Source organism: Monodelphis domestica, chromosome 4, assembly GCF_027887165.1.
Source record: "Monodelphis domestica isolate mMonDom1 chromosome 4, mMonDom1.pri, whole genome shotgun sequence".
Lineage (NCBI taxonomy): Eukaryota > Metazoa > Chordata > Mammalia > Didelphimorphia > Didelphidae > Monodelphis > Monodelphis domestica.
In genome coordinates this window covers 287,578,167-287,722,345 of record NC_077230.1, presented here as the reverse complement: position 1 = coordinate 287,722,345, position 144,179 = coordinate 287,578,167, and the positions used below count along the sequence as shown (strand labels likewise).

The 144,179-nt window shown below is 38.1% G+C and overlaps 1 long non-coding RNA gene across 1 annotated transcript; it reads right to left on the bottom strand.

The window, feature by feature from the left end:
- Positions 1-93,368: 93,368 nt before the first annotated feature.
- On the bottom strand, positions 93,369-141,102 carry LOC103092861 (uncharacterized). Its single transcript, XR_468074.3, has 4 exons — positions 140,980-141,102; positions 137,092-137,164; positions 97,473-97,558; positions 93,369-93,999 (listed from the first exon to the last, which is right to left on the bottom strand). It is a non-coding gene; the product is annotated as an uncharacterized LOC103092861 (long non-coding RNA).
- Between the last annotated feature and the right edge of the window lie 3,077 nt (positions 141,103-144,179).

The following is a 144,179-nucleotide window of genomic DNA, read 5'->3' as shown; positions in this document are numbered from 1 at the left end:
TATTCCAAAGCAGAAGAGTGCTAAGGGCTAGGCAATGAGGATTAAGTGACTTGCCCAGGGTCACATAGCTAGGAAGTGTCTGAGGTCAGACTTGAATCCAGGATCTCCCTTTTCTAGACCTGGCTCTCTATCCACTGAGCTACCCATCTGCCCCCTCAAAACCACAACATCCTCCACATTTTGTAAATAATCTATATATACTTAAACATGTACATTTCATCTCTACTCTTAGAATGTAAACTCCTGGAGGACAGGGATGACTCTATTTTTGGATTTATATCTCTTCAGCACTCATCATAGTTACTGGCACATAGTAGGTGCTTGATCTATTCAATGCAAAATATCTGTTCAGTAATTCTGAAAATAATGTTTACCTTCGAGGAGAATATAATGGAAAATTTTAGATATTTTATGACTTCTGTATTTATTCACGTGTCTTTTGTACCTTGGAAAATTTCTGTGATAAAGAGATTCAGCAGCTTGTCCTATAATCATGCCCTTGATGTAAATTGAGCACCTTTTCTATAAGGGATCTTGTTACTCACAATTTGGGGAAGTAACCTTAGATATGAACCATACTTGAGCTTTGTTTTAGAGATATCCCTGGAGTTACTTGCATGTGGGGGAAGAACACAAGAGAGAAAATAAAACCTGACCCCTCTCTCCATCTTTGGCATCAGATTCTACAGTATTAAACTCAACTTGCCTCTAAAAGGCCAGAGTCCTTTGTTGAAATCCAACAATCCATGGGATGCCTGCAGAGGTTCCTACAGAAGCCAGCTTGAATTGGCTTGCAAAAGTCAATTATTAAAATTTTTGTGTGAGCATTTACACTTCAGAAATCAGCAAATGCTACAAATCAGAATTTGATTTATTGTTTTGTTGGTTTCTAGGCTTAAAAACAGAGAAGATATTAATAATGCTGGCTAAACTTAAAAGTGTGTCATACACACTTATTTGTAGAAAGCCAGTGGTTAAACATTTATCAAAACATCCCAGTGTATGTGTCCAAAACTGGGGAAAACATGATGTATAATGAAAAGAACCCTGAATTTGTAATCAGCGAACCTGAATTTACATCCAAGCTCTACTACTTACTTCCTACATTACTTTGGCCAAACTATTTCTTACCTTCTATCTTACTAGAAATTTTAAAACAGAAAAGTGGCAAGGTCGAGGTAATGAGGATTAAATGGCTTGCCCAGGATCACAAAGCTAGAAAGTATCTGAGCCCACATTTGAACCCAGGTCCTCCAACTCCAGGCCTGGTGGGTGCTCTATCCACTATGATACCTAGATGGGCAAACTATTAACCCCTTGGTCTCACTTTCTCTCTCTAAATAACCTCTGTGGGTATCAGTTGTCTTTTACTTTATAAATCAATATAAATCAATATTTTATAAATCAATATAAAATATCACAAAATATATTTATTCAGTACCAACTCTACAGCAGCCACTGTGTTAGTTTCAAAGACTATAAAGATGGAAATAAAATAGCCCCTGATTTCAAAGATCTTATTGTCTATTAGAAAAATAACATGCAATACATGCATATATAATTAAATGGTAGACTAGACTTTTAAGGCCTCTTCTATATTTAAATACTATGAGCCTATTTGACCATCTTCTCTCTTAAATATATCCCCTCTTGTCAATTTCCTCCTCTGTTGAGGGTGACATTATCCTTCCAGTCATCCATAGTCAAAACCTTAGTCATTTGTTCCTTCAGTGACTCCCTCTCCAACCCCTCCCCCTTCCAATCAGATGTTAAATTTTGTTCTTTCTACCACCAGAATATCTCCCAATCTATCCCTTCCTCTCCATTCATACTTCCATTAACTCTGATCACCTCTAATGTATAACTTTCTAAGCAGTCTCCCTGTCTCGAGTTCCTCTTTTATTCATTTCAACCTTTCCACATGTAGAATTTAACAAGAACAAATGGAGAGATTCAGGAAAAATGTTCTCAGAAAAATGAGGCAGGAGATCTCACTTTCAGCTGAGTAAAACAGCCAAGTTCCTCTTCCTTGTACACATATCTGACTGTAATACTCTCTTACTCAAATATCGTCTATGAGGGCCAGCAGGATAATACATATTCCTTACGTTGGTATTTAAGACCCTCCATGCTGTGGCTCCGACCTACCATTTCTGCCTGATTTTATATTATTCCCCCTTCACAACCTCTATGATCTAGTCAGACTGGACCACTAGTTGTTCCTAGATTTGGGGCTGCCCTTTACCTGCCTTCTAGGATTCATGCAAGCAATTTGCCATGATTGGATTGAACTCCCTTCACATCTGTTAATTGTTGAAAATCCTTTCCTTCCTTCAATACCCAGAGCAGGTTCCTTCTCCTCCCCATAACCTTTACCAAGCAATGCCATGATACTCTTCCCTAGTCAGAACACAGCTTGATTATGGCATCCAATTCTGGACATTACAGATTAGGAAGGATTATTGGACAACTGGAAAGTACCTTGAAGAGAACAACCAGGGTGATGAGGCAGAGACCAGATCATAAAAGTTGAAGTAACTAGATATATTTAACCCAGAGACAAAAAGATTTAAGATGAATATCATATTTGTCCTCAAGTATTTGAAGAGGAGTTATATAAAAGAAAAAAGTGATGGAGAATATGTTTATAATGTTGATGAGATTTAAAACTGCATCATGTGTACATTTTTGGAGAGAGTTTTTTAAATAATATTTTATTTTGTTCTTCAATTACAAGAAAAAATATTAACCTTTGGGTTTTTTTTTTAAGTTTGAACCAAATTCTCATTCTCTCTATCTTCTTACCTCCTCTCCCCTACCCTGAGAGGCTAGCAATCATTTTTTTCCACATTAGTCATTTTGTGAAAGAGAACTTGAGCAAGCAAAAGAAAAAAGAAGAAATAAAGTAGAATATAATCTGTCTCAGTCTGCATTCTGATACCTTTCTCTTGAGGCAAAAGAGACAGTTTTTTACATTTACTAGCAAATAGACTTGTTATGCTTAGGCTTAGAACATACAACTGGGAAATGGGCATAAATTGTAGAGAAGTAAATTTGGGCTCAATATAAAGAAAACAATTCAACAGAGTTCTCTCAGAGTGGAATGGGTTTCCTTAGAAAGTAGTAACTTTCCTTCCAACTTGGAGTCTTCAACCAAAAAAAGTGGCCACTAATTTGGAGTGTGTGTGTGTGTCTGTCTGTCTGTCTGCTTGTCTGTCTGATTGTTTATAATCTTTCTATCCAGTGGCTGGTATCTGAGGTCCTTCATAATTCTGAGATTTTATGATCCTGTGATTCTTTTATCCTCCCAGCTAAAAGTGATTTCTGAGAACTATGTTTGAGTGCTTCTTTGTCTTTACCACTTTGTCTCTTAATGTGTGAACATCATCTACAGGCTTACCAAACTGGTCTTTCTGCTGCTCTTCACACATTACGCTCCATTTCTCAAATCTAGGCCTTTGTACTAGCTGTCCTCCTCCATGCCTACAATGTACTCTCTCCTTCCCTCCACCTTTTAAAATTCCTAGTTTCTTCCAAAGCTCACTTCCTGCCATCATCTGGAGTCTGTCTATCATGCCTTTCCTAAAAATAAAATTTACTTTGTATTTGTTCATTTAATTTTGTTGAATAGATTCTCTTTTTAAATTATTTATTGACTTTATATTACTTTAATTTTCTACTATATCTTTCCTTGCTCCATCATACAGAGAGTTATCCCTTTATAATAAAGAATAAGAGGAGAAAATATATATGACCTTTGTTTCAATCTGACTTTATTAGGATATATTCCTATTATTAGGATTGCCGGACTAAAGAATATGAACATCTACTTTTCCTACTTAATTTTAAACTGATAATCAGAATTCTAGTTGTCTTAAGTTGATCCCTCAAACACTGATTATAATTGATTTTTGCCATCTTTGCCCTTTTTTTGGATGTGAGGTGAAATCTTGAGCATAATTTGACCTGTGAGTGTAAATGGGTTTGTGAGCATAAATATGAATCATCCTACAACCAATGCAGATGGCCATTCTTCACCTCAGCAAGAGTTCTTCAATAATTTCTATATGAAAAGTTTCAATAATTTTCCAGTGATGAGCCTCTATTCCTAGTTAAACTTATCTTTAGGTATATATATATATATATATATATATAGATAGATAGATATAGATATAGATATATAGATAGATAGATAGATAGATAGATATAGATATATCGATATATATATATATATATAGAGAGAGAGAGAGAGAAAGAGAGAGAGAGCATCTTTCTTTAAGAACCCAAGTTATCTTCATGCCATGAACATAGTGTCAATGGATAATACAACAAATACTACATGCATAGGGACTACAGACCAAGAAGTCAATTTACTTTGGGCAAAAGAACTGAAGACCTTACCTCCTCCTCCTCATGACTATACTCCAAAGTATATTAGGGATCTAGCTTCCTATGGCTATTGTAGGGGCCAGAGACAGGGCATCTGGAGACCGTGACTATTTCCTCAAAGAGAAATCCCAGTAAAGAGAGCTATTTCTTACTTTTTCCATACTCTAAGCTGTCAAGTTCCTTTTCTTCTTCATCACTCTGATTCCCTCCTCTCTGATGCAGAAAATGTTAATTATATATGAAGGTTCCCTACAACAGAAGGGGTCATAATTAATTTATGTTCAAATTATAATAAATTTCAATATGCACTCCATTTCATTGCACCCAAGCATGTTATGATGCTTGCTCTCAGGAACATGTCAAAGACCTTAGAATTCCAGAACACGTTTTCCAAATAGAGGAGAATCAAGATGTTAGAGGATCATAAAATTACAAAACTATAGCAGGAAAGAAACCTTGAGTCTAAACCACTTGTTTCATAGATATTGATGAAAAATCTCTATAAAACTGACAGAAAATCTTCCTCCTTTTCTGACTGATAATTAACAAGTCAAGATTAGTGGTCAAAGGCCCACTGTGTGTAGAAGCCTCTACCAGGTGCTATGGGAAGAAAGGCAGTACAAGGAGAGCCTAATTTGACAATGTTTCTCTTGATTTTTCTGATAGAAACAATGGGAAAGATGTGGACTAAACAGTATGATTAAGAGTGTAAGGAGATAAAGAGGATTTGTTGCTGGCAGATATATAGATATAGAAAAAAGCAAGAATCTGTACCAGAAAGCTAGATATGGGTGACCTTTTCTTCACCTGATTTTTATTGGCTGCCTACCTGGGTAGAGTGTCTCATAGCCTCAACTATTTACTAAAAGAACATAAAGCTGCCCTTGTCAAGAAGTTTTTTTTAGCCCTTGAATCTCAATAGTAGAGAGAGTAAGATGGCCTTAAAGACCAGTGGATAGTAGCTGAAAGCCATCTGGTGGTCATAAGGCCACTGGGGCCATGGTTAAAATTAATTATACACACCACCCACCCCAGTGGAGACAGAGAAGTGATGCTCAGGGATGTCCAGAGATTGAAGAGAACTGAAACATAGTACCTAGAAGAGAGAAGTATAGTAGTATCTATCTATGACATAACAGAAGATCTACAGTGGAAAAGATGTAAAATAGCCTTGTCTGTACAGGACATTGAAGTGGTGCAATGGATAGAATGGTGGATCTAGACTCCTTCCTGAGTTCAAATCTAGTTTCAGATACTTACTAGCTGTGTTATCCTGGACAAGTCACTTAACTCTATTTGTCTCAGTTTCCTCATCTGTAAAATGAGTTGGAGAAGAAAATGGCAAACCACTCCAGTATCATTGCCAAGAAAATTCCACAGGGGATCATAGAGAGTCAGAAATGACTGAAATGACTGAAAAATGATGGCCTTATCTATCCATATCCCTTGGCTACATCAATTATTATATTTTGCCCCTTTATTCATGTTGTCTGGACAAACATGTTCTCTTCTTATGTGCCCTTTTCTCACTGATTATGTGCTAACTTTTGGTAGCATGTGTTCCACTTCTGCATTTGATCAAATGACTTTTATTTTGAATCAATGTGTACTCTGACAGGTCAAAGTAACCCATGAAGTGCCTCCAACCTGAGGTAGCACAGGTCAATAGTCTGAATGAGAGCCCCAAAGAGTGGTTATGGTTTTGATGTAAGATTGGAGAATATCAGTGGAGTATCCTGGACATCTTAGCTCTGTGTTGCACAATATTTTATTTTTTAGCAATGACTGTGATCATAAATAGAGCACATTTGCCCATGATGCAAAGCAGGGAACAATAATTAGCACTCTAGAGGACACTGAAGTACTGATTGACATTTTCCCAGGTCAGTGTTCTAAAAGATCTTGACAATCAGATAAACTGAACTCTAATATGATGAGATATAATAGAAATCAATGAAAATGTTTTGCCTGGGATTCAAAGGTCGACTTCAAAAATCTGTGTCTGGGAATGCATACCTAGGCACCCATATTCTGAAAAGGATTTGGAATTTCATTGGATTGTAGGTTCATTTCTAGTTAGTAATTTGGAAAAGTAATTGAGAAAATGAATATTGTCTCAGATAGCTTTAAGAGAACTTTATGGATATAATTCACCAAACTCTTCCTTGGTCAGACAATATCTAGAATACAGTTTTTAGTTCTGGATATTGAACTGTAAGGAGAACATTGATAAAATGAAAACTGTGCAAAGAAGGGCATCCTTTTTGTTGTTTAGTCATTTTCAATCAGGTCCAAGTCTCTATGACCCCATTTGGGGTATTCTTGGCAACGATATTGGAGGACTTTGGCATTTCCTTTTCCAGCTCATTTTATAGAAGAGCAAATTGGAGCAAACAAGACCAAGTGACTTACTTGCCCAGGGTCCCAGAGCTATTAAATATCTAAGGCCAGATTTGAACTCAGGAAAATCAGGAGTTGCCAACTCCAGGTCCAGCACTTTCTCCACTGTGCCACCTATCTGCCCCCAAAAGATGAGCAAACACGATAATAAAATTCTCCAAGAATGTCTTTTGTAAGGCTCAGTAGAAAGAACTGGGGTTTTTTTCTTTTACCTAGAGAAGAAACTACTTAAGGAGAACACAGTAGCTATCATTAGTATTTCATGAGAAATGGAAGCAGGATTAGACTTATTCCCTTTTTTTCCCAGAGGATAGATCTAGGAGAAAATTGTGGAAAATGCAAACAAACAGATATAAGTTTATTTTAAAAATCAATGAATACACATATAGTAAACATGTACTATTTGTTAGTCACCATGTTAGCAGTTAATGATACAGAACCAAAAAATCAAATGGTATCTGTCTTCAAGGAGTTTATTCTAAAAGATTATTTCTTCTCCTTTTCTTTCTCCTTCTTCTCGGGTCCTGAGCCATACCCTTTGCTTAGTCTGGGAACTCTTCTATCACTCTATTGCTGCCACTCCACTGCCACCAGCTTGGGTTCCCAGCTTTATCACTGCAACCATCTACTGCTATCCCTGGTAGTGCAGACGTCCCTTTAAGGAAACATCTGTTTTTCTAATAGGTCTCTCTTCTCTATCTTCCCCCTTATTCACTCTAGCCTCTGAAATCACTTAAAGGTCAAATCTATGGGTTATAGATCATAAAGAGATCATGAACTTTATGGCCAATTTAGTTTTTTTAACCCTTGCCTTCTGTCTCAAATTACTTTACCACAGATGAGCAGTAAGGGCTAGGAAATTGGGATTAGGTGACTTGCCCAAGGTCACACAGTCAGGAAGTGTCTGAGGCCAGATTTGAGACCAAGATATCCAGGGTTGGCTCTCTAGCCACTGAGCCAATTTAGTATTAAAACAATTTTGTATTAATATTTTAGTATAAAATCTAGTATTAGTTGGCAATAACACCCCAAGACAGAGCAAGTTCAATGAAGTTTGATCTTTTCTAGGGAATTCCTATACCTTTTTAGGGGACAATAGATATTAACTGGGGTCCATGGACTGCCAAGAGGTCTATGAGTAGATTTCAGTGATTTCATGAACTTTGGTGGAAAAAAAAATTACATCTCTATTTTCACTAATCTATGACTATAATTTAGTGTTTCCTTCAGTTATTTTAAAACATTATCCTGAACATGGGGTCCACAGGCTTTACTCAACTTCCAAGGCAGTGGAAAAAATAATTATTAAGATCCCCTATAATCAAGGCCAGGGAGGGTCCCTCTTAGAATATACCTATGCACTATTGTGACAATTAGGCTAGAATTCTTACTTTCCATTTCTTTTGTCCCTAGAGAAATAAGGAAGTCCTTTCTCTAGGTCCAGTACTCCGTTGCCTATCAAAATTTTTCCTTACACTTATACAAATCTCACTTTAATAGCTTACCAGTATTTTGCACAGGACACATCAAGCATCTTTCATTCAGTACACCACCACCACCACCCAAATCCCTGGCTAAATTGTCTTAGCAGCTGTTCCTCACTTAAGTGCCCTTTCTAGATGTCTCACCTCTGCTCAGTTAATGTAATCATTGTCTGGCTGCCCCTTGTAGCTAGAGGACCTACAATCAATCATCCTGTCTCCTCTCTAGTTTCCTTATGTTGACTGAACCTCTGTTGCCCAATAAATTCCTCCTTTTTGCTTTTCCTCCCCCCCAACTTCTGAGCCATGATACAATTATTTGTTTAAGCTTCTCTTTTAAAAATTTATATACATACATATGTATATATATATATATCTTTTCTTCCTTGACCCCTTTTTATGCTAAGTCAGCTCAATATAGCAGAAATAGCAATATATTTGGAGTCCAAAAATCTGGATTTGAATCCCCTCTAGTCTTATAAACTCTATGGCCTTAAACAAATCATTTAAATTCTATAGATTTCAGATTCTTTATATATAAAATGAGGATACTTGGCTAAATGATATTTATGATTCCTTCCAGTTCTAAATCTGATGATTTATTTGCTTCAATGCCCCCACCCTTTAATTTATAATAATAATTCTATATTTCCCCAATAATTCTCTAAAAATCACACTTTTCTTTTTTTTTCTTCTTCAGTAATGCTTTCTTTTCTCCCATTTACATGTAAAAAACAATAAGGTCCACAAGGTCTTCCTTTTCTAACATTTTGAATTCTAATTTCTCTTCTTTCCCTTCCTCCTCCCTGAGATAGTTAGCAATGTGATATATAGGTTAGCCAAGTGCTATCATACAAAATATATTTGTATTGTTTATCATACTGTGGAAAAATTTTTTTAAACTTATAAAGAAAATAAAGTAAAAATATGTATATGCTTTGATCTACATTCAGATTCCAGTTCTTTCTCTGGAGGTGGATATCATTTTTCATTAAATCTTAGAAAATTATAATAGCTATGTCATTCACAATTGATCCTCATACAATATTACTGTTACTGAATACAATGTTCTCCTGGTTCTTGTCACTTTACTCTGCATCAGTTCATGTAAGTCTTTCCAAGATTTTCTGAAATCCTCTTGCTCATCATTTCTTAAGACACAATAGTATTTCATTACATTCATATACCTCACAGTATGATCAGCCATTCCCCAATTGACGGGCTTTCCCCCAGTTTCCAATTCTTTGTCACTAGAAAAAGAGCTATGACAAATATTTTTGTACAAACTCATCCTTTTCCCTTTTATGAAAAACTCTTTGGGATACAGACCTAGTAATGGTATTGTTGAATTAAATGGGAAGGAATAACTTTATAGCCCTTTGTAAGCCCATATTTCTTAGCATAATTTTCTGAAGCACCAACAACTACACATTAATATATCACTTTTATATCTAAGCAGTAAACACTTGTTAGCAACAATCCAACAAGCCCTCCATGTGTGAGGGGGAAGGTTTTCTTTACAAGGGAAATAGGATCCTTACCATTGCAAATTCACAGTTTAGTGGGAAATATTAATCCTACAAGATAAACTATATTAGAATAGGCAAAAAAATGGTGCTTGAGATAAATGCTAAAGGAAGAAAAGGTCTCTGTGAAGTAAAGAGAGAGTACATTCCAGACATGGGCAACAATTCCCCAATTGAAAAATGCTCAAAGGATATGAATAGGCAGTTTTCAGATGAAGAAATCAATACTATCAATAATCACATGAAAGTGTTCTAAATTCCTCCTAATTAGAGAAATGCAAATCAAAACAATGCTAAGGTTTTACCTCACACCTAGCAGACTGGTCAATATGGCAGCAAAGGAAAGTGATACATGTTGGAGGGGATGTGGCAAAATTGGGACACTAAACACTGCTGGTGGAGTTGTGAATTGGTCAAAACATTCTGTAAAGCAATTTGGAATTATGCCCAAAGGGCTTTAAAAGAATACCTCCCCTTTGATCCAGACGTGGGCAACAACCAGTACAAAGACAAAAAGATGGGGGATGTTATATGTGAGAAACAAAAAGGTCAGTCTGAATGGATAATCATATCTAACATTTCTATAGCACTTTAACTCTTATAAAGTGTTTTACTTTATATTAACTCATATCAACCCTGGAAGGTAAGTACTATTATTATACCCATTTGCAGAAGAGGAAATTGAGTCTGAAAGAGGATTAGTGGCTTACCTAGGGTCACATACACAGCTGGTACCTGAGGCAAAATTTGAACTCAGTTCTTCCTGACTTAAGCCCCTCCTTCTTTCTACTGTATTAACTTAACTACCTCAATAACAGTGTAGGACAGGAATTGATAACCAATTAGGCTGAAAAGATGGGTTGGGGCCAGGTTGTGTAGGATTTTAAAAGGTAAATGAAGAAGCAATAGGAGCAACTAGTAGGAATATGGAATGGTTAAATTTGAATTTAAGGTAAATTACTTTGGCAGCAGTACATTGGATGGATTGAAATGCTACAATAATCTGGTCAAGTGGTGATGAGGACCTGAACCAGGGATATGAATGGAAAGAAAGAATCATATGAGAGATTTTAGAGACTTCAAGATTTAGAAATGGCTAGATTTGGCAACTGATTTGATATATGGAGTGAGAGAGAATGAGAAGTCCATGATAATGCCAAGGTCACAAACCTGAACGATTGGAACAAAAACAGACTGAACAAAAATAAAGAAGTTTAGGAGAGGATTTAGTGGAAAAGATAACGAGTTTGGTTTTGGACATGTTCAGTTTGAGTTGTCTTTGAGACATCCAATTGGAAATGTCTATTAAGCAATTAGTGATGTAGGGCTTTTAAGTTCAAGGGAGAGACTAGATCTAGATATATATCGATTGTAACAAAGAATTTAATTAAGCAGCCTCTAGTTTGTATTTGCTTGAGAAATTCCTTTATAATAGTTTGATAAGTTGTAACAGTGTGGTAAGTTGCAACTAAGAGATAGATCCAGTTGAATAATCCTAAATATAATAATTGTAGGTTTGAAGATAGTTAGATATAAAGTATGATATTTAGGATTAGATAGATTAGATAGGATAGATAAAAGTGATATTTTTATTAGCTATCCTTTACATTACTATATGCTTTCATAACCAAGTAAAGAAACTGGGCAACTCATCTCTTGTGTTTTCTACTGACACTCATGTGACCCTAAAAGGGAGGAGAAAGGGGAAGGCTGAGACCTCACTGAGATCTATCTGAAAGACTTAACTGGGTCCTACCAAGACCTAACAGTGAACTGGGCTACCAAGACCTAACCCGGAAGGGTCTTGTTACCTCATCCAAATGTGCCACCACTTAGGGGATAAAGATCTGTGATTTGTAAGACTCAGGGTCTCAGACCATGCTGGCTGTATCTATAAACCTTTGACTTGTGTGCTTGTGCCCCCCACAATAAAATCAAATTTGCTCAGAAGACCATTGCCTAGTGTTTTTCTGTTTACAATTAAATCACAGGTTCATTCCCTCTCCCTTCTCTTTGTATACAACTGGGACAATATCCTTTTCATAAGTAGGGAAAATAAGGAATCCTCCAATATTTCAGGGCAGATTCAATACAAGAACCCTGACGCCTCCAAAACCAGGAACATGTCCTGACCTCCAGCCTCCAAATATACTGGATTATCATAATTAGTACTATGTCAGGGAGGGGAAAATGCAGTATCTTATAATGTGAGATCCTTCAAGACAGCGACTAGTTGCACTTTTGCCTTTGGGTCTCAGATATCAAACACAGTGTCTGGTGTATACTAAACACTTGTTGAATTCTTTTTTTTTCATTGAATGTTATTTATTTATTCAATTTAGAACATTATTCCTTGGTTACAAGAATCATATTCTTTCCCTCCTTCCCCTACCCCCACCCTTCTCTTAGCTGATGTGCAATTTCACATGGGTCCTTGATCAAAACCTATTTCCATGTTGTTGGTGTTTGCATTAGGATGTTCATTTAGAGTCTACATCCCCAGCCATATCCCCCTCGACCCATGTGATCAAGCAATTGTTTTTATTTAGTGCTTTTACTCCCACAGATTTTCCTCTGGATGTGGATAATGTTTTTTCTCTTGTAACCCTCTGAGTTGTTCTGGATCACTGCATTGCCACTAATGGAGAAGTCCATTACATTCGATTGTACCACAGTGTATCAGTTTCTTTGTACAATGTTTTCCTCCTTCTGCTCCTTTCACTCTGCATCAACTCCTGGAGGTCATTCCAGTTCACATGGAATTCCTCCACTTTATTATTCCTTTGAGCACAATAGTATTCCATCACCAATATATACCATAATTTGTTCAGCCATTCCCCAATTGAAGGGCATCCCCTCACTTTCCAATTTTTTGCCACCACAAAGAGTGCAGCTATGAATATTCTTGTACATGTCTTTTTCCTTATTATCTCATTGGGATACAAACCCAGCAGTGCTGTGGCTGGATCAAAGGGCAGACAGTCTTTTATTGCCCTTTGGGCAAAGTTCCAGATTGCCCTCCAGAATGGTTGAATCAGTTCACAACTCCACCAGCAAGGCATTAATGTCTGGACTTTGCCACACCCCCTCCAGCATTTATTACTTTCCATTGCTGTCATGTTAGTTAATCTGCTAGGTGTGAGGTGATACCTCAGAGTTGCATCTCTCTGATTATAAGAGATTTAGAACACTTTTTTCATGTGCTTATTAATAGCTTTGATTTCTTTAACTGAAAATTGCCTATTCATGTCCCTTGCCCATTTATCAATTGGAGAATGGCTTGATTTTTTGTACAATTGATTTAGTTCTTTATAAATTTGAATAATTAGAACTTTGTCAGAGGTTTTTGAAATGATGATTGTTTCCCAATTTGTTGCTTCCCTTCTAATTCTGGATGCATTGGTTTTGTTTGTACAAAAACTTTTTAATTTGATGTAATCAAAAATATTGATTTTACATTTTGTTGAATTCTTGCTTTCTTTTCCAGAAATGGTCCAATAGATAAAGAGTCAAGGACAACCTGGTTTCCAATTTGTTGTCCGACACTTACTAGCTATTTTAGAGGTTTCAGGTATGTCCAACTCCTCATGACTCCATTCACAGATTAGGAAATTGAGGAAAACAGAGTAAAGTGACTTACCCCAAGTTGCACAGCTATTAAGTGTCAAGCTGCATTAGAACTCATGTCTTCTGACTCCACTATGGCACTCTATCCATTATGCTACCTGGCTGCCCCCACTAGCTTTTGTAACCCTGTCCATGTACATAAATATCTATTTATCTATCTATATATACATGTATACACAGACACATAGTTATAGTTATATAGTTGTATTTATAGTTACAGTTTTATTTATATAGTGTTTTATATAAATATGTATATATATATATAATATGTACAAATTGAATCTGAGGTAGTTTTGTGGAGGGCAGTGGCAGCAATGGGAGGAAGGGTGGATGTCAGGAGAGGCTTCATTTAGAAGGTGTCTCTTCAGTGAGGTTTTGAAGAAAACCAAGTATTTTAAAAGGTGGAGGTGAAATGGGCACACATTCCAAGTGTGGGGAGCAGCCAACACAAAGGCACTGAAATAGAAGATGAAGTGTCCCAGTTGAGGAACTGCAAGAAAAGCACTTTGGACTGTAAAGTATGGAAAGGGAAGTCAGAAAAGAAGGAAATAAACATTTATTAACTGCCTACTTTGTGCCAGACTAGACACTGTGCTAAGAGCTTTACAGATATCTTATTTGATCCTCACAACAACCCTGCAAGGTAGGTGATCTCCTTATCACCATTTTACAGTTGAGGAAACTGAGGCAGACACCACTTAAGTAACTTGGTTGCAGTCACACAGTAAATAGACGAGGTCAGATTTGAACTAAGGTCTTCCTGACTTCAGGCTCAGCACTCTCTCCACTGTGCCACCAGCTGCCTTTATATAAGGAGGCTTTGGAATTCCTGAGTAAGGAATTCCATAATCAAAGTTTTATTTTAGGGAAATTGCTTTGATGTTTCTATGAAGAATGGATTAGAGAGGGGAGAGGAAGGAGACTACTTAGTAGGCAATCTCAGTATTCCAGATAAGAGCTTGATGAGGGTCTGAAATAAGTTGGTGACCCTGTGAGTAGAGATAAGGGCATAATTGGGAGATATATTGGAGACATAAATAACAAGATTTGGCCACTGATTATCTCTGTAAGATGAGGGACAGGACAATATAAAGTCAAGGACAATTTAAATGTTGTACACACTGCTGACTGGAAGGATGGCAATATTCAATAGACCTAAGAAAGTTTGGGAGGGGATGAGTTTGGAGGAAAAGATAATGAATTTTGTTTTCAACTTGTGGAGTTTGAGATGACTAGGGAACAAAATATCCAATATGCAGTACAACTAGAGATCAGGAGAATGGGGATTGCAATAAAGAGATTTAAGAGCTCAATAGAGATTAAGCAGGAAGTAGTTAGGTGGCTCAAGAGGATAGAGTACTGAGTCTGGAGTCAGGGAGACCTGAGTTCAAATCTTACCTTAGATAATCATTAACTAAAGCGTATAATCTCTGTTTGCCTTAATCTGATAGAGAAGGAAATGTTAAATTAAAGCAGTAACTTTGCAAAAAAATCCCCATACAGAGTCACAAAGAGTTGGACATGACTGAAAAAGAAGAGATTGCATAACAAAAATTTTTTAGCAAACAGCTCAGTGTTGTGACTTCTTCCAATGCTGTCCATCAGCATCTGAGTGGGGACAATGGAGATGGATGGTGATTGTAATCCATGGTTGGGATTTTGAAAGACATAAACACTGAGAGGACAGCAGAGGTGGTGGGCAAAATGGTTTCAGAGCAGAAGACATTGTAGACTTTTATAAGTAATATTAGATCAGAGGTGATAACTTGGAACAGCACATTAAAGAGAGATTAAAGGTATATAGAGGTTTACTAATGATACGCATGTCAATTTAGGATGAGAAAATCCATTTTGTTTAGGTCTCCATTTTCTTCCCAAGTAGTTGCTGCACAAGCTGTTTTTTCTGTAATATAAGCACTTGATATAGTTTGACATACAATTTTGTTTTTTTCATTTATTACCCAGCTGCACTCCTTTGGTCTGGACTTCATCATCAAGCACTTTCCCTCCGCACCCCTTTTCACAGGCTTCTTTTGGTAGGTTGTCTTCCCTTGTTAAACTGTAAATTCCTTAAGGGTTGGGACTATCTTTTTCATATTTATATCACCAGCATTTAATATAGTGCCTGGTAAATAATAGGCACTAAATATGCGATTGACCAGCTGGAAACTACATATGTTCCCCAAATTTGGCAAATAATCACTAATGCTTTATGTCCCAAATTTGGTAGGTACCTAATCCTGACATATATTTGGGTTCTGGTTTAAAAAAATCTGATAAACATTTGCTAAAGATATTAGGAGACTAAAGTTTTTATTAATAGCTTCCTTTTTGCATAAGTTTAGCTAATCAACCACCAATCAGAACTTGGGTATAGTTTGTAAATGTCTTTAAATGAACCCTAAAAACTCAGAGGAGGCCCTAGACATCCTATCAGTCTGCTTCTGGGTCAAGACTGGGACAGACTCTTGCCTTCCCCCCACTTGGAAATCCAAGAATTCCGTGTTCAGTTGAGAACAGTGCTGACTGATGAAGTCTTGTCAGAATGCCATTTGGAAAGGAGACATACAGCCTCCAGCTGGGCAGAGAGGGAACTATGTTGTGAATACCGATTGGAGACACATTTACTCCAAGCTTCAGGAATCAGGTAGGTGGTTTCTTCTTAGAGGGGTTGATGTTTTTATTGTTGAATAGTCAATCAATTTTGATTGCATGCATTGATGAATCTAAGTCTTCTAAGTGTACCATCAGTTCTCATTAGCATACATAACAGTAAATTGGTTTTACACATGCACAAAAGGGGTAAAATATAAGGAAAGATAGGATGAAAGGAGGTTATGATAGGATAAAGGAATTTAAAATTTTTTATTATTGAAATGGAATATTTATGAGTAATGATGAGATCAAGGTCTTTCAAAGGAAAACATGGAGAGGAGGAATAGATGATGGAAGTTGAAGAGATGGGAGGAGAGAGAATTTAAGATTAAATTAGCATTTATGTTGTATGTTGGTTATATACATGTATACAATGCATATATGCTAGTATAAAGGCAAAAATTGGGATAAAAAGGGGGATTGTGGGTCAGGTACTAAATTCCTTAAGAAAAGCACAAGAATATTCTGGAGACCAATAAAAAAAATGTGTTTGCTACTATAATGGAAGAGATTCAATACAGAATCTAAATGGAAAAGAGATTGTCTTTGGGAAATTGCAGAACTCCATTTCTGTAAATAGTAAAATATTGCAGATTTATTACCTATTTATTGATGATACTAAGCTGATTATATTGTGCTCTAAAATATATAGAAGTGGGTAGCTGTGTGGCTCAGTGGATTAAGAGTCAGGCCTAGAGATGGGAGGTCCTAGGTTCAAATATGACCTCAGACACTTCCCAGCTGTGTGGCTCTGGGAAAATCACTTAATCCCCTTTGCCAGCCCTTACTGCTCTTCTGCCTTGGAACCAATATACAGTATTGATTCCAAGTTGTAAAAATAAATAAAAATAAAACACTACAGAGACTCCTTCCTAGAATATGTCTATAACTACTCAAAATATTTTGATTAAACTATCCACACAGCAATGGATGAAGAGCACCTATTGCCCAGAGTATTAAAAAAAAATCTCATAGATCTTATCCATCAAATATATGAGGTCAACAGCATTGAGGGATAAGTTGGGTCCCAGTTGTTTAACAGAAGAAGGTCACACTGAATTGCTTGTGAGAAACCATAAAAAGCTTCTTTAATGACTCTCCTGTTTCTACATGTGAATTTTCCCCTAGAATTCTCTAGAAACTGATGGGTTTTTTTCCAAATTTCAAGGAAAAGTTAGTTAAAAAATCAAAAATAAGTATGGGAATTCTCCTGAAAGAATTAAAAGTTAACAGTAGACAAAGAAACATTATGGTTTGAAGAAACCCAGTGACATGAAGTCAAAAAGAAGAGTAGAAATGCTGACATACAAAGTTGAAAGTTGAAAGTTGATCTTTCCAGGAATCAGGACAGGAGAGAAATGGTCATGATCTAGTCAGTCTTGCTTGTCACTGTTGCCATGCTAACACTGTGTGTTCTTAGCCTTGTCTTCTGCTAATGATGAGTCATTCTTGCAAATAAAAATAAGTATTGATAAGTTTATGCATGTAATATATACTTTATCCAAATCCTTTAAGTGGTGTTCAAAGAAATAACAAGTTTGGGAAACAAGATAAATCTGTAAATTGGCGATTTCAACATATGGCCCTGTGTAGTGCTGTTAACTGTGCCAAGAGATCTTATTTTTATGGTATTTGAATACAATAATGCTCCCTAGTATTTCCCAGTGCTTGAATATGTGCAATAGGCTACATTTCATGGTAAATACTATTATAATAAATATCTCTCATTTCCTTAACACATTTTTTGACATTCATAATAATGATTAATGAATATAAAAACATAGGAAGCATTTTAAGAAAGATCAAAGAGATTGGTCAGCTTGCTCCCAGATGTGGTTTAAATCATTGTCACAATCTATTTCTTCATAATAGCAATAAACCTTGCATTTATTATTATATCTTTTTTAAACCAGAAAACTTCTGGATCTTATAGTATAACTACCACAAAAATGATTCATTGCTTGTCATTATAATTATTCATTCTTATATAAAATATCAATAAAATTATTTCCAAAATTCCAGAATTCCCAGGAATTCTAACTTCTCATTTATAGATCCTGAAGATTAACATATCACAAATTTGGAAATACTAACTGCCCCAAACTATTCATGGATTATTTCCTATTTATTGGGTATATAGCTTGTTTGTAGTAGTTGTTATATTATCTCCCCCCATTCAGTTGTGAGCTCCTCAGGGGCAGGGACTGTTTTTTAATCTTTCTTTGTATACCCAGAGTTCAACAAAGTGCCTGGCACATATAAGATGCTTAATAAACCTTTATTGACTGACAAAGCTTCATCTTTTTAAACCAGAATTCTATCAGTGCTGCTGTATGACAAGCAGATATGGGATACAATATTCTTAAAAGAATTAAAATTGAGAATCACACAGAAGGCAATAGAGTTTGTGAAAAGGTAGCAAAATAAGAAAGTATGAAGAACAAAAATAAAAGATGTCATCCTAGAATTGTATTTTAGGAAGAAAAATTGGGCTGACCATCTAGTCAGGATAAGGGATGCCAAGTGGACAGCAGTTTCAGAACCTCACAATATCAGGAGAAATAGAAGACCTCTGGTACATTGAATGGTTGTCCCCTCCACCATGGCAAATTTATGAGAAGTGGGCAAGAGTTACACAGGATTGGATGCATTGCAATGTACATCATTGAATGAATCCTAACACATTTCCAATCAATAAGTATTAATTAAGTGCCTACCATGTGCTAGGTACTGTTCTAAGAGCTGAGAATACAAAAATAGGTAAAAGTGAGTTCCTGTCCATAATGATGCATTTGATCATTTAAGTTATAAGAATTGTCTCTGAATGAGTGAGTTCCTGTCCTTAATGATGCATTTGATCATTTAAGTTATAAGAATTGTCTCTGAATGAGTGAGGGGACAGGGATTTATTCAGAAATGAGATGAGACAAAGACAAAATATGTCAATACAAATTTTAAATAAAAATAAATTAATAAATATTCATTGATTCTTTGAGAGCATTCACAAGTTTTAGTAAGAGTGGTTTGTGCTAAATTCCCAAGATCTAGTTTTTACTTAGCCAGTTCCTCTTCACAAAGATGGCTGTTTCAATAGCTAGCTGAGTTACATAGAGAGTGGAATGATAGCTGCTGTAGAGCTGGGATCCACCAAAAGAGAGGAGAAGAGAGAGTACCATCCCCAAACTAGCACTGAGAAGCACTGGGAGAAAAAGGAGCTGGAGCAGTTACTACAAGGATATACCCTATGACCATCTACACTGGCACACTTATCACCTCCCACAATTTCTCTCCCAACAATAAGGAAGTGTATCTATGATTAGCCATTGGGTACTTTTGGTTATAGTTCTGCAGTTTCAAGCTAAAACTAATTTGCTATGGGCAGCTAAGTGGCTCAGTGGATTGAGAGCCAGGTCTGGAGACAAGAGATCCTGGGTTCAAATCTGACCTTAGATACTTCCTACCTATGTGACCCTGGGCAAGTCACTTAACTCCAGTTGCCTAGTCTGTACCACTCTTCTGCCTTGGAACTAATACTTAGCACTGATTCTAAGACAAAAGAAAAACTAATTTGCTTTTGCCTATAAATCTTAATGAATTTTTACTGTAATACATTTATAATCCCATTTGCATGGGAATTCCCTTCACTAGTGCAGTTCACATTTCTCTACCTTCTTACCCACTGTAATTCTTTTCCACATTTTGCCTGAAATTCTTCTTCTAAATCTTAATATTCTGTGTTTACATTGCATAAATGCAACACTTGAGTTTTCTGTCTGCTATCCCTTTCTATCACTATATGACTGACCTCCTATTTTTGGTCATACATATCTTAGTTGATATCTTTTATGCTACTTCTTACATACAAGTTATCATTAGTGACATATTTCAGTCACCCATTTCATGTGCCTCCGTTACAGTTTTGAGCCTTCAGATATCATAGTGTTCACCTCCCACAGGAAGAAACCTCAGAGATCATTTAGTCCAACACTGTTGTTGTTCATCCTTTATTTTTGAAGGACCAATGGCATCATAGAGTGATGTCTTGACTTGCCAATGAATTAGATCTAAGTAAGTAAGAATTGCCCAAAGTCATCAATCTATAGCTATCAAAGTTCAATGGCAAGACTGAAGTCAGAATGGCTGGGGTGGGCTTGGGATGCAGTGAATGACTTTGGTATCTTCAATGTCTGCCCAAGCTAGAGGTGTTTCACAATGCCTGATCTTTATGGCAACTGGTACAAATTCTTCTCCACCCATTCCACTGGGGGAAGTCTTCACATGTTTGGGGATTGTAAAGATGAAAATTTAGGGGAGACTGAGGCAGGTAGAAATTAGTTTCTCTCTGCAAGGAGTATTATATTTTATGAGGTTTATTAAAGTTAAGGATTAAAAGAAAATACAGGGTAAGGAAAAACACGTGCCTAGGCCAGAGGCCTAGACAAGACCTCATCTACATTATGGAAAGAGCCATGTCTGCCCCAAAAAGGAAGTCCAAAAGAGCCCCAAAAGCTTTTGCCATCAGGTTAAATACCTTCTGGATCTCGGCCCAGGTGAGATTACAAAGCATTCTGGGGAAGTGAAGCAAGGAATTGTGGGGATTGTAGTCCTGTGTTCGAGTCTATTTTTTTACAGGATTTATCCTCAACCTGGTTCAGCCTGCCTGCCAAGATGGTTTTACTAGAGTATGGCCACTGTGCATGCATGCTACAACTACTTAGAGTCACAAGTGAGAGCTGGATGAAAGATGGACACCAAAGGAGAGTCATTTAAATTATAGAGTTAATGCTGAAAACTCTATCTACCTTGAAATAAAAAAAATGACCACTAAGAACCCAGGGAACTAAAAACTAAAAATGACCTATCCTACCATTTTATCATATCCATCTATTTTATACCAAATGTTCATGAAGGATGATTTGCATGATATGAATTATTTTCATATCACCACTAACAAGTGATTATCCAGATTCAATGTGAAGACTTAAAAAAAAAACAACAACAAACCTTTACCTTCCATCTTAGAATCAATACTGTGTATTCCAGAGGCCAGATTTGTACTCAGAACCTCCCATCTCTAGGCTTGGCTCTCAATTCACTGAGCCACCTAACTGGCCCCTGTGAAGACTTTTAAAGTCCATAATTATTACTTCTGGAGAGTAATATAATATAATAATAATGAGTAGTTCATAATGAGTAGAGTAGTGTAATGTAGAAACAGTACACCTGGATATAGTCTAGATTCAAATCCTAGCTCTGCTACTGTACTTACTACTTGTATGATCTTGGAAAAGACACAAACTCTTTGGGCCTCAGTTGCCTTGTTTGCAAAATAAGAAGCTCTAAGGTCTCTTCATGTTCTAAATCCTATAATCCTTTGGCAAAACAGTCAGTCCATTCCTCTTTTGGACAGTTCTCATTGCTAGAAGATTTTTCCTTCTATTGAGTTGAAATTTGCCTCCCTGCAACATCCACTTGTTAATCCTAGCTCTACTTTCAAGGGCTGATCAGGACAGGTCTTATCTTTATGCTACACGAGAACCCTTGAGTTTTGAAGGCAGCTACCATATTCCCTAGAAGTTTCTCTTCTCTTGGCTAAATAGTCCTAGTTCCTCCAACCAATCCTCTTTTGGCATCGTATATAGACTAGCTTCATTATCCAATTCAGCTGCTTTTGGAAACACTCCAACTTGTTAACTTCTCTATTCGAGTGTGGTGTGCAGAAGGGGACCCAGCACTCTAGACATTGTCTGAGAGAATACAGTAGGACTGTCACCATATTTCTAAGATCACACTAGTTTTTTGGCTCTCTCAGCCAGCTACTAACATTTTCAGATTAGAGTCAACAACAACCACCCCACAAAATAAGCCCACCTAGAATCTTTTTACATGAACTACTTTTGAGCTATATCTTCCATCCTGTACTTATACAATAGATTTTATTTTAACCACATGTAAAAATACACATTTATCCCTATTCAATTCCTTCTTGTTTGCCTCAGCCCAATGTTTGACATGCCAAGATCTTTTCATATCCCATTCTGACATTCACCCATTAGCTATCATTCCCAGCTTGTCATTATCTGCACACTTGATAAGCATGACATCTAAGAAACTCATTTAAAATGTTAGTTATAATCAAGACAAGGAGAGAACATTCTAGTCAGCTCATCACTAGAGATTTTTCCATACTAGTATCAATTGATTAAACAGCCTTCTTTAAATCCTTTTAGTCACCCAGTTTAACAACTCTTATCCAGCCACCTCTCTGTATTTTCCATCAGGACACTATAAGAAATTTTTTCAAAATGTTTTGCTGAAATCCATATTTCTGTGGCATTTGTCTGTGGCATCCTCCTGATCTATGAGTTGAGAATTTTTTTAAGTTCATCCATCATCATTCACTTTTTTAAAAAACTACTTTCTCTCTTAGTAACAACTCTAAGACAATGGCTAGGCAAACAGGGTTAAGTGGCTTACCCAAGATCACACAGCTAGGAAGTGTCTAAGGTCAAATTTAAACTCAGGACCTCCCATTTCTAGACCAGGCATTCTGTCCACTGAGCCATCTAGCTGCCCCTAATTATTCATTCTTCTTTTTAAACCCTTGCCTTCTGTCTTAGAATTGGTATGAAATGTTTTACATAATAATACATGTAAAAAAACCTAGATAAAATTGCTTACCATCTCTGAGAGGGGGAAAGGAAGGGAGGAAGGGAGACACTTTGGTCCATAATAACCACAATTTTCTAAGTGCTCATAAATCATTACTTTAATAACCCATTCTAAAAATTTTACCAGGAATTGGCAATCTGTAGTTTGAATGTCCACCTCTTCCCCTTTTTGAAATTGGCAATTTACTTATCTCCAGTTCTAAGAGAGCTCTTCTGTTTGCCACAGTTTATCAGGATGCTGTTGTCTCTGACTCTCATGACATTCTCTTTTCCTCAATGAGTTTCATGCCTGAACTTTGCCTTTCTCTCCTCTGCCTTTCCTGCCCGTGTATTAGGGACTTCAATATACAAACTGACACTCAAATATCTTTACTTTACAACTCCTCAACCTGTTCATTTCCCATGACTTAATCCTTCATCCAACACAGGGACGTGAAGAAATGGTCATACTCTTACTGGCACCATCACCTACAAATATTCCACATCCATGTTCATGAATTCTCAAATATAATCTGTGGTTGCTGTACCGCTTTTTTCCTGCCTTGCCATTCCAAATCCTTTTCTTCATTCACATACCATGCTCCAACCCTTCTACTCCTCAGTTCCTTCTAGAGCTACCAGCTCAGCACTGGCTTTATCTCTTCCTTTCCCCCTCTTAACTCCTTGATGAACCAATGAAATTCAATACTGTCTTCTCTCAAAACTTTTATCCCCTTCTACTGCCATTGAGCTTTCCTTGTCCAACCTCAGCTTTGGATTATTCCTGCCATCTACTTACTGCCTTCCTTCCTACTCATACGCTTCTTAATGAAACTGAATGAAATCACTAAATTCTGTTAAATCTATTACAGGTTGTGTTGTATTATCCTAATTGTACCCTTACTAATTGCAGCAAGGCAATTCTTTTATACCTCCCTATTCATTATGCCACTCACTGAAGGCAGCTAGAAAGCATAGTGGATAAAGCATTGGAGCTGGAGTCAAGAAGACCTGAATTCAAATCTGGCCTCAGACATTAGATGTATGACCCTGGGGAAATAACTTAATCTCTGTCTGCTTCAGTTTCCTCAACTATAAAATGAGAAAATTAATAGAACCTATATATCCTAGGGCTATTGTGAGAATCAAATGAGATAATGATCTTTTCTCAGTCCCTCTCCTTTCTGAGCTTTCTCTTCTCCTTGATACTTTCTTCTCTCTAGATTTTAATAAACTATTCTCTCCTGATTCTCCTCTTAGCTGTCTGACCACTCCTTTGTCTCTTTTTCTGGATCTCCATCCACATCATGGCCACTAACTGTGGGTGTTCCCCAAGGCTCTATCCTATGGCCTCTTCTCTTTTCCCTCTATACTATTTCATTTGATGATTTCACCAACTCTCCTGGTTTCAATGATCATCTTGATGTAAACAACTCTTGGATCTATTTGTCCAACCCTAACCTTACTTCTAAAGTTTAGATTTGCATCTCCAATTGCCTAATGTACATCTAAAATTTGATGCCCTGTAACCACCTTAAACTCCACATGTCTAAAAGTGAATTGTCTTTGTCCCCAAACTCTCTTCTTTTCTAAATTTCCCTATTACTGTTGAGGATATCACTAGCCTCCCAGTCATCCAGGCTCCCAACTTAGAGATCAATCTCAATTCCTTACTCTCTTAATTCCACATATCCAAAGTTATCAAGTCTTATCAATTTTACCTTCAAAACATCTCATACCTCTTCCTGTTTCTCTTCTCTGACACTGCCACCCCCCTAGTGCAGGGCTTTATCATGTCATGCCTGAACTATTTTAACAGCCTAATTGGCCTCCCTAATATATATCTCTTCCCACTCTAGTTCATCCTGGACTGAGCTCTCAAATTAATATTCCTAAAATATAAATCTGACCATATCACTTCCTCATTCAGTAAACTCTGGTGGTTACCCATCATCTCCAAGATCAAATATAAAATTCTGTTTGGCTTTTAAAGCCCTTCATGACCTTGCCCTTTCCTATGTTTTCAGTCCATGCTATATCCACCTAGTGATACTGACTTTCTTGGTGTTTTTTCAATAAAACAATCTCCTGAATCATAGCATTTCATTAGCTGCCCACAACATCTGAATTCTCTCTCTCTCTCTCTCTTCAATTCTGCCTCTTACCTTCCCATAATTCTCAGCTTGAGTCACACCTTCTACAAGAAACCAGTCCTCCTTATATCTTAGTACCTTCCCTTTGAGACTACCCCCAGTCTCCTTCTTGAAAGCAAGAGCTGTTCTTTTACATATCTTTGTACCTCCAGCACTTAGCAGAGTACTGTTATACACTAGGTGCTTAATAAATACTAGTTAACTGAGTGACTGACTCAGAAATCATGTTTGAAAGTTATTTTAATATAATATTACAGTATTACCAGCAGAAGATGAGTTTATTTCATTGAGGGCAATTAGGTACCCTCTTGTTATTACTGAATTTATCATTTTCTTGAGTTTAATTTCCTTGAAAATCTTTGTTCTAACCTTCCTAAACAAGTTATTGGTTTTTATTTTACAAATTAAACAAACTTGAAATCCTGAAAGATTCAGTCACTTTTCAAAGGCTATACAGCTTTTTAGAAGCAAAATCAAGAAAAAGAATTAGAAAATTGAGCATCAATCTTCTGGAATCATATTCCTATTGCTATGAACAGAAATGAAAGGCACACACAGTAGGCTTTGCCATCCATCTTGATTTCTGAAGTGTTGGAGAGAGGATCTAGAATTATAATTTTATGGATGTAGGGAACTCCTATTGGGGAAATTCCACCCACAAATGCACATGAATAACTCATCTAAAACTTTTAGTCAGAGTTTCCTGAAACACATGGCTAATAGGTGTCAAAGGTCATATTTGAATCTAGATCTTCCTGATTTCAAGGCCCATACTCTTTCCATCACTCAACATCTTCTCTCCATATCATAATTGCCAGAAAGAACATTCTTTCCTGTTCCTACTTCCATCCCACACTTATGCTGAGCTCCTAACTTCTCACTCATAGCTCATTCTACCTTACTGTCTGTTTCCAACATCTTTGGCACCCTTGTACCCATCCTGTGGAAAATTCAAAGCAAAGAGAAGAGTAGAAGGCACATGAGAAAGGAGCTCACTGCATAAAGTTGCTCTTTGGAAGAGAAAGAAATTCCATCCATCAATCCTGATGAAGGAAGGCTTCTTGTGAAAAAGTGGTCACAGCTTCCAGATGGGCTAGCTGCCCATTTTTCAAGAAGAGGAAGAGGGAACCCTTGCCAGAGTGAGATAAGGGAGCAATTCACACAATGGCCCAGGCCATTCATTACCTGTGAGGCCAATATCAGAGACCCATCCATCCTTTGAAAGCCACAAGCTGAGCCTGCGAGTGTCATTCACTCTCAACTAGGCCTTTGGCTTCTCACAAATCGCTCAGCTCCTGGTTCTAAAAGCTCAGCACCAAGGAGAGCAGATGAGTAGTAGGGATCAGAAAAGGAGGTTGGGGACAGAAACTGAACCAAGGTCTAAACATGATGAATTCATGCTAGGAAGAAAAAGAATAAAGATTCAGACTTTCAGATACTTGGGTCCCAAGGATACTATTGTTCAGAGTGTAGAAATAGAGAGATTATTTGCCTAGTAGATATATGGTCTTCAGCTTTAAGTCAGGAAAACCAGGGTTCATATGCTAGAACTGACATATTTGAGATATGTGAGCATTGGCAAATCATTTAATATAGTCCCTGGGACCAAATCCCCTACTTCCAGCGACTTTATAAGACTCTAAGGGATTTCTAGATCTGCCTTGGTATAGAGGTTTCCATACTTATTTCACAACACCAAAATCACAACTCCAGAAAAAAAAGTAAGAAACAGAAAAAGAGATAGAGAGGGAAAAAGGAAAGAAAGAAGGGGAGGGAAGGAAGGAAGGAAGGAAGGAAGGAAGGAAGGAAGGAAGGAAGGAAGGAAGGAAGGAAGGAAGGAAGGAAGGAAGGAAGGAAGGAAGGAAGGAAGGAAGGAAGGAAGGGAGGGAGGGAGGGAGGGAGGGAGGGAGGGAGGGAGGGAGGAAAAGAAAAGCAATTAAGTATGCTGAAAAGAGCACTAGACTGGTAGGCTTGAACTCAAGTTACCTTGCTTACTTGGCATGTGATGTTGGGCAAATCATTTTACTTCTAATCACCACAGGGTTGCTGTGAGGATCCAATTAATTTATGATTATGTAAATTATTATTATTAACAATAAAATAGAACAGAAGTTCCTTGAATCACTGAACAAGGACATTTCTTAGGCATTTTGAAGCCTATCGTAGAATTGGTTTCTACAATCCCCTTCTGTGCTCTAGAACTCATAATGGGGCTATTGGAGCCTGCTAAGATAGCAAAACTTAGAGGTTCCTCTAAGTGGACTTGCTGTGGGCATGCCCAGACTGCCTAATATGGAAGCTTCCAATGTCTCCTACTACAAAGGTTTGGATAACCTCTTTTATTGACTGTATAACTGAAAAAAAAGCCTTAAAATTGATTTTTAAAACTTGAGAGTCTTAGTCAATTCTTTCTGCTTTCTTCTCTCTGTGTGTCTCTGTCTCTGTCTCTGTCTCTGTCTCTGTGTCTCTGTCTCTGTCTCTCTCTGTCTCTGTCTCTGTCTCTCTCTCTCTCTCCCCCCCCCCTCCCCAGAGGGTAAGGATCACAAGTGCCCATGAAGTGGAGAGATTCCCCTACCCCTCCTTTTAAACACCTATGCCTGGAGTTGGTCCTGTTTCATTTGTCCTCAGTCTCAGTCACCAATGGATGCTCCCACTGGACCCCTAGACCAGGGAGTCATGGTGACCTTGACATCAGGATTATAGGTAGAATGTTGAAGCTAGCCAGCCTGACTGGGAAGCCTTGAGAAGCCAGGATAACTAGGACTGGAGTTTTAAAGGGCAGGGACAGGTTAGATTTGGATCTAAGACTGTGTAGTCTATAGAAACAGAACTAAGTTTATATATATATATATATATATATATATATATATATATATACATATATATATATTTGTATTCTAGCTTTGAAGTAAATATTTCTTTGAAAAAAGTAAACCTATTAGTTGGTAAATAGAACTGGGGTACAAGGGCATCCCTCTACTCTTGAGGGAACATCATTGGTAGTGGCTGCAGTCATTGGAAGGGACTCTAGACAGTTCTAAATCTCCATTAGGGTACAGTTGAACTGGGGGAGAGGAGAAATTTAACTTATCTGGTCTTCCAAGGAAGTAACAAGCATGAAAATTAGTATTACAACCTTATAAAAGACCAGCAACCAGGTCTGACAATTTAACCTGCAAACTCTTCTCTTACTTCTACCTTTTCTGTACAACCCTACTCAAAGGATTGGGCAGACTCCTAGCTGAGGGTTCTTCTCGTGTTTAGCTAGAGATGAGGAAAAAAGAAACCGAAAAAAATATATATATATGATCACATATAAGAACACTTGATCATAAGGGAACCTAGAAATGATTGCCCCTTCTCCTCATCTTGGCTTGAGAGCTCCATGTGAATTAACCTTAAGCTTGGCACTCTGTCCCAGGCATTTGGAGACCAGATGGCCCCTAGCCTGGAGCTCACTTCCAGAAACCACTCTAGACTATATTTTAAAGTAGGTAAAGTTTCTCTTGGAAGACTCATTTTTCTCAACTTTCTCCTACTTAAGTTCCCAGGGGTTTAGTATTCTCCCAGAGGCCTGTGGTCCCTTTGGTCTCAGAACAAAATGATGCAAATGACTTATTTACATTAAGGTATTAAGGTGACATGTTAGGGATATTTCCATTTGAAAAGAGGATCCCAGAGAGAGGGTAAAATTTAACACAAAGGAAAGAATCTCTTATAGTATTTCAGCTATTAGGGCATCTGGATGTGGTGAATATTTTGGAGCATAGCAGGCCTTCTTATTTCCTCTAAAATCATAGTCACTCATCTATTTTCCTGACCCATAAAACCTGTCCTAATAATCTTGCTTTAAGTTGTATCAGTTCAATTCAGCAAATACTTATAATGTGTTTTATTAAAGTGCTTATTAAGTACCTTCTATGTGCCAGGTCGTGTATTAGGGTCATGTATTAGGCACTAAGGAAAAAAATAACATCAAAACAATCCTCATCTTCACCAAATGAATGAATAAATGGACAGAAGAATAAAATAGTATTTTGAAGTCTTTGCTATGTGTCAAAAATTGTACTAAGTTCTAGAGACATAGAGATAAAACCTGTGGTAGTCCCTGCCTTCTAGAATCTGATATTCCAGAAATAGCCATATACATATAGTTAAGTAAATTTATATATATATATGTATATTTATATAAAGTAAATTTAAATATATATATTTATATAAAGCTATACAAAATAATTTTTAAAGTATAGCAATTAACATTCTTAAGACACAATATTTCCTAATTTTAAAATAATTTATTTTTTGACCAGTGAAGATATCCTAATTGTGGTCAAATGACTCTCTTGACCATCATAAGACAAATGGAAACTTGTGACCCTGGTAGCTATATGCATTTTGGGAAGCCCATTATTCAACAACTCCCTCAAACATCTCAAGACATCTCTAATTTGCAATCAGCTAATTAGGAGGTGGTCCATTAGATCCTCAGCCCTTCCTGAAAGTGACAGAATGCTGGAAAAATATCATTGCAGAACTTTCCTGTTAGCCAGAGTCTGTGAAATGAATGAAGAGAATGCAAAAATCTCTAGACAGAATGAGCCAGGTCTGAGGTCAGGCTCAGGAATTCTCCCTAATATATGGGAACTGATTTTGGACCTTTTTATCCAGGACTGTGATGTAAAAATAAGGCATATGAAAAATAAATTCTCACAGAAGAAAGCCTAAGCTTCTCACCACAGGTTTTCCTCTCTCAGAATAAATGAAGTCTCCAGTTGTCTCATCATCTTTTGCTCTGACCTCCCCTGCAAAAATTACCCTAGTTATTTGAAATCCAACTGCCCAGGGTTGAGACAAGGATGTCAGAGGCTCATCTAAGTGACCACAGGATGCATAAGATCAGAATGGAGTAAATATCCTCGTGGTCTCTAAGGACTTGGGCAAATGGTGCCTCTAGGACCAAGGCCTGACTGGCATAGTGCTTCTGAGCCCAAAATGGTGCTGGGTCCTCAGTAGGCATCCAGCCAATACCCTCCCTCACCTCCAAGAGCCACTATTACTGACAAGCCTGCAGATATTCAGTAGTCCCGTTTTATCTATAGTTTAGCTTTCCTCAATTTCAGTTACTCAAAGTCAACCATGAATTCCAGGGGAAGGAAGGAGGCAGGAAGGGGGCTGCTACCAGATGAGGAAGGGGTCTGGAACATGATTTAAGGACACATGGAGGCTGGGATCTGAGCAGTGACAGAAGGAAGACACATACAAGGATGAGCAGACAGAGCAGGGCAAGGGTCTTTCTCTTTAATGAAAGTCCAATGGTCTGCATTAGAGGTGCAGCTGTCTGCCCATGGGCAGCTGGGGTCTCTTCACCCTTCAATTCTGTTTTCATTTGGAGGGTGGGTTTTTTTCCCTTTCTTTTTTTTGTGGCTGTGGTGTGAGAAGCCATGAAGAGCTGAGCAGCAGGGCAAGAATAGGAAGAGAGAACAAAATAAAGTTAACATAGGCATCCACTGGGGGTCGTAGAATAAGAGGAAATCATTATATAGTATTATATATATATGCATATATATACTTTATTATTACTGTATTTGATGTTGGTAATATCTTACTGTGTATTTAATTTATCAATTAATTAAATCAATTAAACTTTACTGTCTATATGGATATAAAAGAAAAATTACATTATATATGGAGTAAGCAGGTGTTCACTTATATCCAAGGTTTCAGTCATACATGGTAGGTCCTGAAATGTATCCTAGGTGGATACTATACTTACAAGCAGTTCTCCTTGCCACTAATTACACTCACAAGCAGACTCTGGGTCCATTGGCTTTGCACCAACATCTTTTTCCTTGAAGAGACTACTGGGGATTCAGAACTGAGCTAATCAGATATCTACATCTGCCAGGGACTTGTTGCCTAAAGGCTGATATTACTCAGAATTGGTACCTAGATCCTGGACCAGAGCTGCCCAGAATCAGGACTCAAGGCACATCCTAGCCTCTACCAACTCAGGATCTCCCACAAAGGTAGGTGAACTCCCCCCTCCTTTAGAGGCTGCTAAAATAATAGGGTTCCCTTTGGCCACACCCCCACCTACTCACCATCTAGTATCACACATACAAGAGAATTGAACCATATTTCTTTGGCTCTTGCACAATCACATACTCAATGGAGAACTTCTAAACCTAGCCGGTGCTAGAGAAGGATGAGATGCCAAGGACCTCAAGGGCTATGGGGGAGGAGCCTCATCATCTCCAATCAATAAATAAATATTTGTTAAGTGCCTACTATATCCCAGGCACTGTTCTAAGCACTGGAGTACAAAAAGAGGCAAAAAACTAAAGGGAGGAAAGCACTGAAATTAAGAGGCATTAGAGAAAGCTTCTTCTAGAATGTAAGATTTCATTCTTAAGGAAAGTCAGGAAGTTCAGTAGTCAGAACAGAGGAAAGAGAGCATGGAATCAAGACCATGTTGCCCTATTATTATCATAGCTTTTCTTTCTTGCTTAAGAGGAGAATAGAAATAACTATGATCTTGTGAATTTTGAAAGTGAAGAAGAGGAAGCCAGCAGAAGTCCAAGGGTAGAATCCACGATAAAACTTGCTCTTTGGAAGAGAAAGAAATTCCATCCATCTATTCTGATAAAGGAAGGCTCTTGTGAAAAAACCAGATAGTAATAAGCAAAGTTCTAAGTGACCTGAGCAGTCCAGACCAAACAATAGCAGAGGTCCAACCTCACAATCCATTAATTATACCACATTTGGAAGTGAACTTGATGAAGATAAGATGATATAGCTATTGTGTTTACTCAGAGGCAATCTAGGGAAGAATGTACCCCCAGGTGAAAAGGAAAAATGTTTGTACTTCTGTCCTTGCTATACCTGTATAACAAATATCTCTTTGTAAATGATTTTTTAAAATTTCATCACTTTCTTCCCATAAATTATTTTATATTTTCACAATAGAGGAAGGAAGAGAAGGAAATAAGTATTTATATAGTACTTAGTGTGTGTCAAGCACTGTGCTAAGTGCTTTACAAATATCCCATTTGATCAATTGTCAAACAATAGTTTGATTCAATTTGACAAGGATTTATTATGTGCCTAATATTAGCTAAGCACTGTGCTAAGCTTCTGGGGCCACAAAGATAAAAATGAAACAGTTTTTACCTCTAGTGACTATACCTTCTCTTTGAAAGGACAGTCCATCCACTTTCTAGTCCCCTTACTCTATCACAAACAGGTGAGTGTGGGAGATGGTTTAGGGCAGTGATGGCAGACCTTTTAGAGATGGAGTGCCATGCCCACCCTGCCCTAGAGAACTGTGTCATGCCCTTCTCCCCCACTGAGTACTAGAATTGCACTGCTTCCCCCCCCCCATTACCCCACAGGGAGGGAGGAAGAGCTCCCATTGGGCTGCTGGGCTGAGAGACAGGTGAAGTGAGGAATGTCCTCAGTGAGTGTAGAGAGGTAGAGGGGAGGGGCCTAAGTGCTCCACTCTCCTCCAGCTCTGCGGCCTATGAGCCACCCACCTTATCCCCTATGTGCTCCCATTGGGATACTGGGCAGAGGGGCCAGGGATGTGAAAAAATGTCCTCAGGAATGGTGGAGAGAGGAAGGGGAGCAGAGCTGCCTTTCTAGTAATATACTCTAGGGAGGGGAGGGTGGCACACCTGCCCACAGAAAGCACTCTGCATGCCATCTTTGGCACCCATGCCATAGGTTCACCATCACTGGCTTAGGGCAATGGGATATAATAAATTTTCTCAATATGTTAGTTGGTTTTGCTGAGCTGTTTTTCCCTCTTTTTTATTTTTTGTTATAAAAGATTGCTGGGGGGAGGAGGTAGGGAATATTCTAGGAAATGTAGGTAATACCGGAAACAAAAGATAGTAATAAATTTATTTTAAAAAATAAAAACACCCAGAGGCCAGCTCCCAGCCACACCTATTCTACTCATTATCAGCATCACACTGTTCTCTTATATAGCCCATGGGATAATTCACATCAATAAATAGCTCCTTGCTGCAGTTCTCTTGGTGCACAGCTGCTTCCATTCAGAGTCTATCAGCTGCTCCCCATTTTCCTTGCCCTTGGGATTTCTCTCTAGTCTCTCCCTATTGCCCTCTAGAGTTAGCTTTGGTGGACCAGGCAGCCCCACATTTTGTATCTTCTCTTTGGATCCTGCTGCCCCCATGGCAAAAAAGAATTAAATAGTACTGGGAAAGAAGAGGGAGGAAATAAATCCTAGGTGTTGCTAATGGTTCTAAAGAACAATAATATTCCTAAATAAATAAGGAGACATTAATTATGAATTTTTAAAATATATATTAGAAAGTAGAAAGGGAAAAGCATTGTGACTTCAAGATGCCAGTCATAATTACATATATGTGTGCATACACACAAAATATGCTATATTTGACATTATACTATATTTTATATATTTACTTATGTGTACAAAATTTTTTTTTTCCTATCCAAGTTCATAAACTATTGATATATAACCATGGATCCACTAGAGGTCTACCAACATGGAATGTCTGAACTGGAAGGAACTTTTGAGATCATTCAAATCAGATGGTTCTCAAACTCTGTTTTTTCTCATGCCTCAGTATTCTTCACCATGAAAAACCACAGCAATTCTGAACATCAAAGCTGGTAATACCACTTGGGAGACTTGCCCATGATCAGTTTCCCTTCAGTGAGAGCAGTCATGTTTGTTGAGTTCTTTGCTAGTTCATGACCCAACAGGTTGTTAGGTTAGTTTGTTCCTGTGTAGCCAGGAAATTGGATTGATATACTTCCCACTGATCCATAAAGAACTGGCTCCTCAAGAAAACCAAAGGACTAAGCAGTCACCTCTAGGCACACACTACCTTTAGCAAGAAGCCAGAACATATCTTAGTGGAAGGGGTTGAGCTCCATGGGAAGTGCTCCACTCCAACTCCCTACTACATATGTAATAGGCACTTCTCATTTATTTTGTAATTATATTTGCCATACCATGCATTCTGGGTAAGCAAAATTTATATTAAGCAAAATTATTTCTAAATTTTCTTTTAGCTATGATAACATAAGATCAAAACTATGTTATATACTCTGGGAACTTGCTGATCTAGCCCAACATCCTCATTTGACTAATTAGGAAACTGAGGCCCAGAGAGATTTCTGTTTTTCCCAAGGTCCCCTAGTAAGTACCTAGTAAGTACATCAAGGACTAGAACTCAGGCTTCCAGGTTACTTTTCCCATACTATTTCCAGTATTCCATGCTGCATCTTCTCTGTTTAAAGTAGTTTTATGTGTATCTCCTAACTAAGCCATCTTATAAGTCTTCTTATTTCGTGAGTAGTAAGTTCTGCCTTCCTATGGGTCTTCTTCCTCAGGATTAGTCCATAACCTCAGACATAGTGTTATGAACAAGATAGGTCACAAGGTATGTTTTGGACTGGATGATAAAAAGTTAGGAATCTAGAACCTAATTAACTCAACCAACACACAGAGCAAGCCTACCTCAGAGGGCATGCCAGTGAATTATTGGGACAATATGCTCTTTGAGTCTTTTTCTATGAAAGAGAAAGGGAAGAAATGTGGCCCAAGATCCCCAGTAAGTATTTAACAAATGCTTGTTGACTTGACCTAGAAACTCTAATTCCTATGTTAGCATCACTGTGATTTGGCCAGACACCTTGAGGGAAGCTATCTTACCTGAGAGGCACAGCCTCCAAAAGCCCATCCTGTACCATCCATCCCATCAACCTTATTCTGACTAGAGTCTCAGAGACAGCACAGTGATATAGGGGAATGAAAGGAAAAGAAGAAGATAGAGTCAAGGACAGAGAAGAGAAGGTAGTGAAAGATAGGAGGAAAGAAAGGAAAGAGAGAGCCAGAAATGGAGGAGGAAAAGGAGTGAATAAGAAAAAGGGAAAGAAGGAAGAAAAAAAGGTCATTCCCTGAAGTGGGCATAAAGCTTTGTAAAAAGGAAGAGGCAGATAGTAATTCTCTTACCTCCTGAATATTAAAATAGGATTGGGTTAAATATCGCAGAAAGGGAACACAGCCAAAGAAAGGGAATACTCACTATCCCCTTTCAGCCCCCATAGATGGTCTAAGTAAGGATCCTCCTACTAGTTGGTGATCAGTTTTGGTACCTTACCCATAGTCCCTGATATCTCTGAAAGGGATGGATCAAATCACTGTGCTTATGAGAGAGGCTCTCCAAACGTTCATAGGTTTTTAACTCTGGAATGAAAAGAATCTTAGAGGTTGTCCTGTTCAACCATTTCCCTCATTTGACAGACTGGGAAGCTGAAATCTAGTAATTTGCACTAGACAACAGAGGTAGAATTTGAACCGGTGGCCTCTGAATCCAAAGGCAATATCTTTCCTTGTCAGTACCACACTCCCATCAACTTTCCCATTCACATTATTAGCCTTGGCCCCCTCTACTGAGCCAAGTCTTTAGATGCAGAGCAGAGTAGTTCTTTATTGTAAAGAATTTGGGGTTCCCAAGTGGGAGTGGGAACTCCATAAAGGCTCATGCTCTCTCCTCCTCATTGCCCTAAATTGAATAAAATTTCCCAAGGTAGAGAAAAGTAATATGTACTCCAAGTGTTACATCTGAAGGACACTATCTCCCTCAAGTGCTCTTCAATTAACCCAATTAGCCAGCAACTTCAATCCCTCTGGGTCCCTCTGAATGGAGGGGTTCCCTCCCATACAGTAGTGCTTGGAATTTATGGGCTGCTTCTCTGCCACTGGGCCCAAAGAACACGTCCCAGGAGTCTTGCCTGAGCTCAAAGGAAAATTCACTGAGACCTCAGCTCTCAACTCCTCTTTCCAATTCTTCTAAAATGGGGCAAGATTCTTTGTTCTATTCTTGCAGGGGGTCAGAGGAGATGATGAGAACAAGGACAGGGAATCAGCTTTAAGCATACTGTGAGACAAAAGGTTTAGCAGCCTCCCAAAGCCCATCCTGGATCATCCATCCCAGACAGATTTATTCTGACTAGAGTCTCAGTGACCTACAGGATCATGGGTCCAAGCCTGGGGGAGATGATGTCCTTGTTGTTCACTTCAGAATGTGCAGAGCACTGTACATGATAGTGCTATGTAGGACGTAATGCCTGCCCTCAGGAGGTTCACATACCCCAGAAGAGGCAAGATACATAACCCTTTTTCCCCCATGGTCTACTTTCTTTAAGACTTCTGGCTTGAAAAAGAGAATGCCTAATTAGAGGTGGGTTCAACAGTCACTCCATTCTTGGATGCCATCCTTGATTTCCCTCTGGTCTCTCCAGTCCCTCACTCTGGTCCTTGTCAACCATAGCCCCACCTCTCTCCCTGTGCATACTCTTTTCCCCATCCCCATCCCCTCCAGATGTGCTGATGCCAATGCCAGACAGGCTTTCTCTCTCAGCAGAACAAGTTCCCTGCAGTTCCTGAGAGGGGAGGAGGGAAGGGGAGGGGAGAGAGATGGGCTCATCTATTATTAATTCCCCCTGGAGACTCCCACGCCTCCAATGCCAACTGCATTATTTAAAACTTGCTTAAATTTGGCCCAGAATAGAGCGATTTATTATTGTTGATCTTTACCCCTCTTTCTCTAACAGTTTCTTTGGGGGAAAGATAGACTTCCCTGCAATCAGCCCAATGTGATCTAGTCCTTATTCTTCTGGTGACTTGCTGGGTGATCCCAGGCAAGGGACAAAATTGTTTCAGGACCCATTTTCTCCAAATGTAAATTAGGGATTGTGATCCCTTCTCCCATACCCACGATCCACTACCCACTTCCCAAATTAATGTTTTGAGAAATGAAAGGACTTTATTATCCCTATTATAGAGGAGGATGGAGCTTCTGGATCCCTGAGTTGGGTAGCCATGCAGGCGGCTCCTTTGAAAGACCTTTGAGTTAGGAGGGGCAGCAGTTCTGATGACCTGGGGGGCATATGGGAGGAGAGAGACAAATACACACACACACACACACACACACCCTTCTCGCCTTTAGTTCTAACTGCAATAATTAAAATAACTGTGCCATTTTTAAAAAGGACTTGTTGACCAATTTCCTTATAAATCCAATTAACCCCCATTCCCCTGAACTCCTCTGACCAAACACTCCTCCCTGCTCACCACTTGCATTATCTTCCCCTATTTGTATGTAAGCTCCTTGATGACAGGGACTATCTTGCTTGTTTATATTTGTATACTCGGAATTTAGCATGGTATAACTGGAGCACAAAAACACTTAATAAAGAAATGCTTTGTCATTCACTCACTTTATTTTTTAAACCCTCACCTTCCATCTTAGAATGAATATTGTGTAGTGGTTGGTTCCATGGCAGAAGAGAGGTAAGAACTAGGCAATGGGGGTCAAGTAACTTACCCAGGGTCACACAGCTTAGGAAGTGTTGGATTTGAACCCAGGACCTCCAAACTCTGGGCCTGACTCTCAATCCACTGAGCCACCCTGCTGCCCCCCATTCACTCAGTTCTTTTAATCAGATGTGTTTATTTTAAATTTTAAAATTAATCTTTTAAAATTTAAATTAAAAAATATGTTTATTTTAAATTTTACCAACTGTCTTCTTTTTCTTTTGTCACAATATTCTGTGGATATTCTCCTACCAAGAGCCTTTCCCTGTAACAAAAACAAAACAGCTACATGTCTGACAATGACAGGTTGTTCTACATCTTTAGTCCCCTACTCTCCAATGAAAGGGAAACAGAGCACATTTTTCTATCTCTTCTCCAGCTCCAAAATGATAATAATTACCCCCCATTCAACTTCAGCTTATTGTTCTTCTTACCCTATATTACTATAGGTCTATATAGAACCTTCCTGGTTCCCCTTACTTTACTGTGCATGCCTTCATTCAAGTCTTCCCTTTCCAAATTCCTCATATCCATTGTTTCTTAGAGGACAATAATATTCCATTAATGAACTTATTTTGGCCAATAGTGATTACTTCTTTCCTTCCTAAATGCTTAGAAACTACTCTTCAATAATGCAATAGAGAATTTTGCCAAGAACCAACATCAAGGTCTCTGCCATGGAGTTTGAAGAATCTATCTGCTTTCCCTTTCTGAAAATAGAGGCTTTTGCCCATCTCTAGTCCTTGGACATCTTTCCTGTTTTTCAAATATCATATTCCCTTTCATCTCAGATATCACCGAGTTCTTCAACAACCACATTTGCATGTTCTTTCATTCATTCCCCTTCATTCATTTAGTGGCTCTACTTTTTTCAGTCAATCTACATTTATTTTGTTTAACTTTTTTCTTCTTTTTTCTTCCAAATTTTACAAAACCAAGTAAGCATTCCCATATTCAAAGAAGAAGAAAACACTACACAAATGAAATCACAAATCTCCTATATATTTAGTTTATTTTTCTTCATGTCTACATAGTAAATCCTATCTACAAGTGTTCCAATCCCTCCCCACCTTCCCCATATCACAAAAAAAATACCATCAGGGAGACCAACATATACAACAATATGCATTTATTAAGCACCTACTATGTTCTAGGCACTATACTAAATGCTGGAGATGCTAAAAGAGGCAAAAGACAATCCCTGGCTTCAAGGAGCTTACAAGGGTAAACAATAACAAACAAAATATATAAAAGCAAGCTATATACAAGATAAATAGGAAATAATTGATAAACTTTCATCCTGATGGTGCTCCTGATTCTTGAGACTTTGCCACCATGTCCTACATGGGTACCTTCTCTCACCTACTCTCCTACTTGCCCTGCATCCTTTTTACCCCAGATTTACAGATCTAGCTGGTATATTGTCTTTCCCCATTAAAACGTAAACTCCTTGAGGGTAAAACCCCTTTGTTTTAGGGATCTCATATTTTTATCTTTGGCACAGCACAGTGACTAGCATTAATACCCACCAATATTTCTTATGCAAATTTATGTAACTTCTCTCCCATTTTATATTTGTGTGGTTAATGTTTCTAATCCAGGTGAAGAACTTTACATTTGTCCCTAATAGATTTTAATTTTATTAGATTTGATTTGATATTAGATTTCCAGCCTAGCCTGGAAATACTTTCTTGGATACTTGCCATTTTCCAACATGGTAACTTTGATAAGAATGACATCTGTGCTTTAACTTGAGTCAATAAGAAAAATCTAAGATAGCCAAGGACAAAAAAGAAAATCCTTAGAAACAGTAGTAGAAGGCTACTCCCCTTTCAGCAGAAACCACAAGTAAGAGTTGAGTAGTTCTATTTTACCTCTTTCACTCATTATTATTGTCCCACCTACCCTGAGCAGTGATCCTAGCCCTTCTTTGATCTTTCTTTTACCCCATCAACATAGATTTTTTTAATGCTATTTTTGTTGTTTTGAGAATTTGTCAATAGCCTCAGCTCATTTTGAGCTTCGCAAGAGCATATGATTCTTTTGTACATAATTATGTTGGCTTAGCTGTCATCTTCAATGTGCTGTGCTATTTTTTCTTTCTACAAAGTGGTTGATGAACCTTCAATCTATCAATGTCATTTTCTTTAGAGAATTTCCTTATTTTTCCTCATTCAAATCATTTATATATCCAGAATGTCACTTTTTTTTAAACCCTTACATCTGTTTGGTTGGAGGAGGGGTCAGCTAGGTGACTCTGGATTCCAAAGCAGAAGTGCTGTAAGGGCTAGGCAGTTGGAGTTAAGTGATTTGTTCAGAGTCATACAGCTGGAAAGTGTCTCAGGCCAAATTGGAATCCAGGACTTCCCATCTCCACCGAGCCACCTATCTGAGCCCATTATTTCTTCATTAATAACAGTTTCTTCTTATCAGTCAGAATCAGATCAATACCTAAGAATGAAACTATCATCAAGGAACATTAAGGCTTTATTATATGCCATGATTCCATTATGATCTCCTCTACAAAAGCTAATTTTTAACACCAATATTCTCCTAGTTATGTTATATAACTTTAAATAATAGAATTCAATAAAACAATCTGGTACTGGCTAAGAAAATAGAAGGGTGAATCAATGGAATAGACTAGTTGTAAATGACCTCAGCAATCTAATATTTGATAAACTCAAAGACCCCAGCCTTTGGGACAAGAACTCACCATTTGATAAAAATTGTTGGGAAAATTGGAACATAGATTAGCAAAAATTAGGTTTAGATAAATATCTCACACTCTATACCAAGATAAGGTCAAATAGGATATATGATCTAAACATAAAGATTGATATTAAAAGTAAATTAGGAGAATTTAGAATAGTTTACTGGTCAGATCTATGGAGAAGAGAAGAATTTATGACCAAATGAGATAGAGAACATTACGAGATATAAAAGGAATAATTTTGATTATAATAAATTTAAAAGATTTTGTACTAATAACATCAATGCAACTAAGATTAGAAGGGAAACAATAAACTGGGGGGAGATTTATAACAAATTTCTCTGATAAAGGTCTAATTTCTCAATTATATAAAGAACTAAGTCAAATTTATAAGAATCCAAGTCATGCCCCAATTGATAAATGGTAAAAGGATTAATAATAGACAGTTTTCAGATGAAAAAATCAAAGCTATCAATAATCATATGAAAAGATGTTCCAAATCCCTCTTAGAGAAATGCAAATTAAAACAACTCTGAAGTACTACCTCACACCTATCAGAAAAGCCAATATGACAGTAAAGGAAAATGATGAATATTGAAGAGAATGTGACAGAATTAGGATACTAATGCATTGCTGGTGGAATTGCAACTATTCTGGAGGGCAATTTGGAATTAAGCCCAAAATGCCATAAAAGAATGCATACCTTTTGATCCAGAAATACCAATACTAGGTCTGTATCACAAAGAGATAAAAGAAAAAATGGGAAAGGACCTGTTTGTACAAAAATATTTATAGCTACACTTTTTGTGGTGGCAAAGAATTGGAAACTAAAGGGATGTCCATCAATTGGGGAATGGCTAAACAAAATGTGGTATATGATAGTGATGGAATACTATTATCCTATAAGGAATGATAAACAGAATGATTTCAGAAAGAACTGGAAATATCAATGTGAACTGATACAGAGTGAAGCAACCAGAACCAGAACATTATACACATGAGATGAAATATTGTGGGACAGTCAAATATGATAGACTGCTACTAACAGTAATACCATGATGTGGTAGAATTCTGAGGGATTTGTGAAAAAGAATGCTATCCACCTCTAAAGAAAGAACTGTTGGTATAGAAATACAGATGAAAACATGATTTATCACTTGCTTATTTGGGTATATGATTCAGGGTTTGGGTTTTATAAGATTATTCATTTACAAAAATGAATATTCTGAAAATATGTTTTGCATGAGAATATATGTATAATGCAGATTGAAGTGCTTGTCACCTCCAAGAGGGGAGGAGTAAGAAGGGATGGAGACAACATGAATCATATAACTTTGGGAAATTGATGTAGAAAATTGTTATTAAAATAAAATTAACATAAAATAAATAAATAATAGAATTCAAAGATCACAGAAGAATCAAATTTGCACATATCTCAAAGTGAAATGGAAAGATGCATGATAGGTATAAGTTGTACATATAATATGTTATTTCCAATAACTTACACAAGCAAAGGTGTATAAAAAGCATCAAGGGAATGTGTAGCAAAAAAAGAAAAGGAGCAGCCATAGAGTAAGAACAATGGATTCTTGGTCAGCCTGATGACTATACTACTGTCCATGCAATTTTTTAAAGTCCAGAGAATGACCTTCATGATATTGCATAAATATCCCAGTCGAGGGACAAATAATGGAAACACATGGATAAAAATCTTATCTCGTGTGCTAGGTACTACAGTGCTGGACTTAGAGAACATAAAACCTGAGTTCAAACCCAATCTCAGATAATGACTCAGATAATGTGTCCTTGGGCAAGTCATTTAATATCTTCTTGTTTCAGTTTCCCACCTGTAAAATAGAATAATAATCCCATTAATAAGCTACTCCCTCATAAGATTGTTGTCAGAATCAAATGAGATGTCATTTGTAAAGCATTTTGTAAAATTTAAAATTCCATAAAAATATTTTATTGTTCAGTCAGATCTGACTCTTCATGACTCCATTTGGGGTTTTCTTGGCAAAGATGGTGGAATAGGCTTGCCATTTCTTCTCCAGATTATTTTTCAAATGAGAAAACTGAGGTAAATGAAATTAAGTGACTTGCCCAGGGTTGTATAGCTAATAAATATCTGAGGTCATATTTGAACTCACAGATGGGAATCTTTCTAACACCAGTCCCAGCCTTTTATCCACTAAACCACTTAGATTCCTTTCCTTCTCTGCGTATTTTTTAATGTTTTATTAATTTTTAAAAAATTTTACATCATTGTTGAAATCACCATAGTATCCATCATTTTTAATGCTTGTTGGTTGGTTTATTTACTGATTGCAGGGAGATACTGACAAGATCACAAAATTTCTAAACAAGTGAGTAAAGCAGATGTTGAAACTTGAAACTGGAAAGGTAACAGTGTAGTCTAATGAGCAATACAAATTTACAGCTGTATATAATCAAGGTGGCACGAATAGAATTTATATATACACACATAAATATATTGCTTGCTATGTGTATTTGTATACATATGTATGTATGTGTGTATGTATATGTCTTCAAGGTTTGTCTAGTATTTTTTCAATTATCTCATTTTATGCTCACAATAACCCTGGGGGTGTGTGTGTTATTTTAAGCTCCATTTAAAGATGAGAAAACTGAGGTAGACAGATCAAGTGACTTACCTGGGGCCACAAAGGTAATATTTGTCTGAGGCTGGATTTGTACTCAGGCTTTCCTGTCTCTAAGTCCAGTATTCTATCCACTATGCCAATTGACAAAGTTCAAAAGAGCTAGAATACTACTTATAAGCACCAACGGTGCACGTTTATTCTCAATTGCAGTTTTATAAGAACTGAAGGTACTTTGATCAACCCATGAATCAATCAGCGTGAGTACCACTAGCTCTCTATATGCTAATGAGATAATGTATTTAAAGTGATTTGTAAACTATAAAGAGCTATATAAATGTCAACTATTATTAATTATTATCCTTCAGATCATACCTACTTGTAAGGTGATTAAAAAAAAAACCGAAAGTAAGGAATCCAACTTGGGTCAAGAACCCCTCTCACTTTGTGGAAAGACAATAGACAATTTGGCTACACAATAACCATCACCTAGTCTGGATGCTACATATTCAAGGTGTAGAAATGACAGTTTCCAGAAGGAGCAGTATTGTATATAAGTCATCATAGGATGCTGATAGTTATTGCATCCTGGCCCCTGAGGACCAGGTATCTCCATTTTTAAAAGGGAATCATGTGTTCTTCTGAAAGTGAAGAATCCTTAGAGGAAGAAGAAATATCAATATCCAAGCAACAACTACAAGAGAAACTATGGGCCTCTAGATCAAGGGTTCTTCATTTTTTTTGAATCATTGAATCTTTTTGAATCATTTTTTAAATTATCTTGGGCAATCTTGAGAAGCCTATGGACTCCTCAGAAAAAAATGTTTTTAAATAATTGAAGGAAATGCGAAACCTAGAAACCAATGAAAATAGCCCTTACTCGTGTAGATTCTATGATTTGAACAAATACTAGCAATTTTTAATATCTGACAAAATACTAAAATTCTTCAACCACAATTATACAAAAGTTCCTATTCTGTTCTAATAATTCCCCAACTCCTATTGGCATTGATAGGATGGCTCCTCAAAGGGTCTTGGCTGCTCCACCTCTCAAAGTTCTAGGGATTACCCCCAAGAGATTGGGGTTTTCTAGCACTATCATACATTAGCTCCCACCAGTTTGCCACTCCTCCACTATTCATAAGTAGTCAGTAGTTTTTCAAGAAAGGTATTTCTAAAGTAGTATAATTTTTAAAAATGGCACACAACATCCCCCCAACCCAAACTAGGATACATTTCCAACCTGAACATACAAGGGCTCTTGGGAAAATAAATGCTAAATTAAAGTTCAAAGGTTAGGATACATATGTGTAAGGAATAAACATGGCAATGGGATACTTCACAAGTCCCCAGAATGGGTCTTTCTTGAACCAATAGCTGATATGAATTTCTACAGCTAGTATATTCTGGTACAAGCTACAAGTGGCTTTCTTTAAGATGTATTTGTGTTTGTCTGCTAAATATAACTGACAAGTCTCTTCTCTGTCTGTCTGTCTGTCGGTCTGTCTGTCTCTCTCTCTCTCCTTCCACAAACTTCATGTATTTTTTGTTACTGGTCTAGTTTCTTCTGATGACATAGTTGATAGGGTTCTGGAGAAAAGTGAGGAAGAAACTCTCATTCCTTACAAGTATGATACTCATGATACTCTCTCAAAGGTTTGGTTCCTCCACTTCAGGACTGCCATTTTCTACCATTGACCTGGATCTCTAGACTAAGCTCACCAATAAACATGTTTGTTTTATACTGGGGCCAATGGGTATGAGTAATCCTCTTAATCAATCACATTGTTTTCTTTCTTGACCCCATCAAAGAGACTCACCTTACAAAAAGAGCACATGGTATAAAATACTTTATTTACATATTTACAACTTCTTCATTCCCGATGAAATATGTTAACCTCTAGTAGTTTAGCTTTAACAAAGATTATAGACTCTTATGATTAAGTGCCAAGATCAGGATTTAAGCCTGAGGATTGAGATTGCAAATAATAATGATAGCTAGCATTTATGTAGCTCTTTAAGTTTTACTAAGTGCTCTATAAACATCTCATTTTATCTTCATAATAACTCTGGGAGCAAGTGATATTATTATCCCCAACTTACAGAGGAAGAAATTGAGGCAAACGGAAGGTAAGTACTAGTAATAATAGCCAGCATTTATATAGTGCTTACTATGTGCCAGGCACTATGCTAAGTGCTTTACAATTATTATCTCATTGGATTCTTACAACCTTGGGAGATAGGTACAAATTATTCCCTTCATTTAACAGAAAAGGAAACAGAGGCAAACAGAGGTTAAGTAATTTACTCAGAATCACAGTTAGTAAATCTCTGAGGCCAGATTTTAATTCCAGTATTCCTGACTTTGAGTCCAATGCTACATGTCCCTAACTGCCTGGATATCACCATTCTTTTGTTACAATTTAAATTATTTCAAGAGACTGATTTTGGGTAAAAATATCAATTTATTGTTTGGGCTAACATTATAACCAATAGATTATAGGTCAATGGTCCTCTCAATGACCAAAGACCTGAATGCCCCTTAGGCAGGTCTATAAATAGAGTTTTAGGAGCTCATTATCCAGCTCTTCCCTTAGACATCTCTAATTAGTAAATAGCTAATTAGGAAATGGTCCATCAAACTATCCAACACTCCTTATCCCCATGTGATGAGGGATACATAAGCAGGAAGAGAACTCTTGTCCCTTTCATGTATTAACCAATTTTATTCAAAGGAGGACATTCCTAAGAATTCCTATGGGCAAAGCAAATGTGAAAAGCAGAGACTCTGATGCAGAACCCAGACAAAGAAATACACAAAATTATCTCTAGGTCCAGATCCTTAAATAGAAATTAACATAGTAAATAAAAAATAAATTCCCACAATTTGAAGTCCAACTCAGTCTCCACATTTTCCATGAAGCCTCAGCTGATTCCACTGTGAATCATGATGGTGTACACAGTCCTTTAGACTTGCTATTTTTCTTTGGATTTTTTATTTCTAAACCATTTATCCAAATAACAATCATTCATATTTGAATAACTCTTGATGGTTTGCAAAGCATTTTCTTCATAACAATTTAAAATTGGGGGAGTAAGGAAGAATGTAGGCAATTGTCTAAAAAAGACTAGTTTAGTTGCTCTAAGAACTCACCAACCAACCTGGATTTTATGAAAACTTGTGCCAAAGTTGGAAGCAAGGACAAGTAACAGAGGATGGATATCAAAGGTATCTTCAAAGAGGGATACCAACAATGCTGAAGCTTGGGACAATGAGGAAAAAAACTGTGAGGAAAGTTAAGAATGGCAGAAATACTTTTTAAGTCATGATAGGATGAAGATAGCTAACAATAGAAAGAAGATAGAACTGCTCAGCTCTTTTGGGATGTTTTTTTTTCTCTGCCAATAAGAATGGTTTTTAAACTTGGGACAAAACAATATTGGTCAATAGGAAATTTATACATAAGGCAAGGAAGGAAACAGTAAGAGGACTCCTAGCTATCCCTCCTATCCTGACCCAGATGAACCACATCCTAGCTTACTGACCAGTGGATCAATGTTATTGCAGAACCATGTTATCAGTGATCTTTGAGAGAGTAAAATGAATATGAGGTGCTCCAGGACTAGAAAAGGATAAATATTATACCAAAGTGGGGTGGGAGGTGTAAAAGTTAAAGAGGCAGCAGAAGGAAAAAAAATATTTCCACAAGGTACGGATGAATCAATTTGACTTCATTCAAGCAATAGCGAGTGAATATAGGAGCAGTGATCATGAAGAACATCATGGTTTCATTCAGAACAGATCATACTAGGCTGAACCTATTTCATTTTCTTGACTAGTCACTAAGCTAGCTGAAAAGAGGATCTTTTTATAGGTCATTTTTGGGGGTAATGGATCCTTTGGACAATCTGGTGAATCTTTCCTCCCTTTTCCAAAGGATGTTTCTAAATGTATAAAATTGGATGCATAGGATTACAAAACCAACTTGCAATAGTCATCAAATTAAAAACAAGTTCAATATCCTTTCTTTGGACATGTTAGTTGATAAAATCTCTCATGCTATTCTTGTGGAAAATACCAAGAAATATGGGTTAGACAATAGTATAATAATATGGAACTGGTTTAATAGTGGGACCCAAGAAATAGTTATTAATTGTTTAATGTCAACTTTGAAAGAGGCCCCCAATAGAGTGCCAGAGGGATATGTACTATTTGGCATTTTCATCAATGACTTTGATAAAGGCATAAATAGCATGCTTTCAAGTTTCCAGATGGTATAAACCTGGGAACTCTAGCTAGCATGTTCAGTGGCAGAATCAGAATCCAAAATGATCTTGACAGGCTAGCCACTGGGACAAAGCAAACAAGATTAAATTTAATGGGGAGAAATGTAAAGTCTTACATGTGGGGTCAAAAAAATCAACTTTGCAAGTACACGATGGGGGAGGTATGGCTGTCTTGCAGTATTTGAAGAATTTTCTTTTGGAAGATAGATTTTATGTATTCCATTTGACTCAAGAAGGAAAAACTAGAAGCAATGAATAGAAATTACAAAGAAGCAATTTTAGGCTTGGTATAAGGAAAACACTTTCAAATAATGATAGCTATCCCAAAATGGAGTGGACCACCTTTGAGGAGAATGAGGTACCTCTCCCTTCAGGTCATGAAGCAAAATCTGGATGATACCAGCAGGTGTATTTCTAGGAGGTCATTTTTCAAGTATAGGCTAGAGTGGATGGTCTTTGAAGTCCTTTCCAACTCAGAAATTCTAGTATGTGATTTTTGTCAATGTTGTAGTTTACAAAGTAAAGTTAAAATCTTTCTGTGTTACAGATAAGGATCCAAGAGACTAAGAGATTTGTTAATGGCTAAAACAACTAGCAAATGACTGAGATACGATTACCATTTAGGTCTCCTGAACCCAAGTCTCACAGTCTTACTATTAAACCAAGCTACTACTTAATCATATTTTGAAATGTTGGGAATCATTATTGTCCTTGTATCCTTTGTATCTTTGTATCCAATCCCCTATTAGATTCTAAACCTCCTGAAGGTGGAGACCATGTCTTATCTAAACTGTGCATAACATCCCTTTTAACCATACCCAGGTTCAGAGTCCCAGTTCGGCACATAACCCTGGTAACTTGGGCCAATCACTTACCCTCTCTGGTCTTTGGATTTTTCATCTGTAAAATGAGTTGTTTAGATTAGATAACTGATGTTATTTCCAGCTTTACATCTTTGTCTCAACCTATAAAACCATAACTTGGGTCCCCATCAATATACTGCTATGTCGGACCACAATAAATGACATGAATTCAAAAACAAAGCATTTAAAATTAAATTTGAAAAGCATAGATAACACATTTGTATCTCCACCCATAAAGCATATAAATACTTAATAATACCTCCTAATTATGAAGAACTTACAAAGTGCTATTTGTTGAACAAATTAGTGAGTAAATGAGTGAGTGGGTGAGTAGAACAAAGAGAATGTGAAGAAAATGTTCTGATACCCTTGTGATCACTACATTAGCCTTTCAAGCTCTTTGAGTCTAGTTCTTTGTTCCTCATTAATTCCCTAACATGAATTCTTCATTATAAAATAATCTAGTCTGTAAGACTGGTTATGATGTTTTAGATCTTGTCAGTCTCCAAGTCTGGATTACTCCCTCTTTCACTCCTACTTGCATACTGCTGAACAGAGATGAAGGAAATCACGAAATCATGCCAACTGGATTCACCACAAATTTATTTTATCTGATCTCAACCCGGTCCTCATTTAACAAGGCAGTCCCTCTAGTCCTCCCTAATTGTTTCTTTATCTGAATCCCTATAGACACTATTGTAAATTGTTTTTCTTTTCTTTCTTCAAATCTTCCATCACCCTCCAAATTCCCATTCTCTCAAATGAGGACTTCACCATGTACTGCACTGAAAACAAATTAAAGCCCTTTTTGAAGAGTTCCCTCTTCTTTTTTTCTCCATCTTATGTCCCTCTGACATCATTCCCAACTATTTCCTCCTTCAATCTAGTCTCCACTGAAGAAGTAGACCTTTTTCTTGCCAATGCCAACTCTTTGACATGCAACCTTGATACCATCTTCATTAATCTTCTCCAGCAGATTGATCCTACCATTATCCCAAACTTCTCTCTAATATTCATTCTTTATTTATTTATTTGTTCTTTCCATTCTGTCTACATATATGCCCATGTCTCCCTGTCCTTAAACAAATTCTAGCTAGAGCTTACCATTTTTACAAGCTATGAGAGTCAATATAATTTTGTATGCTGAAGATTCCCAGATCTATCTATCCAGCCCTATTCTTTCAGTGGAGCTCTAGGTCAAAATCACTGACAAGTCATACCAAATTGGACACCCCATAGGTATTTCAAACATAACAAAACCACTTTCTTTTCCCCAAAACCTGTCTCAGTTCTAAAGTGTTCTATTATTAGCATAAATTCTACAATGTTCCCAATCACCCAGCTCTGTAACCTTGGTTATTATCCTCAACCCATATTTGGTATCATCCTCAACCCATTCTCAGTCCACCCATATATGCAATCAGCTGCCATATTTTGCCTTGTCTACCTTACATCTCCCATGTACATGTCCTTCTTTTTGCTCACACAGCCATCACATTAGTTCAGATTCCCACCTCCTCCCATTTAGACTCTTAAAATAGTCAATTTAGTCTCTCTTCAGACTCTCCCAACTCTTATCAGTTCTCCACAGAGCTACCAAAGTGATTTTCCTGAAGTATAGGAAATAATCATGTCATCTCTCTACTCAATAATCACTAGCTTCTCCCTATTACCTCCAAGATCAAATTTAAATTCAAATTACATTTGTTTGACATTTAAAGCTCTTCATAACCTGGCCATTTCCTATTTGTCCAGTCTTCTTACAAATTAATAGCCTCCACTAACTCTACTGGCCTACTTCTTGTATCTTGTACAAGTTGTGTCTCCCATCTCTCTCCTTAGCAATATCTCTTGGATATCTTCAAGACATAGATCAAAGGCTGCCTTCTACAGGCAACCTTTCATGAGTTCAGCCACAAGTGTCTTCCTTTCTACGACATTGATTCTGAATCTTGGCTGTACCTGTTTCTTTCCATATTGTCTCCTCCATTAGAATTTGAGTTTCTTGAGATCTAGAACCATTTTTACTTTTTCTTTGTGTCCCCAGAGCTTAGCAAAGTACCTGACATATAACAGATACTTAATGCATAAATGCTTATTGATAGATAAGTTATCATATAAGTAGTTCAAGGCCAACCCTAAGGAATATTAACTTCTCCTGGATTCTATGCTTATACTTTAAATAACTAACACTAGGTGAATGGTGATTTTAGATTTTAAAATTAATATCCAATATGCCAAGTATTATATTTATAAGAGTTATTCATAATAAACTTGAAGCAAAGGAAGAAAAAACCTTAATAAAAAGAAAACCCACTTTCCCAGCCTCCTACTTGGGGGAAAAAAAAAGAGGCAGAGGGAGGAGCCCCACCCAAACTTATATACAAAGATGAACTCATCATGGTGGAGAAGGAAAAAGAATTTTGGAAAATACAAAAGGAATTCTGGGAAATGTAGTTCAAAGGTACAAGGTTTTCCAATTACACATGATGTTTCTAGAATAGCCTTGGGTTTAGGCTGAGGAAGGTAGGGTCCCAACCCCAGTGACTCTGATCCTCATTGGTTTTTCTCCATTCGTTTAGCAATTGTTCCTGCTAAAGGATACTGCAGGAAACTAGTCCAGGGATATTATCTAGAAATATTTAAACTCAGCAGAACCAGGAGAACATTATACATAGAAATAGATATACCATGGCACAATCAAATATAATAGACTTCTCTACTAGTAGCAATGCAATGATCCAGGACAATTCTGAGGGACATATGAGAAAGAACACTATTCAAATCCAGAGAAAGAACTGTGGGAGCAGAAACACAGAAGAAAAACAGTTGCTTCATCACATGGTTCAGTAGATATGAGATTGGGGATGTAGACTCTAAACAATCACCCTATTACAAATACTAGTAATATGGAAATAGGTCTTGATCAATGACACATGTAAAACCCAGTGGAATTGCTATGGGAAATGGGGTGGGAGGAGGGGAGGGAAAGAACATGATTCATGTAACTATGGAAAAATATTGTAAATTAAATAAATAAACTTAAAAAAAGAAATATTTAAATTCAGAGGGATGTTCTTAGTTAAGAAGAATCTTCATTAGGCCGGTCTAAGCTGGTCTGGCTTAAAGAGTAAAGCAAAAGATTTCTAGCAGGATTCAGAGCAACTACTACTCAGACCTCCTTCTATTCTATGCTGCAAAACTCCTTCAGCCCTAGACCTTGATACTGACATAAAATTATTTGAATGTGACCCCAAATTCATAACTATTCTTTTTTTGCTGCTGTCCCAGCTTCATGACAACTGAGTTAGTTGGCCTTGGTAATAAACTTCTTGTTATCGGTTTTGATGATCTCCAGAATGCTATATAACCACAGGCACAGATTGAACACAAATGGGTTTCAGATGACAAAAACACAGGCATATAAGATAGAAGTCCCTCCATCATGCTTTTTTATGGTTCAAAAACATTTAAGAAAGTGACATATTACTCTTCTTGAAAAAATATTTCCTACTAAAGCAAAGTTTAAAATAAATACAAACCTCTAAGTACAAATTAAGTCTCCTTGTCAGTACTTAACTGTTATATGATCCCCTTATTTTGCTTTCTTTGTATACAAGAAAACCTTAGCTTCTCTGTCTCTGAAACTGTCCCAGAATCTTTTCAGGTTGTTGGCCCTCTCTAATGCAGGCTGTTCTGGCTTCTCTTCAGAGGAAAGGTGTTAATTATCTACTTAACACCACCCTATAACTCTGTGAGGACCAGATGCTCTTAATTTCTCTCTGCCAAGGCCATGTTTGGCCTGCCAACCTAAGGAGCTGCACTTCTCTTTAGTCTCTTTTAGAGTGGATCTGAACTCCCCTTCTCAAAATGGCAGTATGTTTTCTCCTAATTCAGGGTCTCTGAGCTCTTCCTCTTTGATGGAGAGTTCCTTCATTTTATGGTATGGCTACTTTTTCTTATGAAGAGTTTAAATCCAACAAATAGAGAACGTGGGGTTTTTAATGAATTCATATATATTTAGTGTGCACTTAATACAAAAGCTCTCTGCTTTTAAACAAGCCTCTTATAATTCCCTCTGCTTAGACAAGTCATTTTCCTCCTTCAAAACCTAGCTCGAAATGCAACAACTTTTTCCAATCAATCCCACTTCTACTCCAAATGCGCTCGGTGTTTACATCCTGTTTGCACTCTATTTATCTGTACTTGGTGGTTTGTGCTTTTATGTTTTCCTGAGGCTTTACTGTGTACTCAATATTTTTACTGATCCGTGTGTGTGTGTTCAACCTAGCCAGCCAGACTGCAAACATAATTTGGGCAGGACCAGTGTCTCCCTTTTCTTTGATCTGACCACAGCCCCTAGGCTAGGTACACAACAGACATTCAGGTAACTAACCACTAGTGAGACCTCTCTTACTCCTCTCCAACCTGAAAGGCAGTAATCAGGCAAGAAGTAAAAATTGAGTACCTACTTTATGTTAGGCATTGATAGGGAGTGGGGGTAGTACAGGTTATTTCCCTCAAGGAGTTTGTCATCTAGCTAAGGAGGTGGCTAGCACCACAAGGGCGCCTTAATCATATTTGGCCTTCAATAAATATTTATTCATTCGATATGGCACACTCAGAATTTAGAAACAATTTAATGCTAAACATTGTGTAATGATTTGGAGAAGAGAGGAATCGGTGTGAGAGAGCGGTCAGTGAATCAATCAATCAACAAACCTTTATTAAGCAGGCTTTTATGAAGATAGGACTTGAGCTGGGTCCTAAAGGATAAGTACGATTTCTGTAAGTAGAAGGGAGAAGGAAGAGCATCCTAAGTGAGGGAATATCACAAGCAAAGGGAAAGGAATGATAACTAATGTGGTATTTCAATTGTATGGTTAGAGAAGCATAGATTCACAGATTCTCAGATTTGGAGGAGACCCAAGAGGCCAGACAGTCCACTGTATGTAGATAGAGGTAGAGATAGAGAGATACATATATATATATATATATATATATATAGAGAGAGAGAGAGAGAGAGAGAGAGAGAGAGACAGACAGACAGACAGACAGACAGAGAGATGGATGGATAGATGTATATATATATATATATATATATATATATATACAGATATGGATAGATAGATGGATGGATGGATAGATGGATAGACAAACAGATAGATAGATAGATAGATAGATAGATAGATAGATAGATAGATAGATAGATAGATGGATAGACAGACAGATGGATGGATAGATAGATGGATAGACAGGCAGACAGGCAGGCAGACAGACAGACAGACAGACAGACAGACAGACAGACAGACAGACAGATAGATAGATAGATAGATAGAAAGATAGATAGATAGATAGATAGATAGATAGATAGTCTGGTCTGTCATGCTCCCAATGTTTTAAGCCGAAGATGTCCAATGATAGGAGACCCACTGTTTCTTAAAGCAACTTACTCTTTGGAACAAAACAAAGCTTTCTTTTTTAACAAGACCAGATTCTTGATCCTACTGCACTTTAATGTATGATAACAGAGAGAAGCAAATGTCAATTAGTCAGTCAGTTAATACCCATTTATTAGGTACTTACTGTGTGCCAGGATACAAAGAAAGGCAAAAGGGAGTCCCACTCTCAAAGAACTCATTAATATCCTTGAAGAGGCTAAGTATTTGAATCTCAATAAGTGGGAGCAGAGATAAAATCAATGATACTAAATCCCAAGGAAATGTTCAGAAGAGATGGTGAAACAAAGAAAAATAGGAGATAATATATCCAGAAGAAAGAAAAATGTGACATTATCTGATGACATATGTATAGCTATACAGCTTCCTAGAAACAAGTTGTCCAGTCACATATGTCCTCTTTGTGTAAACTTCCATGCATGCTCTCTGGTCACATATGTTTTCTACATGACTACCTTCTCTTGTCAGTGGTATGTTAACTTGTAGGAGTATATACACCACATGTGCATAAGAGGATCATTTTATTATTATTTTGAGATAACATTTTATCAAATGTCTTTTGCTTTGAAATTGTGGGTGATTCAGCTGGCTAGTAAAAGTAATCAGTTAGAAGGGATGGCTATGAGCTATGATTGTCAGTGGGTATTGACCCACAGAATATTTGAACCTGGGAGCAGAACCAGGAAAACATTGTACACAGAGACTGATACACTGTGGTACAATCGAACGTAATGGACTTCTCCATTAGGGACAATGCAATGTCCCTGAACAATCCACAGGGATCTAGGAGAAAAAAAAAACACTACACTCAAGCAGAGGACAAACGGGGAGAGTAAAAACACCGAGGAAAGGCAACAGCTTGACTACAGGGGTGGAGGGGATATGACTGAGGAGAGACTCTAAATGAACACCTTAATGAAAATACCAACAACATGGAAAAGAGTTCAACTGAGGACACATGTGATACCCAGAGGAATCATGCAGCGCCATTGGGAGAGGTGGGAGGGGAGAAAAAGAAAATGATCTTTGTTTCTAATGAATAATGTTTGGAAATGACCAAATAAAATAATGTAGAAAATTAAAAAAAAGAATATTTGAACCTGGTATAGCTTTTCTCATGTATGTAGGGAATGGATAGGAGAAGGATAGAGGCTATAGAGAAGGATTAATTATGGATATTCTTGAAAGCCAGGAAGAAGAGTTAAGTCATGACAAACATCCTGAATCCTCTGTAGATTTCTTACTCCTGGCACCCCTAGGAATATCACTCACGGACACTCAAAGTGTCTAATTGTCATTCTGAAGGGCCCCAAAAAGGGAATCCTAGAAAATTTTGTCTTTTTTTCCATTGGCAAATAAATAAGACATGCACCAGGCTACCCTTGCTCCAAATAAAATTCTATGATTGAAAAAATCCTGCAGCTCTTGGCAATATTTTTTCTCTTACTTTCTAACTATTTCAAGTGGCATGAGAGACTTTATCCATCAGACCTGGAAACCAATCTCATTTCCTACCCAACTTCATCCATCACCCACACAGATGGAGTGGCAACACCAGCCACCTTCTCAAGGCTCCCAGCTCAGTAGGCCCAAGGTCACAGGGGAAGAAAACCTACACAAAGGGAGAAAAAGACAGAAGATAGATAGATGAACTGTCTCATCCTTCACAGCTCACCTGTTACTCTGAGAATAAGCAAGTTTTACTTAGTGTCATAGATAAGGGAGGGGAGATGGTTGAAGAGAGGTAGAAGGAGCATTCTCAGTTTTCCATGCCAGTGGATATGGGAACCTTGGTATTGATCATCTGAACCAGCAAATAAGCCCCAAGGCATAAGAGCTGTTTTGTTGTTGTTTCAGATTTATCTTCAGTTGTTTGGTAGAGGCAGAAATAGAAATTAGCTTTGCATTTCTTGAGCACTGTCATACATGCAGGAAGAGGGGCAGGATAGTCAAAGAGGAGTTATTTGACTGAAGAAGAGGACCAGCCTCTCTAGGACTAAATAAATTATCCTGGGTAATTAATAGTAATAATAATTATTATGTAGTTTTTCATTCACCTGACAAGCAATTGTCAACATTCTATTAGCTGTTCCATTGTGTCTATGTCTTCCCTTCTCAGCTTCATCTACTGTAGCTCATTGGCATCATGATTATCCTCTTTAGGTATCAATCTTCTAGTAGCTTGGGTGTAAGAAAAGGCCTCTAGGCCACTGTCTCAGAGCCTGAGGCACTGAGCAGACATCTCCATTCCCCACTGACAAGTTCTAAAATTAAGCAAAATTTGCAGCTGTCCATCACATCAAAGGCTCCTCCCTACCCATATCTTCTTCTCCTGCTCTGCTTGGAACAGGGGTCCTTAACCTTTTTTGTGTCATGAACCCCTACTGGCAGCCTGGAGAAGTCTGTGTATGAGCCTCTCCCACAGAACAATGATAACAAAATACAAAGGATTAACCAAGGAAATCAATTACATGGAATTAAGATTTTTTTTCCCCTATCCAAGTTTATGGACCTCTTAAAATCTAACCACTGACTTCCAAAGAGGGTGTGAACCCCAATTTAAGAAACATTGGCCCAGATATTGGGAGGAAAGGAAGGAATAATTTCTATTAGCTATAAGGACAAATATGAGTAAGATATTTAAGCAAAATGTCTTCACAATGGACGTGAATTTAAATGGATTATAGCAGAAATATCACTAAACTTGGATTCAGAGGATCCTTGGGTTTGAATCCTGTCTCAGGAGTTTCCAACTATTTGACTATAGAAATATGGAAAATAAGAACCTCTATAAAACTCAGTTTCCTTACCTGTAAAATGGGAATCATGTTGATAAAGAGCCTTTAATACTAATAAAGCTGTTAAGAGGATCAAAGGAGATAATGCATGTGTAGTGGAGATGATAAGAAAAGAGAAAGAAGGATTGATTTCCTAGTTAACACCATTTTCCAGGATCCAGCCTTCTAAAGAGAAGAGAAAAAAGTCCACAGAGACAGAGGAGCAATAAGGGAATAAGCCACAACATGGAGGAGCAAATACTATCCATTATTACTATGAGTAAAGTGGACTGTCAAGACCAAAGGGAAAGGAAGTTTACCTTCCAGCAACCCCAAATGCAAAATTCCTTTGAAGATCTCCAATTCTTATTTTAGTGTTATAAAGTTAGAGGACTACATAGGTAGGGAGAGTAAGACACTCCAAAGAATAAGGTTTCCATTGGTCAAAAGTATGAACACCTTCTGGGAGAGTTTCAATCCCAGATTGTCAATACGAGTTTGGAAGACTGCATACCCTATACCTATAGGGGGTAGGTGGGAGTCATTAGGGTGGAAAAGAAGAATTGTTTTGATTAGCAATAGGCTCCTGGTTGCTCCACTTTTTTCTTTAATTTTTCCATGGGATGAAATAAAGATTGTCCTATCGCCAACATATATTGTTTGTTTGCATGGGAGCTGATGATCCTTTTATCTATAGATATAGACACATACAGATAACGATACAAATATAAACATAGATATAGTTATTGATACAGATATAGATATAAATATAGAGATAGAGATAGAGGCAGAGGTGGAGGTGGAGGCAGCGGTGGAGACAGAGACAGAGACAGACAGAGACAGTGATAGAGATAGAGATATGGAATGGCAGGTAGGTGATGCAGTGGATAGAACACCATTTCTGGGATCAGGAAGACATTCAAATCTGTCCTCAGACATTAGTTGTATGATCCTGGGCAAGTCATTTAACCCTGTATGACTCAGTTTCCTCATTTATAACATGATCTGGAGAAGGAAATGGCAAACCATGCCAGTATCTTTGCCAAGAAAACCTCAGATGGAGTCATGAAGATTCAGGTACAACTGAAAAACAATGACAAATAGAGATGGATAAACATAGACAGAGATATGTTATATTATACTATTCCTACTGGTTGGGGCCAAATTCTGAGGTTCCCAATCAAAATCTGTGGTAGGGAAACAATCCAAACTTAAGTAGAGTACTCCTGTAGAAGATGGGGTTTTTGTTAGTATTTATGAGAAGGCAGAGGAGTCAGCAATCAAAGCAGAAGAGAGAGAGCATTTCAAGCATGGAGGCAGTGAGAGAAAATGCTTGGAGCCCAGAGTGTCTTTTTCCTGGAAAAGTCAGGAAGCCAGTGTCACTTGATCAAAGAGTAGGAGTTGGGGAGGTTTAAGAAGCCTGGAAAGATAGGAGAGGGTTAGGTTATGAAGGATTTTGAATGCCAGGCAAGGCATTTTGTATATGCTCCTGGAGGCAATAGGGAGCTACTGGAGTTTATTGAATAGGAACTTTAATCAACTGTTGAAGAATAAAAAGAGCAAAATGATGAGAACAATGTATCCCATAGCAACAAAAACAAGCATCTTTGAAAGCTGTAAGAACTATGATCGATTCAATGGCTACTTGTGATTTTACAGGACTGATGGTGAAACATGCTACCAATACAGAGAGGCAATGGATTTAGGGTACAGAATGAGATAGATATATTTATACAGACATACATATGTATATGTATATAGATATAGATAATTGTTTACTGCCAAAAGGGAATTTGTTCTGCATATTTGTCACAAGAATATTGTTTGTTTCACCCTCCTACACACACACAACACACACACAATGGGCTGTGGGGTGGGAGGCAGAGAAAATGGATTTCTGTTCATTTTTTTTGAAGAAGCATGGGGGTGGGATGCTACAGATTTGAAATACTGCATGTACTAGCAGATGACATAACTATATTATTAGTTTTACTTAACTGTTTTATTTTATCCCGTGATGTGAGAATAATCTGTAAATGTTTGTAATATAAAAACAAAATCTATCAATAATGTTAAAAATATTTCCTGGATACTTAAAGATCTATTAAAATTAAAGTGTACATTAAAAGCATTTTTCTCAAATGAAACATAGGTGATAGAAAATAAATCAGTAAACATTTTTTCTTTAAAAATAAATAAAATGAAGGTGGAATCAAGATGGCGGCGTAGAGGCGGCAAAAGTTCAGACCTCTCAATACCCTTCATTACCAATTACCAATTAAATGCTTCTAGGGGACTGAAAATCAAATCTAACAACAAGACAGTGACAAGGAACCCTCCTGCTGGACTCACTTCAAAAGGTACACCCCCCCCCCACAAAGCCAGAATTCAAGAACACTCAGGTTTAAGCAGAAGGGAGAAGGAATGTCAGAGGACCCCTTTCCCTCCCCCCTAGAGCAAAAATATGAGCAAACAACAGAAAAAGTAGAAAGAAATTACAATAAACAGCTTCTATTCAGCAAACGGAACAGAGGGGGAGAGATCAGCAAACAATAAATCATAAATCCCAGCGAATTGGATACAGGCTGTGGAAGAACTCAAAACACAATTAAGAGAGGCTGAAGACAATTGGGAAAAGAACTTAAAAACTGAGATAAGTCATCTGGAAACAGAGGCACTTGAACTAAAATGAGAAAATAGTGTCTTGAAAGCCAAAATCAACCAGCTGGAAAATGAGGCAAAGGAGATGAAAGATGAGGCAAAGAAGGTGATAGATTAGACAAAGGAGATGAAAGATGAGGTAAAGAGGATGAAAGATGACTTCCAAAGACAATCAGACCAGAAGGAAAAGGATGACCAAAAAGCCAGGGATGAAATCTAGTCTTTAAGAACCAGAATACAACAACTGGAATCGTGACCTAACAAGGCAGCAGGACACTATAAAACAAAACCAAAAGAATGAAAAAATTGAGGAAAATATGAAGCATCTCATTTAGAAAATCTTTTGAGGAGAGACAATTTAAGAATCATTGGTCTACCAGAAGACCATGACAAAAGAAAAAGCCTAGACATAATACTACAGGAAATTATCGAAGAAAAGTGCCCTGATATTCTAGAACAAGAGGGAAAAGTGGAGATTGAAAGAAACCAAAGATCACCTCCTGTACTTAATCCCCAACTGACAACACACAGGAATGTTATAGCCAAATTCAAGAACTATCAGACCAAAGAAAAAAATATTATAGTCTGCCAAGAAGTCATTCAGATACTATAGAACCACAATGAGGATAACACAGTATCTGGCTGCATCTACACTGAAGGACAGAGAGGCATGGAATATGATATTCCAGGAGGCAAGGGAACTAGATCTACAACCAAGAATCAACTGCCCATCAAAACTGACTATATTCTTACAGGGGAAAGTATGGTCATTCAACAAAGAATTCCAAGCATTTGTAAAGAAAAGACCAGACCTGAACAGAAAATCTGATGCCCAAGCACAGAACTTAAGAGAATCATCAAAAGCTAATTAAAAAAGAAGGAAAAAAGAAAAACAAAACAAAACAAAAAACTTTTTTAAGAGACTCAACGAGTTAAAATGATATGTATCCCTATAAGAAAAAAGGTCATTGGTAACTCTTAAAAATTGTGATTATCACCTGGGCAGCTAGAAGAATTACACTTAGAGGGAACAGTGACAAATTGTATAGGATGAAAGGACAAGACATAAATAGGTATGTAGATGTAGGTATGTATAAATACATATACATGTATGTGTGTATATATATATATATATATATATACAACTAGAGCTAAAAAGGGGTTAATACTAAAAGAAATGGGAAAAGAAACAAAAGGGGGTAAATTTATATGTCACAAAGAAGCTCATGGTGGGAGGGGGGAGAACATCAATACACTGTAAGGGTAAAGAGGTTGGAGATAGGAAATACTCAACTCTTACATGCATTGAAATTGACCCAAAGAGGGAAGAACAATCCAATCCATTGGTACAGAAAATAGATTTGTGCCCTATAGGGGAGTATAAGGGTAACAAACGGACTGGTGGTGAAGGAAGCAGTACAAGGGAGGGAAATGGTGTGTGTGTGTGGGGGGGCAATTTTAGAAAGACTACAGGGAAAATAAGGGGGGGGATGAGAAAGGAAGGGGTAGAAAGGGAAGTAAAATAAGGGTGGGAACTAGGGGGACTGATTAAAAACAAACATTGGTGTGGAAGGAAATAGGAAAAGAAGAAAAGGCAGGACTAGGAGTAGAAATCAAAATGCTGGGAAATATACAACTGGTAGTCATAAATCTGAATGTGAATGGAATGAACTCACCCATAAAACACAAGAGAACAGCAGAGTAGATTCAAATCCAAAACCCTACCATATGCTGTCTACAAGAAATACACATGTGGAAGGTAGATATGCATAGAGTGAAAGTAGGAGGATGGAGCCAAATCTATTGGGCATCAACTGATAAAAAGAAGGTAGGAGTAGCAATCATGATATCTGATAAAACCAAAGTAAAAATAAATCTAGTTAAAAGAGATAGGGAAGGTAATTACATCCTGATAAAAGGCAGTATAAACAATGAGGAAATGTTAGTACTTAACATGTATGCACCAAATGGCATAGCATCCAGATTTCTAAAGGAGAAACTAGTGGAGCTCAATGATGAAATAGATAGAAAAACTATACTAGTGGGAGACCTGAACCTTCCTCTATCCAAACTAGATAAATCAAACCAAAAAATAAATAAGAAAGAAGTAAGAGAAGTGAATGAAATCTTAGAAAAATGAGTTAGTAGATATGTGGAGAAAAATAAATTGGGCAAAAAGGAATATACCTTCTTTTCAGCAGCACGTGGTACATTCACAAAAATTGACCAAGTATTAGGGCATAAAAACATTGCAAACAAGTGCAAAAGAGCAGAAATAATAAATGCAACCTTCTCAGATCACAATGTAATGAAAATAATAATTAGTAAGGGTACATGGAGAGGTAAATAAAAAATTAATTGGAAATTAAACAATGTAATTCTCCAAAACTGGTTAAAGAACAAATCATAGAAACAATTAATAATTTCATTGAAGAAAATGACAATGATGAGACATCCTTTCAAAACCTATGGGATGCAGCCAAAGCAGTACTCAGAGGAAAATTCATATCCTTGAGTTCATATATTAACAAATTAAGAAGGGCAGAGATCAATGAATTGGGAATGCAAATTAAAAAACTAGAAAGTGAACAAATTAAAAATCCTCAGATGAAGACTAAATTAGAGATACTAAAAATCAAAGGAGAAATTAATAAAATTGAATTATTGATTTAATAAATAAGACTAGAAGCTGGTACTTTGAAAAAATAAATAAAATAGACAAAGTACTGGTCAGTCTAATTTAAAAAAAAAAAGGAAAGAAGAAAACCAAATTGACAGTATCCAAGATGAAAAGGGAGACCTCACCTCTAATGAAGAGGAAATTAAGGCAATCATTAAAAACTACTATGCCCAATTATATAGCAACAAATATGGCAATCTAAGTGATATGGATGAATACTTACAAAAATATAAATTGCCTAGACTAACAGAGGAAGAAATAGATTACCTAAACAACCCCATATCAGAAAAAGAAATTGAACAAGCCATCAAAGAACTCCCTAAGAAAAAATCCCCAGGTCCAAATGGATTCACAAATGAATTCTATCAACCATTCAAAGAACAAGTAATTCCAATATTATACAAACTATTTCACAGAATAAGCAAAGAAGGAGTTCTACCAAATTCATTTTATGACACAAATATGGTACTGATCCCAAAGTCAGGCAGGTCAAAAACAGAGAAAGAAAACTATAGACCAATCTCCTTAATGAATATAGATGCAAAAATCTTAAATAGGATACTAGCAAAAAGACTCCAGCAAGTCATCACAAAAAAAAAAAAACAACCTATGACCAGGTAGGATTCATACCAGGAATGCAAGTATGGTTCAATATTAGAAAAACCATCCACAAAATTGAACATATTAACAAGCAAAATGACAAAAATCACATGATTATCTCAATAGATGCAGAAAAAGCCTTTGATAAAATACAACACCTATTCCTATTGAAAACACTTGAAAATATAGGAATAGAAGGACCTTTCCTAAAAATAATAAACAGTGTATGTCTAAAACCATCAGCAAACATAATCTGCAATGAGGATAAACTAGAAGCCTTCGCAATAAGATCAGGAGTGAAACAGGGATGCCCACTATCACCTCTATTATTTAACATTGTACTAGAAATACTAGGAGTAGCAATTAGAGGAGAAAAAGAAATTGAAAGTATTAAAATTGGTAATGAGGAGACCAAACTATAACTCTTTGCAAATGATATGACAGTATACTTAAAGAATCCTGGAGAATCAACCAAAAAGCTATTCAAAATAATCAACAACTTTAGCAAAGTTGCAGGATACAAAATAAACCCACCTAAGTCATCAGCATGTCTATACATCTCCAACACTTCTCAGCAGCAAGAACTAGAAAGAGAAATTCCATTTAAAATCATCCTAGACAATATAAAATACTTGGGAATCTATCTGCTGAGACAAACACAGGAACTATATGAACACAACTACAAAACACTGTCCACACAATTAAAACTAGATCTAAACAATTGGAAAAACATTCATTTCTCGTGGGTGGGATGAGCTAACATAATAAAAATGACAACCCTACCCAAATTAATTTACTTATTTAGTGCCATACCCATTGAACTACCAAAAAACTTCTTTACTGAATTAGAAAAAATCTTAACAAAGTTCATCTGGAAGAACAAAAGATCAAGGCTATCCAGGGAAATCATGAAAAAATTGCAAAGGAAGGAGGAATTGCGGTCCCAGATCTCAAACTATACTATAAAACTGTGGTCATCAAAACAATGTGGTACTGGCTAAGAGACAGAAAGGAGGATCAGTGGAATAGACTTGGTGTAAATGACCTCAGCAAGACAGTCTATGATAAGCCCAAAGATCCCAGTTTTGGGGACCACAGCCCATTATTTGATAAAAACTGCTGGGAAAATTGGAAGACATTTTGGGAAAGATTAGGTTTGGATCAACATCTCACACCTTACACTAAGATAAACTCAGAATGGGTGAATGACCTGAATATAAAGAAGGAAACTATAAGCAAATTAGATGAACACAGAATAGTATACTTGTCATATCTTTGGGAAAGGAAAGACTTTAAAACCAAGCAAGATCTAGAAAAAAAAACAAAAAATGTAAAATCAATAATTTTGATTACATCAAATTAAAAAGTTTTTGTACAAACAAAACCAATGCATCCAGAATTAGAAGGGAAGCAACAAATTGGGAAATAATCTTCATTGCAAAAACCTCTGACAAAGGTCTAATTATTCAAATTTACAAAGAGCTAAATCAATTGTACAAAAAATCAAGCCATTCTCCAATTGATAAATGGGCAAGGGACATGAATAGGCAATTTTCAGTTAAAGAAATCAAAACTATTAATAAGCACATGAAAAAGTGCTCTAAATCTCTTATAATCAGAGAAATGCAAATCAAAACAACTCTGAGGTATCACCTCACACCTAGCAGATTAACTAACATGACAGCAAAGGAAAGTAATGAATGTTGGAGGGGATGTGGCAAAGTTGGGACATTAATGCATTGCTGGTGGAGTTGTGAATTGATCCAACCATTCTGGAGGGCAATTTGGAACTATGCTCAAAGTGCACTAAAAGACTATCTGCCCTTTGATTCAGCCATAGCACTGCTGGGTTTGTACCCCAAAGAGATAATAAGGAAAAAAGACATGTACAAAAATATTCATAGCTGTGCTCTTTGTGGTGGCCAAAAATTGGAAAATGAGTAGATTCCCTTCAATTGGGGAATGGCTGAACAAATTGTGGTATATGTTGGTGATGGAATACTATTGTACTCAAAGGAATAATAAAGTGGAAGAATTCCATGGGAACTGGAACAACCTCCAGGAATTGATGCAGAGTGAGAGGAGCAGAACCAGGAAAACATTGTACACAGAAACTGATACACTGTGGTACAATCGAATGTAATGGACTTCTCCATTAGTGGCAATGCAGTGACCCTGAACAACTTGGAGGAATCTACAAGAAAAACCACTATCCACATTCAGAGGAAACACTGCAGGAAAAAAAAAACACCCAAGGAAAACAACTGCTTGAATACATGGATTGAAGGGATATCTTTGGGTATGTTGACTCTAAATTAACATCCTAGTGCAAACATCAACAACATGGAAATAGGTTCTGATCAAGGACACAAGTAATACTAATGAAATTGCGCATTGCCTGCAGGAAGGGTGGGTAGTGGGGAGGGAGGGAAATAATGTGATTATTGTAACCAAGAAATAATGTTCTAAGTTATCTAAATAAATTAATTCAAACGGAAAAATAAATAAATAAATAAAATGAGACTATTAGATCATATAACTTCTAGAGATGCTCCCAGGTCTGTTTGTAATCCTATGTTCCTCAGTCAAACTCATCAAAAGATAAGAGTCATGATTTCCCTCCTGCCTTGGTTGTTGCTTATAAGGTTACCTAGGTGAGTTTAGCTGTCTGCCTCCCTGAATGTTTCCTTCTACTATGATATAATCTCCTATGTTCATTATTCCACAACTCTTAAGTGATGTGATAGAAGCACCTCTTTGAAAGAAACCTATCTACCCCTTACCTTCAAAAAGATCATATTTTCACAAGAGGGTCTATTCCCTTCCCCTTCCTTCATTCCCCAGGAGATCCAAGAAGGGAAATTCCTTGACACTGTTTCAATATTTACTTCAATGGACAAGTAATATCCTTCTTTCAATGGGAAGAATCACAACCCATCTATTCCTTCTCCTCCCAAGACAAACGTAATCATATTCTCCCCCACAGAACTTCTATAAAGGATCCATTCCATCCAACAGTCTGTAGGTATCTCTTCTTCCAGGTCTATTTCTATTTCATGAGTATTAGTGGAGTATTCTAATTGTCCATTTTTCCTAAGTGACTGGCCCACTTTCTTTTCTGATCATATATTTCCTTTTGGAGGCCCCTTATGTCACTGGGTCATCATTGGAAATAAGTTAGTCTTTTGGTGTCCAACATATGTCTATCCACTGCCTCTTGGATCATCAAATCAATCAGCAAGTATTTTTCAAGTGCCTGTTGTTTTCAGTCATGTCTAACTATACGTGACCCCATGAACTTTTGTCCATAGAGTTTTTTTCTTGGCAAAGATACTGGAATGGATTGCCATTTCCCTCTACAATGTTCCTCCACTTTACAGATGAGGAACTGAGGCAAATGGATGTTAAGGATTTGCCCAGGGACACATAGCTAATAAGTGTCAAAAGCCATATTTGAACTCAGATCTTCTTGTCTCCAAGCCTAGTGCTCTATCTATCCATTGCACCATCTAGTTTTCCAAAGTGCCTAATATGTGCAAAGCACCAACATGTTGGTTTTCTCAGAAACTTTAATGTTCCAAGATTCATAAATAAAGAGCATTGAAAATAAAGTATTTATACTAAAACATGGGTCTTTGTGCCTCAGAGTAGTTTCAAGTCATCTAAACTACCATGACCTTTTCCAATGCAATCCCATTCAATCTCTTATCCTATGAGAGAGAGAGAGAGAGATGGATGAATATAGATATAAAATTACATGTTTTTATGTGTCTGTATGTATATATGACATGTTTTGTGGTTATACCAAGTGCTTAGCATAGTGCCTGACACATAGTAGGTGCTTAAAAAATACTGACTGACAGATTTTTTTATTCAATTTTGGCCACTAATTGAGCTTTTTGGAAGATTGAGGCTGGTAAAATCCTCAAGGTCAGGAGTTCTGAGCTTTAGTAGACCAAGTCAATCAGATGCCTAAACTAGGTATGGCACCCGTATGAGAAGTCCTTGGGATTAGGAGACTTTGAGGCTGCCTGAAGAGAGATGAACCAATTTATTTCAGAGATAGAAGAGATCAAAGCTTTGTAAAGGTGAAAATTAATGGTTGGACAATGATTTTATGAAATTGTGTGGTTGCCAATATTTATTATATCTTGAGTCAGAAATTTATTTACAAAATAGAGAGGAAACAGTAGAGAAATGTTAACATGATAGAAAAGTTATCTATCCTATCTTAATCCAGGCAGAGATTAATTAGCTTTCAACCAGGAAGACTGGTAGTGTGTAATCACATGACCTCCTCCAAGATGGAAGCTAGTCTCTCCAGAAACTAGGAAAGGAATCAGTCTTTCAGTCACCCCACTAAGTAGTCCAGGAGTCAGAGTCCAAGTTGAAGCTGAGTTCCAAGCCCACAATCCAAGTCTCAGTCTCCAGCTAAGCTCCCTTGAATACTCTCTCCAGTCAGGAGACTATCTCCACAAGGCTGACTGAAGCTGCAGGATTCATGAATTTTTATGGTGACTTCTTGTCCTTGCCCCTCTTCACAGGGGCTAAGCACAGTTTCCAAATTGTCTAGCACTGCCCAGGGGGGCAAAAGTGTTCACAGATTCCTGGCTGATTGAGTTTCTGAGGGGGTAAATTCTGATCTAAGATTCACAAGTTTGGGACTGAGTTAAAAGGGTGGGGCTCTTTAAGTAAATGATTTGTGAGTTCTCTAAGTTCCTTGCTAGCTTCTCACCTAATACTAAGTAGGGTGTTCAATCTTTTGTTGATTCAAATCAAAAGTAGACAAAGGAGAGTTAATCCTGTCTTCTCAATCTAAGTAGGGGTACTTTAGTTAGTGTTAACTTAAAATAGACAAAAGGAATAAAGGATTCCCTTTCACAAGTGTAAACTCAGAGAGAACAAAGAATTCCCCTTTACAGCTTTCATGCAGATCAGCAGTGGGATATGGCCCATGGGTGGCTACTGAACTTCCAGCCTGGGCAAGATAGGGAGATCCAGTCCCAGGAGGGTAAAAATAATAATTCTGCAGGGGTAGAGATGAGACCTGCCATTTCACTGGCATAGAGAAACTCACAGATGAGGAAACTCTCTCTACCAATGGGAAGAAGCACCTTCTCTGCAACTTAAAATCTTAAAGAGTTAATCAAATAACTTGTCCAAGATCATATAGCCAGTATGTATCAAGAGGCAGAATATGAACTCCAGTCTTCCTGCCTCTGTCACACTACTCACCAGAACTGTTGTTCTAAATTCATGTACTGATGTTCTAATTCAATGGATGGGGCTTCCAACTGCACATCATATTTGAACAATGTGAACTTTTTCATTCATTCATTTTTTCCACTTTATTTATTAGTAGGTAGTATATAGTACAGTGGCACTATGGGAGGAATCTTAGACATGGAATCAGAAAGATCTGAGTTCTTATCCTGAGACGCTTGCAAAACTGTGCAACAAGTTTTAACTTAACCTCTATTTATTTCATTTCCCCATATGTAAAATGGGGGCAATAATAGCACCTACATTGATACTGTGAGAATCAATGAAATAACATATGTAAAGTACTTTGCAAATATTAAATCACTGTAGAAGTGATCACTATTATTATCATTGTTAGACTGATTCTGAAAAAAGGTCCTAGAATGTTCTGGGGCTTGATGCAACAGTGTAATATCATCAAAGGTATCCTTGATGAAAATGTAATATAGGAAAAGTTGGATTTTTACAAACATTTTTCTAAAGCAGACCACACTTTTGGCCTTTGCAGTCATACAGTTGTCTGAAATATTTAGAGAATGCATGATCTTGCTGTTAACCATTGATTACAAAAAAACATTTGACTCAGTAAAACAAAGCATAGGCTTCAAGGTTTTTTGATGGAAGTTTCCTAATTTTTCTTTAAGAACTAAAAGCTTTTCATTTATATGCAATGATAGATAAATGCAACCATACTATTCAATGACCCCAATAAAATATTTATTGACTGATAATAAAGTAGATAGATATAGAGATAGCAGCTCTTTATTATAGGGGTAAAGAAGTAGAAACAGGGAATGTCCATCATTTGGAGAATGAATGAACAACTTAAAGTTGATGAATATAATAAGTAATTAATGGGACACTTCCAGAAAAACCTAGGAAAACCTCTATGAAATAAGAGAATGTGAAAAGAACCAGAACAAAATTTTATTGCAATAATATTGTAAAGGCAAACTTTGAAATTCTTAATAACTCTGATTAATACAATACAATCACCATTCCAGGGGACTCATGAGAAAACAGACTACCCACCTTCTGAGCAAGTGATGAAAGGATTGAGACATGGATTTTGGAAACAGGACTTGCATTGGGATTCCCATTTGGTTTGCTTGACTATGTATATTTATTATGAGAATTTCACTTTTCTCTATTTTTTAATGGGGAAATGTTAGTCAGAAAAATTGATTTTTGTTAATTTTTTTTAACATTGATTCATCTTTTCCAAAGGTAGTCACTGTTGTCATAGAGCATGTTTTGCAAAAAGTCGATAAAGAGGATTCTTTGCAGAGATAATTTCTATCCCAGTCATATTCTCTGCCAGCCCCAGTGAGACTGAACCAGATTAAAATGTAGTTGTGAAATTATTAACAAAATAAGCAAAACTACAATACAACAAAGATGATGTTAATTTGTGGTTTTCTAAGTCAATATACTGGCTCTTCCTATTTGAATTTGGGATCATTGCAGTTTAGCCTTCTCCGAAGATGGGAAAAGTGAAATAATAATGCTGTTGGGATGGACAATCTGACTCATTAAAAGGAAAAGAAAGAAGAGAGAAACCAAGAGTTCTGCATCTGAGTCCATTTTCCTCCCATCCTGACATGTTCAGAGATTTAGAAGTATTTCCCTTTATAAAACATATGAACATATGTATTATAGGTGTAGTTGTGCATGTGTAGGTGTATACTCAAGTATATGTGAATGTATATGGTTGTAAAGTGAGATCCTGGAGATAGCTAGAAGGGAATCAAGGCATCCTAGCATCATTCCACTAGCCAGACTATTACCAGGGATCCTGGGTCAGCACCTGATCATCAATTCTTCCATGAATGGACACAGATGCCATTGGCACCCAATGATGTTCACATATTTACATAAATGTCCATTAAAATAAAACATCCATTAACACAAACATTGGTACACATAGACATGCCTATATAAATACACGGACCCAGTATGTGTGTTTGTAACAGAGAAGCCACATAAATGCCACAGAGTTGCAGCTATAATGACCTCTCCTTTGCTCCCACACCCATGCCCTGTCCCATCAATCCAAATCTCCTTCATCAGTGTCTGTTCTCCTAAGATTGATGCCTCCTTCTCTTGTGCAATATCCTTTTTTATGTATCAGTAAATGCTGCAATTTCTGTAAAAGGGAGGACATAAACCTATTTACTGTGGTCAGGTAGTGAGTGTCTGTGCATATCTCTGGAGGCATCATGAGTGAATTTACAAGTGAGAGGATTCCTAGGACAAATAGCACCTGTCTCCTTCACCAACACCATGATAACTTAGGCTCTCTGCTATGGAAGCTAATTAAAACCTTTGTTTAGAAGAGATAAGGTAAAGGTGTCATGATATATAGTGAAAAGGGCATTGACCCTGAAGTCAGAAAGGCATGAGTTCAAAAACTGTTTCTGATCATTGTTAGCTGTGTGACACTGGATAAGTTACTTAACTTCGCTGTGCCTCAGTTTTCTCATCTTTAAAATGAAAAGGATAAGTTCGACAACTTGGGAAAGTTTGTGTGGAAATGTGTTACCACATGTAATTGGTAAAAAATAATAATAATAAAAATTTAAACATATTTTAAATGAGGGGGGAATTGACTTAATAGTCTCCAAGGATCCTTCAAACTAAATCCATGATTTGTCCCTCCCCTCCCCTTCTACAACTCTTCCTCCTCTGTCTTTCTTCCCTCTCCTCCCCTCCCTTTCCCTTTCCCTGCATTCTGTTCTTCTTGTCTTTCCAGCTGAATCTCTCTCCTCATTGTGTAGCCCATGAGGGCAAGTTGGGAGAGGACAGTGGATATAAATGCTCATTGGGGTAGATAAGCGCTGAATCAAGTCAGAGCCTCAAACAGATAGGGGAAAGATAGCACAGAGACTTCTGGGAATAAATGGCAATGTAAAAGTAAATTAAATAGAAAGATTGAAGGCAGCAGAATGGAAGGGGGTCCAGACCAGATTGGTCCACAGAGAGGAGAGAAGGAGCGAGAGATCTAGGTGGAGATAAGGGTGGGAATGTTGTGGGGGAGGAAATTAAAACCCCTGCTCCTTGTGCATCCTTCTCCAGAAGGCTGAGACCATAGAAACAAAAAGCAAAGCATATCCTGCTACCCGGAAAAAAAAAAAAGAAGGATTATCACCAGGCGAACAAATCACGGAAGGGCAGAACCATAAATCAGGCGGGGAGGGGGGGGGGGAGAAAGGTGGATGGAAATCTTTTTTCAAAAGAGAGAGGAAAAGGCAAGTGTGAAATGAGAAAGCACCACGATAAAAATGATACAGCGCCCTGCAGGCAGCACGAGCACAACCTTGAGGAACCTACAACGAGAACATTACTTGTCAAAGGAGAAAACCATTAGTTATGTGTGTTCACAGCTCTCTCCTTCCAAGTCAGAAAATAACCACGCAGCACAGTGTTTATGGTTCTCAATTGGGCTCCCACACAAATAGAGCAGTTAGAATTAAAGAGAGGGAAATCAAGGGCTCCAAGTCTATGCAGAAACAGGACCCATTTACCCAATGGCAGATTCACACCCAAATACAGTGAACAACTCAGGGCCAAAGAGCATTAGGACTATTAGCTCTGACTTCACATCACAAGATGACAAAGCTGGCGAGCAGTCTAGAGACCACCCAGTACAATCTCTTTATTTTGCAGAGACAGAAACGGAAGATTAGAGGGAGAGGGAAAGAGGGAACTTGTCCAAAGTTGCAGCGCTAATTAAGAGTAAATCCTTGACCAGAACTTGGATCTTGTATTCCACAGAAGAAGTACCCATAGACCTCACTGTCCAGTCCTATTCAACATTGCCAGGCTAGATGCCAGGAGAACTGGGTTCAGGTCCCACCTTGACACTTAATAGCCAGATGACCTTGTGTATTTCCTCAAAAGGGCAAAATCTTCAAGAAAATCCCATACCTTCTGAGACCATATGGCAACTCTGAGGACCCAAGTCTAGCCTTGGAGGGAGAAAGGGGAATCTCTGCATTACTAAACCTTTTTTAACTTGTTTCCTCATCCAAAAATGGGAACTTTGGGTTTAATGATCTCTCATGTCCCATTTAGTTCTAAAGTTCTACAAATTGTTTGTTTCTTTTATTTTAACTCTTATCTTCCATCTAAGAATCAAGACTGTGTATTGGTTCCAAGGCATAAGAGCAATAAGGGCAGACTTGACCAGGGTAACATAGCTAGGACATATCTGAGGTCAGATTTGGACCTAGGACTCCCCATCTCTAGGCCTGGATCTCCATCCACTGAGCCACCTCACTGCTCCCAATCGCTTGTCTTTTTAACTCATTTAAAACTGAACATTTGTTAGAATTTTTAGCCTGGAGAAGAGAAAGAGACATGATAGCTAACTTACACACATTTGAAAGGCTGTCAGGAAAAAGAGTGATTCTACCTATTTTGCTTAGCCTTAAAGGGTAGAAATTTCAGGGAGCAAGGTTTTAGTTTAGTAGAAAATTTCCTAAACAATTATAATTAAATGTGTGTACATATATATTTACTTTTTTATAACATTAGACATATGATTTCATTGCGAAGGGAATGCTTGGTGATGAACTCCTACTAACAAAGGTAGCAGGAGGGTAGTTTAGGAGAATGTAGCATATCCTCTGCTATGAAATGTATAATCCTAGAGCATTGCCTGGGGCCCTGATAGATTAAGTGACTTGCCCAGAGTCCTATAGCCTGCTTATATCAAAGATGGGTCTTGAACTGAGTCTTCCTCTAGAAAAAGATGGAGAGATCAGCTCCCTATTCTTTATGACACACTCATAACAATCAGTCCAAAAACAGGGACTCTGGGAGAGGCAGTGAACTCCTCATCACCAGATGTATTCAAGCAGAGACAAGAGGACCTCTTGTTGGGGAGGTGATCAGTCGAGGGGATCCATCCATAAAGCAGGTCTTGCTTACTGAAGTATACCTCCAAAGTCCCTTCTAATTCTAGTCTTATCTGTTTTTAGCTTTCAATACTAGCTACCCTTTAATGGATTTTTTTTGTTGGTTTATTGTGCTTATCATAACATCTGCATGAGTAATAGACTTCATTCAAAAATGTATTGATAGAGAAGTTGGTTTTAAATGGACTGCTTTTTTACCACTTGTTATGGCTGATGAGCTCATCTGAAAATAATAACACTCAGGCAAATCTGCGAAAGGACTAAGGTAGACTGATAGATAATAGAAAAAGGGAGAGGGGACTCAGAGTTGGAAGAGAACTGTGATATTATCTAGTCCAACTCTTTTAATTTTATAGAGGGATAAAAATAAATGATGATTTAGATCAGAAACAGATGGATAGGTAAAATATGGGTAGAAATGGGATATAGAAATAGGGAAAAAGGGATGATTGATGAAAACCATATTGAGACAGATGACAGACATAGATTACAAATTTCTCCATCTGTCAAGTGAAGGGATTGACTTGTACTGGGTCTCCAACTTGTATTCCATATTTACTTTGCGTTTTCATAACGAATTTGCAATACTATTACCTAAATCTTTATTTCTCTTTACAAAGACGTGTTTATTAAATTATATGTCCACTGAACTTCAATGACTGGAAGACAGAGTGTGGCAGAGGACTTTGTACAACTCTTATTCACTTAAGTACAATCCACTGGCAAGTGACACCCCATGATGTCATTGGTCCTCTTCAAAAAATGGAGCTTGAATAGTACAAAGAAGCAAAGGGTTGTACAATACCACTTGGGGTGGGATTCAAGCAGCCTGTCCAGAAGGAGGGAGTTAAGGGTTTGAGACCCCTAAACTAACCAATCTCTAAGGTCTCTTCCAACTTTAATGTTCTAGAGAGAGATGGTTAGAGAGATAGATAGATCCCACCGAAGTGCAAAAAGCCCCAGAAATCATAACTAGAGAAAATGCATGGCATTGTACTGTCTTCTACCTTTTATCACCAAGTTAAAAAGAAAGCCAGAGATGATAATAGCTCACATATATAAGGTATTTTAAGGTTTAAAAGGCTCTTTCCTCATACTGAGCTTCAAAGGTACAGAACGTATCATTAGCTTCCTTTTACAGATTAGGAACCTGAGGCTCCAAGAGAGTAAATGACTTCACTACCTCAAATCAGTCATACAGGTATCAAGTAATACAGGAAGAGTTCAAACCCAAGTCTTCAAAATTCCAGATTCACTCTTTTAGTAGATCACACTGATTCTTCTATAAAACAAAACAAGAGGGCAGCTGGGTTGCTCAGTGGATAGAGAGCCAGACCTAGAGACAGGAGGTCCTGGGTTCAAACCGGGCCTCAGACACTTCCTAGCTGTGTGACCCTGGGCAAGTCACTTAACTCCCATTGCCTGGCCCTTACCACTCTTCTGCCTTGGAACCAATACACGGTAGTGATTCTAAGGTAGGAGGTAAGGGTTTAAAATATAAAAACAACCTACAATTATCCAGTTAAAGCACCAGTAAGGCACTTGAACCTTGGTCAAGAGCAGAGTAGGCTCTGTTTGGGTTTTTGAAACTCAAAGCCTTACCTTTAATCATAAAATCACAGAATGATAGTAATAGGAAGGACTCTAGTGTTGCTTAGCAATCATCTAGTCTAGTTCTTTCATTTTACAGATGAGAAAACTGAGGCCTATAGACATAAAGTGGCCCAGGCAAGGTCACACAGATAGTAAATCAGTATGTTGGTGTGCTAGGGCAGCTGGGTGGCACAGTGAAAAGAGCACTGGGCCCAGAGACAAGAAGACTTGAAAACAAATCCAGCCTTAGACACTTATTACCTATGTGACCCTGGGCAAGTCGCTTACTCCTGTTTGCCTCAGTTTCCTCATCTGTAAAATGACCTGGAGAAGGAAAGGGCAAACCTCTCCACTATGTTTCCCAAGAAAACCCCAAACAGGATCACAAAGAGTTAGAGACAACTGAAAAACAACCAAGAAACAACATTGTTGTAGTGGTGGCCCTCGGAATCGGGTGGGATTTCAAATACCATTTGGCATTTGCTAACTATGTAGCTTTGAGAAAATCACTTAACCTCTAGAACTTTGCTTTCTTCATCTTTAAAATGAGGATAATGATATCTGTAGCACGCACTTCAGAGGGTTGTTGAGAGGCTCTAATGAGAAAATACATGAAAAACACTTCATAAGCACTAAATGCATTTCTATTCTTATTATTATTATCAGAACTGGAACCCAGGCCCACTGAGTGCATGCACTCTCAGCTCCTGGGGATTTCCGTATGCCTTAACCATTTTGTAGTTCACTCTCAACAAATTTTAAATCCTTTACTAGTTTCTCCTCAAGGTCTGGCTTGCTTCCTCATACACCCAAAGTCGTATGTTCAAGGAATCATAACTTATGATAATACAAGCTTAAGAAAGACCTAATTAGAAAGGTAAATCTTCTGCAAACGCTCAAGCATAATGCAAAGCTGCACTGCAGTGAGTTTCTCTTTTTCTCCTACCTCCAATTATCCACGTCTCCATTCCCCTCTCCTGAATGGCTGCAGATAATGGAGAGGAGACCACGTTTCCTGGAGTCCCTGCCTCTTTCCCCCTCCTCCGAGAAATGCCCATGTCACAGGAGCAAATAAGTTTTCAAACACCCACAGACTCATCTTGGGAGCACGAAACACATCCAGGCGACAATTGGAGCTCAGTAAATGCCACCGCCTCGGCTGTTGTGATCATCAGTGCCATTGCTAATAATGGAATAATAAATCTTGGTTCAAAACTGCTGAGGTTTCCGGTTCTAAATCCAGTCTCCCAAGCCCGGAAACCAGCATGAATCTTAACAACAATTTACTCGACAACAGTTACTGAATGGGACACGGGGATAATAATTGCTATTCTTTACTGCGCTGGGCATGACATGAGGCGGAGAGGCAGATGTAGGCTTTGCCTGATAGGACTTTGAGACTAAATCAAGCGGAGCTATTCAGGCCACCCACTTGCCAAGCCCAGGGAGAAGTCGGACCATCTCCTCCTTACTTCTTGCAGCCAACACAATCTGGCCATTTAGATAATGGGAGAACCCAAATGTAAAAATGGGAAGGGACCTCAGAAATCAACCCAATCAACACTTTGCCATGACAGTCCAGAAAATGAATAGTATTCTAGATTTTGTGAAGAGAGGAGATGTTTAGAACAAGAGTAGAGGTGGAGAGAATAATCAAAGAAATAATATTTGTAAAGCACTTAGCACAGTGGTTGGCATGGAGTAGGTGCTTAATAAATGCTTTTCCCCTTCCCTTTTCCACTTCTACTCTGCTCTGGGTTCGCATCTGAATGCCACATTTGAGGAAGGATATTGACAAGCTAAAATGCTATGAAAAGATGATCAAGATGGCGGGAGGACTAACAACCTCGCAACGCAAGGACCAGTCTAAAAGATGGCATCCCCAAGAATCACAGAATTTAAGAATTGGGGCATCTGTGATCAGCTAGTCAAACTCATACATCAAAGGAATCCCCACTACAACATAACGGACAGAGGGTTGTTCAGTTTATACTGGAAGCCCTCCAATAAGGGACTATTTTTTCTTTGTATCTCTGGCACTTACATAGTGTCCCCCAACATACAGAAGTTATTTAATAAATGCTTGTTAACTACTTGCTGAACTCTCTAAGTAGCCCATTCCACTTTTGGACAGCTGTAATTGTTACCATGGTCTTCCTGATGTTAGAGGTAAATTTAGGGATTAATTCAAATCCCAATAAAAATACTCAAGTCAGTTTGGGAATTTTATGGTGGTTTAATTAATATAGAGGGAAGGAATTCCAGCCTAGCCTAAACCAAGGGAAGTTCAGAGGCCTCAGTCATGAGGCCTCCTCAAAGATTAAAACTAGCTCAGCTTCCAGCCACGAGGTCTACTCCGAGATGAGGGGCCTCCTAAGAGAATAGTGCTTTAGGAGGTAAAGGAAAAAAAGGAATTAGCCTAAACTCTGAGAGAACTCAGGGAAGACACCTCACCTGACCCCTCACTATTGAGAATCTCCCAGTCACTGCACCAAGGATGCTCACCACCAAACCCAGACAAGAGCTGAAATCACGCCAAGATGCCAAGACACCAAGACACTCAGCATGCTGCCACCAGTCACACTGCTGCTGAATCCAACGTCTCTGAGAGAGACCCAGAGCTCAACACCTCTGCTGTCAAAGAGAGCGGCAAGAGGAAGTGATGTGAATATATAGACTTTTTTTTCACATCACTTCCTGCGTCTCACATGTACCAACAGCAGCTTAAGCTTGACTTAGGACAGCCCAGGGGGTCTGTCAGTTGTTTCTTATTTGTCACTTGCTAGCACGTATCTGTCATAGGCTATCCTCCTCACAGTTAATCCTTAAGTAGGGGTGTATACATTCCTGTGTGTTAGGATTTTAAAAACTAATCAGGGCATAAAATATCTAAAATTCACACTGACTTGGCACCTAAAATTAGTTTCTTTGCAGCTTTCATGGATTCAAGAAGAATTAGATTTATTCCATCTAATCCCCAAGGGCAGAATTCAGAACAATGGGTGGACATGTTATAGATTTTTAATTGATTTTAGGGAAAATTTCTAACAATGAGGAAATCCAAAAGTGGGAGCTGCCTCAGGATGTAGTAGGTAACATCCTCCTGGTTCCTCTACCTCCTACACTTCTCGGTCTTCAAACTTGGTCTTCAAACCAAGGCAGAATGACCACTTGTTGAGGAGAATGCAGAGTGGATTCTTAGACAGATGCAGGCAGATAAAGTTAGCAGCCTCTGAGTGCTTTTCCATCTCTGAGAACTTGTGATTCCCTCATTTGACAAAAAGAAAAGAAAACAAAGCCCAGAGTGATTACAGGTTGCGCTGTGACATGGAGAAAGCACTAGATCTGAAGTCTGAAGAGATGGGCTAGAATATTAGCTCTGTTACTCATCCTCCAGATGACCTTGGTCAAGTCATTATACTTCTCTGTGAATGAAGGACTAAATGCAAATACCTGTGAATTAAGGACTAAATGCTGTTGAGTAAAAAATGCTTTTGGAAAGACTAATCCCTAGCTCATCTCCAAAGACCCCTCCAGCTGTGAAATATAAAATTATAAGGGTAGCCTCTGTTATATGTTAATAGATAGTAGAACTATGCCTAGAACATAGCCTCCTGAATTCTCAGTCTAGTGGGCTTTCCACCATATTACATTGTCTTCAACACACTAATTCTACAGGTGACAAAAGCAAAGAGCAGAAGTAGATAAATCATGCATGAGGCAACTACAAGTGGTACAATGTCTAGAACACAAGACCTGGGGTTGAGAAGACTTGAGTTCAAATCCAGCCTCAGAAAATTACTCCTTGCATTTAACCCTGGGCAAGTTGCTTTATCTCTGCCTCAATTTCCTTATCTATAAAATGGGGATAATAATAACGCCTATCTCCTAATGTTGTTGTGGGGCTCCAATGAGATGATATTTAAAAGTGCTTCCCAAAACTTAAATTGCCATAGAAATGCTTGTTGTTATTGTTCTTGGTATAAGGGATAGAATGCTGGGCCTGGAATCAAGAAGATTCATCTTCCTGAGTTAAAAATCTGGCATTATTAACTAGTTTTGTGACTCTGGGCAAATCACTTAGCCTTGTTTGCCTCGGTTTCCTCGTCTGTAAAATGAGCTGGAGAAGGAAATGGCAACCACTCCAGTATCTTTTCCAAGAAGACCCCAAGTAGGTCATGAAGAGTCAGATGTGACTTAACAACATTATTGTTCTTGAATTGTTAGTTTGCCAGACTGCCACACGTAGTAGGCTTTCCTACGATAAATACTTACCTGAATAAGGAAAATGAAAAATAAAATGAAATGTAATAAGGGCAGGGCACAGACGGAATACTCACCCTGAGGACCTTGGGGGTGGAAGAACCCTTTACTCCATTTTCTCACCTGATGCCCCTCTAGCCCTACTGGTAAGGGGAGCTTGGATTCCCACTGGAGAGTGACTCAGCTAAGGAGCCCCTTTCTGCTGCCGTTAATCAGCTGTCCAGAGAGAGGAGGTGCTGGAGGCCTTCCTGGGAGCCAAAAGGAGGGGTGGGCTGTAGGGAGATGCCTGGGAGGAGGCCGCCAAGCACACACCGAGCAGGCGGGGAATCCCCCAGAATTAATTGCTCACCGCCCTGTCACGGTTGGTGATAAATTGGCAATTACTGCCTTCCTCTACAGATAAATGTGCCATTTCTTTGGTAGCCCCAATCCTGACGATCTTTGGCCTGATTAAACGGGTCTGGGAGTCGGTTCTTGCCACTTCTAAAAAAGTGTAATGACTCCACCTGAGAAGAGAAAATTTGGAGCTTATCAAATGCAGGTGGGAACAGCTGTATTCCCTGAGCGAGTGACTTGTCTTCCCTCCCTCGGATCGGAACAAGAAAATGGCCACGTGACAAGATCCTATTAATGAGGTCTATGATTTGAATTCTGGCTGGGAGGCTGCGGCGTGGGAGGGGGGAAGTCGGCAGGCTGAAATAGCACCTTGTTCTGTTAGGAAAATGGGATCATTCCTTTTAGAGCCTCCCAGGTTCTTGAGATCAGGAGCATAGAAAAGACCTTGGCACAGCTGCCAAACGGAGAGTCTTCAGGCACAGATCTAATCGCGCCATTCCCTTCCTCTTTAGCCACATCAGATGATGAACTGTCCCCGGACACCATCTTCTATCCTCTTCCGCTAGGAATACATGTAGGCTCTCCTCCAGCCCGCCCGCTGCCTGGGACACATTCTTTAGTTATCTTTGCTAATTTCAGTCCTTCTCTTCCTTGAAGGATTGGTTTAAGGGCCATTTCTCCCATAACTTCCTTACTGATCTCTGGTCCTACCCTATCTCTTTCCCCAACTCTTTCTATATCATCAGCAGGAATTTTCCATTTTCCCTGTCACATTTGAGCTCATGCTTCACTTATTTTTGTATACAAAGAACAGCCCAAAAGTTTTAATTCCGTTTTAGGCACTAATAACTAAAACTTCACTAAGATTAAGGACTCCCTGTATTACCCCTGTGAGAGCCAGAAAGGCAGTTTAGAAAGTAGGATATATAGAGCAGTGGACCTAGAATCAGGAAGACCTGAGTTCAAATTCAGCCCCAGGCACTTGCTAGCTGTGTGGCCCTGAACAAAACTTTTAATTTTGTTTGACTCATTTTTCTCATCTGTAAAATAATCTAGAGAAGGAAATGGTAAGCCATTCCAGGATCCTTGCTTTAAAAAAAAAAAAGGGTCATGGAGAATCTGAAATGACTGAACAATGGAGTTATACCTCTAAGGCAAGAAATGTATTATTGTTTTCTTTGTTTTTCTAGTGCCTAGATTTCTCTCTTTCTTCCCTTTACAAGCTACTTCCTCTCTCCTCCAATCATCATTCTCCTCCAGCTCCTCTAAAACTTTGGACTCTGCCTCTGAGTTTTCCAGGTTTTGATAGGGGAGCCTTAGACAGACAGTTGGACAGATAGACAGATAAAAATAGATATATGTATGCATGTATATAACCTATCTTGCCCAGAACCAGGATTCCAGATGTGTTCCCTCCTCCCTCACAAATTTTTGAGCTCCCCTTTCCTTTAAGTGTTATATTACTCTATTCAAATGTAAGAGCTTCTTGAAGTCTGGAACTACCTGGAACCATCCTCAGCACTTAATACAGAATAAGTGCTTAATAAATGCTCTATCTACTTATCTGAAAGCTCACTTGATTAGATTCGCAAGATATGTACTTTCTTTTCAGTTATTTAGTTGTGTCCAACTCTTCATGAACCCATTTGGGGTTTTCTTGGTAGAAATACTGAAGGAATTTGCCATGTCCTTCTTCAGCTCATTTTCCAGATGAGGACCTAAGGCAAATAGGATTATGTGACTCACCCAGGGTCATACAGCTAGTAAGTGTCTGAGACCAGTTTTGACCTCATGGAGATGAGTCTTCTTGATTCCAAGTCAATGCTCTATCTACTATGCCAGCTAGCTGTTTTAAGATATTTACTTGCCACTCCTTATAGGGTCATTCTATCACTGATTAAAAACTTACTACTATATTCTAAGCCATTTTCCAGAAAAGTTAGGCAAAAGTTAGGCAAATGGGGTTAAATGACTTGTCCAAGATCACATAGCTAGTAAGTGTCTGAGGTCAAATTTGAACTCAGATCTTCCTAACTTTGGGGCTGGCACTCTTTCCACTGAGCGGTCCCCTCTTCTCATATATATCTTTTTTTTATTATTTGTTACTTAAAAATGCCCAGTTAACTCCCTCCCTCCCTTCCCAGCCCCCATTAGAGAAGGCATCATTTGACAAAAAGGTTTTTGTATATCTGTCTTACTTATTTCTCTTTATCAGTTCTTTCTCTGAAAGTATCCATACACAACTCTCTCTTCAAACAATGTTTCAGCTCATATATATAATGTTTTCTTGTTTTTACTCATTTCCCACTTCATAATTTCATGTAGATCTTTCTATGTTTTTCTAAAATTAAGCTGTATGTTTCTTATGGCACAGTAGTATTTCATCACGATCAGATGCTGTAACTTGTTTAATCCTTCTCCAAGATAGACATCCCTTCAACTTTCAGTTCTTTGCCACCACAGAGTGCCACTATGATTATTTTAAAACATATGGTTCTTTTCCTTTTATCTTGATCACCTTAGGAAATAAACCTAATAGTGATATTGCTAGGTCAGAAAGTATACACAGTTTCATAACTCTTAGAGCTTAATTCCACATTTTTCTTTAAAATGGTTGGATCAGTTCACAGTTCCACCAATAGTGTATTAGTGTCCCCATTTTTCTACATCCCTTCCAACATTTATCATTTGGCTTTTTTTTTTATCATTTTGGCAAATCTGATAGGTATGAGAAGATATCTCAGAGTTGTTTTAGTCTGCATTTCTCTATTTAATACTGACTTGGAGCATTTTTTACTTAATTATATATTACTTTGATTTTTTTATCCCAAAACTGTCTCTTCATGTCCTTTAATCATTTATCAATTGGGGGATGGCTTATATTCTGACATAGTTGACAAAGTTCTCTATGTATTTGAAATATGAGACTTCTCTCCAAGAAACTGTCTATAAATATTTTCCCCAGCTTATTGCTTTCTCTCTAATCTTGGCTACATTCATTATATTTGTATAAAACCTTTTCAATTTGATGTATTCAGAATAATCTATTTTATATCCCAGGATGCTTTCCATCTCTTGTTTATTCATAAATTCTCCTATCCATAAATCTGATAGGTAACATGCTCCCTTTTCTTCTAATTTGATTATAATATCTCCCCTAATGCCTAGTTCTTATATCCATCCTTTGGATCTTACCTTGGTAAATGATGTAAAATATTGATTTATATCTAATTTCTCATATAAACTTTTAAAAACCAGTTATTCATTCCCTATATTCAACTTTCTACTATGAATCCCCTTTCTTCAATAGGTCCAAGTAAGGAAAAGATCACTCATGTCCCTATGTCATGCACTTTTTGGCCAAAACTTCATATTCCTATTTTCTGACCGATTCCTTGTTTCCTTCTGACAGTTTCATTTGTCTTTTCAAGAATCCCCAAGAATGGCTACTTGGCTAGTAGCTATCAGGTATGGCAAATATGGGAAGACTCTCTGCTCTATTCCAGATCATGTCTCAGGAAGACAACAAACCTCCTGATTGTTTATCAGACTAATATCTCACTCTAATTTCTGCAGGGAGTCACCAGTCATGACTTGTACCCTTTTCCTCTGGCCATTGATGGAACCCTGTGGTGTAACAAGAGTCTATTGTACCTTACTAGGATGAGAAGGCGCTACATTCTACTTTCACCAAGGTTTAGTTGTTCAATCAATTTTCACTCATATCTGACTTTTCATAATCCCATTTGGGTCATCAAAGATATTGGAATGTCTTACTTTCCTTCTCCAGTTCATTTGTCATATGAGGAAACCAAGACAAACAGGGTTAAATGACTTGCCCAGAGTCACATAGCTAGTGTCTGAGGTCAAATTTGAACTCATGTTCTTATCTCTAAATATGGCACTCTATCCATTGTGCCAATTCTCTGCCCTTTGCTAAGGTAAGTTGGGTAATCAATCCTTCCTCCATCTGAGGTCTAAACCAGAGTAAAATATTATACCACTTTTAGCTTAAAAATAACACTATGAAACCATTCACTTTTCATTGGTTCCAAATATATTCAGTGGTAACCACAAGGATAAAAATTTGAAAGCTGATCCATCCTAGCAAGGGCAAGATATGGCTACTTTGAACCCTCTGATATAGCAGTTCAGTTTCACCACAGTCCTCATCTGATTTAGAGTTTTGCATCATAATATAGTATCTAAGGATTCACACATCTATCCTTGGTAAGTGGGGAGTGGGATGCTTCCCCATTTCCTGCTTAGACAAAGGCTAACTCCTACATCTCTTGGGTTCAAGGGGTAGCCCCAAAGAGCTACAGTTTCTAGCACTGATACTCTCAAGCCTCTAATGATAGGCTTTCCATTACTATCAGGCAAATGACTTTCAATTAGCTATTAGAAAAGTGTTTTACTGAGAAGAAGAAGAAGAAGAATAGTTGGTACAAAGCAATCTATAAACCATTCTCCCCTTGTACACACTTGAAAGAGTCAGTCCAGCCTTAAAGTATAAAGATCATGAGACATACACATAGGGAACAAATGTGGCAAAGGGGTGCCTCACAAATCCTGGGACTAGGAGTTTTCTTCTTTTGTGCAACTTTAGAAAATTCCCCTAAAGTGTAGCTTTCAGCTGGGCACTGTAGATTGGATTTGGCTATCTCCTGATTGTAACAATGAAGGTGCTTAGCTCTTTATTATGAAGATTGAATTGTAACCCCCTATCTATTTTTAGATTTTAATCCCCAAAGTGTTAACTCAGTATTTAAAGTAAATCTACCCATTTTAATTACAAAAAGGTAACTAAATACAAAAGGTAAACTAAGCAAAAAAAGGTGTTAACTAACCACAAAAGGTGAACTAAGCAAAAAAAGGTGTTAACTAACCACAAAAGGTATAACTAACTTCAAAAGATGTGAACACCCATTTCATACATTGAGTGGGCAGTCCTGGAGAGGAGTGTGTGCTGTGATTGGTAGACAAAAATTTAGGGGAGGTGGCACAAGAGAAAAAGATCTTTAAATAGAGGAAACAGAGGCACAGGAGGATCAATCAAGAATCATTCAGTCACTTAAAGTTGGACTGGAATAGAAGAGTCACTCGGAGCAGAGACTGGAAGAATCAGTCACTCAGAGTTGGAGTAAAGACACTTGGCTGTGGAACTGGACCCCTGGAGGAGCTCATGCAGGAGACGTCAGACTGCTTTCCTTTTAGATGGTTCCTTACCCTTTCTGCAGGTGTGAATCTCCAAGAAAGGCCCATCATCTTGAAACTCCTTTCCCCTGGCTGGGGCTTAAAATTTCTACCTGGCTCTGAGGAAGCCAGAGCTTTCTCTCTCTCTCTCTCTCTCTCTCTCTCTCTCTCTCTCTCTCTCTCTCTCTCTCTCTCTCTCTCTCTCTCTCTCTCTCTCTCTCTCTCTCTCTCTCTCTCTCTCTCTCTCTCTCTCTCTCCCCTATTCTCACTTCCTTAATATCTTTCTTCTATTGTAAAATAAACTACCCTAAATTCCATTCTACTTGAGTAATTTGAGTAAAAAATTATTTTGGGAGTTAGAAAGTAAATCCCTGGTGATCACCAATTAATATATTCAGTCCAAACATAAAAAATTTAATATCACTGAGTCAGAGCCTTCTAAGAATGTATAGCCACATTTTAGCTCTGATCAAAGCAGTGGTCTCAATTCCTGAAACTACCACTGTTCCCAAGTAACTATCTTTCTACATACAGAGGTGTTTCTCTGTTATGCCAGTAGGCTAACATCACTGCCTTTAGGGAGCTTCCAATCTAGCTGGAGAGACAGGACATGCCTGTCCAGTATTACCAAAGAATACAAATCAGTATGCAGAAGTAACTAAGTAAGATCCAGAGACATCACATTATGGGTGTCGAAGGAGGATGAGATTATGTCAAATGAGATAATATTTGTGAAAAGCACTTAGCATAGCACCTGATGGATAATAGGAGCTATGTAAATACTTATTCTCTTCCCTTCCCCTGCCTTCCTCCCCAAACTTGAACAAATACGTACAGGTAAGAGGTAGAACTTGAAATAGGCCTTGAAGGAAATATTCCTTTTGGGAAGATGAAAGACACTCCAGGACAAAGAAATGTCTTGCAAAAACACAAAGTCAGACCTTTTAAGGGGTCATTAGCATTTATCGCTGTCACAAAGGGCGACAATCCCTGAAGCTGTCATTGTTCTGCAGTAACTGTCTTTCTACATCCAGAGTATTTCCTCTGTCATTGGCGACTTATGATAGAGAAAGGGAGAGAGAGGAAGGGAGAAATAAAAGGAAAGAAGAGGAGGGAGAGGGTGAGGGGAAGGGTGAGGGAGAGGGGAAAGCACTCTGAATGAGATATGTATTATTGCCCTTAGGGAACTTACGATGTATTTCTTTTCAAGAACCACAGTAATGATGAAGCAGAGTGAGAAGAATGGATGATGATGGTGATGATAATAAACCTATAAATACTGAGAAAAAGAGCTTTTATTACAGTGATATTGGAACTGGAGTTGAGGACTTAGGAATTTAAAGGATCTCAGAAACACACACACACACACACACACACACACACACACACACACATAGATTGCATTGCCTCATTGAATAGTGTCCCTCTTTGCCCTACAATTATTATGCTTCAGGGATGCGTGATTTTATCAGTGGGGGAGTAACAAAGTAGTAGTCCCTCCACTAACACTGATCACTACTTCTCACACCTTGGTATTATGCTGTCTTCTTGAGTTGCTCAGACCAAAAAATTCATTACCTTGTGGTCAACCTATCAAAGACAAGACACTTTAGACTTAGGTTTGTTTTTCAATAATAGATACCCTGTCTTTCACTGAATCTATACTAGAAGTCTTCCTAGTTTACTAGATCTGCCTTGATAAATTCTTTATTTCTTCCTTTTTAAAGAGATACATTCTTCTGTCACAGATTCCAAAAACCCAGGTTCACACCATGATAAGATATAGGACTTTAATGGAAGTACTCCATTACTCAGTGGTATTCTCTATTCATTCAATATTATTTCTCTACTTAACCTCTTCCTTAGCATCCTTTTGAGGACAATTTAGGTCCCTACTTCCTCCATCAAGTCTTCCCTGATTTCTCTAGCCCACTATGATCTCTCCCTCCTCTGAATTCAGAGCTATTATCTCCGAGCCTAATAGAATCCCTTGCCCCCTGCTGAAGACAGCTAAGGTACCACCTCATACATTCCTGAACCCTCCAGCTGCTTCTTGTATCCATTGTGTATCTATTGTCCTGTCTCATGTGTGGACATGTTGTATCCCCCAGTAAAATGCATTCTCTTTGAGAGCAAAGATTCTTTCATTTTTTGTCTGTATCCTCAGCACCTTGCCCATGTAGTAAAAAATCTTAATTGAATTTAACCAAGTTGGTATATAACAAAGGATCCAATTTGTCAGTCTGATAGAGACTTTGACCCCCTTCATAGAATGTTCTAAAATTCCCAAAATCAAATTCCTAAAATAACAAAGGAAACCAATTACACAGAAATATAATTTTCAAAATATTTTTTAAAACAAGTTCATCAATCCTCAGTTAAGAACCCTTGGACCAAAGACAGAGTTAGAATGGTATAAAGGAAAGTACACGATACTCTGGGAAATATAACAGAACTAGAATACATGGTCTCCAATCAAGATGCTAACAGTCTTTGGGGAAGACAAAACATATACACAAAACTCATAGGAAAAAACGCAAGAGCTGGATCCAGAAGGCCTGTGTTCAAAGCCTGGCTCTGTTTTTTGCTATCTCTGTGACCTTGAATAAATCACTTGTAAAATGTAACACTTTGGCATTTTTATCCCCAGCAACAGTGTATATGGTGTTAGGGGGTCAAGAGACCAAAATTAAGTGCTTTCTCTGTCATAACCTTAAGTTCACTATGCCTCTTGGGCTTTACTTTTTCTTTTGTGACAAATATAAAGAATCAAATTAGAGAAGAGGTTACTAACTTGTTTTGTGTCATAGACCCCCTTTTGTCAACCTGGCAAAGCCTAGGGATCCCCTCTCAAAGTGATGTTTTCAAATGCATAAGATAAAATCCATAAGATTATAAGTGAAACCAATCAAGTTGAAAGGCAATTATTTGAACATTTTAAAATTCACAAATATCATATTAAGAACCAATAGTCACTAAATGGTTTCTAAGGTCCTTTTCAGCTCGAACATTCTATAATCCTCTGAAATGAGATAAAAGATATGAAATTGTCTTAGAAAGTAAAAGCTGCTTTGCAAATATGAGTCATTATTCAAGAGCTGGGAGGCTCTGAGAGATACTGTTCCCTAGCAGGAATGGGCCTCCCTCCTCCCCACCTTTACTTCCCTGGCTAAAACCTACATGCTGAGTCAGGGTTGGGCATCTTGTTTCTGAGCCTCTGCTGACGTGAGAAGTCCATGAAGATAATTATCAGCCAAGTGCCAGGTTATTTCTGTCTCCCAAGAAGGAGAACAGATCAGGAGGAGATACAAGCCAGAAATAGTGAATGCAATCAGCAGGAAGGCTCCTGAGGGTACAATTACCATGTACTTATTAGTCCTGACCAGGTAAACCTCAGTATTGTTATCATCTGGAAGAAGGTCCCGCCTGGACTGTTCCAGAACAGGTCAAATGACCCCTATTGTCTAGTGTACAGGGTCTGGCCTGGAAGCCTGAGTTCTAGTTCTGGCTAAGAAAATTGTTAACTATGTGACAATGGACAGATCCTTTAACCTTGGAGGGACCCAATTTCCTTACCCAGAAGATAAAGACAATAATTCTGCCACTACCTTCTTTAGCAGTTATTGTGGGCATACCACTTTATAAACTTTAAAATGCTATATCAATGCAAGGTATGATTTGTTATCAGCAGACTGTATGGGCCTGAATGAATGAATGAATGAATATAGGATCAGATAGTGTTAGGGTATGAAAGGACTTCAGAGATCATCTAATCCAATCCCTTTGGGGATGAGATGAGGATCAGAGACTCAAAGAGATGAAAGTCACATGCCAAAAGTCACCATAGCTATGCTGTGGTAGAACCAGAATTTGAACCCAGACCACACAGTCTAGACTCTACACACACACACACACATACATAGGACAAAGACTGACATCCTTATTCCCCAGTATCCCCTCTTTGAATTTGGCATCACAGATTATGTAGATTTTTTATTTATTTGTTTGTTATATTAAAATTCCCAGGTTTCTCCTTCCTTCCCTCCTCTCCTGGCACTATAGAAGGCATCATTCAACTACAACAACAACAAAAAAATACTGATGTAATCCCCAATTGACAAGTAGTCAAAGGTATGAATAGGTAATTCAGATGAAGAAATTGAAACCATGTTTAATCATATGAAAAAATGTTCCAAATCATGATTAATTAGAGAAATGCAAATTAAAACAACTCTGAGGTACCACCTCACACCTATCAGACTGGCTAATACAACAAAAAATGAAAATGACAATTATTGGAGGGAATGTGGAAAAATTGGGACACATACACTGTTAGTGGAACTGTAAACTGATCCAACCATTCTGGAGAGGGATCTGGAGAGATTTGAGCCATGCCCAAAAAACCAAAAACCTATCCATACCCTTTGAACCAGCAATACTACTATTGGGTCTATATCCCAAAGAGATGAAAGATAGGGGAGAAAGACCTACTTCTTCAAACATATTAATAGCAGCTCTTTTAACTGAAGGGATATCTATCAATTGGAAAGTGGCTGAACAAGTTCTAGTATATGATTAAACAGGTATATGTAATATATGGAATACTATTGTGCCATAAAAAATGACAAACAAGATGATCACCAAAAAACCTAGGAAGACTCATATGAAGTGATGTAAAGTGAAATGAGCAGAACCAGGAGAACATTGTACATAGTTATCATCATATATGATGATCAACTGTGAATGACTTAAGTATTATAATAATGCAAAGATCCAGGATAACTGGAAGGGACTCATGATGAAAAAGGCTACCTCCCCCATCACAGAAGGAACAGATGGAATCTGAATGCAGATTGAAGTATATTATTCTTCACTTTATTTCTTCCATGAATTTTTTTCTAGTGTAAGCAGCATGTGTCTTGTGTCACAACATGATAAACATGGAAATATGTATTGTATGATAAAATATGTAAAACCTATATAATATTAGCTGCCTTCTTGAGGAGGAAGGAGGAGTAGAAAGAAGAGAGAGAATGTGAATTTTAAAAAGTCTTAAAATGAATATTAAAAATTATGTCAACATGTAATCTGGAAAAAAGAAAAAAATTGATTCCATCATGAATAGAATCTGGATGCAAGAATCTTTTAAATTAAAACCTAATTAAACCATTACTCCCTTGCAAATTAAAAAAAAAGATACTGAGGATTAAAGAATAGGCGTTGGATAGGCAGGCAATCAATCAACCAGTATATACTTGCTTACTGTGTGCCAGGCAGTACAAATGCAGAGGAAAGCAGCAACATAACCCCTGCTTTCTGAGCCTGAGCTGCCCTGACTGGTGGGTAAGTGAACATTCACACCAACCCACCCTCTCTAGTCAGTTTCTTACTCTGTTTCACTTTACATCTAGCCATCCAGCAGGACACCAGCCAAATAATCAAATCAATACTTCCAGGAGGGGCTTAATTCAAATCTAGTCTCAGACACTAGCTGTGTGACTGTGAGCAAGTGACTTAACCTCTGTTTGCTTCAGTTTCCTCAACTATAAAGTGGGGGGAAATAATATCTTTTAGTGCTATTGTAAGAATTAAATGGGATAATATTTGTAAAGCATTTAGCATAATGTTCAGCATATACGAATGCTTATTCCTTTGCTTAACACAGTGTTTGACACATAATAGGTGCTCTGCAAATGCTTATTCTTCTCTACCCATAGTTACTATAATTGACACAACAATCTATTACCTGATGGTTCCCATCCTACTTTCAGGGACTTCCTGCACCAAAATTCCTTTCCCTGGCCACCACTCCCCATGTTGTATGATATCTCCTTATTAGAATGTAAAGAGCTTGAGGACAAGAGCTATTTGTTTTGTGTATTTGTATTCTTAGAACCTAGCACAGTTTCTGGCACATAAGAGCAGCTTAGTAAATGTTGAGTGATTGAATGAATGAATGAATAAGACAGACAAGAAATGTACAGAAAACATTAAAAGAAGTGCAAGATATTATACCTGTGCATCTAAGAAATGATATGGAGTAATCAGGTGAGTAGCATTAATGAGCACCCATTTTCTAGAGGAATCTGCCTTATCTGTTGGTTTGAGTTAGATACAGAAGGGAACTCATACCTAAGCCCATCAGCATTACAGGACTGAAAGAGCAGTATGATATAATGGGAAGAGTCAGAAGTCACAGCATCTACTCTATAGCTATTGTGACCTTGGATAAGTCAACTTCTCTGAGCCTTCATTTCATCATTTGTAAAATGGGGGTCCTTCATTTATTCAATAAGCATTTGATATTCACTGAGTGCCAGACACTGTATTAAGCACTTGGGAATACAAAGGCAAAAACCAAATATTCTCTGCTTTCAAGGAACTTACATTCTACTAGGGGGGAAGCAAAAAATGACTTATCTACCTCAAAGTGGTGGTGAGAAATAGTAAGTACTTGTGAATGTGCTTTGTAAACTGCAAAATATTCTAAAAATATCTTATTAATGTTTAGGACACTAGCCAACTAGAGGGGTGGGAATAGTGTGTGTGTGTGTGTGTGTGTGTGTGTTTGGGACTGAGGCTCACTATCTCATCTACCCCAGAAGTACATCAGCTTCTTGTAGATCTCATCCCAATACTGTCCCACATGAAAGCTTCAACTTATTTCATTTTTTTCTGATCTTGGGCAGTTCATCCCTCCCCAGGCAGCTTATAGGCAATCCTACTTCCAATCCCCATTCTATACCCACCCCTGCCCTTCTAGGTTCACCTTATTGGTGCCAGACTTTTGCACATACCCAAATAAATGGCTTTAGCTCAGAACTCCCAAGCTCAAGCAATCCACCAGCTTTAGACTCCTTAGCAGCAAAGACTACACAGGCACGGACCACCACTTAAGGTGGTTGGGATTATTTTCAAAGCTTCCCTCTGTGGGAGGCTGGACTGGAAACTTCCTTCTCAGGGAGCCATGATCTTTTCCTACTGCCAATGTACACTACCTGGCAGAGCCTTCTCTGCCCACTGATGCTTCATCCTGTTTGTCTACCAGGGAGATAAAGCATGACAGCCCAGAGCAGAGCTTCCCTCTCCCTTGTCCCCAGGCATTCCAACCAGAGCATCCTCAGCCCCTATCCCTGGCTGTTGTAGACACGGTGAATAATGGAGTGTCATGTTTGTCTAATGGATTTATCACTACTTACGCATGCAGCTTCATCAACAAAAGCAGGTGAAAATCGATGGCGAGGCAGCTAAGTGAGCTGCACTTTCCTTACAACGTGGCGTTTATTGATAGTCCTTTGTCCACTTGGTGTTTGGGACCCAAAGTAAAATTGAAAGCAGAAATAAAAATACCCAAAGTTGCTCCTTCCAGACAGATCTTTGGCTGTGACTCAGCATGGGGCATGAGCCTGGAACCTCATTCCAAGGAGGAAAGCTACAATAAGGCCCCCTCTTCCTAGGAAAGATGGTACAGGAGCTATGTCACAACTCAATTGACACCGATCCTGCCAGGACAGGAGAAGGTCATCTCTGCTGGAGCCCAATGCATGCCGTGAGAGTAATTTTACTCAAAGTGTGTTTCCTGTGTTTCCAGGGCTGGCAGGGCTGGGAAAGGAGTGGATGCAACTTAGAAGTGTTCAACACTTCTGGGCAAATGTTTATTTGGGTCTGGAATCTGGAGCACCTGGCCTATTCTAAGATCTGTCTCTAAGATAGGCGATCTCTCACTGATTCATGCATTCATTCAAGTAAAAGTAAACCTTGACTAAAGTTGTCAGTTGCTACTAATTAATGGCCACTCTGGGCAAAAAATATTACGGAATGATAGTTGGGTCCCTAGCAACAATGTTAGCTATGAATAAATAAGTCATAGGAAGCTTTCAAACTTCATTGCCATTTGGTTTTAAAGGTTAAAGAAGATATTGTGAAGTTATTTAATTGATATGACTTTATAGCAAGTGCATTTGTACTTAGTAAATCAAGTCAAATCATCAAACATGGTTTCCTTCAGTGAAGTCCTTGCTCAGTCCTGTCCAACTCTCTTAGACTTCATTTGGGCTTTTCTTGGTAAAGATGCTGGAGTGGTTTCCATTTCCTTCTCCAGATCATTTTATAAAGGAGGAAACTGAGACAGAGTTAAGTGACTTGCCTAAGATCACATAGCAAATAAGTATCTGAAGTCAGATTTAAACTCAGAAAGAGGACTGTAGCCCTGGCATTCTATACCCTGGACCACCTGGCTGCCCAGCTTTTGGATTTTGTTTTTTATTCTGATGTTGTTCAATTGTTTTCAGTCATGAGTGACTCTTTGTGACCTCATTTGGGGTTTTCTTGGCAAAGACTCTGGAGGGGTTTGCCATTTCCTTCTCCAGATCATTTTACAGATGAGGAAACTGAAATGAACAATGACTTGCCCAGAGCCACACTGCCAGAAATGTCTGAAGTCAGATTAGAACTCAAGAAGATGAGTCTCCCTGAGTCCAGACCTGATGCTCTGTCCGCTGTGCCAGCTGACTGCCCTGTGGCTTCCTTGGCTTTCTTTCATTCTCAGCCAAAGCCACCTTCTATAAGAAGCCTTCCTTAGAACTTCCCCTCTGAGATTCTCTTCAGTGTCTTCCCTAAATCCTCTTTGTACAAAGTTGTCTGCTTGTGGTCTTCCCCATAAGACCGTGAGAGTGGGGATTATTTCTGTTTTTTAGCTGTTTTTTACCAGCCTGGCACACAGTACGCCCCCAGTAAATGCTCATTCCCTTGACTTCAGAGTGCCTAAGCTGGCATCAGGAAGGCTGGGTTAGAATAGGACCTTCTAGGCCAATCCTATCACTTCTGAGCCTTGTTTTTCTCATCTGCAAAATGGGGGTAATCATACCTATTGTTTATACCTTGAGGGATCATCAAAAGTATTAACGAGGCAATATACAGACAACACACAAACGCCACTTTGAAACTCTGAAAGTGTCATCTATTCTTTGCAGTTATTGCTCTCATCACTTGCTAAATTTGTAGTGAAGTCTAACTTGGATACCGTATCATGGGATGGAGGTGACCCTGGATTCTTGAAGGCCAAGACAGCCCTGTTCTAATTCTGGTGGGTTCTATCAATAGCAGCAGCAGACATTTATATAGGGTTTTAATGTTGGCAAAATGCAATACATTCATTAGCTCATTGTATCCTCACAACAACCTTGTGTGAGGTAGGTACTATTATTATCCCTATTTTACAGATTAAAAAACCCTGAGGCTCCCAGAGATGAAGGGATTTGCCCAGATCCCATAGAGAAGAAATATCTGAAGTGGGATTCTTTTTTTTTTTTTTTTATAAACCCTTACCTTCTGTCTTAGAATCAACATGATGTATGGGTTCCAAAGCAGAAGAGTAGTAAGGGCTAGGCAATAGGGGGACCATTGACTTGTCCAGGGTCACACAGCTAGGAAATTTCTGAGATCTGATTTGAATCCAGGACCTCCTCCCTCCAGGTTTAGCACTCTATCCACTGAGCCACCTACCTGCCCCACTGAGATGAGATTTTTACCCATGGCTTCCCAACCTCCAGGTTAGCATCATATCCCCTATGTCTAACCAATCTCCTACCATACTCTAAAAGAATTGCCTGTGGGTCTAGCATCTGTCATCAGAGGATCACCATAGCTAAAATCAGGGAGTTCAACGGCCTAATGTTGATGAATTTCAGGAGCTCCTGAAACCACCCCCTCAGGCCCAGAGCGGCTGCAATCTGGATGGGCTTAGGCCTTCACCCACACAGTGCGTGAAATATTGGTTCCTAGAATTTTAATATCAGTATGGAGCATCATGGGCACAAAGAAGATGAGGTCTTTGTCCATGAACTTTAATCAATCTAGTGAGGGAGACAAGATGAAACAGTGAGGAGATGGTGGAAGTCGGTGTATATTAAATGACAGAGTACAGAAAAGAAATGCTTTGGGAGTTTGTAGAAGGCGGAATCGCCGTGGGATAGAAGCCATTGGGGAGGCCTGTGGAGGAGAGGCTAGAATTTGAGCTGGGCCAACAGCCCTCCAAGAGCCATCCCATTGCCAGGCGGACAAAGGGACTTCCTGACTGCACGGGAAGCACACTTGTCCTTTGGGCATTCTGCTCTGCCCACCCCAACTCCCTGGAGTGTTTTTTCTCCCCCCCCCCACAGAAACACGGATCACCCATCAGTTGTTCCTTTCTTGCTCTTAATTAACGTTTTATTCCTTCCAGATGGTGAAGGGCTCTTAGCAAGACGAGAACTATCTCACTCCCATCTTCTTTGTGCTCCTGTGATAGAGGCAGAGTGGAGTTTGAGTCTCATTAAAATGGCATATTAGACAGAATGAGACAACGTCTGAGGCAGAGAGGGGCTGTGCTGTGTCATGAAGAGCCGTGCCGCTTGTTGGTGGTTCTGGAGTCAGACTGCTTATTAATGATAATACAGTACACTTTGGGTTGCTAGAGTTCCTTTTCCCCTAAAGAATTTGGCCTCATTCATCTTCACAGTGACCCTCTGAAATAATCTGGGTGCAAAGAAAATTATTCCCCTTTTTCCAAATGAACAAACAAAGGCCTAGAGAGATTAATGAACCTTCCCAGACCTCTATTCCCATAGACAATACTGCTTAGCAATTATCACTTTAAAATTTCAAAGTACCTTAAAAATATAGATTCTCTTATCATTAACAATGTGTTGGTTAGGAATTTAAGGTCAGTAAGTTAACAAGCATTTATTAAACTCCTACTATGTGCTAGGCACCATGCTAAGTTCTTGGGGTACAAAGAAAGGCAAAAGAAGTCCCTACTTTCAAGGAACTCACTGCCTAATAGGGCAGAAAATGTACAAATTATGTACAAATAACATATGTGGCATCTATATAGATATGCATATTTATATAGGTAAGATGGGCAGCTAGGTGGTGCAGTGGATAGAGGGGCAGGCATAGAGTCAGGAAGACCTGAGTTCAAATCCGTCCTCAGATACTAGCTGTGTGACACTTGGCAAGTCACCTCACCCTGTTTGCCTTATTTCCTCATCTGTAAAATGGGCTAGAGAAAGAATTAGCAAAGCTTCACAGTATCTCTGCCTAGAAACCTCCCAAAAAGAGTCATTAAGAGTCAGACAGGACTGGAAATGACTAAACAACAAAACATACAAAACTGATACAGAGGGAAGACATTGACATTAAGAAGGGGAATCATACAATTAAGTTTAGGGATGACTATATATCATAATTTACACATATAATTTTATACATCGTGCTTTACCCAAGGGCCAGATAAAATAAATTGGGAAAATAGTACCATCTCCACATCTTCCTTTGTCATCCCTTGATATTATAAATAGAAGATTCAGAATCTCAATCCTAGACAAAAACCTAATGAGACCAGTATAGAGTCAGTTCTCATCAATGGTCTTTACTCTTAACTATCTTATGAACTTAGACAATTTCCCTTCTTTTTTCTTAGGAAGACAGAAATACACCCCTAATCTAGAAATGCCCACTCTTCTCAGAAACAACAGGCTAGAGAATGTTTCACCATGTCATTCACAAATGGACTGGCCAGAGGAAAACACAACTTGTGTGAATACACAACTGGCTAGTAGCAAAAGTAAAGAAGTTGAATTCCCCAGTTTATAAATTCCTGTAGAGCCCTACTGGCTAAAAAAATCACAGAAGCCCTTAGCAAGAAGGAGAAAGGCAGGAATCATAAGATGGGATGACCAGCATTAGTGTCTCCTTGATGCTAGACTTACTGTCCATCCCATGAAAGGTGCCAGCTATTTTACCCATATAAATCACATCCCCCTGCCTCCCTTATCCCCTTAATTTCCCAGCAGTGACAACTGTCTCTAATGCTTGTGATTATATTGTGGGCATGGTTTCTTCCCAAGATCCATCTTCCCTCTGGGGAATGACATGCTGGCATTCCAGGGAAAGTTGTAAATCCATGCTTATGACAGAAATTTCCCAAGATCACATAAGAAATGTGACATTGTTCAGTCATTTCAGTTATGTCTAATTCTTGGTGATCCCATTTAGGGTTTTCTTGGCAAAGATACTAGAGTGGGTTGCCATTTCCTTCTTTGGCGCATTTTATAGATGAGGAAACTGAGGTAAACAGGATGAAGTGATTTGTCCAGGGACAACCAGGACAACTCAGAAAGTGTCTGAGGCTAGATTTGAATTCATGAAGAGGCATCTTCCTGGCTCCAAGTCTGGAACTTTAGTCACCACAATAATTAACTGCCCCTAAGAAATGTATTGGAAAACTAGAATTGAGAACTATCCACATCCAAGCTTTTGGTATAGCTTTATGGTGGTGAAGTGCTAGTCTCTATTTCATTTCTGCCTGCTGTCGCTACTTCACCGGACCCCAGACACACCATCCCTATTTTCCCTTCAGTCTAGAAGAGACAGAGATTGGGGCAGAAAGTCATACTCGAAATGGCCCACCTCTGTTCCTTGACTCAGGGCTCACCATTAGGGCAACTCTGCTCCAGCTGCTCACTCACAGTCCCACGGGGTGTGGATGCTTCATAAAACGTCTGTGAGGTTACTATTTTTGTTGAGATTTGGGTTGCTATAGAGTCATCTCAATATGAATATGCATCCAACTTTGCAATATTATTTCTGTCTTGGTTTATTTGTGCAAAGGAGGAGGAGAGGGGAAAGGAGTGGGCAGGTAGCTCATAGGGTTAGAGGGTGGAATAAGTGGAAAGGTGACGATTATGCCTGATGAGACCTACTATTTCTGGAGGTCCCTCCCTGCTGAGGATCTCCAAGACCTTGGCCAAAATCAAACATTCTTCCTCTTTGCCTCCCAACACCTCTAGGAAAATCAGTCAACCTTTATCTTTGAATGTATCAGAAAAGTGGAGAAAAAGACATCCTATTCCACTAGCTCTAGTCTAACCATTAAGAGCATCAGTAATGTAGTGTGGTATGATAAGATTGAGCCCTGGCCTGAGATTCAGAAAACCTAACTGAACTCAAATCCTAGTTTTGCTTTCTATTTGTTCTATGACCTTGAGCAAAACGTGCCTTAATATTTTTTATCTGTAAAATGAGGGGATTAAGACTTGCATTACCTAGGTAGCAAGTTTGAGATGATAAAAGCACTTTGTGAACTTTACAGCATTATAGAAATGTGAGAGATTATTATGAAACCCCACCCATATCAGAAGTGAATCATTTCAGGGCAGCTAGGGAGCATAGTGGACAGAGCATCAGACCTGGAGTCAGGAGGACCTGAGTTCAAGTCTGTTAGACACTTCCTATCTGTGTGACACTGGACAAGTCACTTCACCCCAATTGTCTAGCCCTTATTGCTCTTCTATCTTAAAATTGATACTAAAACAGGAAATTATTTTTAAGTGAATAGTCTTTCCCAGTGCCTGGTACTTGTAGGTATTTAACAAATGCTTATCAATTTGATATCATTAATCTAAAAAGGCTTCCCAAACATCATGGCCATATATTCTTATCATTGGGGGCATTGGGATATTTTGAGGAAAAATGTGTTTGAGACATAGGTAGAAAATTCCCAGAAGAAAGAAAGAAAGAAAGAAAGAAAGAAAGAAAGAAAGAAAGAAAGAAAGAAAGAAAGAAAGAAAGAAAGAAAGAAAGAAAGAAAGAAAGAAAGAAAGAAAGAAAGAAAGAAAGAAAGAAAGAAAGAAAGAAAGAAAGAAAGAAAGAAAGAAAGAAAGAAAGAAAGAAAGAAAGAAACAAGGAAACAAGGGAGGGAGGAAGGAAGGAAGGAAGGAAGGAAGGAAGGAAGGAAGGAAGGAAGGAAGGAAGGAAGGAGGGAGGGAGGGAAGGAAGGAAGGAAGGAAGGAAGGAAGGAAGGAAGGAAGGAAGGAAGGAAGGAAGAAAGGAAGGAAGGAGAGAGGGAAGGAAACAAGCATTCATTTAACACCAAAACACTTTACAAATATGATCTCGTTTGATCCTCACAACAGCCCTGGAAAGTAAGTGCTTGGTTATCATAATACCCAGGTATCAGGAATTCCAAATTGCATCTCTCCTTTTTGTAACTTTGCTTGATTGGTGCTTATCTCTTGGTGTGACCATTTTACAGCTGAGGAAACTGAAAAGCAGAAGTTAAATTACTTGTTCAGAGTCACATAGAGTGTCTGAGGTCAGATCTGAACTCAGATCTTCCTAATTTCAGGTCCAATGCTCTATCCCCTGCACCACCTAGAAGAGAGTTATGTCTTAGACTTGACACTGACTCTGATTTTCCACTTTCTTCTTTCTCAGTAATAGGCTTTCTTGGGAAAAGCTTGTTTGTGAGAGGTCCCTGCATAGTAAAATTTGTATCAGTTCATTAGGCAGAGGCTGGAATTATCATAAATATTTCCTAAATAAGTCCAGAAGACTAGAGGAACATGAAAAGTTTTCACCAACCTGCATCCCCTGCTCTCCACGTTGCTGCCTATTATTCTACCTATTCTGCTTTCTAAATTTAGGGTAAAGGAGATTGCCTGGGGGACATCAGGGGAGAGAAGGTATTAATGACCATTTGGAAGATGGGGCAGGAGCAGAGGTAAGCTGAGAGGTACAATATGGAGATCCTAATCAACTATGGTTATTTTTTTTTTCTTCGAAGTCAGAAGACATTCACCAACCACACAAAATTACAAAAAGGAGGGAGGCAAGTTGAAATTCCTGTTTCCTGGGAGTTATAGTAACCAAGGTAAGACTACCGCTGGGGGCAATTGCACATTTTCCAATCTGTGTGGAAACCTGTTCACTTTTCCATTTAGTGGTTAAGGTTGAGTGGGGAGGAGCAGCAGTGCCTTGAATCTCTGGAAACTCTTTTCAAAGAATTAACCCAAAGCTTAATTAGCAACAATTTCCAGCTTAATCAAAGCATAGATTTATTACTTATGGTCACAAGAGAGAGAGTTTTACATCACCAAAAGGAATACTGTGAAAGAGCTTTTCATCCAACAGAACAAGGCTAAATATCTTTATGTTCTTTAAACAAACAAACAAACAAAATCAAAGGAAAGTCTTAGACTAGATTGTGGAGGTATCTAGAGTTAGGAGATGAATGGATATATAAAAATTGGACAAGATTAAGGAAGTATTCACTTTATCATGAGCATGTTGCTTCCTCTGATTAAAACATAAGCTTCTTGAAGACAAGTTTTCATTTCATTTTTGTCTTTTTATTTCCAGGGCCTAGGATAATAACCAAAACATAATAGCTGATCAATAAATGCTTTCTAATAAATTAATTTCTTAATTCTTCTAGCTTAAAATGATCTAGCCTTTCTGGAATCTTTTCTAGTACTTTGTATCTCTCTTATGTGCCTATCATAGTATCTATTTTATTGAAGGTACTTATTTATAGCTCTTATTCCCCTATTTAAATTGAGCAGCAAATTGAGGTCAGGCTTCTATGTCTTATTTTATTTCATATCCACAATACTTAACCCTATGTCCAGTATATAGCAGGCTTTTTTTAAAGCAGGTTCTCAGTATAAGTGGGTTTCTTTATATTAAGGAATGAATGAATACAAGGTGTGTCAAATACCATGTGCAATTCATTTAGTGTAGCCTTCTTTTTCATGTATGACTCTCTACAATATATAACCACTTATTCTTCTTCATTTTTTTCTTAACTAAAAATGGTAGAGTGAATAGAGTCCTAAACAGAAAGACCTGGGTTCAAATCCCACCTTTTATATTTAGCTAGCTCTGTTTCCAGGAAGGAAGGAAGGAAGGGAGGAAAGGAGGAAGGAAGGAACGAACGAACGAACGAACGAACGAACGAACGAAAGCCATTTCCCATTTAGATATACTAAATGGTCCTCCTATGTCTTCTCTCCTTTCTATTTCTGGCTTCTCTCCTCTTCCCTTTCCATTATACATTTGGGTTGGCAGTGATCCATTTTCCCTCCTCCCCTCACCATTCTCTCCACTGTGCCAACTACAGTAGTTCAGTCATAAAAATCCAGCATCCACCCATCGATTTTGGAACCTTCCAGTGAATTAACCAGAACCTTTTCTGCAAGAGTCTTCAAGCTGTTCTGATAGCTGCTCTTCACTCCTCCTCCTCCTCCTGTCCTCTCCACATTGCTATTTATCGATCTGCTTTTGTGCCCCCTGAGTGATGGATCACCAGGTATCAAACCTCGAAGTGTTCATTTAACAGCGCTGAATAAAACATTACTCACAGATTAACTGAGCAGTTTTAAGTGAACAACCATTTTCATCTGTTTTAAATTTTCATGGGTACTTTTCTGAAGAACAAGTACATTGTTAATAATTGAGGGGAATGAGACCTTGTTAATCTCTTTGTATTTTAATAAGGTCCTACTGTGCCTGGGTCATTTATATTTAAAACGGTGGCATTTTTCTCCCTGAAGTTGTTTCTTTGGTGGTGCTGGGTGGGGGGGGGGAGAATTAATATTCTTGGTCAAACTCTAAAGAAATTGAAGATAGATGGGGGTGATGGAAAGAGCAGTAAGGTTCCAGGGCTTGGGGGAAGGTGGGAACTGAACCAAGAGGTTAGAAAAGGCTGGAAAAAAGTAGAGTAAGTGGATTAATTCCAAATAAAGGGGCAGAAGTAGAGCAGAAGGATGATCAGGGAAGCAGTGGGGGTTCCACACTTGGCAAAAAAAAAATGTAGATAGACAAGAAGGAGATAAGGAGGAAAAAATAAGAGAAGAAAAGACTATATATCACTTTGGATATCTGAGTAACAAGGGAAAATATCAGATGGAAAGGAAATGGAAAGGAATTTGAACACAAGACCTCCATTTAATACACATAAATCTTTCTCTCTTAAGTGTCTTCCTCCACAAGGTTATGAATGTACTCCCCTTGTTTCCTCATACCTAAAAATAAAGGGACAGGTTAGATGACCTTTCACGGGACTTCATAACTGAGTCTAGATCTAACTTCTCTCTTCCACTTCTTATTTTTTCCCTCCAGCTGATTCAGATTTGGGAATGCTCTGTGATACTATAGGACACAGAACCAATCCCTCAGTTCAGCAACCTGTCTAAAATACTTTCTCACCTACCCATAATCAGAGAATCTAAGACCACCCACACCTATCAAAAATAAGCACCTCCACCTGACTCTACCAGGTAATGAAGTAGCTCCCCAGATTGCAAGATGATGAGATAAAGTAATGCCACTGAGTCGGGGGAAAGAGAAAGAAGGAAAGAGAGATTGGTTTGGACGGCACAGCTTGGGCTTGGATTGAAAGCCATTCAAGTGAATGATTTCATGCAACAAGCTGTTAAAACACGCTGTGAGGGGAGCTTAAAACAGCTCCATGTGAAAGCCTTACTCCAATAGAAAAATCAACTTTTCATATTTATAGCCAGGAGAGCTGTAGCCCAACCTCAGAGACATGGTTTGGCTAACACTATCCTGGCTTGGGAATGGCAAGAAGATGGGCTAGGTGATGAAAGAGATTAAATATGTCAATATGCTATATGAGACCAGCTTAACCCAGGGCTGGAACAACGACAATGGAACAGACAGTGATAGAAAGGGAATCCTTAGACCCTACTGTAAAACCAAACTTATTTTTAGTATTTCCATTGTGCTTACTAAATATTTTATAACACTATCTGCCTTATGAGTAGATACTCACTTCTATAAAGTTATTGATACTGGAAACTAAAAGGAAGAGGGGAAGAATTGATTTCAGAAGGATAGATTTTTGGTTTGACCTGTCTTAGACTAAAGCAAAACATCAGACATCTTCAATTACAAGTTGGTCTCTATGACAAATGGCATTCCCTCATTAGAAAGTCTTGCCTTTTTTTCTGAAGTGGCTATTCCTAGACAAAAGGTAAATGAAATACTCCAGAGAATGAATGAGTGAAAGAGCATTTACTAAGTGCTTACTATGTGCCAAGCACTGTGCTTGAATTAGCCTTGGGAGACCCAAAACATTAAATTATTCATCTTAAAGTGAGCTAGTTTTCAAGCCTCTTAATCTCTATTGAACTTTAGTTTCCTTATCTGTATATAGGAAATAATTATAGTTATTATACTCCCCAATTCTCAGGATGGTGGTGAGGAAAGCATTTTATAAACAGTTAAGTGTTACATAATAGTGAGTTATCAAATTCTTTCCCAAATAACCACTAGCTAAGAGCACAGCACTGAAAAAATGAAAAATGAAATAGATAATAGTTGAAAGAAGGAAGGATGAAAAGATGTTGCTCCAGAAAAGGGCATGGTCCCAAAGGATGGGCTTGGGCTTGGCCCTTTGACCCAGGGATTGGCAGTTGAGCACTGAGCACCTGAAAAGTGTAGATACAGAGTGGAAGAAGAGTTCTGAAAGGAGAAGAATAAACAACAAAAATACACTTTGACTTGATACCTTTGAGTTGGCAATTCTGCCTACTCAAGACCAACCCTGTTTTAAGCTGGTGAAGAGGAAGACCATTATACTGACTTGATCCAGGAGCTGCCCATTCCCACTGAGGTTGCTGACTGCCATTCAGATTTATGTCAGACACAGGAGAGAGCTTCCTGACTTTAAGGACTGTGACAAATTGGATATCCAAGAGCTGATATACTATCTCCCTATCTGCATATGTCAAGAAAATGTTCATGGAATAGAGGAGTGATCCTACATAGATCAGACTAGAAGACCCCTTCCCCCTCTCGCCATCCTAACCCCAGCTCATCTTCATTCCTTAGATTCTAAGAAATATGTGTCCAGTAGTGTCTCAGTAAATGAAGAGCCTTCCTAACTCTTCCAGCTTTTCCCAACAGGTCAAACATTTGCTTATGAGTGAGCCCCATCTCCCAGTCACTAGCCCTCTTCCCATGCAAAGCTCAAACCCCAAAATTCACACCACTAGGGAGAGAATGGGCAGTTTTATCCAAACTGCACCAAGCTGCTTTTAGCTTCCTCCAAGCTGTATGATGAGGCTATCACAGAAGGGATAATTCCAGGACAAGCTGTGGGTCCAGCAGCTTGGCTAGGCTCACTAAGAGCACCTGCCAACTGGCTTTGTTCATACTGCCTTTCTGTCAGCTCAGCAAAAATCCTCAGTTTCCTTAGAATAATAGAATATCAGTATCCAAAAAATCATAAGAAGTCACTTATGCCAACTCAAACCTGCACAAGAATTCTTCCTATAACACCCTTGACTCTTGATTATCTACTTACTTCTTGAAGCCCTCCAATGATAAGGAACTGCTCACATTTCAATTTTTTTTAACATTTGCCTTCTGTCTTAAAACTGAAAGAAGGCAAAAGAAAAAAAGAAGTAAAAGCTAAGCAATTGGAGTTAAGGGACTTTCTTGCCTAGGGTCACATAACTAGGAAGTGCTGAGGTCGTATTTGAACCCAGGACCACCCATCTCCAAGCCTGGTGCTCTATCCAATGAGTCACTTAGCTGCCCCCAAAACTCTGGACCTTTCAAGACAGTTCATTCCACTTTGGGCAGCTCACATTTCCATATCCTGTTCAGACTTGCTTTTGTATGTTTAGTCCATTGCTCCTAATATGGCCTTCTAAGACTGAGCAAAACAAGTATTATTCCATATTAATGTCATTCAAATACTGGAAGATAACTCTCAAGCTCCTACCACTAAGTCTCCTGTTTTCCTAGTTCAACATTTTCTTCTCCTTTAACCAATTCTTACCTTTTTGCCATCATCTTTAGGCTCCTTGAAACACAATGAAATTTCTAATGTATTTTCTAAAACTTGACAATCAGCCCCAAGTATAATGTTCTATCTAAATGTAGTCTGATCAGGAAGGAGTACACTTCCCTTATCCTGAACTACCTTTTTAAGTTGCCATAGCATTTTTGACTGCCATATCACAGCATGAATTTTCATTGAGCTTGTGGTCTCCTGAAACTCCCAGCCCATTTTCACCCAAATTGTTATCTAGTAATTTCTCTTGTATTCTATTCAATTCAATAAATATTAATCAAACCATCTTGTACAAAAAAATATATAAATAGCAGTTCTTTTTGTAGTGGCCAAGAACTAGAAATTGAGAGGATGTTCATCAATTAGAAAATGACTAAACAAGTTATGGTATATGGTTATAATGGAATATTATTATACCATAAAAATGATGAATAAAATGAACACAAAAAAACTAGAAAGACATAGGAATTGAAACAAAGTGAAGTAGGCAGAACCAGAAGAACATTGCACATAGTAACAGCAATTACGTATGATGATCAACTGTGAATGACAACTCTTATCAGCAATTCGAGGATCCAGGATGACTCTGAGGTACTCACAACAAAAAAAGGCTATATTCACTATATTCACTGCTATAGAATGAATTGATGGAGTCTGAATGCAGATTGAAACATGCCATTGCTTTATTTCCTCCATGAATTTTTCTCTAGTGTAAGTGATAAATGTCTTCTTTGACAACATGATGAACATAGAAATAAATATTATGTGATAACACATGTACATATATCATATTACCTGCCATATTGGGTGGGGGGGTAAGTATAGGAGGGAAGGAGAGAATATGGATCACAAAATGTCAGAAAATGATTATTAAAAATTGTATTAATTTATAATCTGGAAAAAATATGTTTTAAAAATAAACATTGATCAAATATCTACTATGTACTGGACACTTTGTTACAAATAAGAAAAAGGAAGACAAGGAACTTGAAATCTAATAGAGAAATATAACATACACATTCCTTTATACTGTGCTTGTGTATATAATTTTAAACCCAAGATTTTACATTTGTATCTATTAAATTCAATCTTATTAGATTTGTCTTCCTGTTTAAGTCTGCCAAGATATTTTTAGATTTGGATTCTATTATCCAACATAAGAGCTATCAAACTGTGACACACACATGTAATTGTTTATTGTTAACTCTATGAGAAATGATTAACATTGAGAATAAAGAAGACTTCACATGAACTGATGCAAAGTAAACAGTACCAGAAAACCAATACACACCACTAATGCAATGCAAATGGAAAGAATAAGAGCAAAAGAAAATTGAAACTAAAGGTTTTTAAATTATGAAGAAGAAATATGATAATATGCTATCCTTTTTGTAAAAGTGATAGACTGGGTGTAGAACAATGACTGTCATATCAAACTTGGTCAATGGGAGGCTTAGTTTTGCCAAATTCCTTTTCTCCATCTTTCTTTTTCCTTCTTTGTTATAAAGAATTACTCAATAGGAAGAAGAGGGAAGAAAAACGTCAAGATTGGAAAGTAATATAAAAAAATAAAACAAATAATTTTTCAAAAGTAAGCTCTCGCTCTCTCTCCCTCCCTCCCTCCCTTCCTCCACTCTCTCTCCTAACCCCATGTTATTCAAAAACTTGAAAAACATGCCATCTATAACTCCATTCAAATTATGCATAAATTAATATTCTGAAAATTCAAGGACAGATCCTTAGGACTCTCCACCAGAGACCTTCCTCCAGGATGATAACAATTTTTAAATCATTTCTCTTAGAGTTAACTTCCCAAAGTATATAACTCTATGGTCATTAGAGCCATATTTCTTCATTTTGTCCAGAATCATCGAGTGAGATTTTATCAAATGCTTTCTTGAAACCTAGATATACTGCATCTATGTCATTCTCCAAACCTATGAGTCTAATACCTGTCAAAGGAAGAAATGAAGTTAGTCTGGCATGACAAGCTCTTGATGAGTCCATTCTAGTAAAGTGATCAATACTTTCCTTTTTAAGGGTTCAGAAACCATCCCATTAATAATGTTCTAGAATTATGTCAGTCATGCTCTTACTTTTTTATAGTTTGAAGAATTTATCTTTGCCATCTCCAGTTTCACGGTACTTCTCTTGCTCTCCATTATTTTTTCAAAGACTGCTTTTAGCAGGTCAGCAATAATATCCACTAGTTTTTTCAGTATGCTGAAATATTGTCTGGGACTGATGAATTGAATTGATTAAGGAACACTAAGTACCCTTTGACTATCACCTTACTTAATATGAGTTTCAATTCTCTGTTAAGCATCTTTGCTCTAGACTTTCCAGTTTAAAGATTATTCTCCTTTCCAGAGAAAGCTAACAAAAAGTAAGATTTGAGTAGTTCTTCCTTGTCTCTGTCATCCACTAACATCATCCTATCCACTTCAAACTGTGATTTTAACCTTTGTCTCTTGAAAAATCTTTTATTTATTGGCTTAGGCATTTATTAGCTAGGACTTTTATTGCCAGCCTCAGCTTCTTCTGTACTTCATCAGTTCTAACATTCTTCCACAAGACCATGTCACATTTTGCACTCATTCTAAAATATCTACCCTTGCTTCCATCTTTGACATATCTTTTTTAAAAAGTCAAATTTTGTCAGTGGTTTCCTACATGTTCTTGTGTTTCTTAAGAAAGCTTCCCATCACTGCAATCCAACCTTTTTGGAGAGCAATTTGGAACTATGCCCAAAGGGCTATAAAACAATGCATAGCCTTTAATCCAGTACTGCTCCTAATAGGTCTGTCTCCAAAAGAAATTTAAAAAGGGGGTAGGGAAGAACTACTTATACAAAAATATCTATAGCTGCTTTTTTTGTGGTGGAATTGGAAATTTAAGGAATTTCCATCAACTGGGGAATGGCTGAACAAATTGTGTCATATAATGGTGATAGATTATTATTGTGTTTAAGGAATGATGAACAGAATGATTTTAGAAAGAGCTGGGGGGATTTCCGGGTAAACATGGTGGCAACTAGATACGAATTGCTTCCTCTCCCCCGAACCGAACGAAATAGACTACCTCAAAAGAACATAAAAATCATCTTTAGAAGATCAGAGGGACTCCCCAGCAGCCCACAGCAGAGAAAGTACGTGGGGTTTGAACACTTCCACACTATAAAAGGGAAAGAAAGCTCGCTGCCAAGCATGAGCTGAGCTGAGCTGCCCTCCCCCACCCCGGAGTAGAAACCAGCACACTCACCGGAGACAGCGAGTGAGTGAGGAACATCTCTGCAGTGAGTGGGGAGCACTCCAGGGTCCTTGGGATCTAAAGAGAACTCCCAGAGAACTACCCCTCAGAGCAGTTTCACTGGAGAGCTCTCAGAATGGGGGGAGGGGCTCCTGCAAACTGCGAACTCTGTGGAGGCTCTATAAACGGCCTGCGGCAAAATCTCCTCCACTCCTCACTGTAGTGGGGGGTGGGAGCACGCCAGGGTCCCTGGGAACTGACAAGGACTACCAGGGAACTACCCCGCTAAGGGGTTTTGCAGGGGAAGCCTATGCGCATGGGAGAGAAGAGACGACTGACTGCATGGGTGGGCACACTAACAAACTTCAGAGGCTGGGAAGAATCAGCCTGAGGCAAAAACATCAAAATCCGGCCATTTCACTCAGATTTCTTACTAAAAAGGAAAGGGAAAACCACCAAAGGGATGGCTCAGAGTGCCCAAGATCAACCCTCCAAGAAGAAAGGGAAAAAAGTGATTATTAAAAACTTTTATGGAGGGAAAACCCAGGTTACAGACAAAAAAGAGGATGAAATGCAAACAAAATCAAAACATGCCCTCCAAAATGGAAACTATCCACAAGCTCTGGAAGAACTTAAAATGGAGCTTATCCAAAAGATGAAAACCTTCTGACAAGAAAAATGGAAACAAATTCAAAAAGAAGACTTCAGCCTGACAGACAAAATCTCACAATTGGAGAAAGAGCTGGAAGCCTCTAACAGAAGCGCAGAACAAACTGAAAAGCAAAACCAGTCCTTAAAGACCAGAATTAAGCAACTGGAAGACAGTGATCTTTCAAAACAGCAAGAATTAATAAAGCAAAGTCAAAAAATTAATGAAATAGAAGAAAACATAAAATATCTCACTGACAAAGTGACAGACCATGAAAAGAGAGGAAGGAGAGACAACTTGAGAATCATTGGTCTACCTGAAAAAAAACAGAGATTAACAAAAACCTTGATGCCATACTATAAGAAATCGTTGAAGAGAATTGCCCTGACGTTCTCAAACAAGAGAGCAAAATAGAAATCGAAAGAGTTCATAGAACATCCTCCTCCCAAAAGATAACCCCCAGGAATGTAATCACCAAATTCAAGAGCTTACAAACTAAGGAGAAAATATTACAAGAAGCTAGGAAGAGAAACTTCAGATACAGAGGCGCGTCAATAATGAACACACATGACCTAGCAGTGAACATGCTAAGAGACCATAAAGCCTGGAACACGATATACAGAAAAGCAAGAGAACTGGGTCTTCAACCAAGAATCAACTACCCATCAAAATTGACTATATACTTCCAGGGGAAAGTATGGTCATTCGACAAAATAGAAGATTTCCAAATATTCATAAAGAAAAGACCAGAACTCAGTGGAAAGTTTGACATCCAAACACAAAGAGCAAGAGAAACATGAAAAGGTAAATATGAAAGAAAGGGAAAAGGAGAAAAGTACTTTATTTTTTCTTTTATTCAAACTCTCTTCTATAAGGGCCACAATTAGATCAAATTATATATACTAACATATGAGAGAAATGTTATGTGCGACTTTCAAAAATTGTATGCATTAATACAGTAATCAGAAGAATCACTCATAGGGAAATATTGGGGCATTAACATGATTTGGAGGGGAGGGAGAACAAAAAAGAAAGAAAAAGGAAGGGAGGAATCAATGAAGGTACTACGATATACTTGAAGAAATAGAAATAAATTAAATACAACAATCTTTGTCACACAAAGATATACACGGGAAGGGGAGGGGAAGAATTCTCTTATAAGAAGGAGAGGAAAAGAGAGCCAATTGATAATACTAAAATCTTACTCTCAGTGAAACCAACTCTGAGAGGGAAGAGCATCTAGATCCATTGGGATCTTGAATTCTATCTTATCCAACAGGGTAAGGGAGAAGGGAAAACCGAGGGGGAAGGGAACATAAAAAGGGAGGAAAGGAGAGGAGGGAGGGGAAGGGAACAAAAAGGGAAGGGCTAGAAAGGGAAGCATAACAAGGGAGGGGACTAGGGGGACTGATTTAAAATAAACCACAGGTTTAAAAGGTAATAGCAAAAGAAGAAAGGTCAGAATTAGGGGAGGATATCAAAATGCTGGGGAACTCACAAATGACAATCATAACATTGAACATGAATGGGATGAACTCACCCATAAAATGTAGACGAATAGCAGAGTGGATTAGAATCCAAAACCCTACCATATGTTGTCTTCAGGAAACACACATGAGGCGGGTAGAAACTCACAAGGTCAGAATTAAAGGTTGGAGTAAGACCCATTGGGCCTCAATTGACAGAAAGAAGGCAGGAGTGGTAATCATGATATCTGATAAAGCCAAAGCAAAAATAGACCTGATTAAAAGGAATAGGGAAGGTAAATACATCCTGATAAAAGGGGGTATAGACAACAAGGAAATATCACTAATCAACATGTATGCACCAAATGGTATAGTACCCAAATTTCTAATGGAGAAACTAGGAGAATTGAAGGAGGAAATAGATAATAAAACTATACTAGTGGGAGATCTGAACCAACCACTATCAAATTTAGATAAATCAAATAAAAAAAATAAAAAAGAGGTAAAAGGAATCTTAGAAAAAATAGAGTTGATAGATATATGGAGAAAAATAAATAAGGATAAAAAGGAATATGCCTTCTTTTCAGCAGCACATGGCACATTCACAAAGATTGACCATACACTAGGTCATAAAAACATGGCATACAAATGTAGAAAAGCAGAAATAATTAATGCAACCTTTTCAGATCATAAGGCAATAAAAATAATGATAGTAAGGATACATGGAGAGCAAAATCAAAAATCAATTGGAAATTAAATATGATACTCCAAAATCGGTTAGAGAACAAATCATAGAAACAATTAATAATTTCATTGAAGAAAATGACAATGGTGAGACATCCTTTTAAACCTTATGGGATGCAGCCAAAGCAGTACTCAGAGGGAAATTCATATCCCTGAGTGCATATATTAACAAATTAGGGAGGGGAGAGATCAATGAATTGGACATGCAAATCAAAAAACTTGAAAGTGGACAAATTAAAACCCCCCAGAGGAAAACCAAATTAGAAATCCTAAAAATTAAGGGAGAAATTAATAAAATTGAAAGTGATAGAACTATTGAATTAATAAATAAGACAAGAAGCTGGTACTTTGAAAAAATAAACAAAATAGACAAGGTACTGGTCAATCTAATTTTAAAAAGGAGGGAAGAAAAGCAAACTAACAATATCACAGATGAAAAGGGAGACCTTACCTCTAATGAAGAGGAAATTAAAGCAATAATTAAAAACTACTTTGCCCAATTACATGGCAATAAATATGCCAATCTAGGTGATATGGATGAATATTTACAAAAATATAAATTGCCTAGACTAACAGAAGAAGAAATAAAATTCTTAAATAATCCCATATCAGAAAAAGAAATCCAACAGGCCATCAAAAAACTCCGTAAGAAAAAATCCCCAGGGCCTGATGGATTCACTAGTGAATTTTATCAAACATTCAAAGAACAACTAACCCCAATACTATACAAACTATTTGACATAATAAGCAAAGAGGGAGTGCTACCAAACTCCTTTTATGACACAAATATGGTACTGATTCCAAAGCCAGTTAGATCAAAAATGGAGAAAGAAAACTACAGACCAATCTCCCTAATGAACATAGATGCAAAAATCATAAACAGGATGCTAGCAAAAAGACTTCAGCAAGTGATCAGGAGGGTCATTCACTATGATCAAGTAGGATTTATACCAGGAATGCAGGGCTGGTTCAACATTAGGAAAACCATCCACATAATTGACCACATCAACAAGCAAACCAACAAAAATCACATGATTATTTCAATAGATGCAGAAAAAGCCTTTGATAAAATACAACACCCATTCCTATTAAAACACTAGAAAGTATAGGAATAGAAGGGTCTTTCCTAAAAATTATAAACAGTATATATCTAAAACCATCAGCAAACATCATCTGCAATGGGGATAAACTAGATGTATTCCCAATAAGATCAGGAGTGAAACAGAGATGCCCATTATCATCCCTATTATTTAACATTGTACTAGAAACACTAACAGTAGTAATTAGAGAAGAAAAATAAATTGAAGGCACTAAAATAGGCAATGAGGAGACCAAGTTATCACTCTCTGCAGATGATATTATAGTCTACTTAAAGAATCCTAGAGAATCAACAAGCTAATCGAAATAATCAACTTTAGCAAAGTTGCAGGATGCAAAATAAACCCATATAAGTCATCAGCATTCCTATATATTTCCAACACATCTCAGCAGCAAGAATTAGAAAGAAAAATCCCATTCAAAATTACCTTAGACAAAATAAAATACTTAGGAATCTATCTCCCTAGATAAACACAGGAACTATATGAACACAACTACAAAACACTCTCCACACAATTAAAACTAGACTTGAGCAATTGGAAAAACATTAACTGTTCATAGGTAGGACAAGCCAATATAATTTAAATGAACATCCTACCCAAACTGATCTATCTATTTAGTTCCATACCCATTGAACTTCCAAAATTGTTTTTACTGAATTAGAAAAAAAAAAACATTAAAAAGTTCATTTGGAAGGATAAAGGATCAATGATATCCAGGGAAATAATGAAAAAAATACAAAGGAAGGTGGCCTTGCAGACCCAGATCTCAAACTATACTATAAAGCAGTGGTCATCAAAACAATTTGGTGCTGGCTAAGAGACAGAAAGGAGGATCAGTGGAATAGACTTAGGGTAAGTGACCTTAGCAAGATAGTCTATTACAAACCCAAAGACCCCAGCTTTGGGGACAAAAATCCACTATTTGACAAAAACTGCTGGGAAAATTGGAAAATAGTGTAGGAGAGATTAGCTCAGGATCAACACCTCATACCCTACACCAAGATAAACTCAGAATGGGTGAATGACCTGGACATAAAGAAGAAAACTATAAGTAAATTAGGTGAAAACAGAATAGTATACATGTCAGACCTTTGGGAAGTGAAAGATTTTAAAACCAAGCAAGACATAAAAAGAGTCACAAAATGTAAAATAAATAATTTTATTACATCAAATTAAAAAGGTTTTGTACAAACAAAACCAATGTAACCAAAATTAGAAGGAAAGCAACAAATTGGGAAACAATCTTCATTGCAAAAACCTCTGACAAAGGCCTAATTACTCAAATTTATGAAGAGCTAAATCAATTGTACAAAAAATCAAGCCATTCTCCAATTGATAAATGGGTAAGGGACATGAATAGGAAATTTTCAGTTAAAGAAATCAAAACTATTAATAAGCACATGAAAAAGTGCTCTGAATCTCTTATAATCAGAGAAATGCAAATTGAAACAACTCTGAGTTATCACCTCACACCTAGCAGATTAACTAACATGACAGCAAAGGAAAGTAATGAATGCTGGAGGGGATGTGGCAAAGTAGGGACATTAATGCATTGCTGGTGGAGTTGTGAATTGATCCAACTATTCTGGAGGGCAATTTGGAACTATGCCCAAAGGGCAATAAAAGACTGTCTGCCCTTTGATCCAGCCATAGCACTGCTGGGTTTGTACCCCAAAGAGACAATAAGTAAAAAGACTTGTACAAAAATATTCATAGCTGCGCTCTTTGTGGTGGCCAAAAATTGGAAAATGAGGGGATGCTCTTCAATTGGGGAATGGCTGAACAAATTATGGTATATGTTGGTGATGGAATACTATTGTGCTCAAAGGAATAATAAAGTGGAGGAATTCCATGGAGACTAGAACGACCTCCAGGAAGTGATGCAGAGTAAGAGGAGAAGAACCAGGAAAACATTGTACACAGAGACTGATACACTGTGGTACAATTGAACGTAATGGACTTCTCCATTAGTCTCAATGCAATGTCCCTGAACAACCTGCAGGGACCAAGGAGAAAAAAACACTACCCACAAGCAGAGGACAAACGGTGGGAGTAAAAACACTGAGGAAGGACAACAGCTTGACTACAGGGGTGGAGAGGATATGATCGAGGAGAGACTCTGAATGAATACCCTACTATGGAAACCAATAGCATGGAAATGGGCTCGGGTTGAGGGTGCATGTGACACCCAGAGGAATCACACAATGCCAGTGGGAAGGGTGGGGGGAGGGAGGAGGGGAAAAAAAGGTGATCTTTGTTTCTAATGAATAACATTTGAAAATGACAAAATAAAATAATGTTAAAAAAAAGAAAAGAAAGAAGTGGAAAGAACTTCATGGACTGATGGAGAGTGAAATAAGCAGAACCAGGAAAACATTGTTAACAACAATATTGTGGAATGATAAACTGTGATAGAATTAGCTACTCTGGGCAATGCAAAGATGGAGGACAATTCTGAGGCACTTAGAACAAAGAATGCTTTCTACCTCCAGAGAAACAACTCTGAGAGTCAGAATGCAGATGAAAGCATACATCTTTTCAATTGTTTATTTGGGTTTGTGTTTTGGGATTTTGGTTTTATAAGATTACCCAATACAAAAATGAGCAACCTGGGGAAAAGTTAATTAAATTTTTTTAAAAAGAAAACTTCCCATCTTTTTTTTTTCTTTTCAGCATTATAACCTCTGGATATGGTATTTAACTTCTCCTAGACTCAGTTTCATCATCTGTAAAATGGGAATAAAAATAGCACCCACCTCACTAAATTGTTGTGGTGATCAAAGAAAATAACATAAAGTGTTTTGCAAACTTAAAATGCTGGCAACTTTTGTTGTCCAACTCTTCATGTCCTCATTTTGGAGTTTTCTTAGCAAAGATTCTAAAGTGGTTTGCCATTTCCTTCTCTAGCTCATTTTACAGATGAGTAATTTAAGCCAACAGGGTTAAGTGACTTGTTCAGAATCACACAGCTAAGTAAATGTCTGAATCAATATTTGAACTCATGAAGATGAGTCTTCCAAATTCCAAGCTCAGAGCTGTATCTGTTAGGCCACACCCTATTTGGTTTCCCTTATAGAATTCTCAGCCATGGTACATTACCTATTTTTTTTTTCCAAAATCTGTACAGGAAAAATCTCAGTTCCAGACCAAGACCAGCTTTCACTTCATCTGTCACAAATCTTATGATGTCATGGTCACTTACTCTCAAGTTTCCTATCCTTTTGACTTCAGCAAAATGTGCCTCTTGATTCATCAGAATGAGATCCAAAATGTCAGTTAACTATATGTGTTTTTCTGCCCTTTTAAAAATGTAATTAACACTAAGTCATGCCAAGAATTTATCAGATGCACTGACACTAGGAGAAAAAGGGGGTAACAGAAGATGTTCAGATAACTGAAGTCCCCTATCATGTTTCTTTGCCACTTTATAATCTGCCTTCAACATCCATTTCCTCGATATTACCTTGATGGGTGATGTCAATATACAACACCACAATATTCTTTCTGTGTCTTCCTTCCCAATCCAAGTAAAATGTAAGCTCCTCAAGGGATAGTACTATTATTTTTATCTTTGTGTCTTGAGCACCTAGTATAGTGACTTTTGCATGGTTTGTTGAATTAGAATAGATCCTTAGTCAAATGCAGTGGAAAGAATACTGAATTTGAAGACCAAAGACTTGGGTTTAAATCTTGGATCTGCCACTCACTACCTGGGTGACCATGGCCAATTTCTTTAATCTCTCTGGGCTTCACTTTCTTAATCTGTAAAAGAAGAGAGTTGGACTAGACATCTCAAGTCCCATCCAACAACAAATCTATGGTTCAAATAGTTTTAACCATGTTTCTCTTTCTAGTTTATGAATATCCTCCTATGAGTATATCTTACTACATAATGCAACTCTAAGGTCCATTATATCTAGTTTGTTCCTTTTGAATAAGTCATGCCCCTCCATTGACAAAACCAATTATAATATGCCACAGTCTCATGATACCAACTATAGATTATGATCAAACAATAATGATCATATTAATATTATTATAAATTTATTATATTATATATAACATTATAAACTGGTTAAAATTTTATAGAAATGTTATTGGAGCAGACTTCTCTTCACCAATAGTGAAATCTAACAATAGAGGGATGCCACTCAATGTCAAATGTAACCAAAAATGCTTCATCTCCAGAAAAAGCCTATAAAACTAAAAAAGTGGAATCCAAAGCCCCACCATTGGCAATATTCACATAAAACTAAAAGGGTGTCAATGAAAAAAAATGTCAAGTGGCTTTCAGGCAGATTTTTTGGAATGCTGTCTGACCATAATTCAGAATCAAATCATTGCTCTAAGAAATTATAGGTACATTATCCTGGATGAACTTGGACTACTCAATTTATGACCAATACCAGTGACTAGCCAACTGCTACCATCAGAAAAGGCAATCCAGACTTGCCAGAATAGCAAGGTACTCCAAGGGAAAAACTAGAAGCAACATATACCAGGTTAGTCAAACCACTGCCATCACCTCAACCACCATGACCATCACTTCCCCCTAACACTCTAATGGAGACAGTCCAGGATCCTGAAGTCCAAAAGTCCTAGGAATAGCAGCATTCTCAAGATTTTCAGTCCTGTTTCCAGGCAGACCCTATAGCCACCATCCAGCTCCTTGAGGGCAGGGGCTGTCTTTTGCTTCTTTTTGTAACCTCAGTGCTTAGCACAGTACCTGGGATGGAATAGGCATTTAATAAATACTTATTACCTGACTCAAAATATTTCTTTGCAAAGAGTAATCACTTAAATATTTTTTCATTCTTTCATACATTCATCAATGCAAATTATTCAAGAAAATAACAGAAAGGGAGAGCTAGTGGCTTATTGGATTGAGAGCCAGACCTATGGATGGGAGGTCTTAGGATCAAATCTGACCTCATATACTTCCTAGCTGTGTGACCCTGGGCAAGTCACTTAATCCCCATTGCCCTTACTGCTCTTCTGACTTAGAACCAATACATAGTATTGATTACAAGACAAAAGGTAAGGATTTTTTTTTAAAGAAAGAAAATAACAGAAAGAAGTTATACAATACCTCACCACATTTTTCTAAAACTTTAGCATCTACATGATCTTGTGACTAGAATTATATATCAGAAGCTCACAATCTTTCATAAATGAATAGATCATAAATCTCCATACTGTAAATGTAGACCTTAGAATATTATTGGGAATTCAAAAAATAAGATATATTTTGAACCAGGACATTATGATTATTGTCCACAACTACTCAGATATAGTATTTATTCACACAAATTTAATAATATTTTGATAGATAGCATCATACCAAATACTAATAATTACTATTATATGAAATTAAAAAGTTATAGAAACAGTGCAAGAGATCAAAACCTTGGGGGAAGAGGAGGAAGTATCTATCATTCAGTTTGCTACCATTACTTCCTAATAATGCTTTCATTACCTTTATAGTTTTAATCTCAACACTTTTATCCAATTATTTAAAAATGGTTATTTTATCCATCTATGCAATAGAATATAGAATATTAAATACAAAATAATAACAGAAGGATAGGTACATATCCATTTATGTACTGTTTTCCTCATCTGCAAAATTAAGGAATTGGTCTGGATAACCCTTGAAGACCCTTCTAGCTCTAAACCCTATGATACTATGGAACAGAAGATTGAAAAACAAGTTCTCCCTCACCTACTCATCTCAATACAGTCTCCCCTTCTCTACCCTTCGTGGTAGGGAAAACTTCCCTCCTCTTGCCTCCCTTATTTCTTCTCACCTTTAATTTACCTCTTCTAGGAAGCCTTCATGGATCAGCATGTATTTTTCTAATGCATTTCTGGTCCCACAGTTCTTTCTCTGGATGTGGATAGTGTTCTTTCTCCTAAGTTCCTCTGGATTATCCTGGGTTATTGCATTGCTACTAGTAGAAAAATCCATTATATTTGATTGTGCCAAAATGTTTCAGTCTCTGTGTACAGTGTTCTCCTGGTTCTGCTCCTTTCACTTTGCATCAATTCCTGGAGGTTGTTCCAGTTCCCATGGAATTCCTCCAGTTCATTATTCCTTTGGGCACAATAATATTCCATCACAAAACAGATACCACAATTTATTCAGTCATTCACCAATAGAAGGACATCCCCTCATTTTCCAATTTTTTGCCACCACAAAGAGTGCAGCTATGAATATTCTTGTACAAGTCTTTTTACTTATTGTCTCTTTAGGGTATAAACCCAGCAGTGGTATGAATGGATCAAAGGGCAGGCAGTCATTTAAAGCCCTTTGGGCATAGTTCCAAATTGCCCTCCAGAATGGTTAGACCAATTCACAATGCCACATTCCCTCCATATTTATAGCTTTCCTTTACTGTCATATTGGCCAGTCTGTTAGGTGTAAGGTGGTACCTCAGAGTTGTTTTAATTTGTATTTCTCTAATAAGGGGGGATTTAGCACACTTCTTCACAGGCTTGAAATCACAAATCTTCTACAATCACCAATGTACCTCAAAAAAAAAAAAAGGTGCTTTTATTTATTCATTCATTCACTCATTTTGGACTCAAGTATTTGCACAGACTAGTCAGAGATAAAAAAGGGGATAGAGAGAGATAAGAGTTCTTTTGACTTTTTTATTTTTCAAGTTGAAAAAAGCTTTTGAGAATGATATATTCATGTTAGCTTTAGGGGTGTGCTGTTAAAGCAACTGTATTACTTTTATCACATTCTCCTTTGATTGTCTACTTACCATATTCTGCCTAGTGGATTGTAAGTTCCTCCAGGGCAAGAACTGTGTTGTTTTTCACCTTTGTGACTCTAGCACTCATCACAGTAATATGACTTAATAAATGTTGGCTAATTCATCTGAATGTAACTAAATATGCTTAACATCTCTCTTAAAGCTGTAAGGCTTTTTTGCTCTTTTTTATTAACTTTTTTGTTTTTCTCCAATTACAAATAAAAATCATTTTAAACATACAATTTTTTTTTTAATTTTGAGTTCCAAATTCTCTCCCTCCTTCAGTCCTTTCTCTCTCACTGCCTCCTATCCCTCTTCCCTCCCAGAGATGGTAAGTAATCTGATGTAGATTCTACATGTATAATCGTGTAAAATGTTTTTCCATATTACTCATTTTGTACAAGAAATTTCAAACAGAAAAAAAGAAAATGAAATATAGTATGTTTCATCATAAACTGTAAGCTTTTTGGGAACAGGGAATAAGCAAATTCTTGAGTTTTTCCATGTAAATCTCACACACTTAATACACTGTTGTGTACCCTATGGATCTCAGTAAATGATGGGACTCAGACACTCCCACCTATATCACAGGCATATACATGTGTCACACACACACAACCTTAGACTCTTACCTACTCACAAACTTGTACTTCTAGTTATGCTGCTTTTACACATTCATTGTCACTTGTGTCTGACTCTTTATTACTCCATTAGGATTTTCTTGGCAAAGATACTGGAGCGGTTTACCATTTCCTCCTCTAGATCATTTTACAGATGAGGAAACCAAGGCAAAAAGGGTTTAGGGACTTGCCTAGGGTCACACAGCTAATGTCTGAGGCTGGATCTGAACTTGGATATTCCTGATTCCAGATCCAGCACTCTATCCTCAGTACCACGTAGCTGCCCCTCACCAGCTATATGGTTCTTCTCTTCATGCCTTTTCATGCCCCCAACCATCGTGTAAAGACACAAATACACACTCACCAATATGCCTGTGTAGGCTTGTACAATTGTTTTCATATAAGCACAGTTACATTCACTCTCATTACAGGATATACACAGGGATTTCTGATGATACACAGGGTCACACACACAGTTATATTGAACACACACACACATATACACGCACACACTCACACATACACACAGAGGATCTAGCTGGCTGGCTGCCCCATCTCATTCCTCTTTGCTGGTGCAAATGAATGAGATAGCTCCTGCTGAGCTCCCCAGGGCAGCTGTGGGATGTTCAGAAATCATGTTCCATGCAGGGTCAGTTATCCTTTAATATCCTACTGCCCCAGGTGGGTTGCAAAGATGATCTATGGGGGAATTGAGCACCAGCTGCAGATCTGACAACTGTAACCCAGATGGCAATGGGCACATGGCATTAATTGAGTCACATTGAGCTAGGAATCAGGGTTCAACCAAATTGATGCTGTGTTCTGTCATGAAGCAGGTCTGGACAAAGATTTCCAAGTGCCAGCTCTAGCCCTGGCTCTTTTGAGAGCCCTGACTGGGAGCTATGTCCCACGGTTGCAGCATGGTGTCTCTTAGGCTAAGGCAACAAATATTTTTAGGCATTAATGACCAGTTTTGAAACTATAGCCAGCATGAAAGCTTGTAGGTCAGGTGGGTTGGGCAATGAGACATTCCTTCAGTATAAATAATATGTTCGACTTTTTCACCCAAATCAGGCATGGAATGATAGAGCATGGAAAAAAGATATAGTGGTGGTGGGTTAGCCTAGGAAGAGGGAGACTAGGAGTCCTGGCCATCATCATCATCACAACAGTCCACAGTTATATGGGATAAGTACTAAGATTGCAATAGTAAAGGGAAACCTAGATAAGGAAACCCCCTCTCCCAAGTCAGGTCAGAACCTTCTCTCTCCACAACTTAGGGAATTAAGTCTTCAAGAATTATCTAGAGTCCTGAGGGGGTTAAGTAACTTAACCAGGGTCCCAAAGACAATAAGGGTCAGAGATAGAACTTAAACCTAGATCTTCATGGCTTTGAAACCGACTGTACCCACTATGGCATTAAGGCTTTCTTCACATATACATATGTAATATAAAGTTTACATATATTAAATATGTTATATTAATATAACATAGTATTATGTTTATTATATAATTATATTATATTTAATGGTACTTCTCAACTCACAAAGCAGGTTCATAGGTAGCTCAGTGGGTAGAACACTGGAACTAACATCGAAAAGACCTGAGTTTAAATCCAGATACTTACTCAGATACTTACTAGCTGTGTAATTCTAGGCAAGTTACTTAACCTCTATCTGTCTCATCTGTTTCCTTATCTGTAACCTGAAGATAAAAGCAGCTTCAAGCTCCTAGGGTTGTTGTGAGGACAAAAAGATATTTTAAATATATTTTTATTTATTTTATTTCCCAATTACATGTAAAAATATTAGCATTCATTTTAAAAATTTTGAATCCCCAAATTCTCTCTCTCCCTTCTATCTTTTAAGAAGGCAAACAATAAGATATCAATGATATATATGAAGTCATACAAAACATATTTCCATATTAGCCATGTTGCAAAAGAAAACACACATACACACATACGCACAAAGCAAGAAAAGTAAGGAAAGTAAAAACAAAGTACACTTTAATCTGCACTCAGAATTCATCATCCATTGTGATGGAATACTATTGTGCTATAAGAAATTACAAGCAGGATGGTTTCAGAAAAACTTGGGAAGACTTATATGAAGTGATACAAAGTGAAATGAGCAGAGTCAGGAGAACACTGTACAGCAATATTAGAAGGATGAAGGTGAAAGACTTAGTTACTCTGATCAAGACAGTGAACCAAGACAGTCCCAGAAACTCGTGATGAAAAATGCTATTCTCTTCCAGAGAAAGAACTGATGGAGTTTGATTTCAGACCGAAACATACTATATTTCACTTTTTTTCTCCTTTTATTTTTTGGGGTGAGATCTCTTCCACAAAATGACTAAAATGGAATAATATTTCATGATTGCACACATAAAATCCATGCCAGATTAATGACCATCTCATGAAAGATATAAATGAGGAAGTATGGAAGGATTAGAATTCAAAATTAAAAAAAAAGAATGTTAAGTTCTGGTGGTTTCAGTCCTAACGTAAGACCAGTCAAATATATCTTTAACTTTCATACTTGCTCAGGGCTAACCTCATTCACTTCAGATATGATTACTCCTTATTCTATCAATCTCTAGCCAACTATCAATGCAAGTCAACAAAATTCAGAGAATGTTCCTCCTCCTCATATTAAATGGTAGATTGGATGAATTTAGCATATTCTTTTTTATTTTAATTTTTTTAATTCAAAGATACTTAATTTTCCCAATTATATGTAATAATAATTTCCAACAAATGTTTCCCAGAATTATAAGATTGAAATCATCTTCCTCCCTCCCTTCCCTCCCCTCACTCAAAGATGGTAAAAAAAATTTTGATCTAAGCCATACATGTATTATCATGCAAAACACACTACCCTATTGGTCAGTCTTGTAAGAACACACTCATACAAAACCAACTCCCCAACACAAAACTGTAAATAAACGGATGTGAAAGAGATTATGCTTTGATCTGCATCTGACTCCAACAGTTCTTCATGTGGACATGGATAGCATTCCCCATCATAAGTCCTTCAAAATTGTCCCAGATCATTGCATTGAATTTAGCATATTCTTGCTAGTCTTTGCAGATCATGTTACATGATTTCAGGCTTTGTAGTCCTCAGATTTTGCACAATTCCAAAATTAATTTGACTTTTTATCAGTTTATTCCATTTTTCTAAACCAGGAAGATACCAGTCCCATTGTGTTTCAATCACGTAGATAATACAAATTTTGTCATGGTTCTTCCCCCAAAAGAATATACGGATCCTCTCCTGAGATGACTCTTAACATGGTCCTGTGCTTTCACTATGTAATAGAAGACCCAGGCCCAGTACCGGGCACTGGGAAGTTCAGAAGCCTACAAGCATGTCCAGACTTCTCAAATGGCTCTTTTCCCCAAAACCAGTCTTGATCATTGGTCTTGAGATATTCTCTTATTAATTATTAGCGGTTTAACTCTCAGATATTCTCTCATTAATTATTAGCAGTTTAACTCTATTTAGTATTCTCTTATCTTCTGGGAAAAGCCTACTAATCAGTTTCTAAGTGTTTACAGAAATTCCCATTCTTTTGGTCATTTCAGAATTTTATTTGTTCAAGCAATTTACATAAAACACAAGTCTTTGTATCCTCATATTCTACTGATCACTTCACATCATCCTAAAATATCTGAAGCATCTCATAGAATGCTCCTGTTGTCCTTATTTTTTAAGTCATGGGCATCTCCCTTAATTAGCAATCCACTGTGTGGTTCCAAGTACATGGCTATGCACCAGTGGTCTAGGGATATAACATTAATATGCTCATATCAACTTCTACACTAAAAATGGATTCATTAATATAACAGATATCAGTACTTAAGCATTCAACCATGCAAAAATTATCTTAAAGCACCTAGTCTGTCTTATAAAAGAAACATAGTAAAATTAGCTCTCTAGTTGAGCCTACACAACCTGAACACAAAAGAAAAAAATATTCTTTCCAAATTGATTCTTTTGGTATTGGGACATTCACAATGGAAATCCCAAATGACATCCTATGGTTTAGCACCCATGAAATTTCAAAACAATTGCATCCAATCAAATCAAAGTCTTATAATGATATGACATAATTTTGTTATTCAATCATTTCAGTTGTGGCTGACTCTTCATTATCCCATTTGGTATTTTTTTGGCAATGATACTAGAGAAGTTTGCCATTTCTTTCTCTAACTCGTTTTACAGATGACTGAGCAAACAGGGTTAAGTGACTAGTCCAGGGTCATGCAACTAGTAAGTGCCTTTTTTTGAATTCAGGAAAAGGAGTCTTCCTGACTCCAAGCCTAGCAGTCTAGCCACTACACCAAAAATCAAAAGATCAGGGGTGCACTTTCCCTTAAATACACACAAACATCAATGGAAAGACTGGACCCATATAGAGAACATACATGGAGTAACACAAATAATTAGTGTGACCAACACAGACATAGAGAAAAGCACATATACATGGAATCTAGGTATCCAGGGCTCATGTTTGCTAGAATTCCAATGCTATAGAGCTGTTGGTATACTCTAATGACAACATTGCATTGCTCCTGCCAAACCTGGCTACTACTGGTTTCATAGTCTCTGCCTGATGTTGCTCACATGGGTATTGTAGAACTGAATGCTATGTGGCTAGATACATAATTTCTGCCAGATGATGCTCATTTGGATGCTGCTCATAGCCTCCAGCTTCTGATTCACATTCTTTCTTCCTCAAGAGAAGAGTGGATCTTGCCATGCTCTTTTAGTTTAGCACCTATACTTTTTTCCTTGGGACTGCTATTTTATGGAAGGCAGAAACCATTTCCTAGGACCAGAAAAAATTCTGCCCTTAGTTCTTGTGTCTTTTTCCATAAAAATCTTGTCTGCAAAGCATCTCATTTCCCCAGGAGATTTTCACCTCCAAGTTCTTTAGATTAAAATGTTAGAACCAAAGGATGTGGGTTCAAAGCACACTTGTGCCATTTTTCTACTCTGTGACCCTTGGCTAGCTATTCAAATGCTCTGAGTCTCCATTTCCTCATCTACAAATTGAAGAAGTTGACTCGCAGATTTTTAAGACCTCATTTAGATTGGAGGCAGTTACACTGACCAATGGTTAGTGTGCTGGACCTGGAATAAGGAAACTCAATTTCAAATCTTACCTCAGATACTTACTAGCTGTGTGACCCTGAGCAATTCACCCAACCTCTATTTGCCTTAATCCACTGGAAAAAGAAATGGCAAACCACTCCAGTATCTTAGCCAAGAAAACTCCATGAATAGTAATGTTGCCAAGGTTACAGAGTTGGACACAGCTAAGAGCCTGAACAACAACAAAAAATTAGCTTTAAAACTATGATTCTATTCATAACTAACCCTCTCCCCTAGGTAACACAAATCCTTGATATTTATGTGATAACACAACTGCTAAGAACATCAGTTTCCTCATCAGGTCAACTCAGGAGATATTTTGAATCAGGAAGCCTTTGGTAACACCTCAAATCAAACTGGGGGTACATTCAATATTCAGGGATATCCTCCTCTAGGAAACATCAGCTTCCTGCCATAAGACTAAGTCTAGGCCTTTATGTCAAATCTCCTTCTCCTGACCAAAAAAATGTAGCCCATACATTCTGCACTGCCTTAGGGCAAATACAGGCACAAGATGCTCACTCCATCCATCTCTCCATCTGCAATATTTACTGAGCCACTTCTGAGTGGCAAAGCCTCCAGAATATGGAATGTTTCCTTCAGTGCTTCCCTGAATACTAGACCCTCCCTGAGTACTAAGTCTAATTTCCCCCCCCAGAGAAAATCAGGATGGTGAAACAATTAAAGAATTATCTCATATAAGAATTGATTGAAGTAGCTGGGAATGTTTTCCCCTAAAAAATAAAAGGCTTTGGGAGGATAAAGGGAGGTAGAAACATGATAGCTGTGTTCAAATATTTGAAAGGCCACACAACCTGAGAGGTATTACAGTTGTTTTTGTCTTGGCCATAGAGGATAAAACTAAAAGTAATAGGTTGAAGCATTGAAGCAGTAGAGTAGGTAGATTTTATTTTGTGTATGTATGTGTATTTTTAAATCTTCCTAACAATGTCCAAAAAAAGTAAAACAGGTTACCTAGAAATAGTTCCTCCCCCTCCTCCTCCCTTGGAGGTCTTCAAGAAGAAACTGAATGATCACTAATTGTGGATATTGAAGAGGGGAGTGAACTTAATAGGCTTTAGCTCTTAGATTCTGTAAGTACTGAAGAATGCTCCTTGAGTATTAAAGATCCCTCTCCCTACCCCCTCGTCTCTCTGTCTCTCTCTGTCGCTCTGTCTCTGTGCCTCTCTTTGTCTCTGTCTCTCTCACAGGCACAGTCTTATATTGAAAAAGAACATGGCCCTCAGAATTTGTAGAATATTCCAAAGACAACTCAAAAGCAACATATTCTAAAAGGAGCTCTTTATTTTCCTCTCTAAACCTCAGTTTCATGTGTAAAATGGAAATAATAATATATGTACTGCATACTTCAAAGGACTATTTCAAGGAAAGTTCTATATAATTGTCAGTTATATCTCTGAGCATAGTAAGAGAAGTCCAAATGCTTTGTGGAAGGAGGGGAGACATAGGAATTAATCCTTAAATAGGTGAGCACTTTGCTACCCAGCATGTTATTGGTGCTTTTAGATGAAACCAATGGCCAGCAATTTAATTAAATTAAACAAGTCTACTTGTTTAGTGTCTACTGTATGTGAAACACTATGCTGAGGATCCAAATATAAAAATAAAACAGTCCCTGTTCTCAAGAAGTTTATATTGTAGTAGAGGAGATGCACTATAAACATAAGGCCTCTCACTTGATTGAAGTAGGGGAAAGATGGCGGTAAGAAACAGGGAAGTGTCAAGGATGACTCCAAATTTATGTGATTAAAAGACTGGTGGCATCTTTAAAAGAAATGGAAGTCTGGCACGGGGATAAGTTCTGACATGGAAAGATATCAGTTCTTCTTGAACATTTCAACAGGACATCTAGGAAGAGAGTTGGCCTTGGGTCCCCATGGCATGGAAATTATGTCACACAAGGTGTCAGCCTAATAACTTCAACTGAAGATGATGAGAGATAGGGCACAGCCAGATGTTATCTCCATGTAGCCCCTGCACTGAGCTCTATGTCTGACCTTATATCTGAAGTCACTAGACCTTTGACTGAAGCCTTAGGGGCTTTAGATCAATCATCAGATAACTGAAAGGATTTTGTTGAAAGAAATTAGGAAGTTAGAGAAAGGGATGGTTTAGAGGGAAAAATAAAGAGCTCTGCTTAGGATACGTTGCTTTTGAGTTGTCTATGGAACAGTCAGTTGGAAATGTCCAATAGGCAGGTTTGGGTATGGTATTATGCTAGATGCTTGGGGATAGAAAGATAAAAAATGAATCAGTCCCTGTCCTCAAGAAATGTACATTTTATTTGAGAATGTGCGCAATAAACATAAGGCTTATTACTTGATTGAAGAAGGGGGAAAGATGGCAGTAAAAAATAGTGAAGCCTCAAGGATGACTCCAAAGTTGCCAACTAGAGCACAGAGCCTGGAGTTAGGAAGACCTAAGTTCAAATCCATCCTCAGACACTTCCTAGCTGTATGACCCTAGCCAAGTCACGCAAAGCGTTTGCCTCAATTTCCATATTTGTAACAAAGGGATAATAATAGCACCTTCCTCCCAGAGTTTTTATGAGGATTGAATGACATAATATATGCCATGTATTATTACATAATTAAATAACAAATGTAGAGAAGCTAGCATGGTGCCTGGCACATAGTAAATGCTATATAAATGTTAGAAAATTATTATTATTATGACTAAAGCTCAGGAAAAATATGAAGACTATCAACCTAAAACTGAGAGTTATTGGCATAGAAATAATGATTGAATCCATACAAGCTGATGAGGTGACCAAGAGTGAAGATAAGGAAAGAGAAAAAAAAGAGGGACCAGGATAAAGTGTATTGGAGTGTATATTTTTGTCATAGTGAATTTATTTTTGTTGTGGTGACTATATGTTGAACATATATTTGTGGTGAATAGATATAATCTAACAAAGGAGAACCAAGAAAAATCAATGATGGGAAAACCGAGGAAGGAGAGAGTATATGGGAGGAATAACAAGATTCAAAATAATTTCATATTTATTTTGTAAACTAGTCACTTTTTTCAGTCATGTCCAACTCTTCATGACACCATTTGGGGTTTTCTTGGCAAAGATGCTAAAGTAATTTACCATTTTCTTCTCCAGCTCACTTTAATCATGAGGAAACTGAGGCAAACAGGGCTAAGTGACTTGACCAGGGTCACATGACTAGTAAGTTTTCTTGACTCCAGGCCACCTAGTCACCCTATTTTACATATAACTTGTATTAAATTCTCTATAAACAAGTTGTATACTGTAGTAAAATATATGCATATTGATAGCAGGGTCCACCTTTCTGTTTCGGTACTTCTCACAGCACCTATGTGCCAAGTATAATTTGGGAGGAGGGAGGGAGGAGAATACACAAATGTAAAAATAAATTACCTTTCCTTGGAGCACTTATAATCTAACTGGGGAAACAAGAGATAGACATATGAAAAGATCACTAATACAAGGGAGTTTGATCCAAGCTAGATATATGGACAATAATGTATTAGGAGTTAAGAAGGAAACATCACTGTAGCTGAAAGAGAGGCCCCCAGCCCACTTCCACCTGAATTATCTGGATAATTGACCTTGTTGACAGACTCACTTGCTGCTGTTAACCTTTGGGGGGTTTCTTGGCTGCACTGACCCAAACAGGACCCAGTCTTCCCCAAATGTCTCATAATAATGAGCAATGATTGTTGCCATCACCTCAAAGAGCAATGCCTAGCCAGCCCACTGATTTATCTGGCTGCTGAATTATTCAGCCTGACCCTGTGATGCCTTATGAATTCTGCCTTTGACACAGGTAAGGAAAGATGCCAAGAAAGATCAGCAAGGGAAAAGGAGCCAAGAGGCTCCATCATCCCTAGAAATGGAGGGAAATGGGAGCATCAAAAATTATGGTGGGGAGAGAAATGGCAAATAGGAGAAGGGATTGATTGGCCATACCCACTGAAGGAGAATTAGCAAAAGATCCAAAAGCTTTCAGTGACCATTTCTTGCTGGAAGGAGTTCCCCTAGAGATTTATTTTTGCCCCTGTGCCATTATGGCTGACAACATGATTTTTTAAAAAGTTGGTCCCTCTATCTCTTTTTCTCCCAGATATTGTGTATTGCTTTTATCAGTCCACAAGTGAGATGGTCAGATGTCCTAGCCCTTTTGTTTTTCTTCCTTCCCTTTTCCCAGTCTCTGGGATGCTAGCCAAGCTCTCTTCATCTTCACAGCAGACAGGGATACTATGATCAGAACAGACAAGGCAGTGGGGTCCACCACATGTGAAGCCTGAGGAATCCCCTGAGTCAAACTAGTCAAACACTAGCCATCTTCAGTAACAGCCCTGTAGCCTCAGAGATGGAGTTTCATTCAGTACCAATGCACAGCATGAGTGCATACCAATTCCTGAACCCAGTGATCTGAGCCTGGCAAAAACCCAGATTGTGCCTGGGAAGAGAAGTGAGACAGACATGACCCAGATACAAAGAAAGAGGTATGGGGCCTCTGTGGGTTTAGGAGTCAGCTCTCTCCAGGAAAAGATCTCTCAGGAGAAGCTCATCTTGGGCAAATTACTTAAGACTAGATGTGCAGGTTCTTATCAGGCATACGGCAGGAAGGATCCAAGTTAGACCTTGCCCCTGCTGTCTAGAAGATTATGCCTGGCAGACATGGACTGAAGGAAGCAACTCTATTCCTTCTGTCTAGACTTCCCCCACAGGGGGACATAGTGAGCAAGATGAATGGAATCAACAGAGAGGCCCCTCTCCTGGAGTAAATCATGTCTCACCCTGGGCAAGCAGCTGTTATGAGTCCCAGGTAAAAGCAAGATAAAAGAAAAGTTTGTCATCATTGCCACTCTAGTCCCCTTTTGGGCTTTTCTCTTCTCTTCCAGCCCCTCCCTCCTTCCTCTCCTCTTTCTCCTCCTATACCCTCAGATCCTTCTATGGACCACTATGGACATCCATAGTGAGATCCACCCTTCCTAGAAGGACCTTTCCCTCCTGTCTGTCAATCAAAACCTACCCATCTCTAGTCTTTTTTTTTTTTGTATCAGTCCATGCTTAACTGACAATATATTTGCTCTTAGTGAGGATCTTAACCAAATGATGACTACTGAAAGGAATTCCAAGTACCAAATTAGTAAGAAGAGTAGGAGAAAGGGGGTGATTCTGGCTAGAGGGGCTTCCCATGTGGTCACTTTAAAGGGGCTGCCATTTTGGTGAAATGAGGCTTATACATTATTATATAACAGGTTGTTGCAGACACTTTGTAGATCCCTCCAACCCCACCAAATGACCAAAAACCTAGAGATAATATTGGCAAAAGACATTTATTTGTTACTTTAAAGTCTGTAAAACTCTTTATATAGGTTGCTTTATTTGATCTTCACATTTACTACCTCTGTCCTTAAATAAGTCTCTTCAACTGTCTGGACCTCAGTTTCCCCATCTACAAGAAGGAATTCAGAATTCAATTAAGTAGCCCTCAGGTCCTTTCCATCTCTATATCCATACTCTTATAATGTTAAAGAAGTACCAAAGATAATATTATGCCCATTTTACAGAAACAAGCACAGTATTTTGATGTTCTAATTCACATAACTCTTCTCCAGTCAATCGACTTTCTTAGGAGCAGAATAAATGCTTTGTTTAGTTATTTTTCAGTCATGTTTGATTCATTGTGACCCCATTTAGGATCCCCCATCTCTAGGCTTGGCTCTCAATCTACTAAGCCACCCACTGCTCCCTCTTCCTGACTTTAGAAAAAGTACTCTATGCTCTGTGCCACCTTGCTGACCAAATGAATGCTATCAACACCTTTTCCCATTCAGTTAAATTTAAAAAAACATGTATTAAGTTAATTACTACTAAGGTAACCCGGGGCAAATCTTAACATTTTTGTGCCCCAGTTTTTTATCTATAAAACAAGGAGGTGGGACCTGAAGGCCTTTATAATCCCTCCTAGTTTGAAATCTAGGATCTTATAATAATGGTTGCACCCAACTCAGAGTTGTTTTGAGGATCAAATTAGATAATATAAAGGGTTTTTCAAACCTTAAAGTACTATATAAATATAAGCCATTTTTACTACTATTAAGCAATTATGTGCAAAGGTCTGCCCTTGGCATTAGTGCCCTAAAGGACAATATGGTCTGTAGGAAAAGGAGGAAAAAAGATCCTCATTGTTTATAACTGAAATGTAACTAAATTAATGACTGAAATCCAAATTAGAATATAAGTATTAAGTTCTACATAAATTCAGATGAAGGGGTGACATCTGCCTCCTGAAAGAAGGGGGAAGTATGGTATAGTGGGGGGAAGCACTGTCCTTGAACAGCTAAATAGAGCAATGGAGAGAGTACTGGACCTGGCACCAAGAAGGCTCTTCATTGTAAGTTCAAGTATGGTCTCAGACACTTATTAGGTGTGTGGTCCTATGCAATTTACTTAGTCCTGTTTGCCTCAGTTCCCCCATGTGTAAAGTGAGCTGGAGGAGGAAATGGCAGACCACTCTAGTACCTTTGCCAAGAAAATTCCTAAAAGGGTCATGAAGAGTAGGAAATGACTAAAAATGACTGAACAACAACAACAAATGGAAGAATCCAGATGCCAATTCCAGCTCCCCTAGCCATGTGGATGTTGGTCTTTTCATTTTTATAAACCTCAGTTTTCCCATCTATAAAATAGAGATAATATCTGTACTGCACTACTAATAATACCTGTACCTTTCAAAGTTGTTATAAGAATCAAATAACAAATATATATATATGTATATACATATATATCAGTTATGATTATGGAGGCAAAGTCTGAAATGGGCTGTGAAGGACAAGAAATACTTCAGCAAATAGATATAGAGGAGTACATTACTGACATGGGAGACAAAATGAGCAAAGGTATAAAAGTAGGCAAAGGCAGATGAAGTTTGGAGAACCAGTGGCTAGCCTACCTTGGCTGAGAAGAGAGCCTTATTACATTGCTGCTAAGGTGGATTGGAGACAGATTTTAAAGGCTTGAATGCCAAGCTAAGAAATTTGGTCAGATCTGACTGACAGGGGTCCGATACAAGGCAAATGAGACCGAGAGATTGAGTAAGGCAGCAAGGCTTTATTGTAGGAAATGAAGGGGCAGGGAGGAGGAAGTCCACAACCTACAGATGGCTAGGGGGTCTCCACCTGGGCAGAAAAGGGAGCTGTCTTCTATTGGGTGGTGGTCTGGGATGAGGTAACTTGTGTTGTCTCTAATTGGTCAAAGTGGAGTACTTGTGTCCAGTTGACTGGATGGTCCTAAGTGGGTTGGGAACCTCCATCTCTGGGGCTAGGAAGTTCTCAGCCATAGTGGTCAGTAATGGGAGAGGTCATTCATCTAGGCCTGACAGCAAAGTCCTGAGGTTCTTCCAGATTTTGCTGGGACTGGCAGGTACTGTGGGAAAGGGGGAAAGGGAAGGCTGTGGTCTCAGAAGGGATTGAGCAAGGGAAAGGGGGGTTTTGGTCCCAGGATCTATCATTTCTGTCTTTTAATTTATTTAAAAAGAAAAAAATGATGGTGTGAAATGGCAGTGGGGAAGAAGGAAGAGGGGCTGTGATTCCAAGGGGGAAAATGGTCCATGGTCTTACTCATCAAAACTGCTTCCTGGTGAGGAAGGGTCGATGTGTCACTGGATCTCTTATGGTCCCATCTGCGTCCCTCTGTCTGGATTAGTGTTGATCATTTATGGAAAGATCTCAATAGGAAAACATTATGAGGGGAGAGCAGGGGTATTAGAGCAGAGATACGAAGAAGAGTGGCAGGGAGAATAGGGAAGGAGAAGAGATCTGAAGGAAGGGAAAGAGCAAACACAGAGTAGGGTATAGATATGGCCATGCACATTCAATTTTCAAGGATTTCAATTGCCCACTGATACAGGCTGAAGAGAGAAAGAAAGAAATCCTGTAATAATGAGAGTAGATGGGGATTTTGAACAGGGAAGTTTTGATTGAAACATTTTTTTGAACAAGGCCATTGAGGGAATTTATATGGCTCAACTATATACATTTGTAAAAGGGGGGTTGTTTTTTCTTGCTCCCAGTGGTGAGGGAAGAGAGAAAGAGAAGGAAAAAAGGAAAATTATTTGTTTGCTTTTTAAATAATGGTGGCCCTAGGCAAGTCACTTTATCCCCATTGCCTAACTCTTACTGCTTTTCTGCCTTGGAACAAGTTTTAAGACAAACGAAAAGGGATTTTATTTTTCTAAATAATAATAATGAAGCCAAATAATTATCTAGCTTTTTTGACTGGCATCATACTGCTAGTTCATGCTGATCTTGTAGCCCACTAGTACCCCCAGATCTTTTACAAAGCAACTACTCTCTATCCATGCTTCTTGTATCTTATACTTGTGAAGCTGATCTTTTTTTTATCATGACCAATATCATAACCTGACTCTGTCATTGTGTTAACTCTTCTTCATAGCTTTGTGTCCTCTTCAATTTGATGAGCATACCATCCATTCAAGTCACTGATAAACATGTCAAATAGCACAGGGCCAACCAAGCACAAAAGTGAATGAATAGTGTGGAAGCAGTAGGAGTCAAGTGGGGCATGAAATTTTGAGAGATATTTTGGAGATAGAGCCAACAGGATTTGGCAACTTATTGGAGATGGGGTTCAGGAAGAGTAAGAAATCAAAAGGTGAGTCTGAGATTGAGTTTTCAGTGATTAAACATTGAATCCTACTCACCAAATATAATACCCACCCTGAATGAGCAACTAAGAGGCTCCTGCTAAGTTTGATTAAGGGAACCCAGCTTTTAGACTCTGTGCCCCAGTCTATGGTAAGTGTTTTCTATAATGGCTGAAGAAAGGTAGCTTTTCCCAAGACTGAATTGAAGTGTTCAGTAACAAAACATATGTTTTCCCAAACAACATTATGGAACAGCTAACTCATCTTCAAACTCAACTGTGGAAGGCAAAGGGGAAGGACACCACTTGTTCTGAATTCCCTCCCAAGCAGTATGCAGAAGAGTTCAACAGGGTCTCAAGACAATCTGGGTGGCATCTGACATTTCCAAGAGCTGTCAAAAGCAGGAGAGCACACAGGCTTTATTAATCCCAGCAAAGGGCAGCAAGATAACATGGCAGCTTTGTCTCTCTCTGGCTTTCTTTGCATTTCCTGACACTCTTTAGGCTTCATTATCATTAATGCCCACAAATTTTACAACCAACAGAATAACAGGCTAGTTTACAAGTGACTTGAATAAAGGTGACCTTGGTGGATTATTCCTCTGCATCCCTCTCTGCATGTTTTCCTTGGACAGAGTACTAGACTAAGATCCAGGAAAACCAAGGTTCAAAATACGCCTTTCAATATATACTAGCTGTGTGACCCAGGGCAACTCATTTAACCTCTCCTAGCCTCAATTTCCTCACCTGAAAAATAGAGATTGCAATAGCACAGGTTTGTTGTGAGAATCAAATAACATTTAAATGTTTTTGCAGAGCTTGAAGTGCTGTATAAATGCTAGTTATGATGCTGCTGTTGGTAATGATGATGATGATGATGATACCAATGATGACAATGGAGATTACTTCCCTATGGCCTCCCTTCAGCTTTGGAGAGTGACCAATTTAACTGGGTCCTGCCGCTCTGCTCAGGCTTAGAATTGCCCTCTTTATAGAAAAATGATGCTTGAGTTGCAATAAACAAGTCAACTTACCGCTTGCCGCTCTTGCTCTAGGAATTTTCACTGTGTCTATGGATCTAAGACCCTTCCTCTCCTTCCCAATATCTCCTGTTTCCCTTCTTCTCCCTCCTCATTTCTGCCTACTGTTTTTCTTTATTTCTGCCATAGATCCCAGACTAGCCTGATGCCCGCTGGATGCCCCCAGCATTTTCTGGCCCATTGTTCCCCTGCGGCTGCAACGGAGACCATCTAGGGTGGAAAAATTGGACAAAGTGATCCATAAACCAGCTGTGTCCCAATTACTGTCAGTTTGGATGGAGTCACAGTCAGCTCAGCCACATGGCAAATTAAAGGGTCCAAAGACCACCTGGAGGCTGTGGCAGGATGCTTGAAAGGGATCAACTTGTCCTCTGAGAAACTCATCCAAACTACAAAGGGGACACCCCATGTGAGCCAAACAAGGGAAAATGGACATAGCAACTCTAGAACAAAAAGAAATTAGGCTGAGTCTATAAGCAAACATGTCAGGGGTTATAGGCACTTGCTACCCTGATTCATTTTGACATTGGGATGCAGATTCTGTTATTTGGATACCTCATCCCAGGGGTTAGAGCCATCAGGGGATTGATTTTTTTATCTCTTTGTTCAGCTGATGAATGTTAATTGAGATATAACTTGTCACCCTTTGAAACCTAAAATGCAATCATTACCACTAGTAATGCTAATGCTACTGCAATAGTTGGACCCAGTTTAAGAAGGGGAATGTTTCAAGTCTAGACATCACCTCCAGCCTGCCACAACAGAGACAGTCATTTCCACCAAGGTATGATGTCTGCAATTTATCCTGCCATCAGGGGCTAATATTACAACAACAACAACAACAACAACAACAACATCTTATATTTGCATAGCAGAGGTAGAGTAACATAGTAGGGATAGAAAATCAGACTCCAAGTTAGGGAGACTGAGGTTTGAGTCCTGTCTCTGACACATACTGTCAGTGTGACCCTGAACAAATCATTTAACTTCTCAGTGCTCCCAGGGAACATCCTAAGGCAAGAAATTGTAGAGAAGGTTCCAGTATGCTTTGTTGAGGGAATTCTTTCACTGGAGTTCCCTTTACCAATGGAACCACAAGCCCAGTTTCCCAAAATAATGTTTGTACAGGATTTTCCAGTTTTCCAAGTGCTTTTGCATGCCTTATCTTATTTTACCTTTACAAAATCTCTTCAAGATAAAGAGAGAAGGCATCATTTTCTTCATTTTACAGATGAGATAACTGAGGTGACTTAAGTGATTCTCTCAAGGTCACAAAGAAATTGGTGTCACTGGTGAAGCTCAAACTCAGGTCTTCTAACTCAGAGACCATTATTTTATTTATATTATATCACATATCTCTCTTATGGCTTCCTGATTCAAACAGCCAGCGAGGCTTTACATAGGTGTGGTTAACTGTGCCAAAGATTGTGGTATCTTTTTTTGACTCATTCATTATTGCTATATATAAAAAGGACTATTTTTACTAAAATGACTAAACATAAACAGCAAAGAAAATTATGTGTAGCTACACATTTTAGAAAACAAATGAAAAAAATCAATCAACAACAAGCATTTTAAGTGTCTACTATAAGTGCTTATTGACAAAGGAGTCAGAATGTACAAAGACATCAAATTATAGTACAAAGTAATATCTAAAGACAAGGAAGGTTTGCCTGATTTAGCTCTCTTCTTATAATGTTAGTTCCTTGAGAATCAGCACTAGATCTGATTCATCTGTGTATCCCTAATGTCCAGTATAGTGTATTAATCCTAAGAAAGTGACCAATCAATATTTGTATAATGATATCCAAAGTCAAGGACTATAGAAAATCACAAAGGGGAAAGAGCACAGGCTTCAGATTCAAGGACTTGATCTTAAATTCTACATCCCTTAATATGGTGTGTTCCTTGGGCAAATCACTTGGTTTCCCTATACCTCAGTTTCTTTGTCTACCAAAAGAAAGGGTTGGATTTCATGGTTCCTAAGGTCCCTTCCAATTCTAGATATGTACTCCAATGAGTATACAAGGGACCATGAAAGCAGAATGAGACATAAAAGCAAAGAAATCAAGAAGATTGCACTTTGTACATGAAGCTCTGTCAGGACCACGGACAGCTATGAGTTCTGAATATTCCCTTAAAAAGAAAAGCAAAGGAGAGATGTGAATAATCTGGATGGAGTTGTGGACAGGTAATCAGATAAGCAGTCAGAAGCCCAAGAGACCACACAAGTTGAAGGTCAGAGAAAATCAAACCAATTAGGCAATTAGGTTGTTGTTCAGTCATTTTTCAGTCATGCCTGACTCTTAGTGACCCCATTTGGGGTGTTCTTGGCAAACATAATAGAGTGGTTTGCCATTTCCTTCTTCAACTCATTTTACAGCTGATGAAACTGAGGTAAACAGGCTTAAGTGACTTGGCCAGAGTCGAACAACTGTTATGTGTTTCAGGCAAGATTTGAATTAAAAAAGAGGAGTCTTCCTGAATCCAGGTTAGGTACTCTATCTACTTTGCCACCTAGCTGCCCTTAAGCTGGGGTTAGAGTATGTTTAAAGGTCAGACATTTGGTCAAAGTCATGAATCAAGAACCACTTGGGCAAAAAGTTAAGACCCTACAAGAACATGGAATAGCATACTCTAGCACAAAGTCAGTGTCACTCAAGTAGAAATAACTATGGATTTGGGGTCAGAGCACTTGATTTAAAATCCCGTTTATGGCAATTACTACCTGTGTGACCTTGGGCAAGTCACTTAATCCCTCTAGACTTCAGTTATAAAATGAGAGTATTGCCCTGATCATCTCTGAGGCCTTTTCCAGCTCTAAATCCTATGGACTTAAACTTTAAGTGAGAATGATTGGTCAAAAGTCTGAGCAAGCTCTGATGTTAGAAAACAAAAACAGGAAAGCCACAGAACTCAAGAGGCAAAGCAAGAAACAGACACACAATAACCAGAGTCTTTAATTCTGAAACAAGTTTCATAGATCTAGAAAGGATTTCAGTGGCTATATAGTACATTTATCTTATTTTATAGATGTCCTAATTGCTTGACATTTCCAAATCTAGATTTTTTTAATCTGCTTGATCATATTTCTCCCATTTTATTTTGCCTATAGAATCTTGTCCATTACCTGAAGTGCATTTTTGTTGTTCAGACATTTAGTCATATCCAATTCTTTGTGGCCCCATGGGCCATAGCTGCCATGGGGTTTTCTTGGCAAGGATATTATAGTGATTTGCCATTTCTTTCTCTAGTGGATCTTTTTGTCAGGCAGCCAAAGGTCATGAGACTTGCCCAAGGTCACTCAGCTAGAAAATGTTTGAGGCTGGATTTGAAATCAAGTCTTCCTGACTCCAAGCTTAGTGCTCTAAACACTCAGCCAAAGCTGCCTCTGTACCTAAAGTGCCTATGTAAAGTTTAATCACTAAAAATATCCCTTAATACCAGCCTATCTTCTAACAATAACAACAACCCTTTTTCTGCATCTTTGACATTCATCTCCTCTTCTATATTCAGTCATTATTCTGTTTCAAGTCCTCATTCATTACCTCTTACCTCAATGATTACAACTGCCTCTTAATTGTTCTCCCTGACCCAAATTTCTCCTCTCTCCCTATCTCTAGATCCATGAAACAACTGTCAAAAATGATCTCAATGCATAGGTAAGTCCATGTAACTCCCCAACTCAAAAATCTTCTGTGGTTTTCCATTGCCTTGAGGACAATATATGAATTCCTCATTCTAGCATCAAAGGCCTCTAGCAATCTGAATCCAACCCATATCCCTGGTCTTTTTTTCATATTACTCCACTGCATTCACTCTAAAAGCCAATCAAACTGACCTACTAATAGTTGTACCCAAGTTCAACATTCTTTTTCCCCACTGTTGGACATCAAAGTGGCTCTTCTCATGCCTGCAATACACTGTCTTTTAGCTCTCCCTCTTAAAAGTCTCATCTTCCTTCAAGGTTTAGTTCAATTGCTACATCCAGCACAAAGCCTTTCCTAATCCCCACTGTTGTTAGTGCTTCCCTTCTTCTCAAATTGCCACACATGTGATAATCACTACAATCCCCCAGTACAATGTAAACTTTTTGAGGACAGAGATTATTTTATTTCCATTTTTAATCCCTATTACTTACTGCAGAGAATTGGACATAGTAGGTAGACATGGTCAGTGGATATATATTGAATTGAATGATTATAAAGTTACTTTTTAAAATACCATTACCCTGTCCATAAAATATAACATTTGAAATAAAATACATATGAATATGTATATATCTATTTTATATACAAAATATATATAATTATATGATTTTAAATATAAACAGAATGAGTGAGTTGAACTAGGTTATTCCTAGAACTCCTTCCATTTCTAATAATCCCTTTTTTCTGTGGTTCTAGAAAAATACAAGATTTATAGTCAGAGATGTAAAAAAATTTTTACATATTATTCTTTTCCACCCCATCAGTGAATGTTAGGTAAGTGCATCCTTACCTGTGGGCTTATGTTAGGCATGATGCAACAGAGATTATACAGACCCCATTCTGATCCTTAAATTGCTCATAATCTAAGAAAAACAATGAAAAAAAGAAAGGCTATATGGGCAATAGCGGTAAGTGAAGTCTATGGGTGATATGATACAATACCTCTGGGAATTTCCAAGAACAATTTGAGGTAGTATGAGAACAATTAAAAGGAGAGGGGGAAAACAAAGCAAAAAGCTTCTGAAAGAGAACTATGTGAGTCTAGAGAAGAAAGCAGCAATAGTATACAAGAGGTAGAAGAATATTGAGGTTGAAGAATAGATCCCAGGAGAATATGAGAAGAGCAGGAAGGATAGAAAATCGGGATTCATTAAGAAAGAGAATTCAAATTCTTAGATTAAATAAAAGAAATTAAATCACAGGTCAAAAAATGTAATCACAAATTTCACTGTGATTTTTTAACAGAAGCCAGAAATATGGACCTAGTGTCCAAATAGGAAAGGGTTTTGCTCTTCCAGAAAGCAGAAGGGATCAAGGATTGGGATGGGAGGAGGAGAAGGAAGGGAGAGTAAGGGTGTAACTCAAATAGGCATAGAAGATTACATTCAGTCTAAAAGGGATATAGCAGGCTGAGCCTGGCATAGTCTGCTTAGTGTTGGGTTTTGGGGGTGGTTTTTGTTGTTGTTTTTGACCTGAGTCATCAGCAATGAGCCAAGCAGCCTGAAAACTGAAACTATATTGATAACATTTATTATGTGCATGTAGTTTTCCCCTAAAAAATAAGTACAACACCAATGCCTCATCATATTGAAAAGGTGGTTTAGTGTTCTCAAAGACTATATATATAACACTGCAGCAAAAGCTAGAATGATTTTAATTCTAGCCATTGGAGGGTTATATTCTGAGGACCTGATTTGCTGAATTCAGAACTCATTGCCAATAAGTTGGCCAACAGATCATTGGTATTTTGGCCACAATAATTCTATGGCTCAGCACTATCCTGACTCTTCTCCTGTACATCTAGCCATTTCTTTTTCCTACCTCCTCTAGCTGTTTTTTCTACTTCCCACCCTAAAATTAAGGTTCATTTCAAGGTTCTATCCCTGCTCCTCTTTTCGTCTCTTGACACTCTCCTCTACTAATGAATTTACCCACTCCCATGGTTTTATTATCACTCTTATGTGGATTACTTTTAAAATCAGTTTCTCCATCCCTTACCTCTCTTTTGAATTCCACTTCCACAGTACCAACTGCCTTCAAGACATTTCCATTTTGGTGACATCCCAAATTCAACTTGTCTAAAACCAAATTCATTATGTTTCTCCTAAAATTTCTCCTTGGCATTCCTATTCCTATTAGGCATCACCATTTTCCAATGCTTGAAATCATGAAGTAATCTACAACTCCTCCTTCTCCTTTTCCAACAAGTAATAATCTTGAATTCCTACTTTTTTCTTTACAATGTCTCTTGCTTTTGCTCCTTCCTTCACATTCCCTTTTCCATCACCCTCATTCAGTCCTTACACTTTAATGTTGGGGGTCACACAATCGTTGACATAGTATGATCAAGAGATAAGGAAGGCTCCAAAGGACTTGTCAAGAATACAGCTATCACTGACCTTCTGAAAGTGTCATGAATGTCCATCCACTGAAGTAGCTATGTTACATGATAGATAAAACAGTAGACTAGGAGTTAAGAAGACTTGAGTTCAAATTCAACCTCAGACATATTAACTGTGTGACCCTGGGAAAGTCACTTAATCACTTTCTGCCTTAGTTTCCTCATCTTTAAAATGGGGTTATAATAACACCTACCTCCCAAGATTGTTATAAAGATGAGATTAGATAATATCTGTAAAGTGCTTGCAAACTATAAAGCACAATAAAAATTAGCATTTATTATTACTATATTCTGCCCCTAATCCCTCAGGGCAGCTCACAGTATAACTCCAAGCACAATACTTTCCCAAGTTACACTTATGAAACAATGGAATACAGGATCCATAGGGAAAACTGTCCAGGTCATAAGATTCCCCAGAGCTTCAGTACTCTTCTGCAACAAAATCTTAGTTGGTTCCATTTCTTTCCCAAATACTTATCCCTACAGTGCTAGAATCCTAAATACAGAGCTTGAAAGGACTTTAGAGGTCATATCGTCCAACCTTCCAATTTTACAGAAGAGAGAACTCTGGCACAGAGGAATTAAATGATTTGCCCAAGGTCACCCAGATAATAAGTTAGAGAGCCGGGATCTAAACCCAGAACACTCTCTCCTATACCAAACATCATAGTAATGTGATTTGATGTGGTAGCCTCACAGTGCTTGGGAGGAAATGGTGAAGAGGCTTTTCATTACTGTATAAATGAATATTTGGATGATTAAATTAACACAGAATCTAAAATTTTAAAAATGTAGTTTAACAACACACAAAAGCTCAGGCTTCACTTACTACTAATGGGTGAGAGGTTGATGCCCTTGTTAGGACTATTTTCTTAATTCCCCTATCCTTCACCTATTGAATTCTTACCATCTCTTAAAAATCCAAGTCAAGTACTACTCACTCCTTTATCCTTTCTTGACCTCACTATTTGCAACACTACCTTTAGCCCTCACATAGTACTTGGTTTTATATCTCTTGAATGTATTTATTATGTTTTGTTTCATATATATATACATATACATATATATATATATATATCATTCCATCCCACTTGACTATAAGCTCCATGAAGGCAAGGATGATGTGATGTCTTATCAAAACTATTTTATTGCCTAGAACAGTGTTCTATACATAACTAATGCTTATTGAATGAATTAATGTTTATTTAGCTTTATATTAGCTAGTTTTATACATGTTATCTCCCACATACACTAAACTATAAGCTCTTTGCAGGCAAAGATCAGAATTGGAAGTGAACCCAGTAGCCATTTAGTTTTACTCATATCTGAAAAGGAATTTCATCTAAAACTTATCTAACAAATGGTTATCCACCCTTTAATCAAAGAGCTCCCATAAGGAGAAATTCACTACCTCTTGAGTTGGAATAAATGCCTATTATGTATTTTTTTCAAATTAGTGAATTTGGTCTCTAATTTTTTCACTTCTCTAATAGTGGGTCTTTGCCCCTTGGGCCCATAAGTTGATTACCAAGCAATAATGTAAATACATTCCTTATTTTTTTGCTGTCAAAAAGCTCAGAAATCTAACACACAAAGCCTCTCATCTCACCTTGATATCCCACCATGGGGTACACAAGTGAAGAGGTAATTGATAGAAATTAGCAGCCAACATAGAGAAAGCACAGAATGTATAGGTCTTACTATCCTATAAGTTTGGGGGAGGGGTGGGGAATTCCCAAGTTCAGCTACCACTCCCAGGATAAACTTTGTCCATATCACACAGTTAAATTTTCCTGCCCTGATTAATCTTTTCCTTAATTACACTTAGAAACTTGTCTACAGATTTTCAGAAAAGATGTTCCTATTACGCACAAAAACATGGGGAAATAACAGTAACATGTCCTTGAAGTATCATGATAACAGAGAAGCAATTGAGCATGTATACCCCAACTAAGATGGAGAATGACAGAGAATCAGAGAGCTTAAAATACCACTTATTCCAGGTTCCCAATTTCAAGCAGAAGTGCTTATTCTATTCTAGTTAGACAACTATCCATCGTCATATAAGACTATTGTCCAAGTGCAATAGCTCAAATGTCAAGTAATGTTTCTATTCAGGAAGTCTTTTCTGATAGCTAACCTAAATCTGCCCTGCTGCAATGTAAGACCGTTCTCTCTTCTGCCAGAATTTGAGTATCAGGAAAGGAGTAAATGAAGAAGAAAGAAATTGGTCCAAAATTGATATTCAACTTTGGAGGCATGAAAGTAGTAACTGACCTTTTAGCTGAAAGGCACAGCAATAATGTTTGCAATCTTAATCCTCCCATCCTAACATCTGAGCAAGGGAGGGTTTATAAGTCCCACTTTTAGGCAGGAAAACTGAGATATGGGAATGACCTAATGTCATGGAGCCCATGAAAGAATCCTCCTTTCTAGCCCATTTCTGATGTCACAGAGAACACACAGAACACACAACACACAGAGACACAGAATAAAGACACTTTAAGGAATAAAAGCTCATATGGCTATGGAATTTTTTCAAAACAGTCTTAAGAAATAGTTAATTCAAGTATTATTATTCCAAATTTACAGATGAGAAAACTGATGCTAAGAGACTGACTTGTCCAAGACCACATAGCCAATAAGTAGCAGAATCAAGATTCAAATCCAGGTCTTCTGATGCCAAGATTCAGGTATCTTTCCCTTCTTAGGGAATCAGAATTGGAGAAATCTCATAGGAAATCTAATTCAACATTTGGCTGACTAAGTTAACCTTAACAAAAATAACAATAAATCACATTTACTTAGCACCTTAACATTTACCACATGATCCACTAGAAAAGGGAGTAGCAAGCCAGACCAGCATCTTTGCCAACAAAACCCCATGGATAACTTTGGTCCATGGAGGTCACAAAGAGTCTGATATAACTTATCAACTGAAGAACAACAAAAATTTGCAAAGCACTTTCTTCACAACATTTTGAGTAAAGCAGTACTGGTATTATGATGACTATTTTAAGGACAGGGAAGTCAAGGCTCCAATTAACTAGCTTGCCCAGGGTCACACAGCAAACAAGGAATAGGGAATCATAGGTCAAATGAGTCTTCTGGACTCTGCATCCAGCCCTCTTTCCACCTCACTTTCTATCTCCCTGATCTCTTTGCTTCAGGGTAAGATGTCACCATGGAGACCCCTGATATCCCCTCATGCCAGGATGCCTCTTAGCCCATCATTAATCCTCCTGCAATGGACGACTGAGTCAGCCATCCCAGGGAGAAGTGATCAAATAAATATGAAAAACACTCCCAAGAGAAAGAAATATTCACCAGGCAAGCAGAAATGATCCATATGCACAGATGTCTTTTATTATTTCTGCTTCCTAATACCTCAGGGCCTCCCTCCCCCACCCTGCCATCCTTGAGAAGAATTGTTGCTTTGTTATAACATTGGCACAGAAGGGACTGCCATGACAGTGTTAAGAACATCTGTTTAATTAGGGCCCTTTGACTGATTTTGAGAGATAAACACAATCCCTACTTCCTCTTTTCTGCCTTCCCCCACCTTCTCCTCTGCCCACTTCCCTCCACCCAAACTGAATTCCATACTCAGGCATGGGAAGAAGTCCAGAGCAATCCCAAGGGCCCTACTGTCTGAGCTAGAAGAGCCTTCAGAGGTCATATAGTACAACCAAACTTAAGCAGAAATCCCTGGGGGAACATCACTGAAAATCAGCCATCCAACCTCTACCTGAAGACCTCCAGCAATAGGAAATGCTCCGCCTCCCAGAGCAGACCACTCCATTTTCTTCTCTCTCCCCTCTTCTCGGTCTCTGCTTTTCTCTCTCTTTATCCTTCCTCATCTGCTTGTTTCTCATATTATTATTTTCTTCTTCTTGTAGGTTTTGTCAATTCTCATGCATTTTTATACCCTTCTCCACCCATCTAAATTGTACCTATCCTCCAAAACCCAGTTCAAGTCCCACCTCTTCCATGAAGTCTTCCCAAGCTAATTCCAATCTCTGGCCTCTCTTCTTTTCATTCCTATAGCTCTTACTTCTGATATCAGAGATCCCATACTACCTCACTTTCAATATGCCTTCTCTCTAAATAGATGGCAAATTCCTCGAGGACATGGACTAAGAATTATACTTCTCTGGTATTTCATTCACCCTTTCCTCTCATCGACCCTACTCCCATTATAAACACACAGTGTCTGGCTCAATGCTAAGGAAGTAGCAGTCATGGATATTGAATGGAATGAAATTTTTCCATTGGTTTTCAGGAGAATTTTTTTTCCTGTTGAACAGTTCCTCCCTACTTTTCTTAGAATCAGTTTAAAACCCTTAGAACTACATAATCATGGTATGTACAAAAGGTCATCTAATCCATCTCCTTATATCTAGGTAGAATTGCTCCTTAAAGTATCTCTCCTAAAATAAGCATCTATACCCCAAGGTCATGTTCAGTCTATTTGAATCATCTATCCCTGCATTTTTTTCTAGCCCAGTATGTGTTCTCTCTCATCTTGTTTATCTGTGTGGGTGCAAATCAGAGCAGAGTTATTGAAGAAGCCCCCTTCTCACACAGTACACCACTTCTTCAGGGTCATCTGGAGTGATTTATTTTCCTGTAAATCACAGTTTGTGTAGCATTGACTAAGCTTACTTAAATCCCAGTTCTCAATCTGAATCTAGGTTTTGGAGTCAGAGGGTTTGAATTCAAATCCCACCTTGAACACTTACTATTTGTGTAAACTGTTAACTTTCTCTGAGTGCTAACAATATCTTAAATACAAAAAAAAAAGGAAACTGAGAGGTTTGGTTCAATGGAGAATTAAGCATTTCCTTGCTAAGGGAAATCATTGTAATGACATAATGCATTAAGGTGCTATTGCTGTCTCCTTTCTGACCAAGAGCAGCCAATTTGAGCTACACTGTGCTTACGTAGCAGTGAAGCCACCAGCGCTTCTGAAGAACAGGACATTTCTGCCTCCTCGTCCAATTTGGACTGCAATTTGGGTAATGACTGTATGGCCAAGTTCCAGCTTTGGTTCCATTCTCCAACAGTAAGATTCACAGGATTTGAACAATAACATCCTTAGTCTCTGGAAGAAAGAAATGAGTAACAGGGGAGGAGTGGAAAGAACCCTCCACTCAGATGCAGGAGAGCTATGTACTCCCAAAGGTACTCAAGCTCAGTCTCTGCTATTTAATATCTGTGTGACTTTATGTCAATCATTTCTCCAATCTTGGCCTCAGTTTCTTCATCTGTAAAATGAAAAGTTTTCATTTAGATGATCTTTGAGATCCTATCTAGCTCTAACATTCTTAAAGCCAACATTTTCTATTGTTTTTCTTCATCTTTTGTTTTTAAATTCTTGCTAAGGGGTCCCAGAGTCTCCCAGGAAGTAGACTCTGGTCTAATAGGCATCAGGGGAAAAGCTTGGGATTTACCAAGATGAAAATGTAGTTCCGAAG